The following is a 144,179-nucleotide window of genomic DNA, read 5'->3' on the forward strand; positions in this document are numbered from 1 at the left end:
ACTCATACGGATGCTGTCACTCATATAATCCTCCACCATTCTTTCAATGGTGACAGAATCATATGCAGAGACAGTAGACATGTCAGTAATCGTTGGCAGGAAATTCAGTCTGGACCAGATGTCAGCTTTCGCTCCTGACTGCCATGCATCAACACCAACAGGTGGGCTAGGAAATCTTATCCTTTTCCTTGCAGCCCCAGTGGCAGAAGAAATTGAAGGAGGAGTTTTTAAAGGATCACGTTCCGCTTGAGTTGACAATTTACTCACCAGCAGGTCTTTTGCACCTCTGCAGACTTGTGTTTGCCGGAAAGAAAGCTACAACGTAGGCTTTAAACTTAGGATCAAGCACGGTGGCCAAAATGTAGTGCTCTGATTTCAACAGATTGACCACCCTTGAATCCTGGCAAAGCGAATGAAGGGCTCCATCCACAAGTCCCACATACTTTGCAGAATCACTTCGTCTTAGCTCCTCCTTCAATTTCTTCAGCTGCTTCTGCAAAAGCCTGATGGGGTAAATGACCTGACTCAAGCTGGCAGTGTCTGAACTGACTTCACATATGGCAAGTTCAAAGGGTTGGAGAACCTGGCACAAGATGGAAATCATTCTCAACTGCGCTTGAGTCAGGGGCATTACCCTTCCTTTGCCTATATCATAGGTGGATGTATAGGCTTGAATGGCCTTTTGCTGCTCCTCCATCCGCTGAAGAATATAGAGTGTTGAATTCCACCTCGTTACCACCTTTTGCTTCAGGTGATGGCAAGGCAGGTTCAGGCGTGGTTGATGGCACGCCAGTCTTTGGCACACAGTGGCTGAATGCCGAAAGTGGACCACAATTTTTCGGGCCACCGACAGCATCTCCTGCACGCCCCTGTCATTTTTCTAAAAATTCTGCACCACCAAATTAATTGTATGTGCAAAACATGGGACGTGCTGGAATTTGCCCAGATGTAATGCACGCACAATATTGGTGGCGTTGTCCGATGTCACAAATCCCCAGGAGAGTCTAATTGGGGTAAGCCATGATGTTCCTCAGTTTCCGTAAGAGGTTGTCAGCTGTGTGCCTCTTACGGAAAGCGGTGATACATAGCGTAGCCTGCCTAGGAGTTGGCGTTTGCGAAATGCTGCTACTGATGCCACTGCTGTTGTTGCTGTGGGAGGCCATACATCTACCCAGTGGGCTGTCACAGTCATATAGTCCTTAGTCTGCCCTGTTCCACTTGTCCACATGTCCGTTGGTAAGTGGACAGTGGGTACAACTGCATCTTGTAGGCTACTAAGGACACTTTTTCTGATGTCTCTGTACATTCTAGGTATCGCCTGCCTAGAGAAGTGGAAACTAGAGGGGATTTGATACCAGGGACACAGTACCGGGGACACATTACCTCAAACAATTCTTAATCCCACTGAACTATTGGCTGATACCGGACGCCCGTCTAACACCAACATAACTGTCAAGGCCTCAGTTATCCGCTTTGCAAAAGGATGACTGCTGTCATATTTCATCTTCCTCACAAAAGACTGTTGGACAGTCAATTGCTTACTGGAAATAGTACAAGTGGTCTTTAGACTTCCCCTCTGGGATGACGATTGACTCCCAGCAGCAACAACAGCAGCAGCAGCAACAGCAGGTGTACCACTTATGGATCCTCCGGAGGAATCCCGGTTAGGAGAGGACTCCTCAGTCTTGACAGTGACATGGCCTGCAGGACTACTGACATTCCTGACTGAGAAGGAAGTTGACGTTGAGGGAGTTGGTGGTGTGGCTTGCAGTAGCTTGGGCACAAGAGGAAGAAGGTTTTAGTTGTCAGTGGACTGCTTTCGCTCTTACCCAAAGTTTCACAACTTACACTGACTTATGATGAATGCACCGCAGGTGACGTTTAAGGGAGGATGTTCCTAGGTGGTTAACATCTTTACCCCTACTTATTACAGATTGACAGAGGCAACAGATGGCTTGACACCTGTTTTCCGGATTTGTGGAGAAATAATTCCACACCGAAGAGGTGGCTTTTTTGGTAGTTTGCCCAGGCATCACAGTGGGCTTCTATATCCCACGGACAACAGGTGTCTCCCCTGGTGCCTGACTTAAATAAACCACATCACCATCAGAATCCTTATCGTCAACTTACTCCTCAGTGCCAGTAAAACCCATATCCTCATCCTGGTGTACTTCAATAGTGACAACTTCAATTTCAATATCAGGAACTGGACTGTGCGTGCTCCTTCCAGCACTTGCAGGGGGCATGCAAATGGTGGAAGGAGCCACCTCTACCCATCCATCCAGCCGACAGACTTGGGGGCAAATTTACTAAGATGGGAGTTCTATTAAAGATGGGATGTTGCCCATAGCAACCAATCAGATTCTACTTCTCATTTATCTAGCACCTTCTAGAAGATAATACCTGAAATCTGATTGGTTGCTATGGGCAGCATCCCATCTTAAATAGAACTCCCATCTTTGTAAATTTACCCCTTGGACTCTCCTTGGAGATTTGTGATACCATCTCAGAACGCACAGTTCTTTTCAGTGCTTTTTCCAGCTTAACTCTTTTAATTTTTCTAGCAGCAGGATGAGGGTTTCCATCATCATGTGAAGCTGAACCACTAGTCATGAACATAGGCCAGGGCCTTAGCCGTTCCTTGCTACTAGGTGTTGTAAATGTCAAATTGGCAAGTTTACGTTTCTCCTCAGACAATTTAAATTTCTTTTTTTTAAACTTTTTACTGAACTTTTTGGATTGTACATACCCTCTGCTATCACATTGGGCATCAGCCTTGGCAAATGACGATGGCATTTCATCGTCTATGTCATGGCTAGTGGCAGCAGCTTGAGCACTAGGAGGAAGTGGTTCTTGATCTTTCCCTATTTTATCCTCCAAATTTTTGTTTTCCATTATTTTTCTGGAGTTATATAACACAATATGCGGCACAGGAATGACTGATGGCTGTTGCGCAGGACACTACCACTGGTCTGATGCAGGACAACACAGCAACACTGTAAGGGACTTGTTTTTATTATTATTATATGGCAGCACTTGACATATGGCAGCAGAGTATACCACTGTGACTGCCTGGTCACTGGAATGACTGATGGCTGATGCACAGGACACTACCACTGGACTGATGCAGGACAGCACAGCAACACTCTAAGGGACATTGTTGTTATTATTATTATTATTATTATATGACAGCACTGGATATATGGCAGCAGAGTATACCACTGTGACTGGCTGGTCACTGGAATGACTGATGGCTGATGCACAGGACACTACCACTGGACTGATGCAGGACAACACAGCAACACAGTAAGGGCCTTGTTGTTGTTATTATTATTATTATTATATGGCAGCACTGGACACATGGCAGCAGAGTATACCACTGTGACTGCCTGGTTACTGGAATGACTGATGGCTGATGCACAGGACACTACCACTGGTCTGATGCAGGACAACACAGCAACAGTGTAAGAGACTTGCTGTTATTATTATACTAAAGCAATGGACATATGGCAGCAGAGTATACCCCTGTGACTGCCTGGTCACTGACTGATGGCTGATGCACAGGACACTACCACTGGACTGATGCAGGACAACACAGCAACACTGTGAGGGACTTGTTGTTATTATTATTATTATTATTATTATTATTATACGGCAGCACTGGACATATGGCAGCAAAGTATACTACTGTGACTGCCTGGTCACGCTAATGACTGATGGCTGATGCAGAGGACACTAGCACTGGACTAATGCAGGACAACACAGCAACACTGTAATGGACTTGTTGATATTATTATAATACGGAAGCACTGGACATATGGCAGTAGAGTATACCACTGTGACTGCCTGGTCACAGGAATGACTAATGGCTGATGCACAGGACACTACCACTGGCCTGATGCAGAGCAACACAGCAACACTGTCAGGGACTTGTTGTGTTTGTTATTATTAATATTATTATTATTATATGGCAGCACTGGACATATGGCCGCAGAGTATACCAAAGTGACTGCCTGGTCACTGGAATGACTGATGGCTGATGCACAGGACACTACCACTGGACTGATGCAGCACAATATACCACCACTGAACTGATGGAGCACAACACAGTAGTAATGGACATATGGCAGGAACAGATGACACATTCACTGTGACTGTGACTGCCTGGTCACTGGAATGACTTATAGCTGATGCACAGGACACTACCACTGGACTGATGCAGCACAATACACCACCACTGAACTGATGCAATACAACACAGCAGCAATGACATATGGCAGCAAGAGGACACAACAACTGTGACTGCCTGGTCACGGGAATGACTGATGGCTGATGCACAGGACACTACCACTGGACAGATGCAGCACAATACACCCCCACTGAACTAATGCAGCACAACACAGCAGCAATGGACATATGGCAGCAAGAGGACACAACCACTGTGACTGGATAAATACAGCACAAGACATGGACAATGAGAGAATGGAGACATGTCCGCTCTCTACACTCTTCAATGCCGGAGTGAAAATGGCGGGGACGCGCGGCTCCTTATATGGAAGCCAAACCCTGCGAGAATCCAACAGCGGGATGATGAAATTTTGCCTTGTTTTGGTTTCCGATTCAGGCGGGAAAACCCGAGCCTGGCTCGAATGGTGAAGTCCGGTATGGTTCGGTTCGGTTCTCTGATAACCGAACCTGCTCATCCCTAGTATATACAGTATATATACTATATAAAAGTGAAAATCTGTCCTTCTGTCTTTCTATACAAATCCACAGTTTACAAGCGAAGATCATGAAATTTTACATATGAGTGTATTAAAACACAGCGGAGGCCACTAAAACAATAAGAAATCCCTAGCACCCCTAAGGGGAGACAGCATCACAGAGTATATCAGGAGACAGCATAACTCCATAATTGATGGAGCAATGTACTCAAAAATTGATGCACATATGCCTTACAATTCTTTAAACAAACACTGTGGGGGAAGACACACCTAGCACCCCTAGGGGTGAGGCAGCAGCACTGAGTATTTCAGCAGACAGCATAACTCTGGAATGCCTGCGGCAATTTACAACAAACTTGGTACAGATATGACTTTCACTGTGGAAACAAACACTGTGGGGGTCAGACACCCCTAGCACCCCTAGGGGTGGGGCAGCAGCACAGAGTATGTCAGCAGACAGCATAACTGTTGAAGGCCTGGAGCAATTTGCACCAAAATTGGTACACATCTGACTTACAATCTGGGAACAAACTCAGTTGGGGTTAGACACCCCTAGCACCCCTAGGAGTGGGACAGCAGCACAGAGTATTTCAGGAGACAGCATAACTCCCGAATGCCTGCACCAATTTACAACAAACTTGGTACACATATGACTTACAAGCTGGGAAGAAACACTGTGGGGGTAAGACACCCCTAGCACCCCTAGGAGTGGGACAGCAGCACAGATGTTTATAGCAGACAGCATAACTCTGAAATGCCTGAAGCAATTTACACCAAACTTGCTACACATGTGACTTACAGGTAGCACAAACCCACACACTAGGCCTAATTCTGAGTTGATCACAGCAACATTTTTGTTAGCAGTTGGGCAAAACCATGTGCACTGCAGGCGAGGCAGATATAACATGTGCAGAGAGAGAGAGATTTGGGTGTGGTGAGTTCAATCTGCAATCTAAATTGCAGTGTAAAAATAAAGCAGCCAGTATTTACCCTGCACAGAAACAAAATAACCCACTCAAATCTAATTCTCTCAGCAAATGTTATATCTGCCCCCCCCTGCAGTGCACATGGTTTTTCCCAACTGCTAAAAAATGTCCTGCTGCGATCAACTTGGAATTACCCCCACTGAGAGTTATATAGTGGAAGTAGCACGGTCCCCCAGCAGCACAGAGTATATCATAATGTGCTGCACTATATAAGAAACTGTAAAAAAAAAAGATAATTTCACAGGGGCACTGACATGATGTGGGGAGGGGAATGGAGGCAGCAGGAAGCCACAGACTGAGAGTTGTATAGTGGGAAGAGCACGGTCCCTTGGGGGACCAAAAAGGGGTATGGCCACTACACAAAGTGCCTATATACTAGATCTCCAACGAACATCAATTAACAAACAAGCATCATTCTATTATCATCCTCATCCCATAGCAAAGCATTGGTATTCAGCTATTTACAATGTTATTTATACTGTGTGTTTAATATTTAAATTTATTTTTGTAAACAGACATTCATAAATTACTGGGCAACACCGGGTACTCCAGCTAGTATATATATATATATATATATATATATATATATATATATGACCGAGCAAATAGACACGGGGGCGCTCAGATGTCACAGTGCACTACCAGTAATAAATACAAAATCAAGTGTATACAATATGTGACACTTCCTCTAGAGTGAGAGTGGCTGCAACCTTAAGCAATAAATATGTGCTTGGAAAACACATAAAAAAGATTTTTAGGAAGTGAAGAAAAGGGCGCCTACTAGTGTCTAATAAAATTATATAAAAATATGAAATATAGAGCTGGTGTGATTGAGAACAGGACGCTACTTATCTGGCATAAACAGACTTTTGCTTCAGTCATAGGACCAGTATAGGTACATGAAAAAAGAAGAACAAAATAACATAGCGCGTACTGTTTTTACGCAATTTTCAATCTACAGATCAAATGAACCAATTATGTGTTATAAAAAACTTTCTGGGTAAAGGCAAATCCCACAATTTAAAATCCACAGCCAGGGATTTTTTAAAAGTTTTTCACAATATTTAATAAAACACATAAAACATAAAAGGTAAAAGTAATGCGAGCGTACAAGATAAAATGAATGACAAGCTTATCTGTCCATATCAGGAATGGGATACATCAGATTTTCCATAAACATCCAAGATAGATAGTAAAAATTCAAACGTACTAAAAATAAGTATTAAAACAGCTTATCTGCCCATAAGGGAAGTTCAGGTGCATCAGTCCCAACGCGTTTCATCCTTAATTAGACTTCATCGTGGGTACGGCCTCCTCCATGTCTCCTGATGTACTGGCCTGTCTCCTGGTAGCGCCTCCATGCTCTGGACACTACGCTGACAGACACAGCAAACCTTCTTGCCACAGCTCGCACTGATGTGCAATCCTGGATGAGCTGCACTTCATGAGCCACTTGTGTGGGTTGTAGACTCCGTCTCATGCTACCACTAGAGTGAAAGCAACGCCAGCTTTCAAACGTGACCAAAACATCAGCCAGAAAGCATAGGAGCTGAGAAGTGGTCTGTGGTCACCACCTGCAGAACAACTCCTTTATTGGGGGTGTCTTGCTAATTGCCTATAATTTCCACCTGTTGTCTATTCCATTTGCACAACAGCATGTGAAATTGATTGTCAATCAGTGTTGCTTTCTAAGTGGACAGTTTGATTTCATAGAAGTGTGATTGACTTGGAGTTACATTGTGTTGTTTAAGTGTTCCCTTTTTGGTACTGTAGCTATTTATCAGTGAGCTGCAGCAGGGACAGTGTATGCAAAAACCTACTGACCCTGTGAAGCAGAAACCAGAGAGTATCACTTTTGCACAAGACTTCACTTTTCCTATCCAGTCTGTTCATAATCTGCAACTTCTGTTTCGGCATTTGCATAAGAATCAGCAGTGCCGTAACTAGGCATTTTAGCACTGTGTGCAAGAAACGACATTGGCGCGCCCCCCCCCCATGTAAAATATGGGGGCGTGGCTTCATGGGGAAGGGGCATGGCCACAAAATAATAGCAATTCATACTACGGTGCACAGTAGTCTCCATTATTCAAATTATGCTGCACAGTTGCGCCACTACACCAGGTAGAGCCCCTTTTATACATTACAGCAGACAGTCCCCTTTTTACACATTACATCAGACAGTCTCCTTTTTACACATTACGGCAGACAGCGTCCCCTTTTTACACATTACGTCAGACAGCGTCCCCTTTTTACACATTACGGCAGACAGTGTCCCCTTTTTTACACATTACGGCAGACAGCATCCCCTTTTTTAACATTACAGCAGACAGCGTCCCCTTTTTACACATTACAGCAGACAGCGTCCCCGTTTTTACACATTACGGCAGACGGTGTCCCCCTTTATACACATTGCGGCAGCCAGTCCCCCTTTTTACACATTACGGCAGCCAGTCCCCCTTTTTACACATTGCGGCAGCCAGTCCCCCTTTTTGCACATTACGGCAGCCAGTCCCCCTTTTTACACATTACGGCAGCCAGTCCCCATTTTTACAGATTACAGCAGCCAGTCCCCCTTTTTACACATTGCGGCAGCCAGTCCCGCTTTTTACACATTATGGTAGCCAGTCCCCCTTTTTACACATTGCGGCAGCCAGGCCCCCTTTTTACACATTACGGCAGCCAGTCCCCCTTTTTACACATTACGGCAACCAGGCCCCCTTTTTACACATTATGGCAGACGGTGTCCCCCTGAGAGAGGAGAGAGAGAGAGAGAGAGAGAGAGAGACATACTTACCATCTCCCCGCTGGCAGTCAGGCTCCTCGTGCAGCTCCCTCGGTGCAGGCATCAGAGAAGGAGGAGGAGGGAGGGGGACTGGAGCCGCAGCAGCACTATTTCATTAGTAGTAAGCGCCGCTGCAGCAGTCCCCTCTCCTTCTGTATTGGCTGCCCGGCGCTGCTGTGGATGCTGGGATGGAGGAAACGCATTCCAGCATCCACAGCAGCGACCGGGCAGCCAATACGGAAGGAGAGGGGGCTGCTGCAGCGGCGCTTACTACCAATGAAATAGTGCTGCTGCGACTCCAGTCCCCCTTCCTCCTCCTCCTTCTCCGCTGCCCGGCGCTGTAGCTATCATCCCCAGTGTGGCGGTGGCGCACGGCGCAGACTTCAGAGGCGGCATGTAATGAGTCAATTTGACTCATTACATGCCGCTGGCCGTGCGCCCTCAGGGCAATTGCGCTGTGTGCCAAGCCCACTTGGCACAGACGTAGTTACGGCCCTGAGAAACAGTAAAGCCTAACACTTTATAAACATGCACAACTTTAGATAACTGGATACTAAATTATATTAAAGAGAACTATGGGCCTAATTCAGACCTGATTGGTGCTGTTTGTTTTTGTATGGCAGTGATCAGTTCTGAACTGTGCATGCACCAGCGCCGCAGTGCATTGGCACATGCCAGACAGCTGACGGCTGTCACAGCCCTGCAATCGCCTCTGCCTGACTGAGCGGTAGGGAGCGGGCCGGTGGCATTTGGCTGTTTAGTCTGATGTCACACGCAGCCATTGTGACCCTCACAACGACAAGTAGCTCCTGCCAGTGCACAGGATCTGCGCTGGCAGGGAGCTACTCTTCCAGTACAAAATCATCGCCACTGTGGGATGCTTTTGTACTTGTGTGACGGGGTAGAGCCAGACATGCGGGGTGGACTAGCCCTGTGCTAGGCGTCCCCTCGCATGTTTGTGTGACTGATCGTAGATGTGCTAAATTTAGCACATCTACGATCAGGTCTGAATTAGGCCCTTTGTCACTTTAGATAGGCAATATAAATATTTAGTCATGTAATTTCCTATTTAGAATGCTCCATTTTTCAGTACATTTAACAATTACATTACAAGCTATGTTTAAGGTGACCTGTAGACATATACAGTACATTAATGATTTACTGATATTCTTTACTTCTTCTTGGGGGAACATCATAGCAATGTTTGTCCTTTTTGTTCAGAGTTGAATAAACTCAGATGTAATTCTTCAAATGATGAACTAGAGAAATGCATTTTTATGAAATCTCTTGAATTTAAATTTCTTGGCTATGTAGAATTGAACTAAAAATATCAAGGCTGATGCTCTGTATCATATGTTTTACATGAACACCAAGATCAATCTAAACTATTTCCCATTTTCTCTGATCACATATTTGCTGCATCCAATTTGAACCCATCAAACCAAGATAAAGACTCTATGTTGTTAACCTTCTATCTGTCAGGTACCTTAAACAACACACATCTCAAACTGAGAGGTGCTCAGACTAGAGATGTTCACTGGACCACTTTTGCTGGATTTGTTTTTTGTTTTGGTTCGAATTCATCATCCGTTTTTTGTTTTGACAAAATGCTGTGACTAGTTTTCGTTACTTTTTTTTTTTAATGACAAAAAAGCAAAGCTCACAGAATTGTCAACCTTAACACAAATTTCCAGTCATTCTCAGTAAATTTTGACCACATCATAGCTCATGATATTGTTTTCACCCAGTTTAGGCCAAAGGCTGCAGCGAGCTTGCTGGTTACTAAGTGACAGAGCAGCAGCACAAATTTATAGCTCATAAATGAAACATTGCCACAGAGTAGTGGCAGAACTGAAAAGTAGTGCACAATGGAATTGTCCTTGGGCCCTTCCAACCCACACTTACATTGGATATTAAAAATTACATTATTATTATTATTTATTATTTATTAACAGTTTCTTATATAGTGTAGCAAATTCCGTTGCGCTTTACAATTGGAAATAACAAGGATATAACAAAACTGGGTAATAACAAAACAGTCATAGAGGTAGGAAGGCCCTGCTTGCAAGCTTACAAATTATAGCGAAATAGGCATGGATACACAAGGATAGGTGCTATCTATTGCATAGTTGTCCACCAGATTGCAAAGGTTCTTGGTGGGCTGTATGGGTGGTCTTCAGTATGCCGAATGTCGGGATCCCGGCGCACAGTATACAGGCGCCGGGATCCCGACACCCAGCAAACCGACAGCTATTCTCCCTCGTGGGGGTCCACGACCCCCCTGGAGGGAGAATAAATAGCGTGGCATGTGTAGCCGCCACCGTTCCCGCAAGGGGCTCCTTTGCACTCGCCACACTGTCGGTATGCCGATGGTCGGGCTCCCGGCGCCGGTATGCTGGTCGCCAAAAGCCCGGCCGCCGGCATACCATACTACACCTGGCTGTATGATATGGTTACACAGCAATGATGAATCGGGTCGGGAGGAAGGGAAAGTGAAGAATAAGTAGACCTGTGAGGATATGTGTGGACTGTGCAGAGTTTCTCAAACTAAGCACTTCAGCTCCAGGGACTGCCACTTTTGTGGATTAAGTTTTTAATTTATTTTTGCCTCCACTAAACAATTGAGGTTGTGATTAATGATGAGGGTCTTAATTACATTATAATCTTGTAAAATAAATTTGGTGAGCTCGCTGCAAGTGACATAGCATGGTGGCTGTGCCTCGATGGCTAACATCCCTACCTCTACTAACTTTGATCTCACAAATGGAGAAGCTGCCTTCACAAATGTCAGGATTTAGGTGAAAATAAGTCCATACACAACAGGTGGCTTTTTTGGGCTTCATCACAATGGCTTTCTTTTTATCATTGGCAAGAACTGCAGCCACCGGGTGGCTGACTTACACACACAACATTATCAACATCCTTATGCTCAGTGTCAGATAGTCGTAGTACAAACATATCCTCCTCATCCTGTTCCACTTCCACAAAAACATCCTCAATTTCTATTATGTCCTCAACACATTTTACTTGTACTACTCCATATATGTGCAGATGGTGCAAAAATGGTGGAAGGAGGTGAAATAGGCTCTATGACAACAGTGTGAGAAATATCAGACTCAGATATAGCTAATGTGGACACTCCTGTATTCTCCTTAGGTTGCGTTACAGTTCTCAATCTACTGCCTTAGTGGTTTTAATTTTTTTGTCACCACCTCTAGACTGAAAATATATTGCAATGTCATGAGAGGCAGAAGAAAATGCCTCACTGACAGTTTCAAAACCACAACTCAAATGAAAGGCCTAAGACTTTCCTTTCCACTGCATGTGGTGAATAGCATGTCCCCAGTTTTATATTTTTCTGCAATGCCCTGACTAAAACCCTCTATGCCCTTGAGCATCGGCTTTAGATGAAGGTGATGGACTATTATCATCATCATCATGGCTGGTTGCAGCAGCTACATCATTTTCCGGTTGCAGATCAGACAACGCAGGCATGTCCAGACCATGTGTGGGGCAGGCCATTCTGGCTGCATGATGTCACACACAGCCGCTGCGACCCTAAACATGGTGGGTAACCACCTGCCTACACAGCTAAGCTGTGTAGACAGGGAGCAGCTTGGCAGGTGCAAAAGCATATGGATGGTGTAATGGTTAGCACTACTGCCTCACAGCACTGAGGTCATGGGTTTGATTCCCATCATGGCCCTAACTGTACAGAGTTTGTACATTCTCCCGTAATTGCGTGGGTTTCCTCCGAGTACTCCTCCCACAAGCCAAAAATATACTGGTAGGTTAATTGACTTTCAACAAAAAGTAACCCTAGTATGAATGTGTACATGTGTAGGGAATATAGATTGTGAGCTCCACTGGAGCAGGGACTGATGTGAATGGGCAAATATTCTATGTAAAGCGCTGCGGAATATGTGTGCACTATATAAATAACTGGTAATAATAAATAATAATAATGCTTTCACAAGTCTGCGGAGGGGTAGGCATTGCTGACTGTTCCCTATGTCCCAGATACACCCCTGACTGTTCCCTATGCCCCTGACTGCTCCCTATGACCTAGATACACCTCTGACTGCTCCCTATGTCCCTGACTGCTCCCTATGTCCCAGATATACCCCTGACTGCTCCCTATGTCCCTGATACATCCTTGACTGCTCCCGATGCCCCTGACTGTTCCCTATGCCCCTGCCTGCTCGCTTTGTACCTGATACACCTCTGACTGCTACCTATGTTACTTGGGGAGCCAATGTAGTGGTGTAGGATGGGTCCAAATTACTATTTTTAAATGTGTATATATATATATATATATATATATATATACATATATACACATACATGGGCATTTTAAGAGTAGAGGGGACCTGAGTGCAGCCTCCGTTGCGGGCCCCCTCCTCTCCGGCAGCATGTAGACTCTGGCATAATGCCAGACTATACTGCGCATGTGCAGTTCTCCGGGAACATGGCGCCCATGCATTGTTCACAGGGACATCTCCAGTGCGCATGAGCAAACCACTCGGAAATGGCCACAGTGGCCATTTTCCGGGTGATATATGCCCGCACTGCAGGGCCATCGCCGCCATACTCTGGGGTGGTAAGTATAATATATGGGTGCAGTGTGTGCGGTGTGGGCCCCTGCACTGTGCACACTGCACTCATTATAGAAATGCCTATGTATATACTATATATACACATATATACATATATTTGTATTAGACACTATTTCACTAAAGGTCTTAAACAAAAGTTTGGGGCTCCACTGCTTTTTGTAACATAACTTCATGTGTTGCAACTTTGTATATTCTTGTAATTTTGTCTTGCTTCTGTTTTTTTATGTACGGGTCTCTTTAAACACCATGTTTTTGTATGCACTGTGTCCGTATTTTATGTGTGACTTAGGTATCTAATTGGCTACCATATGCAGGTCTGTTACATCTGTCATGACTATTTGTATGTTATCTCCTGATGAAAGGGGTTTGTCCCCTGAACTCTCTGCTCAGACATTGGGCCTCTATATGCTTTGGAGGAAGGCAATGACGCATATAAGTACCCTGACCCCTTCACTAAATTATTAGGCGGTGGCTGTGGAACTTATAAAAGATACCATGATGCACATTGTCACCTGAGGGGCTTGGTATTTTGGTGGTGGGAGAGAGGGGATGGGGGGGGGGAAGGATGCTGTTGATTTGCCTAGAGTGCTAAGAAACCTTGCACCAGCCCTGGGGGTAGGGCCTGGAATGCAGGTAGGACTTGCTTTGTGCTGGGCGCCCCCCTGCATATCAAATATTTTCATTGTAGATGTGAGTTTTTTCGGACATCTATGATCGGGTCTGAATTAGGACCTAATCATAATGGAAGTGCCAATGACCCAGACAACAACCCATTGCAAAATCATGAATTAGGAAACCTAAAATATAGAATACTTCTCCATAAAGTAGAGTAGAACGCAAGGGAAACTGCTTACAAGGTAAGTCTGGGATCCACTAATAACTGAAAGCTGGTATTACAGGTGATACCACCATATGGAAGTTATATTTAGACTGCACTTGCAACCATAAACAATATTTCCATCTGTATGAGAAATCTTGAAGAATGTACAGTAAATACAGTATATTGTAGATGAAAAAAGATTTTGTAATGTTTTGTAGCAGGTATATACCACAGCCATTACTGTTGCATCTGTGAGAGGCATGTTACTTAACTATTTTTGAATATGCTTTATATGAGCAGTTGTATCAGGTGCGTTGTTAGTGGAAAACAAAGAGATGTTCACAAATTTATCAAAAAAACTTTCTCTGCAAGGTCAAAGTTAGAACCGACATACAGGTGATAAAAAGGAAGTATAAGCATCTTTTTACACTATCCACAAAATAATTGGCTGGATTGGGATTTGGAAATATAATTACTTTCAGAACATAGGGAATATCAGAATGTGGAATATCTGATTAGGAGGAACAGCTTCCAATAGGAAACTACTGCACAGCTAACTGCTCCCCACAGGGAAACAGTGTCACCCACTCCCTGCTATATTTGTCTTGCACTATTATGGAGAGCTTTTGCTTATGGTGGCTGGGAGGAGGGGGTCACAACATTCAGTGCAGGGGTGTGGGAGGAATGGCCATGATTGGAGCCAGAGCTGTCTTGGTATAGTGACACAGTGTTAGCTTTTTACTGGGGAGGGGGCTGCAGCTCCATAGTCCATAGGTAAAATCCATCACACGCATTGCTCACTTTATCTTTCTTTTCCTGTTTACACAGTACAGGCCTGATTCAGAGGGATTATTTACTAAAGTCCTGACTTTGTCTGAATTTTTTTTAAAAATTTCAAAGTGTCAACACTTGAATTTACTACAAATCTCAGCAGTGTTGGGGCTATTCGCAATGGTTTTCACGGCAGAGATCAGATATACGAATGAATAGACCATTGGTCAAACACAGCTGTTTGTTGATACAACACGGTAATTTACTATTCATTCGTATTTGGTTGTTTGTCTGTGAATGCTCAATTGCAGTCTTATTTTTTTGCGTATCGTAAAAAAAAGCAGGGAAAAAAAGAGACTGGCGTATTTACATGTGTGGCAACTTCAACATCAATCACACCTGAATTAGGATGACTATAAAAGGACCCTAGGCCAATTTCAATCAACCTTCACTCAGAAGTGGCTGCTGGACTATGGTGCAGCGGTGTTTTGTGTGCTGTGGGATTCCTGAGACTCAGACATCAGCCTGGTAGAAACCAGGGCCAGGAAACTAAACATGGTCAGCAGGTTGAACAGGTGCTATGGAGGTTGTGCAGGCCTCATGTTTTTAGGGGGCGTTTAAACTTAAACGCATTGGCCAATGACAAGGTCATACAGATGTTCCATCTAAATCGATCAAACATTTTCCATCTGTATGACCTTGTCAAACTGGACCTAGACCCCGAGACAGCACGCTCTCGCCCTGTCTCAGGCCTGAACAAACTCCAGGCTGTGTTGCACTTTATGGCTACTGGTAGCTTTCAGGCTGTGTCTGGCTATGTCATTGGGATCTCACACAGAGATGAGCGCCTGAAATTTTTCGGGTTTTGTGTTTTGGTTTTGGGTTCGGTTCCGCGGCCGTGTTTTGGGTTCGAACGCGTTTTGGCAAAACCTCACCGAATTTTTTTTGTCGGATTAGGGTGTGTTTTGGATTCGGGTGTTTTTTTTCAAAAAACACTAAAAAACAGCTTAAATCATAGAATTTGGGGGTCATTTTGATCCCAAAGTATTATTAACCTCAAAAACCATAATTTACACTCATTTTCAGTCTATTCTGAATACCTCACACCTCACAATATTATTTTTAGTCCTAAAATTTGCACCGAGGTCGCTGTGTGAGTAAGATAAGCGACCCTAGTGGCCGACACAAACACCGGGCCCATCTAGGAGTGGCACTGCAGTGTCACGCAGGATGTCCCTTCCAAAAAACCCTCCCCAAACAGCACATGACGCAAAGAAAAAAAGAGGCGCAATGAGGTAGCTGTGTGAGTAAGATTAGCGACCCTAGTGGCCGACACAAACACCGGGCCCATCTAGGAGTGGCACTGCAGTGTCACGCAGGATGTCCCTTCCAAAAAACCCTCCCCAAACAGCACATGACGCAAAGAAAAAAAGAGGCGCAATGAGGTAGCTGTGTGAGTAAGATTAGCGACCCTAGTGGCCGACACAAACACCGGGCCCATCTAGGAGTGGCACTGCAGTGTCACGCAGGATGTCCCTTCCAAAAAACCCTCCCCAAACAGCACATGACGCAAAGAAAAAAAGAGGCGCAATGAGGTAGCTGTGTGAGTAAGATTAGCGACCCTAGTGGCCGACACAAACACCGGGCCCATCTAGGAGTGGCACTGCAGTGTCACGCAGGATGTCCCTTCCAAAAAACCCTCCCCAAACAGCACATGACGCAAAGAAAAAAAGAGGCGCAATGAGGTAGCTGACTGTGTGAGTAAGATTAGCGACCCTAGTGGCCGACACAAACACCGGGCCCATCTAGGAGTGGCACTGCAGTGTCACGCAGGATGTCCCTTCCAAAAAACCCTCCCCAATCAGCACATGATGCAAAGAAAAAGAAAAGAAAAAAGAGGTGCAAGATGGAATTGTCCTTGGGCCCTCCCACCCACCCTTATGTTGTATAAACAAAACAGGACATGCACACTTTAACCAACCCATCATTTCAGTGACAGGGTCTGCCACACGACTGTGACTGATATGACGGGTTGGTTTGGACCCCCCCAAAAAAAGAAGCAATTAATCTCTCCTTGCACAAACTGGCTCTACAGAGGCAAGATGTCCACCTCATCTTCACCCTCCGATATATCACCGTGTACATCCCCCTCCTCACAGATTATCAATTCGTCCCCACTGGAATCCACCATCTCAGCTCCCTGTGTACTTTGTGGAGGCAATTGCTGCTGGTCAATGTCTCCGCGGAGGAATTGATTATAATTCATTTTAATGAACATCATCTTCTCCACATTTTCTGGATGTAACTTCGTACGCCGATTGCTGACAAGGTGAGCGGCGGCACTAAACACTCTTTCGGAGTACACACTTGTGGGAGGGCAACTTAGGTAGAATAAAGCCAGTTTGTGCAAGGGCCTCCAAATTGCCTCTTTTTCCTGCCAGTATAAGTACGGACTGTGTGACGTGCCTACTTGGATGCGGTCACTCATATAATCCTCCACCATTCTATCAATGTTGAGAGAATCATATGCAGTGACAGTAGACGACATGTCCGTAATCGTTGTCAGGTCCTTCAGTCCGGACCAGATGTCAGCATCAGCAGTCGCTCCAGACTGCCCTGCATCACCGCCAGCGGGTGGGCTCGGAATTCTGAGCCTTTTCCTCGCACCCCCAGTTGCGGGAGAATGTGAAGGAGGAGATGTTGACAGGTCGCGTTCCGCTTGACTTGACAATTTTGTCACCAGCAGGTCTTTCAACCCCAGCAGACCTGTGTCTGCCGGAAAGAGAGATCCAAGGTAGGCTTTAAATCTAGGATCGAGCACGGTGGCCAAAATGTAGTGCTCTGATTTCAACAGATTGACCACCCGTGAATCCTTGTTAAGCGAATTAAGGGCTGCATCCACAAGTCCCACATGCCTAGCGGAATCGCTCCCTTTTAGCTCCTTCTTCAATGCCTCCAGCTTCTTCTGCAAAAGCCTGATGAGGGGAATGACCTGACTCAGGCTGGCAGTGTCTGAACTGACTTCACGTGTGGCAAGTTCAAAGGGCATCAGAACCTTGCACAACGTTGAAATCATTCTCCACTGCACTTGAGACAGGTGCATTCCACCTACTATATTGTGCTCAATTGTATAGGCTTGAATGGCCTTTTGCTGCTCCTCCAACCTCTGAAGCATATAGAGGGTTGAATTCCACCTCGTTACCACTTCTTGCTTCAGATGATGGCAGGGCAGGTTCAGTAGTTTTTGGTGGTGCTCCAGCCTTCTGTACGTGGTGCCTGTACGCCGAAAGTGTCCCGCAATTTTTCTGGCCACCGACAGCATCTCTTGCACGCCCCTGTCGTTTTTTAAAAAATTCTGCACCACCAAATTCAAGGTATGTGCAAAACATGGGACGTGCTGGAATTTGCCCATATTTAATACACACACAATATTGCTGGCGTTGTCCGATGCCACAAATCCACAGGAGAGTCCAATTGGGGTAAGCCATTCCGCGATGATCTTCCTCAGTTGCCGTAAGAGGTTTTCAGCTGTGTGCGTATTCTGGAAAGCGGTGATACAAAGCGTAGCCTGCCTAGGAAAGAGTTGGCGTTTGCGAGATGCTGCTACTGGTGCCGCCGCTGCTGTTCTTGCGGCAGGAGTCCATACATCTACCCAGTGGGCTGTCACAGTCATATAGTCCTGACCCTGCCCTGCTCCACTTGTCCACATGTCCGTGGTTAAGTGGACATTGGGTACAACTGCATTTTTTAGGACACTGGTGAGTCTTTTTCTGACGTCCGTGTACATTCTCGGTATCGCCTGCCTAGAGAAGTGGAACCTAGATGGTATTTGGTAACGGGGGCACACTGCCTCAATAAATTGTCTAGTTCCCTGTGAACTAACGGCGGATACCGGACGCACGTCTAACACCAACATAGTTGTCAAGGACTCAGTTATCCGCTTTGCAGTAGGATGACTGCTGTGATATTTCATCTTCCTCGCAAAGGACTGTTGAACAGTCAATTGCTTACTGGAAGTAGTACAAGTGGGCTTACGACTTCCCCTCTGGGATGACCATCGACTCCCAGCGTCAACAACAGCAGCGCCAGCAGCAGTAGGCGTTACACGCAAGGATGCATCGGAGGAATCCCAGGCAGGAGAGGACTCGTCAGAATTGCCAGTGACATGGCCTGCAGGACTATTGGCATTCCTGGGGAAGGAGGAAATTGACACTGAGGGAGTTGGTGGGGTGGTTTGCGTGAGCTTGGTTACAAGAGGAAGGGATTTACTGGTCAGTGGACTGCTTCCGCTGTCACCCAAAGTTTTTGAACTTGTCACTGACTTATTATGAATGCGCTGCAGGTGACGTATAAGGGAGGATGTTCCGAGGTGGTTAACGTCCTTACCCCTACTTATTACAGCTTGACAAAGGGAACACACGGCTTGACACCTGTTGTCCGCATTTCTGGTGAAATACCTCCACACCGAAGAGCTGATTTTTTTGGTATTTTCACCTGGCATGTCAACGGCCATATTCCTCCCACGGACAACAGGTGTCTCCCCGGGTGCCTGACTTAAACAAACCACCTCACCATCAGAATCCTCCTGGTCAATTTCCTCCCCAGCGCCAGCAACACCCATATCCTCCTCATCCTGGTGTACTTCAACACTGACATCTTCAATCTGACTATCAGGAACTGGACTGCGGGTGCTCCTTCCAGCACTTGCAGGGGGCGTGCAAATGGTGGAAGGCGCATGCTCTTCACGTCCAGTGTTGGGAAGGTCAGGCATCGCAACCGACACAATTGGACTCTCCTTGTGGATTTGGGATTTCAAAGAACGCACAGTTCTTTGCGGTGCTTTTGCCAGCTTGAGTCTTTTCAGTTTTCTAGCGAGAGGCTGAGTGCTTCCATCCTCATGTGAAGCTGAACCACTAGCCATGAACATAGGCCAGGGCCTCAGCCGTTCCTTGCCACTCCGTGTGGTAAATGGCATATTGGCAAGTTTACGCTTCTCCTCTGACAATTTTATTTTAGGTTTTGGAGTCCTTTTTTTTACTGATATTTGGTGTTTTGGTTTTGACATGCTCTGTACTATGCCATTGGGCATCGGCCTTGGCAGACGACGTTGCTGGCATTTCATCGTCTCGGCCATGACTAGTGGCAGCAGCTTCAGCACGAGGTGGAAGTGGATCTTGATCTTTCCCTAATTTTGGAACCTCAACATTTTTGTTCTCCATATTTTAATAGGCACAACTAAAAGGCACCTAAGGTAAACAATGGAGATGGATGGATTGGATACTAGTATACAATTATGGACGGGCTGCCGAGTGCCGACACAGAGGTAGCCACAGCCGTGAACTACCGCACTGTACTGTGTCTGCTGCTAATATATAGACTGGTTGATAAAGAGATAGTATACTCGTAACTAGTATGTATGTATAAAGAAAGAAAAAAAAACCAAGGTTAGGTGGTATATACAATTATGGACGGGCTGCCGAGTGCCGACACAGAGGTAGCCACAGCCGTGAACTACCGCACTGTACTGTGTCTGCTGCTAATATATAGACTGGTTGATAAAGAGATAGTATACTCGTAACTAGTATGTATGTATAAAGAAAGAAAAAAAAACCACGGTTAGGTGGTATATACAATTATGGACGGGCTGCCGAGTGCCGACACAGAGGTAGCCACAGCCGTGAACTACCGCACTGTACTGTGTCTGCTGCTAATATATAGACTGGTTGATAAAGAGATAGTATACTCGTAACTAGTATGTATGTATAAAGAAAGAAAAAAAAACCACGGTTAGGTGGTATATACAATTATGGACGGGCTGCCGAGTGCCGACACAGAGGTAGCCACAGCCGTGAACTACCGCACTGTACTGTGTCTGCTGCTAACATATAGACTGGTTGATAAAGAGATAGTATACTCGTAACTAGTATGTATGTATAAAGAAAGAAAAAAAAACCACGGTTAGGTGGTATATACAATTATGGACGGGCTGCCGAGTGCCGACACAGAGGTAGCCACAGCCGTGAACTACCGCACTGTACTGTGTCTGCTGCTAATATATAGACTGGTTGATAAAGAGATAGTATACTCGTAACTAGTATGTATGTATAAAGAAAGAAAAAAAAACCACGGTTAGGTGGTATATACAATTATGGACGGGCTGCCGAGTGCCGACACAGAGGTAGCCACAGCCGTGAACTACCGCACTGTACTGTGTCTGCTGCTAATATATAGACTGGTTGATAAAGAGATAGTATACTCGTAACTAGTATGTATGTATAAAGAAAGAAAAAAAAACCACGGTTAGGTGGTATATACAATTATGGACGGGCTGCCGAGTGCCGACACAGAGGTAGCCACAGCCGTGAACTACCGCACTGTACTGTGTCTGCTGCTAATATATAGACTGGTTGATAAAGAGATAGTATACTCGTAACTAGTATGTATGTATAAAGAAAGAAAAAAAAACCACGGTTAGGTGGTATATACAATTATGGACGGGCTGCCGAGTGCCGACACAGAGGTAGCCACAGCCGTGAACTACCGCACTGTACTGTGTCTGCTGCTAATATATAGACTGGTTGATAAAGAGATAGTATACTCGTAACTAGTATGTATGTATAAAGAAAGAAAAAAAAACCACGGTTAGGTGGTATATACAATTATGGACGGGCTGCCGAGTGCCGACACAGAGGTAGCCACAGCCGTGAACTACCGCACTGTACTGTGTCTGCTGCTAATATAGACTGGTTGATAAAGAGATAGTATACTCGTAACTAGTATGTATGTATAAAGAAAGAAAAAAAAACCACGGTTAGGTGGTATATACAATTATGGACGGGCTGCCGAGTGCCGACACAGAGGTAGCCACAGCCGTGAACTACCGCACTGTACTGTGTCTGCTGCTAATATAGACTGGTTGATAAAGAGATAGTATACTACTAATATTATATATACTGGTGGTCAGGTCACTGGTCACTAGTCACACTGGCAGTGGCACTCCTGCAGCAAAAGTGTGCACTGTTTTAATATAATATTATGTACTCCTGGCTCCTGCTATAACCTATAACTGGCACTGCAGTAGTGCTCCCCAGTCTCCCCCACAATTATAAGCTGTGTGAGCTGAGCAGTCAGACAGATATATAATATATATAGATGATGCAGCACACTGGCCTGAGCCTGAGCAGTGCACACAGATATGGTATGTGACTGACTGAGTCACTGTGTGTATCGCTTTTTTCAGGCAGAGAACGGATATATTAAATAAACTGCACTGTGTGTCTGGTGGTCACTCACTATATAATATATTATGTACTCCTGGCTCCTGCTATAACCTATAACTGGCACTGCAGTAGTGCTCCCCAGTCTCCCCCACAATTATAAGCTGTGTGAGCTGAGCAGTCAGACAGATAATCAGATATATATAATATTATATATAGATAATAGATGATGCAGCACACTGGCCTGAGCCTGAGCAGTGCACACAGATATGGTATGTGACTGAGTCACTGTGTGCTGTGTATCGCTTTTTTCAGGCAGAGAACGGATTATAAATAAAACTGGTGGTCACTATCAGCAAAACTCTGCACTGTACTGAGTACTCCTAATGCTCCCCAAAATTAGTAAATCAAGTGTCTCTCTAATCTATTCTAAACGGAGAGGACGCCAGCCACGTCCTCTCCCTATCAATCTCAATGCACGTGTGAAAATGGCGGCGACGCGCGGCTCCTTATATAGAATCCGAGTCTCGCGATAGAATCCGAGCCTCGCGAGAATCCGACAGCGTCATGATGACGTTCGGGCGCGCTCGGGTTAACCGAGCAAGGCGGGAAGATCCGAGTCGCTCGGACCCGTGAAAAAAAACATGAAGTTCGTGCGGGTTCGGATTCAGAGAAACCGAACCCGCTCATCTCTAATCTCACAGCCCTCCTTTTTCAGAATCCTAACACAGGTGACGTATACATAACATCCTCATCTGTGCAGTAGTCAGGCAGCTATATATGAGACTGATTAGAATCTGGTAATAATAATTAGATAATCAAAGACTGTTGGCTCATTGAATGCATGCAGGGTCATTGAATGCATGCAACTCACAATGTGTAGCACAGATAACATTTTACTGACAAAAACATTTTCCAAGACTGGTAAATAGCAGTGTGAAAAACAAACCCACTCGTAAACTTAGTTTACAGATAAATAATGATGTTGTTTAAATTAGTAAGGTGCTAACAGGACAATCTATAGTGTCAGACATACACTTACTAACTCATTGAATTTTTATCTCCAAACAGAAACCACTACATCTGGCAGTTGTTTTTTGGGGGCCAGTTGCTTAGATGGTGCTTTGCCTTTACCACTGTTGTGTGCGCATGTTCTGGTGGAGCGCCTTGGTGGTGAGGCCACAGGCGATATAAGTGGAGTTGTCATATCAGAACTGGTGCTTTGTTGCTGTTGCTGCTCGGAACTGTTTCATTGAGGTTAGTGATAGTGGCATTGAGTTCATGTGTTGCTGCAGTATGATTTTCCATGATGCGGGATATAGATTCAGTGAGCATTTGATTTGCTGGTAAAATGTTTAGGTAGCTGTGCTGTTGTCTGTGATGTTCATCCATTAGGCGTTGTAAGTTGCCCATTACATGTGTCATGTCTGCCCGCATTATTTCCATGGTGTTTGCCATTCGCGTGGTTGGTTCATTTTCTCGGCTGATATTGCGGCTTATTCTTTTGAGGTGAATAGGCAGGCTTGAGAAAATTTGTGTCTGTCTACGCAGGCAATCCTGATTAGTGGCCTGCTGTGTAGCCCAATTGTCCCAAAACACTTGATCAGGCCCTTGTGCTACTGATGTTGTTGGGCTGTGTTGTGGTGGTGGCGTGTTTAGCGGGGGTGGTGTACTCACAGGTGCTGGGGGTGTGTTTGCTTCAATTATTGGCTGAAGTTGTAAAATGATTGTCTCATCCATGTCACTGTCTTGCTGGTGTGTTGGAGGGATGCTGTTAGCTTTAGTTGTTTCTGGAAGAACAAAGCATTTTTGGTTAGCTAGCTATATATGTTTGACAAATGTTTAACAAACAAAGGCCACTCTACGCATGTATGTGAATGCATATTGTACATATTCTGAATTGCAACAACATCACTACTGCCTTTAAAGGCTGCACATGCCTCTCTCATTGTTGCTTTGCTGTGTACATCAATGTAAAAGCAACCACATTATTTGTCTGGTATATCCTACATACTCCATAGGAAATGTGTGAGTTGTTTTCAAAAGTGTTGCCTTTTACTGTGAGCGAATAAAACATCTGTATGTTTTTGTATGTTAAAGCTAATGTATGCAAAATAATAAAAACACACAACAATGTTTACAGCCTTATTCTTTGTCAAGCTTATCCATCTGTTTCTGTTGCAGCATCTTCCAGACAATCTGCTACTGTATGGCTGAAGAGGACATACATATCTTTAATGGAGGCGGAAATCTACATTCCACTTTGTGCCCATTTTATGGTTGCTGTTCTTCTGTTCGTATTGTTGGTTGTGCTGTGTGTCCAGTTTATGAATGTAAATTAACAGATAATTTATAGATGACTAATCTCTTCTAAAATTTTAGATTCCTACTCACCATCCAGATGAGGGGAGTGTGGTTGGCGTCTTGGTGGAGTGTCCAAAATTTGGAGTGGTGGTACGGAAGAAACTATGGAAAGTCTGGCAGTGTAGACCACTGTGGTTTGGACAGGACATCCGATCTTGGTTTCTTGCCACATGTGTCTACTTTTTGATGGGTTTAGGAGGCCGTCTTCTGCTGGTCAAGCCTTGTGTTGAGGGAGCCAGTATTAATGTGAAAAATATTGTATGTCCATTCCTTTACAAACATAACATGTACTACAATGTACACTTTACCTGCTGCCGCAGCGTCATCATCATCATCAGATGTTGTTGGACTGACTGTAGGTCGAGCAGTTGTGGTTTTATTAGACACTGTACAACCAAGGGAAAAAATAACCCAAATGATAAAATTATATAATGCACTTGTTAAGCATTTGAAACATTATGATTATATAAATAATACCAACTTTTTATTTTGTGGTCTTGTAATTTTCTATTCATTGGAACATATAAAAAATATCTGATGTTGACCCCACACACACAGCCATTGGCACAACAATATTGGCCAATAGGTATGTGCAGTCAGGAAAGTGCTACGCATGACAAAATGGAGAGACCACAAACATAGCCCTATATTCCAACTACATAAAAGAACACTACAAAGCACACACATATTGATTAGAAAAGCAAATATCAAATAATAAGAAAGTACATTTGTGTCAACCTGTGTGATGTGCCACAACAAACACACAGAGCCGGCGCTTCCATTAGGCAGCTTTAGGCAGCTGCCTAGAGCGCCGGCCACCAGAGGGCGCCCCCACAAGAGTGAAGGATGTTTCTGAAGGAGACAGATCCTTTATATGATCGTGGGGACAGCTGCAGGTCTTACCAGTAACCAGAGACAGTCTCTGCTTTCCACTGCTCTCGGGGTCCTGGGCTAACCACTTGTGCTGTGCTGTTACTGTATACAGCCAGCGCGTCAGCTGCTATCCCCTGCTGTTTCCTTCCTTCTCTTCACTTGCTCCCAGTCAGCCACTGTAGCTCCGCCCCCTAGATGAGACAGACGAGGAGCTCAGCTGCTGGCATGTGCTGTGACAAGCTGCACGCAGAGACTGAAGTGAGAGGCTGTGTCTTGTCTGGTGGTAAGTAGTAGCCTAATGTTCTGTGTTCCTATGTAAACACCCAAAAGTGCAGCATCTATAATTATACACAGTACTTTCATTTCCTGAGCTTAGCTAACACGTGTGCCACTCTCAGCACTCTGCTACTGCTGAAGGCAAAGTGCTCCCTCCCAAACACCAAGTGTGCATAACATGTGGGGCAGGTAGGATCTAGAGAGTAGAAGGAATGGAACACATGGTGGTCCCTGCATCTTTACTACTCCAAACTGCTGAACCTACATACAGTATGTGTCTTCTTCCTGAAGTTTTTAAGATGTACTGATGAAAGGACTCTCAGCCCTCCTAAAGTGTCAGCCTCAGCTATACAATATGCTGTATCATACTGTACATTAATGCTGTATTGTAATGTTTGAAACACTTTTTTAATTATTATTGCTAATTCTCTGAGTGCTGCGTTCTACGAAACACTGTAACATGGTATATTACATCTGCACCTTTTGTGCTGTATTGACTTATCTGTGGAGCTACTGTACCAGGTGAAGTATAATATATAGAATATCCGCTATCTGCACCTACTCCTTCCACATCATTGTGGCGGCATGTCGTGTGTTTCACTAGGTGATAAGAGGAGGACCATTGTGTGTGTCATGTAACCTCTATGTGCAGATGTCACAGATTAGTCAGCGTGCTCCAGTAAAAGTTGGCCTTGCTGGTGGAGAAAAGTATATTGGCTCCAGCAGCAAAATGTTCATGGGCATATATTCATTATTAGGGGATTGAAGGGTCTGTAGAGGGGTCCGATGTCGCATAAGGAGCATGTGGATGAGTGCAATGACATGTGGAGAGCTGTGATGACACATAATAGTATTCATGCTAGGCTGTTTAAAGGGCAAAATGTGCCCTACCCCATTACTGGCATCCTGCTAAAACAGCCTGATTGCTGCCGCCACATGTGCACAGCATCTATTCACATAAAAGGGAGATTTTGGGGACGCCTAGCACCTCCATAGGTGCTGGGCATGCCCCTATTAATGATGCAGTCTGCTGCGGCACGCCCCCATTAGTGGTGTTGTGGGAGCTACACCTCCACAAATAGTGACGCCACCAGCCGCGCCCCGTTTTGGGCATATGCGCACCAAGCACACTGCCCCGGCACCTCTGCGCCCTGCCCGCATTCTAGCTGGAACACTACATAAGAGGCATGTGGATGGCTGTTATAACACATAAGGGGCATGTGGATGGCTGTAATGACATATAAGGGGCATGTGGAGGGCTGTAATGACATATAAGGGGCATGTGGAGGGCTGTAATGACACATAAGGGGCATGTGGAAGGGTCTGATGACACATACTATAAGAGTTGTGTGAAGGGATATGGTGACACCAGCGGCATTTGGAGTGTAATGACACGTGGCATACGGATGGTTCCGATGACATAAATGGCTACAAGTAGAGCAATCTGATTACATAAATAGGGCAGGCAATGGCATCTGATGGCTTTCACCATTATAATCCATTCTGTGAGGCTAATATTTCTCGCTAGATGTTCATCGTCTGCTGATCTGCTCTGTCAGTCCCTCCACTGGTTACCAGTATCTACCGTATTCAGTATAAAATACTTTTACTCACACGCAAGGCCATTAACCAAACTACACCAACGTACATCACTTCTCTTATCTCAAAAAATCTCCCAACCCGACCTCTGCACAAGATCTACGTCTCTCATCCACACTCATTACTTGCTCCCATGCACGATTACAGGACTTTCTTCTGGCTGCACCCACTCTGGGGAATGCCCTACCACGTACAATAAGACTCGTCTAGTCTTCAAACCTTCAAGGGTTCCCTAAAAACTCACCTATTCAGACAAGCCTATTAAATTCCAGAACCACCCACATAACTTTCATAGCTTTCCTATCCAATTATATTCCCACAGTACAGTCCACAGATATCCCCCCACATATTTTCTTTCTTCACTCTCCTTTTGTCCTGACCCTGGTTCATCACTGCTGTGATGTGATATCATGCAGCCCACCAAAAACCTTTGTAATCTGGTGGACAGCTATGCAATAGATAGCACCTAGGTATCCTTGTGTATCAATGCCTATTTCCCTATAGATTGTAAGCTTGTGAGCAGGACCCTCCTACCTCTATGACTGTTTGTTTTTACCCAGTTTTGTCATCTAATTGTGTCCAGCTGTAAAGCGCAACGGAATTTGCTGCGCTATATAAGAAACTGTTAATAAATAAATATAAAGGTGTATGCAAAGGCCTGAAATTTTAGAAAAGAAATGGCTATACTATAACTGTGTTTTTTGTGCAATCGCCCCCTCCAGAAATCTGTAATTGCAATAACGATAACCCTAATTGCAGCTATAATACAGTGTGATTAGTGATGGGTTCAAGGGACCTTTATGCACCTCTACACCTGTGTCTCTCACAGCTGCCATGTAGGTTTCTCTTTGTATGAGATAGATATTTATACTACAAACTTTTTGAACTGTCAGGTGGCTGGAAACTTGCATGCGCATCTTTTCCCAGCTTCAATCTGACTTGGGACAGTGTACTGCTAGGGGCATGAAGTGGATGTGTATGTGTTTACAAGGGGCTGGGTGGAGGATGTTGAGGGAAAGCAGGGGCAGCATTGCAAACTTTTGCCTAGGGTGACTTGAAACCTTGCACCGGCCCTGCAAACACACACTAGCCCAACATCACAACAAAACTAAGGAAAACATTAAACACATTTATTAACCATCCAAAGACATAAGCCACTGATAAAGCAGTGTTGGCGAAGGTGACAAATACAGGTGGCAACCAACTAAAAATATGGTGGCTTATTTTTTAACCAGATTAAATGGTGCTTTAATTAGCTTGCACATATCACTGGTTTATAATTTACTTAGGCCTATTCCAGCCTAAAACATCTGAACCACTGTTTGTGAAACCTTGCACATGGCTAACTGCCTCAAAATACATAGTACAATGCTTTTTGGAAATGTAATGAAGGGCAAGCTTGGTGTTTGCAAAATAAATGCCGGCCAAAATAATAACTTAACAAATACAAATAATACATCTTAAGACACATTTCACATACAGTACTGTTATATGCTACATTGGTTTTTGGATTAGCCATTAACAATGCCAAGGGTTTTGCTGCCGTGTAGTTGAAGATACGAGTAATGCGCTAGGGCCCTCATTCCGAGTTGTTCGCTCGCTAGCTGCTTTTAGCAGCATTGCACACGCTACGCCGCCGCCCTCTGGGAGTGTATCTTAGCATAGCAGAATTGCGAACGAAAGATTAGCAGAATTGCAAATAGAAAATTCTTAGCAGTTTCTGAGTAGCTCGAGACTTACTCCTACATTGCGATCAGTTCAGTCAGTTTCGTTCCTGGTTTCATGTCACAAACACACCCAGTGTTCAGCCAGACACTCCCCCGTTTCTCCAGCCACTCCCGCGTTTTTCCCTGAAATGCCTGCGTTTTTCCGCACACTCCCAGAAAACGGTCAGTTTCCGCCCAGAAACACCCACTTCCTGTCAATCACTCACCGATCAGCAGAACGATGAAAAAACTTTGTTACGCCGTGAATAACATACCTAACTTTTGTGTAAAATAACTAAGCGCATGCGCTATGCGAACCTTGTGCATGCGCAGTAAGCGACTAATCGCAGTATAGCGAAAATCGGCAACGAGCAAACAACTCGGAATGACCCCCTTGGTCACATGACACACATTATCCTAAACCAAATTAAATCCAAATAAAACCAGAGTATGTTATAAAAAAAACATGCTCACCATCCTTCCTGGGCCGATCGGAATCATGGATATGGGTTGCTGACACAACTTCAGGAGGTATTAAGCTCCGCATGGGCTCCTCGTTGTCCAGATATCTGGCAATGAAGGGCTGACCCCCACCGGTCTGATGAGCTGACTTCGCCTCCTTGGCCATTTTGAACTTTACATGGCGCTTTATATTATAGTAACATTTGCGGCACGTGTCCTCCGTGCGCTTGACCACCCCCTCACCATTTACAGCAGCAACAACTTTAGCCCACAACACCATCTTCTTCCGTGATGTCACCTTTGCAGACTCCAGCCCAAATTGGTACCGCTGATATTTCATCAGCTCACGCACCAAAGCCACATTCTCAGCATAACTAAACTTGACATTGTAACCAGTCTTAGTAGTGGTGCATGGCTGTGGAGCTGCTTCACTGTCACTATCACTAGAGGCTGCAGCACCAACCTCACCCACCTCCTCCACCTCATTAACCTACTCCCTCTCACTCACCTCCTCCACCTCAGCCACCTCCTCCACCTTACTCACACCTTCCACCTCACTCACCTCCCCCACTTTACTCACTTCCCCACCTCACCCACCTCTGAGTCAGACATAATTAGGATAAACAACAATTAATGCTGAAAAAAAGGACAAACAACACACTCCTCCACTACCACTACACAACACACAATACACACACATACAAACACTGACAAGAGACTCAAAAAAAAACAAGGACAAAAATTAAGACAAACCAAAAAGAAGCAAGACTACAAGAATGACAAGACTACTTTCAAACACAATACAACACTCAGAACTCGCCAAAAATACTACTCCAAATCACACCTACTCACCAAACTCCTCAGCACAGCCTCTCTCCTCATTACTAACTAAACCCACGAGGTGCGGATGGTTTGGGGCATATTTATATGATTGCACACAGACACTCCTACATCTGAAACAATACCAATCATGAACGAAGGTTAGAATCGAAACTAAAAGTGGAAATACGGCAGTAATTGCAAAAAAAACACTGCCGCGTTTAAAATAGTCACAATCTGGGGAAAAAAACACAAATTCCCGACCGAACAAGTGATTTGCGCCCGCAAAAAAACCCCAAAAACTCGAAAAACATCGCCATCGGAAAATGCAAAACAAACAAACTCGACAGCATAGTGAATTAGCGTAGATGGTTTCAAAAAGTTGCATGAAAATGCGTCCGATAAAATTTGAGTTTAAAATCAACACAAATCGACTCAAACACGAATGTTAGTAAATAAACCCCAGAGAAACAATTTTTATGTTGGATGCAGTGGAGCAACTTTTTTTTTCATATGTATTATCTGCACCCCAAAACAGTTACTGCAAGTAAACCGTTCCTGATCCTGGAGAGCAGAATAAATAAATACATTCAGTCTTCCTTTAGAATCAAATTTAAAAAATAGCATTTTGTGGTCTTTTTATGCAGCCAAAGTATGGAGCAGGGGCGATGGAATGAATACCAAAAGTGTAGGAGCGGAATGGAAGTTATGAACATGGATATAATGGACATAATATTTGTTAGGAAGTCTATGTCTGGAATTAGGATTTTTTTTATTTAACTTATTTATGATGTCACCAAGGGGGTATAAAAACACATCCCTGTAGAATGAGTCATTATGCCTTGACAAAGATACAGGGAAGTATCGAAACGCGTTGGATGATTTTACGATTGATGGGCCACACTGGAACAAACCTGTGTATGGATTTCCAGAGCCTGGTTATGTTTTACCATCATGCCTTCTTTGTCTACTTGTTAAAGGTGGACATTCCTCTACGGTGAGAGTTAAGTATGTTTTCCATATTGTCTGTTATATGTGAATAAAATGGTGTTACACCATATCAGTTTATTCCACTTTTTCATGCTACTTGGAATATGTGAGGTCCGAATTGAAAGGAGATCAGATGACGGAGAGATTTTCCAATAAGGCTTGACCTTCTCCCATCTATGCTCAAATTGTCTACCAATCCAGTAGACAATTCCTTACGGTACAGATCCCACTCATAGCATTTCCAACCATCACAACATTAATAGTATTACACTATTGTTTTTCCTCTGTTTTTCTTTTATGTACTTACCGGGGAAACCGGAGTGTTTCCATTGAGATGCCTATCTCCTATTAGGTAGTGTGTTACCTAAGGTTGATTTGAGCCTGTGGACAGTTCGGTGATATCCATTTTAGATTAATCTTAATAATACTGTAGGAACAAAAACAGGTTTTGCACATTTCTAGTTTTGAACCACACTGCCAGATGTCATCCATATACAGTAATTGTAGAGGGAAGATCTCTCTGTCTACTATCTTCTTTCAGTAATGAAAATGTTAGTCTGCGTATCTCATCCAGAACACAGTTGTCTCAATGTAACTGCCATTATATTAAACCATGCGCTCTTCTGTAAAAATGGTCACTATGTGTGCATGTAGTTGCAAAACTGCATTTGGGATGTATATTATTATTTTTTATTGTATTTTGCTATTGATACAATTATTTTAATAGCAAATCAGTACTGTACTATGTAGATGTACATTATGTAAGTATCTAATATCATACTGTTCTTTGAAGTTTTTGATTTAACAATTCCAACACAGATTCTGTATTACTGAAACAACGAGCTGCTTAACCGGGTGTGGATCATTAGATCGACAGTGTCTAGGTGGACAATGTTTAGGTCGACCACTATAGGTCGACAGTCACTAGGGTCAGAAGGTTGAAAGGGTCAGACGGTCGACATGTTCTAGGTCGACAGGTCAAAAGGTCGACATGAGTTTTTTTAATGTTTTTTTGGTGTCGTTTTCTTCGTAGAGTGACTGGGAACCCCAATTCATGCACCGCATCCCCTCGACTGGCTCACTTCGCTGGCCATGCATCGGGCAAGGTGCCTCGCTCCGCTACCGCTTCGTTTGGCACAGATTACCGTTCTAATCGTAGTCCACGTGGATCATTAAGTATGAAAAAGTAAAAAAAAAAATTGGTTGAAAAACTCATGTCGACCTTTTGACCAGTCAACCTAGAACATGTCGGCATTCTGACCCTGTTGACTTTCTGACCCTGTCGACCTATTGACTGTCAACCTATAGTGGTCGACCTAAACATTGTCGACCTAGACACTGTCGATCTTCAGACCGGTTCCCACCTAACCTATGTCTGCTTTCCGTAGGCAACCTTTCCACTAATGAATAAGCACTTTAAATATTATGTTATATATGCTGATATTAATTCTGTGTCCAGTAAGTATATTTTAAAATTATGTTAACATGTTTAAAGACTATCTGTAAATTAGGATTTTTGTAATATTATAGTTACATTGCTCCAAGAAAAGTGTTCTGTGGGACTAATGGAACTTACCGCAGATCCTATAAGGAAGGATGTGTTAAGTAATAATTTTATCATGTATGTTAATTACCAATATCTACAACTCCTTTCACTGTATCAGTCTCAGGAAAGTTTAAACCTTTTTAAAATATGATTGAATTCACCAAACATTTTACAATGAATTGATATAGCATGAACTACATGAAAAATGAGATATACTGTACCTAGTGTCTTGGAAAATGAAATGAAGGTAATAAAATGATTAAATGAATGGTTGAGTGGCAATATTAAACATCACATCCATTAGTGAAATCACTTATTAAATGAAAATGAGATTTCTTCTTTCATTCTGTAGGTCATTGGAGGTTAACTTTTCCAAAATGCATTAAATGTTATAAATGCACATGAGTGGATGAGGCAACATTTGGAAATATGTTTCCAAACACTAGTAACATTGTGAGTGCCTATTGGATCAACTGAAACAATGATTTCCGTTTTCAAAACTGGTTGCAAAATTACACCATTGCATAGGATGCCTAAAACTTCCACGTTGAGTTAGTTGCCATGATACTTATTTAGACCATATATTTGCAGCCAAACTCTCATGTATACAATCCATTATTTCCAGTGCAGGGGCAGATTGGGCTACTCAGAACATTAGACAGTTCCTGTTTGGATCTCTCACGGAGCTTGCGGTGCCCATGTTGTCAACCAGACCACTCAATGAAAGTACAAAAAAGTCCAAACTATGGACTCAGATTTTTTTAACATTATTGAGTCCTTTGTGTAAAATTGTTTCCTTTGGACTACAAACCTCACAAAAGTTACTTGCCGCCTTGTGCAGACTGACCACTGAAGGATACAGATCTGGCTGAATACAGATACCTGATGAATCAAAGTACATCAGAGAGATATGTTACAGAGTTTAGATTTGGTGTATGAGAACTACCATTTACCATTAAGAGGTCCTGCTGCATGAGTTCCATTCAGTGATCCTCTATTAGGAATCATGGAAAATAAAAAAAAACATCTTTACACAGATATACTTGTTTTAAACATATTTCTGGTATGCATACACTATTGGGTACCTGACTCATCTCCACCCCTTCCTAGATCTCTTCATTGACACACCTGTCAGCACCCTGATGAATCAGCTGCCACCCACTAATAAGCAATTGGGGAACTATGTTTTTACCCCATACAGGGACTGTTGTTTTTAATGACATATCATTTATTTGCCAATGTATTGCTATCTGCCAAATATTATTCTCTCTCAGTTGCCTTCTTATGCCAACGATTTTGAAATGTCTGGTTACAACTTTGTGGCATTATGTTGTATCTAGCTGTCTGTGCTCAGCAGATCAGGTAGTGGAGTGGTGGTGTAGCAGAGATGTTAATAGAGATGTGCACCGGAAATTTTTCGGGTTTTGTGTTTTGGTTTTGGATTCGGTTCCCGGCCGTGTTTTGGATTCGGACGCGTTTTGCCAAAACCTCCCTGAAATTTTTTTGTCGGATTCGGGTGTGTTTTGGATTCGGGTGGTTTTTTTTACAAAAAACCCTCAAAAACAGCTTAAATCATAGAATTTGGGGGTCATTTTGATCCCATAGTATTATTAACCTCAATAACCATAATTTCCACTCATTTTCAGTCTATTCTGAACACCTCACACCTCGCAATATTATTTTTAGTCCTAAAATTTGCACCGAGGTCGCTGGATGGCTAAGCTAAGCGACACAAGTGGCCGACACAAACACCTGGCCCATCTAGGAGTGGCACTGCAGTGTCAGGCAGGATGGCACTTAAAAAAATAGTCCCCAAACAGCACACGATGCAAAGAAAAAAAGAGGCGCACCAAGGTCGCTGTGTGACTAAGCTAAGCGACACAAGTGGCCAACACAAACACCTGGACCATCTAGGAGTGGCACTGCAGTGTCAGACAGGATGGCACTTCAAAAATAGTCCCCAAACAGCACATGATGCAAAGAAAAATGAAAGAAAAAAGAGGTGCAAGATGGAATTGTCCTTGGGCCCTCCCACCCACCCTTATGTTGTATAAACAGGACATGCACACTTTAACGAACCCATCATTTCAGCGACAGGGTCTGCCACACGACTGTGACTGAAATGACTGGTTGGTTTGGGCCCCCACCAAAAAAGAAGCAATCAATCTCTCCTTGCACAAACTGGCTCTACAGAGGCAAGATGTCCACCTCATCATCATCCTCCGATTCCTCACCCCTTTCACTGTGTACATCCCCCTTCTCACAGATTATTAATTCGTCACCACTGGAATCCACCATCTCAGATCCCTGTGTACTTTCTGGAGGCAATTGCTGCTGGTGAATGTCTCCACGGAGGAATTGATTATAATTCATTTTTATGAACATCATCTTCTCCACATTTTCTGGAAGTAACCTCGTACGCCGATTGCTGACAAGGTGAGCGGCTGCACTAAACACTCTTTCGGAGTACACACTGGAGGGAGGGCAACTTAGGTAGAATAAAGCCAGTTTGTGCAAGGGCCTCCAAATTGCCTCTTTTTCCTGCCAGTATACGTACGGACTATCTGACGTGCCTACTTGGATGCGGTCACTCATATAATCCTCCACCATTCTTTCAATGGTGAGAGAATCATATGCAGTGACAGTAGACGACATGTCAGTAATCGTTGGCAGGTCCTTCAGTCCGGACCAGATATCAGCACTCGCTCCAGACTGCTCTGCATCACCGCCAGCGGGTGGGCTCGGAATTCTTAACCTTTTCTTCGCACCCCCAGTTGCAGGAGAATGTGAAGGAGGAGCTGTTGACGGGTCACGTTCCGCTTGACTTGACAATTTTCTCACCAGCAGGTCTTTGAACCTCTGCAGACTTGTGTCTGCTGGAAAGAGAGATACAACGTGGGTTTTAAATCTAGGATCGAGCACAGTGGCCAAAATGTAGTGCTCTGATTTCAACAGATTGACCACCCGTGAATCCTGGTTAAGCGAATTAAGAGCTCCATCCACTAGTCCCACATGCCTAGCGGAATCGCTCTGTTTTAGCTCCTCCTTCAATGTCTCCAGCTTCTTCTGCAAAAGCCTGATGAGGGGAATGACCTGACTCAGGCTGGCAGTGTCTGAACTGACTTCACGTGTGGCAAGTTCAAAGGGTTGCAGAACCTTGCACAACGTTGAAATCATTCTCCACTGCGCTTGAGTCAGGTGCATTCCCCCTCCTTTGCCTATATCGTGGGCAGATGTATAGGCTTGAATGGCCTTTTGCTGCTCCTCCATCCTCTGAAGCATATAGAGGGTTGAATTCCACCTCATTACCACCTCTTGCTTCAGATGATGGCAGGGCATGTTTAGGAGTGTTTGCTGGTGCTCCAGTCTTCGGCACGCGGTGGCTGAATGCCGAAAGTGGCCCGCAATTCTTCGGGCCACCGACAGCATCTCTTGCACGCCCCTGTCGTTTTTTAAATAATTCTGCACAACCAAATTCAATGTATGTGCAAAACATGGGACGTGCTGGAATTTGCCCAGATGTAATGCACGCACAATATTGCTGGCGTTGTCCGATGTCACAAATCCCCAGGAGAGTCCAATTGGGGTAAGCCATTCTGCGATGATGTTCCTCAGTTTCCGTAAGAGGTTGTCAGCTGTGTGCCTCTTATGGAAAGCGGTGATACAAAGCGTAGCCTGCCTAGGAACGAGTTGGCATTTGCAAGATGCTGCTACTGGTGCCGCTGCTGCTGTTCTTGCTGCGGGAGGCAATACATCTACCCAGTGGGCTGTCACAGTCATATAGTCCTGAGTCTGCCCTGCTCCACTTGTCCACATGTCCGTGGTTAAGTGGACATTGGGTACAACTGCATTTTTTAGGACACTTGTGACTCTTTTTCTGACGTCTGTGTACATTTTCGGTATCGCCTGCCTAGAGAAATGGAACCTAGATGGTATTTGGTACCAGGGACACAGTACCTCAATCAAGTCTCTAGTTGCCTGTGAATTAATGGTGGATACCGGACACACGTTTCTCACCACCAAGGCTGACAAGACCTGAGTTATCCGCTTTGCAGCAGGATGACTGCTGTGATATTTAATCTTCCTCGCAAAGGACTGTTGGACAGTCAATTGCTTACTGGAAGTAGTACAAGTGGTCTTCCAACTTCCCCTCTGGGATGACGATCGACTCCCAGCAGCAACAACAGCAGCACCAGCAGCAGTAGGCATTACACTCAAGGATGCATCGGAGGAATCCCAGGCAGGAGAGGACTCGTCAGACTTGCCAGTGACATGGCCTGCAGGACTATTGGCATTCCTGTGTAAGGTGGAAATTGACACTGAGGGAGTTGGTGGTGTGGTTTGCAGGAGCTTGGTTACAAGAGGAAGGGATTTAGTGGTCAGTGGACTGCTTCCGCTGTCATCCAAAGTTTTTGAACTAGTCACTGACTTCTGATGGATGTGGTCCAGGTGACGTATAAGGGAGGATGTTCCTAGGTGGTTAACGTCCTTACCCCTACTTATTACAGCTTGACAAAGGCAACACACGGCTTGACACCTGTTGTCCGCATTTGTGTTGAAATAATTCCACACCGAAGAGGTGATTTTTTTTTGTATTTTGACCAGGCATGTCAATGGCCATATTCGTCCCACAGACAACAGTTGTCTCCCCGGGTGCCTGACTTAAACAAACCACCTCACCATCAGAATCCTCCTTGTCAGTTTCCTCCCCAGCACCAGCAACACCCATATCCTCATCCTGGTGTACTTCAACAGTGACATCTTCAATTTGACTATCAGGAACTGGACTGCGGGTGCTCCTTCCAGCACTTGCAGTGGGCGTGCAAATGGTGGAAGCCGCAAGCTCTTCCCGTCCAGTGTTTTGGCAAGGTCAGGCATCGCAACCGACACAATTGGACTCTCCTTGGGGATTTGTGATTTAGAAGAACGCACAGTTCTTTGCTGTGCTTTTGCCAGCTTAAGTCTTTTCATTTTTCTAGCGAGAGGATGAGTGCTTCCATCCTCATGTGAATCTGAACCACTAGCCATGAACATAGGCCAGGGCCTCAGCCATTCCTTGCCACTCCGTGTCGTAAATGGCATATTGGCAAGTTTATGCTTCTCATCAGACGCTTTCAATTTTGATTTTTGGGTCATTTTACTGAACTTTTGTTTTTTGGATTTTACATGCTCTCTACTATGACATTGGGCATCGGCCTTGGCAGACGACGTTGATGGCATTTCATCGTCTCGGCCATGACTGATGGCAGCAGCTTCAGCTCGTGGTGGAAGTGGATCTTGATCTTTCCCTATTATAACCTCCACATTTTTGTTCTCCATTTTTTAATGTGTGGAATTATATGCCAGTATCAATAGCAATGGCCTACTACTATATATACTGCGCACAACTGAAATGCACCACAGGTATGGATGGATAGTATACTTGACAACACTGAGGTAGGCAGAGCAGTGGCCTTCCGTACCGTACTGCTATATATACTGGTGGTCACTGTCATCAAACTGCAAAACTAAAATGCACCACAGGTATAGAATCTAGATGGATTCTATATTTGATGACACAGAGGTAGGTAGAGCAGTGGCCTTCCGTACCGTACTGCTATATATACTGGTGGTCACTGTCAGCAAACTGCAAAACTAAAATGCACCACAGGTATAGAAACTAGATGGATAGTATACTTGACGACACAGAAGTAGGTAGAGCAGTGGCCTTCCGTACCATACTGCTATATATACTGGTGGTCACTGTCAGCAAACTGCAAAACTAAAATGCACCACAGGTATACAATCTAGATGGATAGTATACTTGACGACACAGAGGTAGGTAGAGCAGTGGCCTTCCGTACCGTACTGCTATATATACTGGTGGTCACTGTCAGCAAACTGCAAAACTAAAATGCACCACAGGTATAGAATCTAGATGGATAGTATACTTGACGACACAGCGGTAGGTAGAGCAGTGGCCTTCCATACCATACTGCTATATATACTGGTGGTCACTGTCAGCAAACTGCAAAACTAAAATGCACCACAGGTATAGAATCTAGATGGATAGTATACTTGATGACACAGAGGTAGGTAGAGCAGTGGCCTTCCGTACCGTACTGCTATATATACTGGTGGTCACTGTCAGCAAACTGCAAAACTAAAATGCACCACAGGTATAGAATCTAGATGGATAGTTTACTCGATGACACAGAGGTAGGTAGAGCAGTGGCCTTCCGTACCGTACTGCTATATATACTGGTGGTCACTGTCAGCAAACTGCAAAACTAAAATGCGCCACAGGTATAGAATCTAGATCAATAGTATACTTGATGACACAGAGGTAGGTAGAGCAGTGGCCTTCCGTACCGTACTGCTATATATACTGGTGGTCACTGTCAGCAAACTGCAAAACTAAAATGCACCACAGGTATAGAATCTAGATGGATAGTATACTTGACGACACAGAGGTAGGTAGAGCAGTGGCCTTCCGTACCGTACTGCTATATATACTGGTGGTCACTGTCAGCAAACTGCAAAACTAAAATGCACCACAGGTATAGAATCTAGATGGATAGTATACTTGACGACACAGAGGTAGGTAGAGCAGTGGCCTTCCGTACCGTACTGCTATATATACTGGTGGTCACTGTCAGCAAACTGCAAAACTAAAATGCACCACAGGTATAGAATCTAGATGTATAGTATACTTGACAACACAGAGGTAGGTAGAGCAGTGGCCTTCCATACCGTACTGCTATATATACTGGTGGTCACTGGTCAGCAAAACTCTGCACTGTACTCCTCCTATATAATATACTGGTGGTCCCCAGTACCCACAATAAAGCAGTGTGAGCACAGATATATGCAGCACACTGAGCACAGATATGGAGCGTTTTTCAGGCAGACAACGTATACTGGTGGTCACTGGTCAGCAAAACTCTGCACTGTACTCCTCCTATATAATATACTGGTGGTTCCCAGTACCCACAATAAAGCAGTGTGAGCACAGATATATGCAGCACACTGAGCACAGATATGGAGCGTTTTTCAGGCAGACAATGTATTGGTCAGCAAAACTCTGCACTGTACTCCTCCTATATAATACTGCTGGTCCCCAGTCCCCACAATAAAGCAGTGTGAGCACAGATATATGCAGCACACTGAGCACAGATATGGAGTGTTTTTCAGGCAGACAACGTATTCTGGTGGTCACTGTCAGCAAAACTCTGCACTGTACTCCTCCTATATAATATACTGGTGGTCCCCAGTCCCCACAATAAAGCAGTGTGAGCACAGATATATGCAGCACACTGAGCACAGATATGGAGTGTTTTTCAGGCAGACAACGTATACTGGTGGTCACTGTCAGCAAAACTCTGCACTGTACTCCTCCTATATAATACAGCTGCTCCCCAGTCCCCACAATTAAGCAATAAGCACAAATATTTGCATCAACATTAATAAACGGAGAGGACGCCAGCCACGTCCTCTCCCTAACATTTCCAATGCACGAGTGAAAATGGCGGCGACGCGCGGCTCCTTATATAGAATCCGAATCTCGCGAGAATCCGACAGCGGGATGATGACGTTCAGGCGCGCTCGGGTTAACCGAGCCATACAGGAGAATCCGAGTATGCCTCGGACCCGTGTAAAATGGGTGAAGTTCGGGGGGGTTCGGTTTCCGAGGAACCGAACCCGCTCATCACTATGATATATGTGTGTATGTGTTGTCATCAATTTAATGCATCCCAATGTGTACATGTGCATAAAGTCCTAAGTGCCCCATCCCAAATTTTGGGTGGTTTGTTAATATAATGTGTGTGTCGCAGTATCACGTCCACCAGCTACACTTAAAAGGTCTACAGTCAATAGGTATACCACTAATAGACTACATGCAATAGGTTGATAGGGTCAAAAGGTCAACAGGTCGGCATGTCAATGGATGACAATTTTTTATTTAATTTTTTCAAGTTCTTCATACTTTACCATCCATGTGGACTATGACTGAGAAAAGTAACAGCAGGAGCAGAGCAAGACACGTTGCTCAAAGCATAGCGAACAAAGCAAGCCATGCGAAAAGACATGGTATACTCATGGGGATTTTTTGTGTCAGAAAAGTGACAAAAAGAACTACCCAAAAATGTGTCGACTTTTTTGTGTCAACCATTTCCATGTTGACCTTATGACCCTGTCAACCTTTTCCACTGTCTACCTAATCCATGTCAACCTTTTGATCCTGTCAACCTTTTGACCCTGTCAACCTAATGCATGTCGACCATAATATAGTGGTTGAAAAAATACAATTTGTCCATTGAGTTCAACCTATTTGTGGTCTCCTACGCTGTATAATTTTTATGACTAATTTGTCAGTTGCTAATGTCGGCCATTGTGTTTATTCCACTTTTTTTATAGCTATACTGCGTCACTACGCATAATAACCCTGTATAGCCTTATCCATTAGGTACTTACAGGTATCTAGCCCATTCTTAAAAGTGTTGACCGAGTCCGCCATTACTACTCTCTCAGGCAGGTAATTCCAAAAACGTATTGTCCTTACTGTGAAGAAACCTTTACGTCTCTGTGTGCAAAATCTCCTCTCCTCTAACCAAAGCAGATGTCCACTCCACGTGTCCTCTGTGTTGATCTTTTAAAAAACAGATCCCCTTGCAATGTCCTTATATATTTGTAAATGTTGATCATGTCCCCTCTAAGTCTCCTCTTTTCCAGTGTAAACATGCCTAGCCTTGCAAGCCTTGCTTCGTATTCCAGTGTCTCCATCCCTTAATTAGTTTGGTTGCCTGCCTCTGAACCTTTTCTAGTTCCAGGATATCCTTTTTGTAGTATGGTGCCCAAAATTGTGCACAGTATTTAAGATGTGGCCTCACTAGGGATTTATATAATGGGAGTATAACACTCTCATCCCTTGCGACAATTCCCCACTTTATACATGCTAATACTTTGTTTGCCTTCTTTGCTGCAATCCTACTTTGGGTACTGCTGCTTAGTTTGCTATCTATGTGAACACCTAAGTCTTTTTCCAGTACAGAATCCCCTAATTTTACCCCATTTATTATGTAGGTGTTATTTTTGTTTATGCTACCAAAGTGCACTACCTTACACTTGTCTGTATTGAAGTTCATTCTCCATTTTGCTGCCATACTTCCAGTTTAACTAAGTCATTCTGAAGAGACTCAGCATCTCACTGTTTATTTATAACCTTACACAATTTGGTATTGTCTGCAAAAAATGACACCATGCTCTCTAGATCAACTGCTAGATTGTTAATGAAAATATTGAACAATAGTGGTGCAAGTACAGACCCTTGTGGCACATCACTTAGCACTTCAGTCCAATAAAAGTTTAATTTACCACAATGTGCTGCTCCCTATTATCTAACCAATTTCTGACCCAAGTGCATATTGTGCTCCCTAGCCCTAGTTCTTGAACTTATAGATAAGTCTCATGTGTGGTACTGTGTCGAAAGCTTTAGCGAAGTCTAAAAATATTACATCCACCCCCTTACCCTGATCAAGGTTCACACTAACCATTTCATAAAAGCCTAGTAAGTTTGTTTGACATGATCTATCCTTCACAAATCCATGTTGGTTCCTATTAATAACCTTATTGGCTTCAATGAACTTCTGTATACTATCCCTTAGAATACCTTCCAGTACTTTCCTCACTATAGATGTAAGACTAACTGGTCTATACTTACCCGGATCAGCTTTGCTTCACCTATTGAAAATTGGCACCACTTCCGCTATACGCCAGTCTTTGGGAACCATGCCTGATGTAAGTGAGTCATTGAAGATCAAAAATAGCAGTCTTGCTATTTCAGAGCTCCATGAGAACCTTTAGGTGAATTCCATTGGGACCAGGTGACATATTAATCTTTATTTTTTTTAATCGCTTATAGATTACCTCCTCACTTAAATAAGCACTTAGCAGTGAGATATTATCTTTGTTGAAATTGTGTGTTAAATCCTGCATCTGGTCCTCTCGTGAATACCGATGAGAAAAACTCATTTAATAAGTTTGCAATGTCATTATCGTTTTTGATTAAGACTCCCAGCTTGTCCTTTAAAGGGCCTATACTCTCCTTCTTTAAACTTTTGCTGTTGATATTTCTTTTTTTTAAATTGGAGTTTGATTTGCTTTCCTTTGCTACTAGCTTTTCAGTTTCCATTTTAGCCGCTCTTATTTCTTTTTTGCCTATTTTGTTACAATACTTATAGTGTTGGAATGACTCCGCATTCCCGTCTGATTTGTATTTTTTTAATGCTCACCTTTTTTGCCCATTAGTTCCTTAATCTTTTTGTTAAGCCACATTGGTTTGGAATTTTTAATCCTTTGTTTGCTTCCCATGGGAATAAATTTGTGAATTTTATTAATGAACAGTGATTTTATTACCGCCTATTTCTCCATAGTATTTTTTCCTTGAAACAAAATTTCCCATTCAATGTCCCTTAAAGCTTCCCTCATCATGTCAAAGTTGGCTTTTCTAAAGTTTAGAGTCCTAGTTGAGCCAATATAGGACTGCTTATGTAAACTGATATTGAATGTGACCATATTGTGGTCACTGTTTCCCATGGGCTCCCCTACTATAATATTTGATATCAATTCCCCGTTGTTAGTTAATACCAGGTCTAAGATTGCATTGTACCTAGTTGGTTCCTCAATTAGTTGAAGTAAGTAGTTATCAATTAGTGTGTTTAAAAACATATTACCCCTAGCAGTATCGCATGTATCATTGGTCCAATTAATCTCTGGATAGTTAAAATCTCCCATCACTATTGCATCTCCTACTCCTGCTGCTTATTCAATTTGCTTCAGAATATAGCCTCATCAGACACATTAATACCAGGTGGCTTGTAGCATAGCCCCAATACTATCTTTTTTGTTACCTTTCCCCGCATGCAATTTCTACCCATAATGTCTCAACAGTATTTACAGTCCCTCATGGATATCTTTCCTTATGTCAGGTTTTAAAAATGGTGTTACCTAAAGACATACCCCTCCACCACGCTTATTTAATCTATCTCTACTGAACTGCGAATAACCCTCTAGATTGACTGTCCAATCATGGGATTCATCCCACAAGTTTCAGTAATGACTATAATATCATACTATTTGCTTACTGCAAGGACTTCTATTTCCCCCTTTTTACTTGCATGGCTTCTAACATTTACATACATACAATTAAGATAAGTATTTCCCCTTGTCCTAGGGACATCATTTTCTATATGCAGTAATGATGACCCATAATTGTTGTTAGTGTTTTGGCAATACCTTTGCTAATACCTTTGTTAGTACATATGTTAATCCCCCTGTCAGCTGCTCTTTCCCTCCCCCTTCTCCACCCCCAATTTGTTCACTACCTCCATCCTCACTATTCTCACTGCATGACCTGTAGTTTCTAGCTAAACTCTCTCCCCAGGCACCAAGTTTAAAAACTCCTTCAACCTTCTAACCATCTAAGTGGCTGGCCTATTGATTGTAGACCTTTTTAGTGTAGATTTAATGACCAACACCTGTATGTGGCATGGGTAATTTAAATATAATGTGTTTGAGTGATTGGATTATATTGTGTGTACTGGTATTATAATATTTGTGTAGTGGTATTAATACTATTTGTGTGGGTTGTGGTATTATTGTAATATTTGGGTGCAATAAATGTAAAGTGGTGAAGGCTATTCTGGTTATTTAGTGGGAATATTAATGTAATGTGTAATTGTGATATTAAATAACAGTGCTGGTTTGAGGAAGAAAGTCAAATTTTAAATCAAGATTAATTGTTGGTGCTAGTAGGGGGAGGAAGGCCTAAAGTTTTCATCTTTATAGGAGAAAGACCATGCCACCACTACCTCCATTTAGGGTTGCTCCCCAAAAATTTCCATATCAAACTGCTGCTGCTTCACTGTCATTTGGATGAAAATGTTTAAACACAGGCATTACATTTTAGACAATAAAAACAATTCTCTGTGTGCAATTCTCAGGCAAATGCAGGATATGCAAGAGGGGGGGGGAAACCGGCTATACACACGCACACACACATATTTACATACACATGGTGCAATACAGGCAGCTCTCAGCGGACTTGGAGGCGGTTGTGGAACTTGGTCCATTATTCATATGTTGCTGTCCAAGACAACGGATGCCCACCCCCAGTCATCAGAATGGGGAACTGTGTTTTGCAGCCATTTCCGGGTTTGCCGAGCGGCACCTGCAATGCACTGCTGTTGGATCAAGGATGGCACAGCAGCAAGTTTTAAAACTGTGAGCTGTGAATGTCTTTCGGACTGCATTTATATATATATATATATATATACATATATATATACATATATATATATATATATTAACAAAAGTGCAGCACTCAGGGCTCAGGATAAGAAATGAAAACAGCAACCACCACGTCAGCAATGTTTAAATCTGTTCAGATTTTCATCAGGCTCCAAACAGTAAGTAAAAACATCTTACCTTTTAAACATCCCCTCACCAAGTGCACACCTGCTGGCGTGGGAGTCCTCATGGTGACTAGAGATGAGCGCCGAAAATTTTTCGGGTTTTGTGTTTTGGTTTTGGGTTCGGTTCCGCGGCCGTGTTTTGGGTTCGACCGCGTTTTGGCAAAACCTCACCGAATTTTTTTTGTCGGATTCGGGTGTGTTTTGGATTCGGGTGTTTTTTTCAAAAAACCCTAAAAAACAGCTTAAATCATAGAATTTGGGGGTCATTTTGATCCCAAAGTATTATTAACCTCAAAAACCATAATTTCCACTCATTTTCAGTCTATTCTGAATACCTCACACCTCACAATATTATTTTTAGTCCTAAAATTTGCACCGAGGTCGCTGTGTGAGTAAGATAAGCGACCCTAGTGGCCGACACAAACACCGGGCCCATCTAGGAGTGGCACTGCAGTGTCACGCAGGATGTCCCTTCCAAAAAACCCTCCCCAAACAGCACATGACGCAAAGAAAAAAAGAGGCGCAATGAGGTAGCTGTGTGAGTAAGATAAGCGACCCTAGTGGCCGACACAAACATTGGGCCCATCTAGGAGTGGCACTGCAGTGTCACGCAGGATGTCCCTTCCAAAAAACCCTCCCCAAACAGCACATGAGGCAAAGAAAAAAAGAGGCGCAATGAGGTAGCTGACTGTGTGAGTAAGATAAGCGACCCTAGTGGCCGACACAAACACCGGGCCCATCTAGGAGTGGCACTGCAGTGTCACGCAGGATGTCCCTTCCAAAAAACCCTCCCCAAACAGCACATGACGCAAAGAAAAAAAGAGGCGCAATGAGGTAGCTGACTGTGTGAGTAAGATAAGCGACCCTAGTGGCCGACACAAACACCGGGCCCATCTAGGAGTGGCACTGCAGTGTCACGCAGGATGGCCCTTCCAAAAAACCCTCCCCAAACAGCACATGACGCAAAGAAAAAGAAAAGAAAAAAGAGGTGCAAGATGGAATTGTCCTTGGGCCCTCCCACCCACCCTTATGTTGTATAAACAAAACAGGACATGCACACTTTAACCAACCCATCATTTCAGTGACAGGGTCTGCCACACGACTGTGACTGATATGACGGGTTGGTTTGGACCCCCCCCAAAAAAGAAGCAATTAATCTCTCCTTGCACAAACTGGCTCTACAGAGGCAAGATGTCCACCTCATCATCATCCTCCGATATATCACCGTGTACATCCCCCTCCTCACAGATTATCAATTCGTCCCCACTGGAATCCACCATCTCAGCTCCCTGTGTACTTTGTGGAGGCAATTGCTGCTGGTCAATGTCTCCGCGGAGGAATTGATTATAATTCATTTTAATGAACATCATCTTCTCCACATTTTCTGGATGTAACCTCGTACGCCGATTGCTGACAAGGTGAGCGGCGGCACTAAACACTCTTTCGGAGTACACACTTGTGGGAGGGCAACTTAGGTAGAATAAAGCCAGTTTGTGCAAGGGCCTCCAAATTGCCTCTTTTTCCTGCCAGTATAAGTACGGACTGTGTGACGTGCCTACTTGGATGCGGTCACTCATATAATCCTCCACCATTCTTTCAATGTTGAGAGAATCATATGCAGTGACAGTAGACGACATGTCCGTAATCGTTGTCAGGTCCTTCAGTCCGGACCAGATGTCAGCATCAGCAGTTGCTCCAGACTGCCCTGCATCACCGCCAGCGGGTGGGCTCGGAATTCTGAGCCTTTTCCTCGCACCGCCAGTTGCGGGAGAATGTGAAGGAGGAGATGTTGACAGGTCGCGTTCCGCTTGACTTGACAATTTTCTCACCAGCAGGTCTTTCAACCCCAGCAGACTTGTGTCTGCCGGAAAGAGAGATCCAAGGTAGGCTTTAAATCTAGGATCGAGCATGGTGGCCAAAATGTAGTGCTCTGATTTCAACAGATTGACCACCCGTGAATCCTTGTTAAGCGAATTAAGGGCTCCATCCACAAGTCCCACATGCCTAGCGGAATCGCTCCGTGTTAGCTCCTCCTTCAATGTCTCCAGCTTCTTCTGCAAAAGCCTGATGAGGGGAATGACCTGACTCAGGCTGGCAGTGTCTGAACTGACTTCACGTGTGGCAAGTTCAAAGGGCATCAGAACCTTGCACAACGTTGAAATCATTCTCCACTGCGCTTGAGACAGGTGCATTCCACCTCCTATATCGTGCTCAATTGTATAGGCTTGAATGGCCTTTTGCTGCTCCTCCAACCTCTGAAGCATATAGAGGGCTGAATTCCACCTCGTTACCACTTCTTGCTTCAGATGATGGCAGGGCAGGTTCAGTAGTTTTTGGTGGTGCTCCAGTCTTCTGTACGTGGTGCCTGTACGCCGAAAGTGTCCCGCAATTCTTCTGGCCACCGACAGCATCTCTTGCACGCCCCTGTCGTTTTTTTAAAAAATTCTGCACCACCAAATTCAAGGTATGTGCAAAACATGGGACGTGCTGGAATTTGCCCATATTTAATGCACACACAATATTGCTGGCGTTGTCCGATGCCACAAATCCACAGGAGAGTCCAATTGGGGTAAGCCATTCCGCGATGATCTTCCTCAGTTGCCGTAAGAGGTTTTCAGCTGTGTGCGTATTCTGGAAACCGGTGATACAAAGCGTAGCCTGCCTAAGAAAGAGTTGGCGTTTGCGAGATGCTGCTACTGGTGCCGCCGCTGCTGTTCTTGCGGCGGGAGTCCATACATCTACCCAGTGGGCTGTCACAGTCATATAGTCCTGACCCTGCCCTGCTCCACTTGTCCACATGTCCGTGGTTAAGTGGACATTGGGTACAACTGCATTTTTTAGGACACTGGTGAGTCTTTTTCTGATGTCCGTGTACATTCTCGGTATCGCCTGCCTAGAGAAGTGGAACCTAAATGGTATTTGGTAACGGGGGCACACTGCCTCAATAAATTGTCTAGTTCCCTGTGAACTAACGGCGGATACCGGACGCACGTCTAACACCAACATAGTTGTCAAGGCCTCAGTTATCCTCTTTGCAGCAGGATGACTGCTGTGATATTTCATCTTCCTCGCAAAGGACTGTTGAACAGTCAATTGCTTACTGGAAGTAGTACAAGTGGGCTTACGACTTCCCCTCTGGGATGACCATCGACTCCCAGCAGCAACAACAGCAGCGCCAGCAGCAGTAGGCGTTACACGCAAGGATGCATCGGAGGAATCCCAGGCAGGAGAGGAATCATCAGAATTGCCAGTGACATGGCCTGCAGGACTATTGGCATTCCTGGGGAAGGAGGAAATTGACACTGAGGGGGTTGGTGGGGTGGTTTGCGTGAGCTTGGTTACAAGAGGAAGGGATTTACTGGTCAGTGGACTGCTTCCGCTGTCGGCCAAAGTTTTTGAACTTGTCACTGACTTATTATGAATGCGCTGCAGGTGACGTATAAGGGAGGATGTTCCGAGGATGTTAACGTCCTTACCCCTACTTATTACAGCTTGACAAAGGGAACACACGGCTTGACAAATGTTGTCCGCATTTCTGGTGAAATACTTCCACACCGAAGAGCTGATTTTTTTGGTATTTTCACCAGGCATGTCAACGGCCATATTCCTCCCACGGACAACAGGTGTCTCCCCGGGTGCCTGACTTAAACAAACCACCTCACCATCAGAATCCTCCTGGTCAATTTCCTCCCCAGCGCCAGAAACACCCATATCCTCCTCATCCTGGTGTACTTCAACACTGACATCTTCAATCTGACTATCAGGAACTGGACTGCGGGTGCTCCTTCCAGCACTTGCAGGGGGCGTGCAAATGGTGGACGGCGCATGCTCTTCACGTCCAGTGTTGGGAAGGTCAGGCATCGCAACCGACACAATTGGACTCTCCTTGTGGATTTGGGATTTCGAAGAACGCACAGTTCTTTGCTGTGCTTTTTCCAGCATGAGTCTTTTCATTTTTCTAGCGAGAGGCTGAGTGCTTCCATCCTCATGTGAAGCTGAACCACTAGCCATGAACATAGGCCAGGGCCTCAGCCGTTCCTTGCCACTCCGTGTGGTAAATGGCATATTGGCAAGTTTACGCTTCTCCTCCGACAATTTTATTTTAGGTTTTGGAGTCCTTTTTTTACTGATATTTGGTGTTTTGGATTTGAATTGCTCTGTACTATGATATTGGGCATCGGCCTTGGCAGACGACGTTGCTGGCATTTCATCGTCTCGGCCATGACTAGTGGCAGCAGCTTCAGCACGAGGTGGAAGTGGATCTTGATATTTCCCTAATTTTGGAACCTCAACATTTTTGTTCTCCATATTTTAATAGGCACAACTAAAAGGCACCTCAGGTAAACAATGGAGATGGATGGATACTAGTATACAATTATGGATGGACTGCCGAGTGCCGACACAGAGGTAGCTACAGCCGTGGACTACCGTACTGTACTGTGTCTGCTGCTAATATAGACTGGTTGATAAAGAGATGTAGTATGTATGTATAAAGAAGAAAGAAAAAAAAACCACGGGTAGGTGGTATACAATTATGGACGGACTGCCGAGTGCCGACACAGAGGTAGCTACAGCCGTGGACTACCGTACTGTACTGTGTCTGCTGCTAATATAGACTGGATGATAATGAGATGTAGTATGTATAAAGAAGAAAAAAAAAACACGGGTAGGTGGTATACAATTATGGATGGACTGCCGAGTGCCGACACAGAGGTAGCTACAGCCGTGGACTACCGTACTGTACTGTGTCTGCTGCTAATATAGACTGGTTGATAATGAGATGTAGTATGTATGTATAAAGAAGAAAGAAAAAAAAACCACGGGTAGGTGGTATACAATTATGGACGGACTGCCGAGTGCCGACACAGAGGTAGCTACAGCCGTGGACTACCGTACTGTACTGTGTCTGCTGCTAATATAGACTGGATGATAATGAGATGTAGTATGTATAAAGAAGAAAGAAAAAAAAACCACGGGTAGGTGGTATACAATTATGGATGGACTGCCGAGTGCCGACACAGAGGTAGCTACAGCCGTGGACTACCGTACTGTACTGTGTCTGCTGCTAATATAGACTGGATGATAATGAGATGTAGTATGTATAAAGAAGAAAAAAAAAACCACGGGTAGGTGGTATACAATTATGGATGGACTGCCGAGTGCCGACACAGAGGTAGCTACAGCCGTGGACTACCGTACTGTACTGTGTCTGCTGCTAATATAGACTGGATGATAATGAGATGTAGTATGTATAAAGAAGAAAGAAAAAAAAACACGGGTAGGTGGTATACAATTATGGACGGACTGCCGAGTGCCGACACAGAGGTAGCTACAGCCGTGGACTACCGTACTGTACTGTGTCTGCTGCTAATATAGACTGGATGATAATGAGATGTAGTATGTATAAAGAAGAAAGAAAAAAAAACCACGGGTAGGTGGTATACAATTATGGATGGACTGCCGAGTGCCGACACAGAGGTAGCTACAGCCGTGGACTACCGTACTGTACTGTGTCTGCTGCTAATATAGACTGGATGATAATGAGATGTAGTATGTATAAAGAAGAAAGAAAAAAAAAACACGGGTAGGTGGTATACAATTATGGATGGACTGCCGAGTGCCGACACAGAGGTAGCTACAGCCGTGGACTACCGTACTGTACTGTGTCTGCTGCTAATATAGACTGGATGATAATGAGATGTAGTATGTATAAAGAAGAAAGAAAAAAAAACCACGGGTAGGTGGTATACAATTATGGATGGACTGCCGAGTGCCGACACAGAGGTAGCTACAGCCGTGGACTACCGTACTGTACTGTGTCTGCTGCTAATATAGACTGGATGATAATGAGATGTAGTATGTATAAAGAAGAAAAAAAAAACACGGGTAGGTGGTATACAATTATGGATGGACTGCCGAGTGCCGACACAGAGGTAGCTACAGCCGTGGACTACCGTACTGTACTGTGTCTGCTGCTAATATAGACTGGATGATAATGAGATGTAGTATGTATAAAGAAGAAAGAAAAAAAAACCACGGGTAGGTGGTATACAATTATGGATGGACTGCCGAGTGCCGACACAGAGGTAGCTACAGCCGTGAACTACCGTACTGTGTCTGCTGCGACTGGATGATAAATAATGATATAAAAAATATATATATATCACTACTGCAGCCGGACAGGTATATATTATATAATGACGGACCTGCTGGACACTGTCTGTCAGCAGAATGAGTTTTTTATAGAATAAAAAAACACCACACAAGTCACACGACGAGTGTTTAACTTTTTCAGGCAATCACAATATAGTATACTATACTGGTGGTCAGTGTGGTCAGGTCACTGGTCAGTCACACTGGCAGTGGCACTCCTGCAGCAAAAGTGTGCACTGTTTAATTTTAATAATATGTACTCCTGGCTCCTGCTATAACCTATAACTGCTCCCCAGTCTCCCCCACAATTAAGCTGTGTGAGCACAGTCAGATATTATACATAGATGATGCAGCACACTGGGCTGAGCACAGATATGGTATGTGACTGAGTCACTGTGTATCGTTTTTTTCAGGCAGAGAACGGATTATATTAAATAAAACTGCACTGGTGGTCACTGGTCAGTGGTCAGTCACTAGTAAACTCTGCACTCTCTAGTACTCCTAAGCTCCAGTAAATCAAGTGTCTCTGTCTCAATCTCACTCACTCTCTTCTAATCTAAATGGATAGGACGCCAGCCACGTCCTCTCCCTATCAATCTCAATGCACGTGTGAAAATGGCGGCGACGCGCGGCTCCTTATATAGAATCCGAGTCTCGCGATAGAATCCGAGCCTCGCGAGAATCCGACAGCGTCATGATGACGTTCGGGCGCGCTCGGGTTAACCGAGCAAGGCGGGAAGATCCGAGTCGCTCGGATCCGTGTAAAAAAAGCTGAAGTTCGGGCGGGTTCGGATTCCAAGGAACCGAACCCGCTCATCTCTAATGGTGACAGCGCAACCCGGTGATGTCATCACGCACCACAGGTATGGATGGATAGTATACTTGACGACACAGGGGTAGGTAGAGCAGTGGTGACAATTCTAAATACTTTTGTCGTATAAACAACCCTTTATGAAGTCTAAGAACACTGTACGCTGTTTGCTTAAGAAGTACCGTAATGGTACGCTAGTTGCGTAACGATCGCTCAGCCGTAGGCGAGACGCTCAAGCGTCACGTTCGCTCACGGCCCAGTGATCACAGGACACGTTATTGGCTATGACAAGAGTAATGATTCGCTATGGCGTAGCATACGCTCGAGACCACGAGGAGGTCACCAGCGGCGCAGACGCTCACAACGCTATACCTTAATGTTTAAACCTTATACCAATGAAATACACAGAATAACTTAATGTGAATACAGGGTGTAAGTGCAACCTTGTGTAACCTGACTAACTACAAAGCTGCTTGAGCGTCACCGACGCTCAAGTGAACACTTAACACTATAGAAAATACACAGATACTGGTTTAGGTTCCAAAGCCTATTAACTGTATTATATCTAATATATTTGTAAAAGGGGATAACAGTACAAATGATACACTACAATATAACAGAGACTTCCTAACCACAGAACTAAACAATAAATACAAAAGGACAATACTACACTGACCTAAATGCAATACAATACAATACTATCTAATACAATACAATACTATCTAATACAATACAATACTAGCCTAGTCTAGGGGAGATATGAGAGAACAGAACAGGGAGAGAGAGAGAGAGAGAGAGAGATGAGAGAAATTGGCTCACAGAAAGACAATGATTACGGAGAGAAACTTACGCACAAAGGGTATGATCGCCTGCGCCTCGATATCCAGCTCCCGGCTATCAGCAGATAACCGTTGATGAGAGAGTGAGAGCTGGATGTGGTCGGCCTGCCTATTTATGCCCCACACACAATGCAATCTCCTGGTCCTACAATCCCATTGTCCATTGGCCGAAGGAATTCGGCCCTGCATCATAACAAAAGGTCATAGGGTGATTCATACAGGTGGGCTGTGACGATTTCCAACAGCTCAGGTGGGTGGGAAACTGGGTTTCCCGCCGCATACCTGAGTATGTGTAAATAATAGAAATGGACATAAACTTCTTATGTCCATAACTATTCGCACGAGCGATTAATACGCTCCAAACCAACACCGGAATATTGCTAATTAAATACTCTTCCGATGGGTACCAAACACGGCTGTATGATTCCTGTCAGACCCTTCGTACAATACAAAGAGGGATTCCTTTAACCAGGGACCTTCTATTTTAACCAAACTTTCAGAATCTATCAAGGGGACCATGATCTACAAACTACATTAATTGTGAACATTTGTAACGAATGAGTCGCACGCTACGACTACATAAACTCTACCGTAAATACGCATACCGCGCCTGCGAGTGCACGCTATCGCGGGTATGCGCCTTCACGGGAGAGCGTACGCATGCGCAGCGCGGACCAGTGTGCGGTGCAAATATGGCAACGTGCATAGAGACATTTTTCTGACTTTGACAGTCCACCCTTTGGCAGTCAATAATAACTGCCACCTTCTAAAATATTTAAGGAGAAAAATGTAAGTCAGGGGTTAATTGATTTCCATGGTTGGGTAGGGGAGAAGAGTGGAGTAGGTGTGAAGAGGGTATGACCTAGTGAGAAAGCAGAAGCATGTGTGTATGAGTCCATGTTTGGAGGGTCATGTATCATCGTGCCGTACGTGTGGTAAATCAAGCTTCGAGGTATTGCGAAGTATACATTTGAATTCCTTCTTATCCTGTGGTACAGGTCTGTGGATGGGCTGTCAAACTCTACCGAGCTCATTTCGGCTGTGGTTGTAACAAAATGGGGATGCACATTTTAGTTGATGATACATGAATGGGGGAGGTATGTGGTTGCTGATATCTGTGCCTGTATTCCCTATCGTCTATGTGTGTCGTTACCTGAGGGTTGTAGAGATGAAGATAAAGAACACTTACGAAAAATGCAATGATATTATATGTCAGGGAAATGTACATCTGTTGTTGAAGTTGTGTTCGGTATCTGTTGAGAGTCGTCTTCTTTGCGCTGTTTTGCTCCTTAGGCATGAGCAACAAGCTTTGTCAGTGCCATCAGATTTACAAAAATGTTGGGCTAGCGTGAGTTTAAAAATACTAGGGAAACTGGGGATCCATGGCAAAGTTCATCAAGTGTCCATATTTAAAGTTGTCAAATCTTCTTCTTTGGTGCTTGTCTGTTGTCTGTATAGCGTCTCGTCAACTTCCTCGTCCAAGGGGGTCTTTGTATCTTGGAGAAAAGCAGAAAAACAGGTGAAAGAAACGGACCGTATAATCGCATTTTCATCACATTCTGGTTTCTATCATTGGGTCATAAATCAAATCCAGGTTAATTACAGTTTCCTCGCTCCTCAAGCTCATCACTCTTGTACTTTGTTTGCACCTCATTAAAGCCTGCCCGCATCTAAATATCAATCCAATCGATATAATGACACCCAAGATACATAGTAGAAACTTTCCAACATCCATTATGACTCCTTGAGCCCAGTCTCCTAAACCGGAGAACCAATTTCGCGGGTTCAACCATGACACCCAACCAGTCAGCTCATTACCTACAGCAGCAAGGGTGAGATTGTGTTTTCGACGAAATTCCCACTTCAATTGGAGAATATCGTCCATCTTTTGGTCTATGACCTCTACCGGGTCCTCGGTGCTATTTGTGATATACGTGCAACACTTTATGCCGTACTGTGTTGCCAATGTAACACAATATCCGCCTGTTACTGCTGTAAGATAATTAAGAACCATCCTATGCTGAACTAGTTCTGTTTTGTAAGCTTGAAGTTCTCTTCCAGTGTATCTAAACGTGTCATCATACATTTCAGTGATATTATCTAACAAATTGGCGAGTGCGGAAATGTATCTATAATTCATCACTCCTCGAGCGGTGCGAGTGAAATCTAACGCTACCAGAACCTGAATCCCGGTGGATTCATGGATAAGATCAGAGGCCGGATGCTCTAACCTTTCTGACAGTTGTCTTTTAACTCGGTGCTCGTAATGAGTGTGAGTATAAGGAGCTTGGGCACCACGGTGTATGTCCTTCATTTTGTCATGTGTAACAGTCATCACTTCAGGCAATACTTTTCCAATATAACACAATCCTTCAGAGTTTGGGGCAAGCCACTTGTACGCCTTTCTCCCGCATATGAAATATGCGTCATCGGGGAGAACATAAGGGACGGAGAAGGACATGACCATGTTACAAACCTTCCAGGTGAAATCTCCTGACCCTAATTCTTCCAACTGCTTAATGCACGTATCAGTTTGTACGATATGTGCACAGTATCCTGGTGATACCTCTCCAACTCTAGTAATCCTATTTCCTAAGGTATATCGATACCGAAAAGATTTTCCTCTACTGGCTATATGGCGTACGAGCTCTGTATCTGTAGGCATTCTATCTGCTCTGTGTGAAAAGGTCATGGTAAGGTTGCTCCACGACACTTCCCAATTTCCCGGTTTTCTGGGATTGGAGATGTTGAAACATAAGAGGGACCTATCCACATGGTATTGGTGGAGCTTCAAACTAGGAGGGCTGGAGATGTTAAACCTCCGATCCACCGGTCTCCCACCACTTAGCTCAAGTACCTCCCCTAACGTTAAAGGAAATGGTACTAGCCCTGATTTGCTGTGACCCTGAGGTACTTGAGAGCATACCCAACAATCTGTTTGGTTTAACACGTTACCCACTAAGGAGTGATAGTCACTCAATGGATGCCGGTCCATATGGATATTAAAACTAGATTGGCATTTCTTTATGCATCCATCTTCAACCAGATTATCACAGAGCCTACAGATACAATTTTCTTCAGCTAACAATCCATCACAATTTCTTCTATCGGATCGTTTTCTGATACTCGCCTTTGCTTGTTGGTTTGGTTGATCTTGGAAAACTACGCCTCCATCATCATAATCGGAACCCATTCCAGAACCTCTCTCGACCTCTATGGTACTCTCGCCGGAACAGACTGCTCTGGTCAACATCATGGTTAACATCAAAATCCGGATCACAGTCTCTTGGGGCAAGTCCATCTTTGAGGAGGAAATAGAGAAGAATGAGAAGGGGGAAAAAGAAATTTTAAGGGAGAGGGGCTGGGAAGTGGAGAAAAACAATAAAAGGGAGAAGGGAGTCGACAACTGCTTTCGGTCTTCAAGGCTCAGGTGCCGCCTCAGTCCTCCTGGAACAGACACTCCAGTGATACAACCTCTACCGTCTGTTCCTTATCACGGGACTTCTCTGGATCGGCAACCTTTTTGCAGTGGGATGAATGGACCCAAGTCTCTCTCTCAGCAACCTTCAATGCTGTGGTGCTAGTCAATAAGACCTGGTATGGTCCTTCCCATCTATCAATAAGACAACCTGAGCGTAGAAAATTTCGTATCATTACATAATCCCCGGGTTCAATGTCATGACAATTACTACCTGGTAAATCAGGAATCACCAACTTCAGATTATCATTTTGACTCCTCAACTGCTTACTCATGTTAATCAAGTACTTTACAGTTACTTCATTGTTACATTTCAAATCATCCTGAGGGTTAATCATGACATGCGGTTGTCGACCAAACAAGATTTCAAAAGGAGACAGATTAAGGGGGGACCTGGGAGTGGTTCTGATGCTATACAAAACAATGGGTAAAGCTTCTGGCCACGTCAATCCTGTCTCTGTCATTACTTTACTCAATTTATTTTTAATAGTGCTGTTCACTCTTTCGACCTTCGCACTCGCCTGTGGACGGTACGGAGTGTGCAGCTTACTATCAATTCCCATCAACTTACACATTCCTTGAAAGACATCACCTGTAAAATGGGTACCCCTATCACTTTCAATGATTCTAGGGATACCATATCTACATACAAATTCCTGCACAATTTTCTTAGCTGTAAACATGGCAGTATTTGTAGCTGCTGGAAATGCTTCGACCCAATTCGAGAAAACATCTATACAGACAAGTACATATTTCAAATTTCGACATGGGGGTAATTGAATGAAGTCAATTTGTATTACCTGGAAAGGGCCGCCGGCAGGTGGGATATGGGATGGTTCTGTAGGTATTGCTTTTCCAATATTCTTTCTCAGACAGGTAAGGCATGACATTGCTCTTTTACCCGCATGAGAGGAGAATCCTGGGGCGCACCAGTATGCTCTTACCAATTTGCACATCCCCTCCTTGCCTAGATGAGTCAGCCCGTGAGCTGCTTCAGCCAGACATGGAAGGTATGCCCTGGGGGCCACCGGTTTACCATGTCCATCCGTCCAGAGCCCTGAGGACTCCTGGCCATATCCCTTTGCCTTCCAGACTGCTCTCTCCTGTGTGGAACACAAATTCTGCATCTCACACAACTTTTGTGTGTTGATGGTATTAAATACCATCAGTTGTGTGGTGTCTGTCTGTATGGGGGTAGCAGCTGCAAGCTTTGCGGCTTCGTCTGCTCGGCTGTTACCAAGGGACACTGGGTCTTGACTATATGTATGTGCTTTACATTTGATAACAGCCACTCTGTCGGGTTCCTGTATCGCTGTTAGAAGCCTTTTTATATGAGCTGCATGCGCTATCGGTGTGCCAGCTGCCGTCATGAAATTTCTGAGCCGCCATAGGGCTCCGAAATCATGGACTACCCCGAAGGCGTATCTAGAATCGGTGTAGATATTGGCAGACTTACCCTTAGCCAATTCACATGCTCTGGTTAGGGCGACCAGTTCAGCAACCTGGGCTGAGTGAGGTGGGCCTAGCGGTTCCGCTTCTATGGTGTCTTGGTCATCTACGACTGCGTATCCAGTACACAAGTCTCCCGAGTCTGACTGTCTGTGACAACTACCGTCCGTGTAGAACGTGAGTTCTGCATCTTCTAGTGGATTGTCACTGATGTCAGGCCTTGCGGTAAAATTTTGGGTCAAATATTCCATACAATCATGTGTATCTTCCTTTGCATTAAATCCTCCTTCCCCATCACTCTCACCTTCCACCCTTTGTGTCTGACCAGGCACACCTGGGAGAAATGTTGCAGGGTTTAATGCACTGCATCTCCTTATGGTGATGTTTACTGGGGCCATTAATGCCAATTCCCATCTCGTAAACCTTGCTGATGAGACGTGTCTGGTTTGGGCAGAATTCAATAAGGCAGATACCGCATGCGGTGTATGGATTGTGAGGTTGTGGCCTAGCACGACATCTTCGCTTTTTGTCACTAGCAATGCTATCGCCGCAACGCTACGCAAGCATGTGGGGAGGGATCGCGCTACCGTATCTAGCTGAGCGCTGTAATATGCAACTGGCCTGCTGGCATCACCGTGTTTTTGTGTTAGTACACCTGCTGCGCACCCAGCACTTTCTGTTCCGTATAGTTCAAAGGGTTTCCCATAGTCTGGCATACCTAGTGCTGGTGCCTGCGTTAGGCATTGCTTGAGTCTCTCAAATGCTGTTTCAGATTCGTCTGTATGCGAAATCCGATCAGGTTTGTTTGAAGAGACCATTTCCTGCAAAGGTAGCGCCAATATGGAAAACCCTGGGATCCAATTACGGCAATACCCACACATTCCTAGAAACGTCCTGATCTGTTGTTGGGTTTGTGGCAGTGTCATGTCTCTAATGGCTTGGATTCTATCAGCGGTCAGGTGTCTCAGTCCTTGTGTTAGACAGTGTCCCAAATATTTTACCTTAGCTTGGCATAATTGCAACTTGTCTTTGGAAACCTTGTGACCTGTGTCTGAAAGATGAAACAGGAGCTGTTTCGTATCCTTCAGGGATGCCTCCAATGAATCAGAACACAGTAGTAGATCATCCACGTACTGTATCAACACTGATCCACTCTCCGGTTGGAAAGACTGTAAACAATCATGCAAAGCTTGAGAAAATATACTTGGACTATCTATGAAACCTTGGGGTAACCGAGTCCACGTGTATTGGACTCCTCTGTATGTGAATGCAAACAAATATTGGCTGTCAGGGTGCAGAGGTACCGAAAAGAATGCGGAGCAGAGGTCAATAACAGTGAAAAATTTGGCAGTGGGAGGAATTTGCATTAGGATGACAGCTGGATTAGGCACTACGGGGAACTGACTCTCAACTATTTTGTTAATCCCCCTTAGATCTTGCACTAGCCTGTAACCCCTCCCCCCACTCTTTTTAACAGGGAAGATGGGACTATTTGCTGTGCTGGACGTTCTTACTAGAATGCCCTGTTGTAGCAAGCGCTCTATTACTGGGAAAACTCCTAACTCCACCTCTGGCTTCAGAGGATACTGTGGGATTTTTGGAGCTATCCTACCATCTTTTACTTGTACAACTACTGGAGCTACGTTTGCCATTAATCCAGTGTCCTGTCCATCTTTTGTCCAAAGTGACTCTGGTATCTGAGATGTCATCTCTTCTACTTGGGATGGATTCCTATTTGTCATAATGGAATGTGACATTAATTTTGATGGGGAGTCTAACATGTCTCGTACTTCCTGAGCGTGATTCTCAGGTATGTCCAAGAATACACCTTCAGGAGTACAATAAATGACGCAACCCATTTTACATAGTAAGTCTCTTCCCAGGAGATTAGTTGGTGCCGATGCAGCCAGCAAAAAGGAATGCTTGGTATGCAAAGGCCCTATTGTAATCTCGGCTGGTTTGCTAACAGGGTAGTGCTGGACTACTCCTGTTACTCCCATGGCTGGAATTGTCCTACCAGTGGTTCTCATGCCCACTGTCGAATTTATCACTGACTTGGCCGCCCCTGTGTCTACAAGAAAGTTTAAAGTTTTACCAGCTACATTGATTGCAATTTCTGGTTCGCTTCCAAGACTAGCAATCAACTTAACTGGGTGCAGATTACAGGTATGGCCACACCCCTATTGGGTATGCTGACCTCCCTGAATCCCGCTGGCAGCAACTACTTGTGAGGGAGTTAGCTGGGAACTACCAGAGGCATGCCAATCTCTGTTCGGGGGATATCTTTTTGTTTCCCCTGTATGTGGCTCAAAACTCCGCCTCTGTGGACCCTGCTCCCAATGTCGTGTGTCGTGTCGTTGTCTAGGGGGTTGAAAAGATCTTTGTACATTCTTTGTTCTACATTCTCGTGCAAAGTGTCCCGGTCTGTTACAAGAAAAACATGTTATTACACTTGCCTTACCCACAGGATTCGGTGGTACATACGCAGGCTGCCTTGTGGTCAGCGCCTGTATACTTACGGACATCAACTTATCACTTTGCGACTCCCTGTGCCTAGTGATATTTCTGTCGTGATCAATAGCAGTCTCTCTCAATGTGGACACTGACAGACCTCGCCAGCATGGTTGCGTGGTCTGTACCCTAGCTTTTAATGTTTCTTTCAAACCATCCATCAGTACAGATACTGCTACTTCTCGATGGTTTGGGTTGGTCTTAATGTCTTCTATACCAGTGTACTTTGCCATTTCTAATAGTGCCCGGTGAAAATATTCTGTTGCCGTTTCGGACTCCTTTTGCTTAATGGAAAATATTTTATTCCATTTAACAACGGCTGGGAAATACTCCTTTAGCTGTAAATTTATCCTTTTTACATTATCCTTGTTGTACACGTCTGTAAGCGGTACATCTTTATCCAATGCACAGTCAGCTAAAAATTGAGTTGCGTCAACATTGGAAGGTAAACAAGCTCTTAGCAGTATCTGCCAATCCTTGTTGTTGGGTTCTACAGTGTTACCTAGATCCCTGATGTATTTTTGGCTAGCAACTAAGTCCTTTCTGGGGTCAGGAAATTCGGACACTATTGTTCTTAATTCCATTCTGGAAAATGGAGTGTACATGGCAATGTTCCTTATGGGAGTGGCTCCAGACACATCTGTTTTTCCATTGGGAACTGCTATTACCCTTACAGGAGCAATTCTAACAGCCTCTTCCTGTGTAGATTCTACAGCTTGTTGTGGTACAATTGTTTCAGTGTAGTGCATGGTGCCGTACTTACCCGTTGACACGACCTCACCTATCCCTCCGCTAGGGGCTTTCACTAATCTCGTGGGTGTCGCTGTGCCTACTGTGGTCTCTGCTATGGTGGCTGCAAGAGAGAGAGCTGAAATTGTTGCTGAATCTTCTTCTTGATCACACTCCTGAGGAAGGTTCAAAACAGGGTACATCTTGCACGGGTTAATACTTGCATGAGTTATTTGGTTAACATCATTAACATTTACAGGGTTACTAAGAGTTTTTGTTTTATAACCCAGTGCGTTTCTCTCCGCAATCAACTTCTCTCCTGCAATGTATGGTGGAGGAGGAGCTGTGGCTATCAGCTTCCTGACTGCCCCAGATCCTGCCGCCAGAGCCAAACCTCTCTGTATCTCACCTTCCTGGTGCCATAACTGTAAATAATCATGATGCTGAATTCGTCTCTTTGCTGATTTTACGAGACATATCCTCCTCCTTAAATTTTGTAACACTTCTGGACTAAAGCTACCTATTCTTGGGAATTTGTCCCTGTCTTGTACAGTCATTCTCTCCCATTCATCACATAAAGATTCGGTGTGACTTCCATATTTTTCACACATTACATATCGTGCCGACCCAACTGGTCGGTTCACAGAATCAACCTGAACCAGGGTTGATCGCCCCCTACCTGAGCAACTGGCCCCCATAGTCTGCAGGTGTTGCTTAGTCCTCCTTGGATCTCTGTATCAAGGTTTTCAGCAAGCCTTTTCAGACAACCAAATTACTCCACAGTAGGCCGGCGGTGGCGGTTTACCGAGTACCCCACTCACTCGCCCACCTCGACCAATACGACCTGATCACACCGACGTGGTGCTGGCGTACTCGATACAGGGCCCCTATGGAACCTTCAGTTTACTGGAACATATGAGGGTTACCCGCAGGACACTTACTCTTTCCAGTAAAGGTGGGGTTGTTAGATAGTTCCTGAGTGACCAGCGAACTTCCCTTCCAAAAATAAAAAATTACACAAATCACGTCAGAATGTACAAATAGCGTTTGTGACCACTTTACTCTAATGGTATTAGGTCAGATTACTAACTACTGCACACAATTACGTGCGGTCCAATCGTTCAGTACACAAGCACTACTTGTTATGTACTGAAAGATCAATGGAATCGATGTTTCCGGCCGCGATTCCTTCAGCAAGAGCTTGTATGGCCTATATGGGTTCTGCACCAACACCCCAGGCGTTGTGCCACTGGACTTTTATAGCGGACCTTTTAGTACCTTGTGACCTCCTGGTCTTGTTACCTTATGACCTCCTGGTCTTGTTACCTTATGACCTCCTGGTCTTGTTACCTTATGGTCCGCTATACTCTAATGCTCAAATATTATTTAACCAGGGATGCCTCCCTAGCCACCGTATATGTCACTTACACGTATGTCCCTTGACGAGTACCCGGCTTTCCTTTTGGTTCCACCTTAAAGTTGTATAAACTTATGTATACAAAACCACACTCACTCAACACATGTACACTTTGTTTCTATATCTATTTCTGCGCAGAAATTGTCTTCAGTCCAACAGTGTTACCAATTAGGAGCAGGATCTGTTAAACTAAATTTCAGATTTTTTCCAAAAATAGATTTGCGTTATTTACCGCGTCGCGTTATCTACCGCTGTGCGTTACTTATCGCCTTTGCGCTAATTATCGCTTTTCGTGACTTGAGCTACGTGGGCGTAACCGGACGCTACGTTGCGTAGTGAACGCTGCGTGCGTCTGCCTTTGGATTGCGTACGCTAGTCTTTGTTAGCGACACGTGTACGCAATGCAAAGATCCACCGTAACACAATATATACTTTTATCAATGTAAATGATCCCTGATCATCTACCGCAATCCACACTGACTGCCTTGTATCTCAGACAAATCGTGTGTTGTTCTATACTTTAACTATTACCTCTACTATGAAATAACAGCAAATCTCTTTTAGCACTTTCTATCAACTATAAAAATTGGCAAACAGGAATAGTGATATACGAAATTGAAAAAGAAATGCAGATAAATGTATGCGTGCGTGTATACGCAAGACAGAAGAGAAATAAAACAGTTTTAAAAGACACAAGCGTTTTGTTCTTACTTCCGGTTCCCGGATTCCTTCAGCACTCTTTATCTAAGCGAAGCAGACGCTTATCCCGTCAGCACTGGGAGACAACCTCCCACCCTTTGCTGGGGGATAATGTCTGCTGATCTACCTAGTGCAGATATGAGAAGGATAGGACGAGTCCCCAATTGACAATTCTAAATACTTTTGTCGTATAAACAACCCTTTATGAAGTCTAAGAACACTGTACGCTGTTTGCTTAAGAAGTACCGTAATGGTACGCTAGTTGCGTAACGATCGCTCAGCCGTAGGCGAGACGCTCAAGCGTCACGTTCGCTCACGGCCCAGTGATCACAGGACACGTTATTGGCTATGACTAGAGTAATGATTCGCTATGGCGTAGCATACGCTCGAGACCACGAGGAGGTCACCAGCGGCGCAGACGCTCACAACGCTATACCTTAATGTTTAAACCTTATACCAATGAAATACACAGAATAACTTAATGTGAATACAGGGTGTAAGTGCAACCTTGTGTAACCTGACTAACTACAAAGCTGCTTGAGCGTCACCGACGCTCAAGTGAACACTTAACACTATAGAAAATACACAGATACTGGTTTAGGTTCCAAAGCCTATTAACTGTATTATATCTAATATATTTGTAAAAGGGGATAACAGTACAAATGATACACTACAATATAACAGAGACTTCCTAACCACAGAACTAAACAATAAATACAAAAGGACAATACTACACTGACCTAAATGCAATACAATACAATACTATCTAATACAATACAATACTATCTAATACAATACAATACTAGCCTAGTCTAGGGGAGATATGAGAGAACAGAACAGGGAGAGAGAGAGAGAGAGAGAGAGATGAGAGAAATTGGCTCACAGAAAGACAATGATTACGGAGAGAAACTTACGCACAAAGGGTATGATCGCCTGCGCCTCGATATCCAGCTCCCGGCTATCAGCAGATAACCGTTGATGAGAGAGTGAGAGCTGGATGTGGTCGGCCTGCCTATTTATGCCCCACACACAATGCAATCTCCTGGTCCTACAATCCCATTGTCCATTGGCCGAAGGAATTCGGCCCTGCATCATAACAAAAGGTCATAGGGTGATTCATACAGGTGGGCTGTGACGATTTCCAACAGCTCAGGTGGGTGGGAAACTGGGTTTCCCGCCGCATACCTGAGTATGTGTAAATAATAGAAATGGACATAAACTTCTTATGTCCATAACTATTCGCACGAGCGATTAATACGCTCCAAACCAACACCGGAATATTGCTAATTAAATACTCTTCCGATGGGTACCAAACACGGCTGTATGATTCCTGTCAGACCCTTCGTACAATACAAAGAGGGATTCCTTTAACCAGGGACCTTCTATTTTAACCAAACTTTCAGAATCTATCAAGGGGACCATGATCTACAAACTACATTAATTGTGAACATTTGTAACGAATGAGTCGCACGCTACGACTACATAAACTCTACCGTAAATACGCATACCGCGCCTGCGAGTGCACGCTATCGCGGGTATGCGCCTTCACGGGAGAGCGTACGCATGCGCAGCGCGGACCAGTGTGCGGTGCAAATATGGCAACGTGCATAGAGACATTTTTCTGACTTTGACAGTGGCCTTCTGTACCGTACTGCTATATAGTATATACTGGTGGTCAGCTAACTGTGCAAAACTGAAATGCACCACAGGTATGGATGGATACTATACTTGACGACACAGGGGTAGGTAGAGCAGTGGCCTTCTGTACCGTACTGCTATATAGTAGAGATGAGGGGGTTCGGTTTCTCTGAATCCGAACCCGCACGAACTTCATGTTTTTTTCACGGGTCCGAGCAGACTCGGATCCTCCCGCCTTGCTCGGTTAACCCGAGCGCGCCCGAACGTCATCATGACGCTGTCGAATTCTCGCGAGACTCGGATTCTATATAAGGAGCCGCGCGTCGCCGCCATTTTCACACGTGCATTGAGATTGATAGGGAGAGGACGTGGCTGGCGTCCTCTCCATTTAGATTAGGGTTGAGAGAGAGAGAGAGAGATTGACCTGAGGCTGTGATACTGTAGAAGAGAGTGCAGAGTTTAGTGACTGACGACCACAGTGACCACCAGGCAGTGCAGTTGTTTGTTTTATTTAATATATCCGTTCTCTGCCTGAAAAAAACGATACACACAGTGACTCAGTCACATACCATATCTGTGTGCACTGCTCAGCCCAGTGTGCTGCATCAATGTATATATATATCTGACTGTGCTCAGCTCACACAGCTTATAATTGTGGGGGAGACTGGGGAGCACTGCAGTGCCAGTTATAGGTTATAGCAGGAGCCAGGAGTACATAATATTATATTAAAATTAAACAGTGCACACTTTTGCTGCAGGAGTGCCACTGCCAGTGTGACTAGTGACCAGTGACCTGACCACCAGTATATATAATATTAGTAGTATACTATCTCTTTATCAAGCAGTCTATATTAGCAGCAGACACAGTACAGTGCGGTAGTTCACGGCTGTGGCTACCTCTGTGTCGGCACTCGGCAGCCCGTCCATAATTGTATATACCACCTAACCGTGGTTTTTTTTTCTTTCTTTATAGTCATACTAGTTACGAGTATACTATCTCTTTATCAACCAGTCTATATTAGCAGCAGACACAGTACAGTGCGGTAGTTCACGGCTGTGGCTACCTCTGTGTCGGCACTCGGCAGCCCGTCCATAATTGTATATACCACCTAACCGTGGTTTTTTTTTCTTTCTTTATACATACATACTAGTTACGAGTATACTATCTCTTTATCAACCAGTCTATATTAGCAGCAGACACAGTACAGTGCGGTAGTTCACGGCTGTGGCTACCTCTGTGTCGGCACTCGGCAGCCCGTCCATAATTGTATATACCACCTAACCGTGGTTTTTTTTTCTTTCTTTATACATACATACTAGTTACGAGTATACTATCTCTTTATCAACCAGTCTATATATTAGCAGCAGACACAGTACAGTGCGGTAGTTCACGGCTGTGGCTACCTCTGTGTCGGCACTCGGCAGCCCGTCCATAATTGTATATACCACCTAACCGTTGTTTTTTTTTCTTCTTTATACATACATACTACTACGACATCTCTTTATCAACCAGTCTATATTAGCAGCAGACACAGTACAGTACGGTAGTTCACGGCTGTGGCTACCTCTGTGTCTGCACTCGGCAGGCAGTCCGTCCATAATTGTATACCACCTAACCGTGGTTTTTTTTTCTTTCTTCTTTATACATACATAGTTACATAGACATCTCTTTATCAACCAGTCTATATTAGCAGCAGACACAGTACAGTACGGTAGTTCACGGCTGTGGCTACCTCTGTGTCTGCACTCGGCAGGCAGTCCATAATTGTATACTAGTATCCATCTCCATTGTTTACCTGAGGTGCCTTTTAGTTGTGCCTATTAAAATATGGAGAACAAAAATGTTGAGGTTCCAAAATTAGGGAAAGATCAAGATCCACTTCCACCTCGTGCTGAAGCTGCTGCCACTAGTCATGGCCGAGACGATGAAATGCCAGCAACGTCGTCTGCCAAGGCCGATGCCCAATGTCATAGTACAGAGCATGTCAAATCCAAAACACCAAATATCAGAAAAAAAAGGACTCCAAAACCTAAAATAAAATTGTCGGAGGAGAAGCGTAAACTTGCCAATATGCCATTTACGACACGGAGTGGCAAGGAACGGCTGAGGCCCTGGCCTATGTTCATGGCTAGTGGTTCAGCTTCACATGAGGATGGAAGCACTCAGCCTCTCGCTAGAAAAATGAAAAGACTCAAGCTGGCAAAAGCAGCACAGCAAAGAACTGTGCATTCTTCGAAATCCCAAATCCACAAGGAGAGTCCAATTGTGTCGGTTGCGATGCCTGACCTTCCCAACACTGGACGTGAAGAGCATGCGCCTTCCACCATTTGCACGCCCCCTGCAAGTGCTGGAAGGAGCACCCGCAGTCCAGTTCCTGATAGTCAGATTGAAGATGTCAGTGTTGAAGTACACCAGGATGAGGAGGATATGGGTGTTGCTGGCGCTGGGGAGGAAATTGACCAGGAGGATTCTGATGGTGAGGTGGTTTGTTTAAGTCAGGCACCCGGGGAGACACCTGTTGTCCGTGGGAGGAATATGGCCGATGACATGCCAGGTGAAAATACCAAAAAAATCAGCTCTTCGGTGTGGAGGTATTTCACCAGAAATGCGGACAACAGGTGTCAAGCCGTGTGTTCCCTTTGTCAAGCTGTAATAAGTAGGGGTAAGGACGTTAACCACCTCGGAACATCCTCCCTTATACGTCTCCTGCAGCGCATTCATAATAAGTCAGTGACAAGTTCAAAAACTTTGGGTGACAGCGGAAGCAGTCCACTGACCAGTAAATCCCTTCCTCTTGTAACCAAGCTCACGCAAACCACCCCACCAACTCCCTCAGTGTCAATTTCCTCCTTCCCCAGGAATGCCAATAGTCCTGCAGGCCATGTCACTGGCAATTCTGACGATTCCTCTCCTGCCTGGGATTCCTCCGATGCATCCTTGCGTGTAACGCCTACTGCTGCTGGCGCTGCTGTTGTTGCTGCTGGGAGTCGATGGTCATCCCAGAGGGGAAGTCGTAAGCCCACTTGTACTACTTCCAGTAAGCAATTGACTGTTCAACAGTCCTTTGCGAGGAAGATGAAATATCACAGCAGTCATCCTGCTGCAAAGCGGATAACTGAGGCCTTGACAACTATGTTGGTGTTAGACGTGCGTCCGGTATCCGCCGTTAGTTCACAGGGAACTAGACAATTTATTGAGGCAGTGTGCCCCCGTTACCAAATACCATCTAGGTTCCACTTCTCTAGGCAGGCGATACCGAGAATGTACACGGACGTCAGAAAAAGACTCACCAGTGTCCTAAAAAATGCAGTTGTACCCAATGTCCACTTAACCACGGACATGTGGACAAGTGGAGCAGGGCAGGGTCAGGACTATATGACTGTGACAGCCCACTGGGTAGATGTATGGACTCCCGCCGCAAGAACAGCAGCGGCGGCACCAGTAGCAGCATCTCGCAAACGCCAACTCTTTCCTAGGCAGGCTACGCTTTGTATCACCGCTTTCCAGAATACGCACACAGCTGAAAACCTCTTACGGCAACTGAGGAAGATCATCGCGGAATGGCTTACCCCAATTGGACTCTCCTGTGGATTTGTGGCATCGGACAACGCCAGCAATATTGTGTGTGCATTAAATATGGGCAAATTCCAGCACGTCCCATGTTTTGCACATACCTTGAATTTGGTGGTGCAGAATTTTTTAAAAAACGACAGGGGCGTGCAAGAGATGCTGTCGGTGGCCAGAAGAATTGCGGGACACTTTCGGCGTACAGGCACCACGTACAGAAGACTGGAGCACCACCAAAAACTACTGAACCTGCCCTGCCATCATCTGAAGCAAGAAGTGGTAACGAGGTGGAATTCAACCCTCTATATGCTTCAGAGGTTGGAGGAGCAGCAAAAGGCCATTCAAGCCTATACAATTGAGCACGATATAGTAGGTGGAATGCACCTGTCTCAGGCGCAGTGGAGAATGATTTCAACGTTGTGCAAGGTTCTGATGCCCTTTGAACTTGCCACACGTGAAGTCAGTTCAGACACTGCCAGCCTGAGTCAGGTCATTCCCCTCATCAGGCTTTTGCAGAAGAAGCTGGAGACATTGAAGGAGGAGCTAACACGGAGCAATTCCGCTAGGCATGTGGGACTTGTGGATGGAGCCCTTAATTCGCTTAACAAGGATTCACGGGTGGTCAATCTGTTGAAATCAAAGCACTACATTTTGGCCACCGTACTCGATCCTAGATTTAAAGCCTACCTTGGATCTCTCTTTCCGGCAGACACAAGTCTGCTGGGGTTGAAAGACCTGCTGGTGACAAAATTGTCAAGTCAAGCGGAACGCGACCTGTCAACATCTCCTCCTTCACATTCTCCCGCAACTGGGGGTGCGAGGAAAAGGCTACGAATTCCGAGCCCACCCGCTGGCGGTGATGCAGGGCAGTCTGGAGCGACTGCTGATGCTGACATCTGGTCCGGACTGAAGGACCTGACAACGATTACGGACATGTCGTCTACTGTCACTGCATATGATTCTCTCAACATTGATAGAATGGTGGAGGATTATATGAGTGACCGCATCCAAGTAGGCACGTCACACAGTCCGTACTTATACTGGCAGGAAAAAGAGGCAATTTGGAGGCCCTTGCACAAACTGGCTTTATTCTACCTAAGTTGCCCTCCCACAAGTGTGTACTCCGAAAGAGTGTTTAGTGCCGCCGCTCACCTTGTCAGCAATCGGCGTACGAGGTTACATCCAGAAAATGTGGAGAAGATGATGTTCATTAAAATGAATTATAATCAATTCCTCCGCGGAGACATTGACTAGCAGCAATTGCCTCCACAAAGTACACAGGGAGCTGAGATGGTGGATTCCAGTGGGGACGAATTTATAATCTGTGAGGAGGGGGATGTACACGGTGATATATCGGAGGGTGATGATGAGGTGGACATCTTGCCTCTGTAGAGCCAGTTTGTGCAAGGAGAGATTAATTGCTTCTTTTTTGGGGGGGGTCCAAACCAACCCGTCATATCAGTCACAGTCGTGTGGCAGACCCTGTCACTGAAATGATGGGTTGGTTAAAGTGTGCATGTCCTGTTTTGTTTATACAACATAAGGGTGGGTGGGAGGGCCCAAGGACAATTCCATCTTGCACCTCTTTTTTCTTTTCTTTTTCTTTGCATCATGTGCTGATTGGGGAGGGTTTTTTGGAAGGGACATCCTGCGTGACACTGCAGTGCCACTCCTAAATGGGCCCGGTGTTTGTGTCGGCCACTAGGGTCGCTAATCTTACTCACACAGTCAGCTACCTCATTGCGCCTCTTTTTTTCTTTGCGTCATGTGCTGTTTGGGGAGGGTTTTTTGGAAGGGACATCCTGCGTGACACTGCAGTGCCACTCCTAGATGGGCCCGGTGTTTGTGTCGGCCACTAGGGTCGCTAATCTTACTCACACAGCTACCTCATTGCGCCTCTTTTTTTCTTTGCGTCATGTGCTGTTTGGGGAGGGTTTTTTGGAAGGGACATCCTGCGTGACACTGCAGTGCCACTCCTAGATGGGCCCGGTGTTTGTGTCGGCCACTAGGGTCGCTAATCTTACTCACACAGCTACCTTATTGCGCCTCTTTTTTTCTTTGCGTCATGTGCTGTTTGGGGAGGGTTTTTTGGAAGGGCCATCCTGCGTGACACTGCAGTGCCACTCCTAGATGGGTCCGGTGTTTGTGTCGGCCACTAGGGTCGCTAATCTTACTCACACAGCTACCTCATTGCGCCTCTTTTTTTCTTTGCGTCATGTGCTGTTTGGGGAGGGTTTTTTGGAATAGACATCCTGCGTGACACTGCAGTGCCACTCCTAGATGGGCCCGGTGTTTGTGTCGGCCACTAGGGTCGCTTATCTTACTCACACAGCGACCTCGGTGCAAATTTTAGGACTAAAAATAATATTGTGAGGTGTGAGGTATTCAGAATAGACTGAAAATGAGTGTAAATTATGGTTTTTGAGGTTAATAATACTTTGGGATCAAAATGACCCCCAAATTCTATGATTTAAGCTGTTTTTTAGTGTTTTTTGAAAAAAACACCCAAATCCAAAACACACCCGAATCCGACAAAAAAAATTCGGTGAGGTTTTGCCAAAACGCATTCGAACCCAAAACACGGCCGCGGAACCGAACCCAAAACCAAAACACAAAACCCGAAAAATTTCAGGCGCTCATCTCTACTATATAGTATATACTGGTGGTCAGCTAACTGTGCAAAACTGAAATGCACCACAGGTATGGATGGATAGTATACTTGACGACACAGAGGTAGGTAGAGCAGTGGCCTTCTGTACCGTACTGCTATATATTCTATACTGGTGGTCAGCAAACTGTGCAAAACTGAAATGCACCACAGGTATGGATGGATAGTATACTTGACGACACAGAGGTAGGTAGAGCAGTGGCCTTCTGTACCGTACTGCTATATAGTATATACTGGTAGTCAGCTAACTGTGCAAAACTTAAATGCACCACAGGTATGGATGGATAGTATACTTGATGACACAGAGGTAGGTAGAGCAGTGGCCTACTGTACCGTACTGCTATATAGTATATACTGGTGGTTAGCAAACTGTGCAAAACTGAAATGTACCACAGGTATGGATGGATAGTATACTTGATGACACAGAGGTAGGTAGAGCAGTGGCCTTCTGTACCGTACTGCTATATAGTATATACTGGTGGTCAGCAAACTGTGCAAAACTGAAATGCACCACAGGTATGGATGGATAGTATACTTGACGACACAGAGGTAGGTAGAGCAGTGGCCTTCTGTACCGTACTGCTATATAGTATATACTGGTGGTCAGCTAACTGTACAAAACTGAAATGCACCTCAGGTGTGGATGGATAGTATACTTGATGACACAGAGGTATGTAGAGCAGTGGCCTACTGTACCGTACTGCTATATAGTATATACTGGTGGTCAGCAAACTGTGCAAAACTGAAATGCACCACAGGTATGGATGGATAGTATACTTGACGACACAGAGGTAGGTAGAGCAGTGGCCTTCTGTTCCGTACTGCTATATAGTATATACTGGTGGCCAGCAAACTGTGCAAAACTGAAATGCACCACAGGTATGGATGGATAGTATACTTGACGACACAGAGGTAGGTAGAGCAGTGGCCTTCTGTACCGTATTGCTATATAGTGTATACTGGTGGTCAGCAAACTGTGCAAAACTGAAATGCACCACAGGTATGGATGGATAGTATACTTGACGACACAGAGGTAGGTAGAGCAGTGGACTACTGTACCGTACTGCTATATATATAGTTATACTGGTGGTCAGCAAAATTCTGCACTGTCCTCCTACTATATACTACAATGCAGCACAGATATGGAGCGTTTTTCAGGCAGAGAACGTATAATACTGGTGGTCACTGGTCAGCAAAACTCTGCTCTGTCCTCCTACTATATAATACTGCTGGTCCCCAGTACCCACAATAAAGCAATTAGCACACTGAGCACAGATATTTGCAGCACACTGAGCAAAGTCAGATATGGAGCGTTTTTCAGGCAGAAAACATAGATATTTGCACTTGCAGCACACTGAGCACAGATATTTGCAGCACACTGAGCACAGATATTTGCAGCACAATTTGCAGCCCACTGAACATAGAAACTGAGAGGACGCCAGCCACGTCCTCTCACGATCATTTCCAATGCATGAGTGAAAAATGGCGGCGATGCGTGGCTCCTTATATAGAATACGAATCTCGCAAGAATCCGACCGCGGGATGATGACGTTCGGGCGCGCTCGGGTTAACCGAGCAAGGCGGGAGGATCTGAGTTGCTCGGACCCGTGAAAAAAAAGGTGAAGTTCGGGCGGGTTCGGATCCCGAGGATCCGAACCCGCTTATCACTAAGCCATACCCTGGCGATTAAACCTTAAATCAATAGATGTTGTCAAACACTTTAAAATAAGGATCCCAGTACTAGTTTATCATTCAATCCTCTTGGTGCCATCACTTCCAAATGGATAATCCATTAAGTATCCTTATTAATTAACAGGGCACTCCTGTCGCCACCTCTCTTGGACGCTGGTACATGATCTATCATGCGGTATCTTAGGCTTGCAAGGCTGCGGAGAGCCTCCAAGAAGTGTTTTGCGACAGGTTGGTCACTCACTCCACTTTTCAGGGCCAACTTAATTGACGAGCGATGCACCGCCATCCGTTCCTTGAATTTTTGCTTGGTTTTTCCAATATAGGATAGCCCGCATGGGCACACTATTTTATAAACAACAAAGTTACTGTTACAAGTTAGATGATCTCTTATAGTGTATTTCTTCCCACTATGTTGGTGACAAAATGTATCCCCAGTCATGAGGTATTTGCAGGTTGTGTACAGCCTCTTAATGTTCTGGAGAAAAGATCTACCGTATCCGGTCGAGGGATAGAGATATTGTTTTTTACCAATATATCCTTCAGATTTTTTGATCTGGTGTAACATGACATCAAATTGGTTTCAGTTAATAAAAGTTCCTTGTCTGTTTTAATTATCTACCATAGATTTTTGAGATCCTATTGATCCTTCCTATCCAATTTCAAGATTTTTTTTTGGTGGAAAAGAGATTGTCACGATTGTATCCATGAATTAAAACTAGAGATGTGCACCGGAAATTTTTCGCGTTTTGGTTTTGGATTCGGTTCCGTGGCTGTGTTTTGGATTTGGATGCGTTTTGGCAAAACCTCCATGAAATTTTTTTGTCAGATTCGGGTATGTTTTGGATTCGGGTGTTTTTTTCAAAAACCCCTCAAAAACAGCTTAAATCATAGATTTGGGGGTAATTTTGATCCTATAGTATTATTAACCTCAATAACCACAATTTCCACTCATTTCCAGTCTATTCTGAACACCTCACACCTCACAATACTATTTTTAGTCCTAAAATTTGCACCGAGGTCACTGGATGACTAAGTAAAGCGACCCAAGAGGGCGGCACAAACACCTGGCCCATCTTGGAGTGGCACTGCAGTGTCAGACAGGAGAAACCGACCACGGGATGATGACGTTCGGGCGCGCTCGGGTTAACCGAGCAAGGCGGGAGGATCTGAGTTGCTCGGACCCGTGAAAAAAAAGGTGAAGTTCGGGCGGGTTCGGATCCCGAGGATACGAACCCGCTTATCACTAAGCCATACCCTGGCGATTAAACCTTAAATCAATAGATGTTGTCAAAACACTTTAAAATAAGGATCCCAGTACTAGTTTATCATTCAATCCTCTTGGTGCCATCACTTCCAAATGGATAATCCTTTAAGTATCCTTATTAATTAACAGGGCACTCCTGTCGCCACCTCTCTTGGACGCTGGTACATGATCTATCATGCGGTATCTTAGGCTTGCAAGGCTGCTGAGAGCCTCCAAGAAGTGTTTTGCGACAGGTTGGTCACTCACTCCACTTTTCAGGGCCAACTTAATTGACGAGCGATGCACCGCCATCCGTTCCTTGAATTTTTGCTTGGTTTTTCCAATATAGGATAGCCCGCATGGGCACACTATTTTATAAACAACAAAGTTACTGTTACAAGTTAGATGATCTCTTATAGTGTATTTCTTCCCACTATGTTGGTGACAAAATGTATCCCCAGTCATGAGGTATTTGCAGGTTGTGTACAGCCTCTTAATGTTCTGGAGAAAAGATCTACCGTATCCGGTCGAGGGATAGAGATATCGTTTTTTACCAATATATCCTTCAGATTTTTTGATCTGGTGTAACATGACATCAAATTGGTTTCAGTTAATAAAAGTTCCTTGTCTGTTTTAATTATCTACCATACATTTTTTGAGATCCTATTGATCCTTCCTATCCAATTTCAAGATTTTTTTTGGGTGGAAAAGAGATTGTCACGATTGTATCCACGAATTAAAACTAGAGATGTGCACCGGAAATTTTTCGCGTTTTGTGTTTTGGTTTTGGATTCGGTTCCGCGGCTGTGTTTTGGATTTGGATGCGTTTTGGCAATACCTCCATGAAATTTTTTTGTCAGATTCGGGTATGTTTTGAATTCGGGTGTTTTTTTCCAAAAACCCCTCAAAAACAGCTTAATTCATAGATTTGGGGATAATTTTGATCCTATAGTATTATTAACCTCAATAACCACAATTTCCACTCATTTCCAGTCTATTCTGAACACCTCACACCTCACAATACTATTTTTAGTCCTAAAATTTGCACTGAGGTCGCTGGATGACTAAGTAAAGCGACCCAAGAGGGCGGCACAAACACCTGGCCCATCTTGGAGTGGCACTGCAGTGTCACACAGAATGGCACTTCAAAAAATTGGCCCCAAACATCACATGATGCAAAGAAAAGAGAAAAAGAGGTGCACTGTGGTCGCTGGACGGCTAAGCTAAGCGACACAAACACCTCAATATCACAGGAATTATTAATTCTAATCAATGGTATTATTGGTTAGTGATGAGCGGGTTCGGCTCCTCGGAAACCGAACCCCCCCAAACTTCACCCATTTTACACAGGTCCGAGGCATACTCAGATTCTCCCGTATGGCTCGGTTAATCCTAGCGCGCCCGAACGTCATCATCCCGCTGCTGGATTCTCGCGAGATTCGGATTCTATATAAGGAGCCGCGCATCGCCGCCATTTTCACTCGTGCATTGGAAATGTTAGGGAGAGGACGTGGCTGGCGTCCTCTCCGTTTGTGCTTATTGCTTAATTGTGGGGACTGGGGAGCAGCTGTATTATATAGGAGGAGTACAGTGCAGAGTTTTGCTGATCAGTGACAACCAGTTTTATCCGTTCTCTGCCTGAAAAACGCTCCATATCTGTGCTCAGTGTGCTGCATATATCTGTGCTCACACTGCTTTATTGTGGGGACTGGGGACCAGCAGTATTATATAGGAGGAGTACATTGCAGAGTTTTGCTGACCAGTGACCACCAGTATACGTTGTCTGCCTGAAAAACGCTCCATATCTGTGCTCAGTGTGCTGCATATATCTGTGCTCACACTGCTTTATTGGGGGTACTGGGGACCACCAGTATATTATATAGGAGGAGTACAGTGCAGAGTTTTGCTGACCAGTGACCACCAGTATACGTTGTCTGCCTGAAAAACGCTCCATATCTGTGCTCAGTGTGCTGCATATATCTGTGCTCACACTGCTTTATTGTGGGTACTGGGGACCACCAGTATATTATATAGGAGGAGTACAGTGCAGAGTTTTGCTGACCAGTGACCACCAGTATATATAGCAGTACGGTACGGAAGGCCACTGCTCTACCTACCTCTGTGTCGTCAAGTATACTATCCATCTAGATTCTATACCTGTGGTGCATTTCAGTTTTGCAGTTTGCTGACAGTGACCACCAGTATATATAGCAGTACGGTACGGAAGGCCACTGCTCTACCTACCTCTGTGTCGTCAAGTATACTATCCATCTAGATGCTATACCTGTGGTGCATTTTAGTTTTGCAGTTTGCTGACAGTGACCACCAGTATATATAGCAGTACGGTACGGAAGGCCACTGCTCTACCTACCTCTGTGTCGTCAAGTATACTATCCATCTAGATTCTATACCTGTGGTGCATTTTAGTTTTGCAGTTTGCTGACAGTGACCACCAGTATATATAGCAGTAAGGTACGGAAGGCCACTGCTCTACCTACCTCTGTGTTGTCAAGTATACTATCCATCTAGATTCTATACCTGTGGTGCATTTTAGTTTTGCAGTTTGCTGACAGTGACCACCAGTATATATAGCAGTACGGTACGGAAGGCCACTGCTCTACCTACCTCTGTGTCGTCAAGTATACTATCCATCTAGATTCTACACCTGAGGTGCATTTTAGTTTTGCAGTTTAAAGACAGTGACCACCAGTATATATAGCAGTACAGTACGGAAGGCCACTGCTCTACCTACCTCTGTGTCATCAAGTATACTATCCATCCATACCTGTGGTGCATTTCAGTTGTGCGCAGTATATATGGTAGTAGGCCATTGCTATTGATACTGGCATATAATTCCAAAAATGGAGAACAAAAATGTGGAGGTTAAAATAGGGAAAGATCAAGATCCACTTCCACCTCGTGCTGAAGCTGCTGCCACTAGTCATGGCCGAGACGATTAAATGCCATCAACGTCGTCTGCCAAGGCCGATGCCCAATGTCATAGTAGAGAGCATGTAAAATCCAAAAGACAAAAGTTCAGTAAAATGACCCAAAAATCAAAATTGAAAGTGTCTGATGAGAAGCGTAAACTTGCCAATATGCCATTTATGACACGGAGTGGCAAGGAACGGCTGAGGCCCTGGCCTATGTTCATGGCTAGTGGTTCAGATTCACATGAGGATGGAAGCACTCAACCTCTCGCTAGAAATATGAAAAGACTTAAGCTGGCAGAAACACAGCAAAGAACTGTGCGTTCTTCTAAATCACAAATCCCCAAGGAGAGTCCAATTGTGTCGGTTGCGATGCCTGACCTTCCCAACACTGGACGGGAAGAGCTTGCACCTTCCACCATTTGCACGCCCCCTGCGAGTGCTGGAAGGAGCACCCGCAGTCCAGTTCCTTATAGTCAAATTGAAGATGTCACTGTTGAAGTACACCAGGATGAGGATATGGGTGTTGCTGGTGCTGGGGAGGAAATTGACAAGAAGGATTCTGATGGTGAGGTGGTTTGTTTAAGTCAGGCACCCGGGGAGACACCTGTTGTCCGTGGGACGAATATGGCCATTGACATGCCTGGTCAAAATACAAAAATATCACCTCTTCGGTGAGGAATTATTTCAACACAAATGCGGACAACAGGTGTCAAGCCGTGTGTTGCCTTTGTCAAGCTGTAATAAGTAGGGGTAAGGACGTTAACCACCTAGGAACATCCTCCCTTATACGTCACCTGGAGCGCATTCATCAGAAGTCAGTGACAAGTTCAAAAACTTTGGATGACAGCGGAAGCAGTCCACTGACCACTAAATCCCTTCCTCTTGTAACCAAGCTCCTGCAAACCACACCACCAACTCCCTCAGTGTCAATTTCCACCTTACACCGGAAAGCCAATAGTCCTGCAGGCCATGTCACTGGCAAGTATGATGAGTCCTCTCCTGCCTGGGATTCCTCCGATGCATCCTTGAGTGTAACGCCTACTGCTGCTGGCGCTGCTGTTGTTGCTGCTGGGAGTCGATCGTCATCCCAGAGGGGAAGTCGGAAGACCACTTGTACTACTTCCAGTAAGCAATTGACTGTCCAACAGTCCTTTGCGAGGAAGATGAAATATCACAGCAGTCATCCTGCTGCAAAGCGGATAACTCAGGTCTTGTCAGCCTGGGTGGTGAGAAACGTGTGTCCGGTATCCACCGTTAATTCACAGGCAACTAGAAACTTGATTGAGGTACTGTGTCCCCGGTACCAAATACCATCTAGGTTCCATTTCTCTAGGCAGGCGATACCGAAAATGTACACAGACCTCAGAAAAAGAGTCATCCAGTGTCCTAAAAAATGCAGTTGTACCCAATGTCCACTTAACCACGGACATGTGGACAAGTGGAGCAGGGCAGACTCAGGACTATATGACTGTGACAGCCCACGGGGAAGATGTAATGCCTCCCGCAGCAAGAACAGCAGCGGCGGCACCAGTAGCAGCATCTCACAAACGCCAACTCGTTCCTAGGCAGGCTACGCTTTGTATAACCGCTTTCCATAAGAGGCACACAGCTGACAACCTCTTACGGAAACTGAGGAACATCATCGCAGAATGGCTTACCCCAATTGGACTCTCCTGGGGATTTGTGACATCGGACAACGCCACCAATATTGTGCGTGCATTACATCTGGGCAAATTCCAGCACATCCCATGTTTTGCACATACATTGAATTTGGTGGTGCAGAATTATTTAAAAAACGAAAGGGGCGTGCAAGAGATGCTGTCGGTGGCCCGAAGAATTGCGGCCACTTTCGGCATTCAGCCACCGCGTGCCGAAGACTGGAGCACCAGCAAACACTTCTGAACCTGCCCTGCCATCATCTGAAGTAAGAGGTGGTAACGAGGTGGAATTCAACCCTCTATATGCTTCAGAGGATGGAGGAGCAGCAAAAGGCCATTCAAGCCTATACATCTGCCCACGATATAGGCAAAGGAGGGGGAATGCACCTGACTCAAGCGCAGTGGAGAATGATTTCAACGTTGTGCAAGGTTCTGCAACCCTTTGAACTTGCCACACGTGAAGTCAGTTCAGACACTGCCAGCCTGAGTCAGGTCATCCCCCTCATCAGGCTTCTGCAGAAGAAGCTGGAGACATTAAAGGAGGAGCTAAAACAGAGCGATTCCGCTAGGCTTGTGGGAATTGTGGATGGAGCCCTTAATTCGCTTAACCAGGATTCACGGGTGGTCAATCTGTTGAAATCAGAGCACTACATTTTGGCCACCGTGCTCGATCCTAGATTTAAAACCCACGTTGTATCTCTCTTTCCAGCAGACACAAGTCTGCAGAGGTTCAAAGACCTGCTGGTGAGAAAATTGTCAAGTCAAGCGGAACGTGACCCGTCAACAGCTCCTCCTTCACATTCTCCCGCAACCAAGAATGGTGGAGGATTATATGAGTGACCGCATCCAAGTGGGCACGTCAGACAGTCCGTACGTATACCGGCAGGAAGAAGAGGCAATTTGGAGGCCCTTGCACAAACTGGCTTTATTCTACCTAAGTTGCCCTCCCTCCAGTGTGTACTCCGAAAGAGTGTTTAGTGCAGCCGCTCACCTTGTCAGCAATCGGCGTACGAGGTTACTTCCAGAAAATGTGGAGAAGATGATGTTCATCAAAATTAATTATAATCAATTCCTCCGTGGAGACATTCACCAGCAGCAATTGCCTCCAGAAAGTACACAGGGATCTGAGATGGTGGATTCCAGTGGGGACGAAATAATAAGCTGTGAGGAGGGGGATGTACACAGTGAAAGTGGTGAGGAATCGGAGGATGATGATGAGGTGGACATCTTGCCTCTGTAGAGCCAGTTTGTGCAAGGAGAGATTGATTGCTTCTTTTTTGGTGGGGGCCCAAACCAACAAGTCATTTCAGTCACAGTCGTGTGGCAGACCCTGTCGCTAAAATGATGGGTTCGTTAAAGTGTGCATGTCCTGTTTATACAACATAAGGGTGGGTGGGAGGGCCCAAGGACAATTCCATCTTGCACCTCTTTTTTCTTTAATTTTTCTTTGCATCATGTGCTGTTTGGGGACTATTTTTTTAAGTGCCATCCTGTCTGACACTGCAGTGCCACTCCTAGATGGGCCAGGTGTTTATGTCGGCCACTTGTGTCGCTTAGCTTAGTCACACAGCGACCTTGGTGCGCCTCTTTTTTTCTTTGCATCATGTGCTGTTTGGGGACTATTTTTTTGAAGTGCCATCCTGCCTGACACTGCAGTGCCACTCCTAGATGGGCCAGGTGTTTGTGTCGGCCACTAGGGTCGCTTAGATTAGTCACACAGCTACCTCATTGCGCCTCTTTTTTTCTTTGCATCATGTGCTGTTTGGGGAGTATTTTTTTGAAGGGCCATCCAGCGTGACACTGCAGTGCCACTCCTAGATGGGCCAGGTGTTTGTGTCGGCCACTAGGGTCGCTTAGCTTAGTCACACAGCTACCTCATTGCGCCTCTTTTTTTCTTTGCGTCATGTGCTGTTTGGGGAGTATTTTTTTGAAGGGCCATCCTGCGTGACACTGCAGTGCCACTCCTAGATGGTCCAGGTGTTTGTGTTGGCCACTTGGGTCGCTTAGCTTAGCCATCCAGCGACCTCGGTGCAAATTTTAGGACTAAAAATAATATTGTGAGGTGTTCAGAATAGACTGAAAATTAGTGTAAATTATGGTTATTGAGGTTAATAATACTATGGGATCAAAATGACCCCCACATTCTATGATTTAAGCTGTTTTTGAGGGTTTTTTGTAAAAAAAAAACACCTGAATCCAAAACACACCCGAATCCGACAAAAAATTTTCAGGGAGGTTTTGGCAAAACGCGTCCGAATCCAAAACACGGCCGCGGAACCGAATCCAAAACCAAAACACAAAACCCGAAAAATTTCCGGTGCACATCTCTATTATTGGTTCAAATCACTGGAAGAAAATGACAAAATCACTGGAATTATTCGTTCTAATCATTGGTATTATTGGTCCAAATCACTGGAAGAAAATGACAAAATTACTGGAATTATTCGTTCTGATCAATGGTATTATTGGTCCAAATCACTGGTAGAAAATGACAAAATCACTGGAATTATTCGTAAACATTTGTAGAAAGTCGCTGATTTCTGATAACAGAAATGCTCAGATATTCCTGCAAATCCACAATCCCTTCCCAGAGGATAAAGAAATTGAGAAACCGTTATTTGAGAACGTTTGTTCTCTTTCCCTTACAAAGGAACAAACCACTTTCCAAGAAGACTGACATTTTTGGGATTATGGAGACATAATGTTTTTGAATATAAATCCTAAAGCAGGTGGTGTATTAGAGAAAAAGAGTGCAAGAGACCAGCCATGCAGTTTCTGAAATATTATGATAAAATGTTACTGTATTTCATAAGCACTCATTCCTAACTCTGCTAAGTACTGTTTGGTATACTGTATCTGGCTTCCATGAGGTAGTTGTCCATTATTTCAGCTTCCATTGACCTTTTTGAAAGCGTTAGAAGTTATCGATTCTTTTTTTTTTTCCCTATTTTTAATTTTCTCCTGCATAGCCCAGTAAAATGTTGCAATGTTAAGTATTGACTTGTGCCTTCTGGGGGTCCACTTCTTCACTTCTTCACTAGACCCAGCCAAATCTCATCCTAACCCTCTGTTCCACGTTCTCTATGTACCCCATCTGTGTCACCCATGTCTGTCTACCCCTCCCCTTTAGATTGTAAGCTCTCACGAGCAGGGCCCTCTTCCCTCATGTGCTTATCCTTTGTCTTACTTTAATAATCTTCAACTGTACCACATCCAGCAGTCTTCTGCCACCTGATACTTATTCCAGTGCCATCTGCTGATGTAACTATGTTTATTTACCCTGTACTTGTCCTATACTGTCATCAACTGTAAGTTGCTGTTTTCCTGTTTGATTATTTATGTACTCTGTAATTGGGCACTGCAGAACCCTTGTGGCGCCATATAAATAAAGGATAATAATAATAATAATAATAATAATAATAATAATAATAATAATAAAGGGTGTACAATCCCCAGGTGTATCTCACACATCACACAGTACAGTATATAGGGTGTATAATCCCCATGTGTATCTCACACATCGCTCAGTACAGATTACAGGCTGTATAATCACCAGGTGTATAACACAAGTCGCACAGTACAGTATACATACTGGTCACAACAATGCAGCAGATATTGAGCACTGATCAGGATACTAGAAGTGACACAGAGCTGCAATGGCCTACTGTACTGTACTATATATGTATACTGCTGGTCACCAAAATGCTGCACTGTCCTACTATATACTGCTCACAATAATGCAGCACAGATATGGAATGGATACTTGCAGTGACACAGAGATCCAAGATACAGAAATGGCCTACTGTACACTGTCCTCCTACTATATACTGTGCACAACTACAATGCAGCACAGATATGGATAGTATACTTGACGACACAGAGGTAGAGCAATGGACTACTGTACCGTACTGCTATATATATATATATATTTATATATATATATATACTGGTGGTCAGCAAAATTCCGCACTGTCCTCCTACTATATACTGCACACAACTACAATGCAGTACAGATATGGATAGTATACTTGATGACACAGAGGTAGAGCAATGGACTACTGTACCGTACTGCTATATATATATATATATATATATATATATATCCATGCAAAGGATCCGGCACTCCAGCCATAGACGGTCATAGATGCTCTGGTGCCTTCTTTAAGGGGTCAGCGCCCCTGCACATGCAGCAATAAACAGGAAGCGGCACTCAGAGACGTAGTAACTCGTGCAAAAATAAAGCAACCAAGCTTTAATGTATCATCACATCATCAACGTTTCGGGGTTGTCCCCCTTCATCAGGATAACAACAAGTGAGCACAAAACAAACTTTATACCTTACCCCCACCAATGGAAAATTTTCAGCATTCCCGCCAGCATCCACGGAGTCCTCTGCCACTCCACCCTGCATTCACGGCTGTTGCCGGAAGAGGAAGTGACGCGGACCGCCGAAAAGGCTGCTGGGTGCGTTCCCATGGAGACGCGGCACTGCTCGCATACAGTGACGCCGCCAGAGTTGTCACGGAAACCCGTGACCTGTGAGATATTTTTTTTTTTCATGTTTTTTTCTGTTTTTATGTGGTTATATGATGGACGATTTGACACTGCTGGTAGATGGGATGCTGCTTGCGCGGCTTGCAGTTATTTGCATTCATATATATTTTAGTTCATATATATTTTAGTTTAAATATCTCACAGATCACGGGTTTCCGTGACAACGCTGGCGGCGTCCCTGTATGCGAGCAGTGCCGCGTCTCCATGGGAACGCACCCAGCAGCCTTTTCGGCGGTCCGCATCACTTCCTCTTCCGGCAACAGCCGTGAATGCAGGGGGGAGTGGCGGAAGACTCCGTGGATGCTGGCGGGAATGCTGAAAATTTTCCATTGGTGGGGGTAAGGTATAAAGTTTGTTTTGCGCTCACTTGTTGTTATCCTGATGAAGGGGGACAACCCCGAAACGTTGATGATGTGATGATACATTAAAGCTTGGTTGCTTTATTTTTGCACGAGTGCCGCTTCCTGTTTATTGATATATATATATATATATATATATATATACTGGTGGTCAGCAAAATTCTGCACTGTCCTCCTACTATATACTGCGCACAACTACAATGCAGCACAGATATGGAGCGCTTTCAGGCAGAGAACGTAGATATTTGTAGCACACTGAGCACAGATATTTGCAGCACACTGAGCACAGATATTTGCAGCACACTGAGCACAGATATTTGCAGCACACTGAACACAGAAACTGAGAGAACGCAGCCACGTCCTCTCGCTATCATCTCCAATGCACGAGTGAAAATGGTGGCGACGCGTGGCTCTTTAAATGCAATACGAATCTCGCGAGAATACGACAGCGGGATGATGACGTTCGGGCGCGTTCATGTTAACTAAGCAAGGTGGGAAGATCCGAGGCTGGCTCGGACCCGTGTAAACCATGTGAAGTTCGGGGGGGTTAGGATGACATTTCCAATGGTCAGCACTCACATAAATCCAATGTTGAAAGCTTGCCATGGTGCTACATCAAAGAAGAAGAATAGAGATAAACCCACGGATAGCACTCACTGGACTTGTAATAACTGCACAGACACAGTCCTTTATCATTGAAAGCTTGCCACGGTGCTACATCAAAGAAGAAGCATAGAGATAAACCCACAGATGGCACTCACTTGACTTGTAATTACTGCACGGACACAGTCCTTTATCAATAATAATTAATGATAAAGGACTGTGTCCGTGCAGCTATAAAATCTTTCACTAAAACTATGTTGTGTTGTATTGATGAAAGTGTTTTGTCATTATTCATCTAACATTTCTGCAGCAGAGCGTCAAGCCTTGTAGGATTTGTCGGCGTATACTGATATCACTGTGCGCCCTGCGGATAAGGGTGGGGGCATAGTGATACAGAATATTGACGACTATAAAGCTGAAATATATCGTCAGTTGGATGACAGTGAAGTTTATGTTAAATTGTCGGGTGATCCCACTAAGGAATATCTAAGTGAGCTACGTTTGTTATTGGAACAGGCAGTTGAACGAGGAGTAATTACTAATAAGACAATGGCAGCACTCCTTGTTACGCTTCCTCATATACCTGTGTTATACATGATTCCTAAGCTGCATAAAGATATGCTTCGCCCTCCTGGGCGTCCCATTATCTCAGCGAGGGACTCGTTGTATTCACAGGTTGCCAAATATATAGATCATTTTTTGCAACCTGTAATTCAAAACCAATCAACATATCTTAGGGATACTACCACATTTTTGAAAAAATTAAATGAAGTTACTGTTTCTGCAGATCAATGCTGGATAGTTACAGCCGACGTTGTTAGCCTATATACCAGCATACCACACGAACGAGGTCTGCAAGCGGTAGAGTCTTTAATCCATGATAATATACATTATGAAGGTCCAGAATACAGTTTTTTCATGTCCCTTTTATGGTTAACACTGCATAGGAATTTTTTCTTACTTAATAATGAGTTCTTTAGACAACAGCAGGGCTGTGCAATGGGTTCCTGCGCAGCTCCGGCATACGCCAATGCATTTATGTTTGGTGTTGAACATGAAATGTTTTTTACAGATCATCTATGTTGCTCTTATATTGCTATGTATACTAGCTACATAGATGACGTATTCATGTTGTGGACAGGTCCCAAAGAAACATTTATTTTGATGATTCAGCAAGCCAATGAGATGGATGACTGTATTAAGTTTACCTTTGACATACAGTTTCACAGTATACATTTTTTAGATGTCAACATCACCAAAAAAAATGGTAAATTTATTACTTCAATCTATAATAAACTAGTGATGTGCACCTGAAATTTTTCGGGTTTTGGTTTTGGGTTCGGTTCCGTGGCCGTGTTATGGGTTCGGACGCGTTTTGGCAAAACCTCACCGAATTTTTTTTGTCGGATTCGGGTGTGTTTTGGATTCGGGTGTTTTTTTCAAAAGACCCTAAAAAACAGCTTAAATCATAGAATTTGGGGGTCATTTTGATCCCATAGTATTATTAACCTCAATAACCATAATTTCCACAAAATTTCAGTCTATTCTGAACACCTCACACCTCACAATATTATTTTTAGTCCTAAAATTTGCACCGAGGTCGCTGGATGGCTAAGCTAAGCGACCCAAGTGGCCGACACAAACACCTGGACCATCTAGGAGTGGCACTGCAGTGTCACGCAGGATGGCCCTTCAAAAAAATACTCCCCAAACAGCACATGACGCAAAGAAAAAAAGAGACGCAATGAGGTAGCTGTGTGACTAAGCTAAGCAACCCTAGTGGCCGACACAAACACCTGGCCCATCTAGGAGTGGCACTGCAGTGTCACGCTGGATGGCCCTTCAAAAAAATACTCCCCAAACAGCACATGACGCAAAGAAAAAAAGAGGCGCAATGAGGAAGCTGTGTGACTAAGCTAAGCGACCCTAGTGGCCGACACAAACACCTGGCCCATCTAGGAGTGGCACTGCAGTGTCACGCAGGATGGCCCTTCAAAAAAATACTCCACAAACAGCACATGACACAAAGAAAAATGAAAGAAAAAAGAGGTGCAAGATGGAATTGTCCTTGGGCCCTCCCACCCACCCTTATGTTGTAAAAACAGGACATGCACACTTTAACGAACCCATCATTTCAGCGACAGGGTCTGCCACACGACTGTGACTGAAATGACTGGTTGGTTTGGGCCCCCACCAAAAAAGAAGCAATCAATCTCTCCTTGCACAAACTGGCTCTACGGAGGCAAGATGTCCACCTCATCATCATCCTCCGATTCCTCACCCATTTCACTGTGTACATCCCCCTCCTCACAGATTATTAATTCGTCCCCACTGGAATCCACCATCTCAGGTCCTCGTGTACTTTCTGGAGGCAATTGCTGCTGGTGAATGTCTCCATGGAGGAATTGATTATAATAAATTTTAATGAACATCATCTTCTCCACATTTTCTGGAAGTAACCTCGTACGCCGATTGCTGACAAGGTGAGCGGCGGCACTAAACACTCTTTTGGAGTACACACTGGAGGGAGGGTAACTTAGGTAGAATAAAGCCAGTTTGTGCAAGGGCCTCCAAATTGCCTCTTTTTCCTGCCAGTATACGTACGGACTGTCTGACGTGCCTACTTGGATGCGGTCACTCATATAATCCTCCACCATTCTTTCAATGGTGAGAGAATCATATGCAGTGACAGTAGACGACTTGTCAGTAATCGTTGGCAGGTCCTTCAGTCCGGACCAGATGTCAGCATCAGCAGTCGCTCCAGACTGCCCTGCATCACCGCCAGCGGGTGGGCTCGGAATTCGTAGCCTTTTCTTCGCACCCCCAGTTGCGGGAGAATGTGAAGGAGGAGATGTTGACAGGTCGCGTTCCGCTTGACTTGACAATTTTGACACCAGCAGGTCTTTGAACCTCTGCAGACTTGTGTCTGCCGTAAAGAGAGATCCAAGGTAGGTTTTAAATCTAGGATCGAGCACGGTGGCCAAAATGTAGTGCTCTGATTTCAACAGATTGACCACACGTGAATCCTGGTTAAGCGAATGAAGGGCTCCATCCACAAGTCCCACATGCCTAGCGGAATCGCTCTGTTTTAGCTCCTCCTTCAATGCCTCCAGCTTCTTCTGCAAAAGCCTGATGAGGGGAATGACCTGACTCAGGCTGGCAGTGTCTGAACTGACTTCACGTGTGGCAAGTTCAAAAGGTTGCAGAACCTTGCACAACGTTGAAATCATTCTCCACTGCGCTTGAGACAGGTGCATTCCACCTCCTTTGCCTATATCATGGCCAGATGTATAGGCTTGAATGGACTTTTGCTGCTCCTCCATCCTCTGAAGCATATAGAGGGTTGAATTCCACCTCGTTACCACCTCTTGCTTCAGATGATGGCAGTACAGGTTCAGGTGTTTTTGGTGGTGCTCCAGTCTTCTGTACGCGGTGCCTGTACGCCGAAAGTGGCCCGCAATTCTTCTGGCCACCGACAGCATCTCTTGCACGCCCCTGTCGTTTTTTTAATAATTCTGCACCACCAAATTCAAGGTATGTGCAAAACATGGGATGTGCTGGAATTTGCCCAGATGTAATGCACTCACAATATTGCTGGCGTTGTCCGATGTCACAAATCCCCAGGAGAGTCCAATTGGGGTAAGCCATTCTGCGATGATCTTCCTCAGTTGCCGTAAGAGGTTTTCAGCTGTGTGCCTATACTGGAAAGCGGTGATACAAAGCGTAGCCTGCCTAGGAACGAGTTGGCGTTTGCGAGATGCTGCTACTGGTGCCGCCGCTGCTGTTCTTGCAGCGGGAGGCAATACATCTACCCAGTGGGCTGTCACAGTCATGTAGTCCTGAGTCTGCCCTGCTCCACTTGTCCACATGTCCGTGGTTAAGTGGACATTGGGTACAACTACATTTTTTAGGACACTGGTGAGTCTTTTTCTGACGTCCGTGTACATTCTCGGTATCGCCTGCCTAGAGAAGTGGAACCTAGATGGTATTTGGTAACGGGGGCACACTACCTTAAGAAATTGTCTATTTCCCTGTGAACTAACGGCGGATACCGGACACACGTCTAACACCAACATAGTTGTCAAGGCCTCAGTTATCGGCTTTGCAACAGGATGACTGCTGTGATATTTCATCTTCCTCGCAAAGGACTGTTGGACAGTCAATTGCTTACTGGAAGTAGTACAAGTGGTCTTCCGACTTCCCCTCTGGGATGACGATCGACTCCCAGCAGCAACAACAGCAGCGCCAGCAGCAGTAGGCGTTACACTCAAGGATGCATCGGAGGAATCCCAGGCAGGAGAGGACTCATCAGACTTGCCAGTGACATGGCCTGCAGGACTATTGGCTTTCCTGGGTAAGGAGGAAATTGACACTGAGGGAGTTGGTGGTGTGGTTTGCGCGAGCTTGGTTACAAGAGGAAGGGATTTAATGGTCAGTGGACTGCTTCCGCTGTCGCCCAAAGTTTTTGAACTTGTCACTGACTTATTATGAATGCGCTGCAGGTGACGTATAAGGGAGGATGTTCCGAGGTGGTTAACGTCCTTACCCCTACTTATTACAGCTTGACAAAGGCAACACACGGCTTGACACCTGTTGTCCGCATTTCTGTTGAAATACTTCCACACTGAAGAGCTGATTTTTTTGGTATTTTCACCAGGCATGTCAATGGCCATATTCCTCCCACGGACAACAGGTGTCTCCCCGGGTGCCTGACTTAAACAAACCACCTCACCATCAGAATCCTCCTTGTCAATTTCCTCCCCAGCGCCAGCAACACCCATATCCTCATCCTGGTGTACTTCAACACTGACATCTTCAATTTCACTATCAGGAACTGGACTGCGGGTGCTCCTTTCAACACTCGCAGGGGGCGTGCAAATGGTGGAAGGCGCAAACTCTTCCCGTCCAGTGTTGGGAAGGTCAGGCATCGCAACCGACACAATTGGACTCTCCTTTGGGATTTCGAAGAACGCACAGTTCTTTGCTGTGCTTTTGCTGCAAGTCTTTTCTTTTTTCTAGCGAGAGGATGAGTGCTTCCATCCTCATGTGAAGCTGAACCACTAGCCATGAACATAGGCCAGGGCCTCAGCCGTTCCTTGCCACTCCGTGTCGTAAATGGCATATTAACAAGTTTACGCTTCTCCTCAGACGCTTTTAATTTTGATTTTTGGGTCATTTTTTTACTGATCTTTTGTGTTTTGGATTTTACATGCTCTCTACTATGACATTGGGCATCGGCCTTGGCAGAAAACGTTGATGGCATTTCATCGTCTCGGCCATGACTAGTGGCAGCAGCTTCAGCACGAGGTGGAAGTGGATCTTGATCTTTCCCTATTTTTTTAACCTCCATATTTTTGTTCTCCATATTTTGCGCACAACTACAAGCCACCACAGGTATACAATGTAGATGGATGGATAGTATAGTATTACTTATACTTATGGACGACGAGTGACGACACAGAGGTAGGTACAGCCGTGGCCTACCGTACTGCTGCTTAGTGCTTATATATAAATATAATATACTGTATAACGGACCTGGTGGACAGTGTCAGCAGCAGACTGCTAAACTAGTATGAAGAAAGAAAAAAAAAAAACACCACAGGTATACAATGTAGATGGATGGATAGTATAGTATTACTTATACTTATGGACGACGAGTGACGACACAGAGGTAGGTACAGCCGTGGCCTACCGTACTGCTGCTTAGTGCTTATATATAAATATAATATACTGTATAACGGACCTGGTGGACAGTGTCAGCAGCAGACTGCTAAACTAGTATGAAGAAAGAAAAAAAAAACACCACAGGTATACAATGTAGATGGATGGATAGTATAGTATTACTTATACTTATGGACGACGAGTGATGACATAGAGGTAGGTACAGCCGTGGCCTGCCGTACTGCTGCTTAGTGCTTATATATAAATATAATATACTGTATAACGGACCTGGTGGACAGTGTCAGCAGACTGCTAAACTAGTATGAAGAAAAAAAAAAAAACCACCACAGGTATACAATGTAGATGGATGGATAGTATAGTATTACTTATACTTATGGACGACGAGTGCACTGACGACACAGAGGTAGGTACATCCGTGGCCTACCGTACTGCTGCTTAGTGCTTATATATAAATATAATATACTGTGTGTATAACGGACCTGGTGGACAGTGTCAGCAGACTGCTAAACTAGTATGAAGAAAGAAAAAAAAACACTACAGGTATACAATGTAGATGGATGGACAGTATAGTATTACTTATACTTATGGACGAGTGACGACACAGAGATAGGTACAGCCGTGGCCTACCGTACTGCTGCTTAGTGCTTATATATAAATATAATATACTGTATAACGGACCTGGTGGACAGTGTCAGCAGCAGACTGCTAAACTAGTATGAAGAAAGAAAAAAAAAACACCACAGGTATACAATGTAGATGGATGGATAGTATTACTTATACTTATGGACGACGAGTGACGAGTCGACACAGAGGTAGGTACAGCCATGGCCTACCGTACTGCTGCTTAGTGCTTAATTATATATATAATATACTGTATAACGGACCTGGTGGACACTGCAGTGTCAGCAGACTGCTAAACAAACTAGCATGAAGAAAGAAAAAAAAAACACCACAGTGTTTTTCAGGCAGACAAACGTATACTGGACTGGTGGTCACTGTCAGCAAAACTGTGCACTGTACTCCTGCTATAACTGCTCCCCAGTCCCCACAATTAGGCAGTGTGAGCAGTGCACTCAGCACAGATATATCATGCAGCAGTGCAGCACACTGAGTGAGCACAGATATGGTGGAGCGTTTTTTTTCAGGCAAAGAACCAATGGATTAAACTCAAAACCCTGCACTGTACTCCCTAACAGCTGCTCCCCGTCCCCAATCCTCCCCACAATTATAACTAACTAAGTTCTAATATAATACAACGGACTCAGAGAGGACGCCAGCCACGTCCTCTGCCTATCAATCTCAATGCATGTGTGAAAATGGCGGCGACGCGCGGCTCCTTATATAGAATCCGAGTCTCGCGAGAATACGACAGCGGGATGATGACGTTCGGGCGCGCTCGGGTTAACCGAGCAAGGCGGGAGGATCCGAGTCGCTCGGACCCGTGTAAAAAAAAGGTGAAGTTCGGGCGGGTCGGATTCCGAGGATCCGAACCCGCTCATCACTATAATAAACCTACTGATGTCAACTGTTTACTTCAGTCTTCCAGTCACCATCCAAGTTCTTTGAAAAATGGGTTACCATTTTCCCAATACCTCTGCATTCACCGCATATGCAGTGATGCAGAGGATAAAAAAATTCAAATGCAAAAATTAACAAATTTTTTTTTACAGAGGGGATATTCAAATAGCTTGTTACAGCAGGCAATGCAACGTGCATTGGCTCAGCCATTGGTGTCTGTACCTAAGGTTAAAAAGAAAGTAGATCAAGCGATGGTCTGTGTTACTAAATTCACTACTTCTATTCATAAAATAGTGGGCACGGCCAAACGAGTCTGGCCAGTGATTCAAGCATACCCTGATCTTTCAAGTTTGGCTACACACAAGCTACTACCATGCTATAAACGTGGTTGTAATATTCGGGATATGGTAGTCCATGCAGACATCTCTCAATTTGCATCTGGTCTTAAGCCTACATTTCTTACAAGAAAACCCGGTAATTACAAATGTACTGGATGTACCACCTGCTTATATCTTGAAACGGGTGACTACATCTTACATCCTCATTACGGAAAACAGATTAAGATTTCTCACGTACTTACTTGTACTAGTAGATTCGTTATCTACTGCATATGGTGTCCATGTGGACTATATTATATTGGCAAGACCACTTGTCAATTTAAAGAGAGAATGTCTCAGCATCGCAGTGCTATAAAACAGATTTTGGAGGGGAAACAAATTGATCAGCCAGTTGCGAAGCATTTTAAGGAGTACCAACATAATTTATCATCTTTACGCTACAAAATGCTTGATCAGGTGCCCCTATCCAAACGCGGTGGCGATAGGGGGAAATTATTGCTTCAGATGGAAGCGCGGTGGATAAACCATTTAAATACGGTGTCCCCGCATGGCCTTAATGAAACTCTTTCCCTCACATGCTTCTTATACTAAGTTTAGAAGATTTTTAGGTATAACAAGATCTTTTTGCACTGAGACATTCGTTACATCAAAATTCTTGTATAAATCAATTTGTGCAGCTTTGTGTACAACTGGTCTTTTATTGTTTAAAGATCTGTAATTTATGTGATACTTTACCCTTGTAATTACATTTGGATGCTATGCAGTGTTAAAACGCTCTTATTGTATTTTTTGTACAGGGATTCGTTGTAACAGCATTGCTTTATACTGTATACGCTGGTTGTCATGGTGATGGTGCACTCTGAAGCCGGAAGTCGTCATCTGCTGGGCAGGCTTGTCAGTGTGGGATGACGTCACCAGAAGTTCGTTCCCGGGGCTCCGTTGAACATGCACGTGTGGTGAGTTATTCATGTATAAATGTATGTTCATGTATTTGTAATAATATGCTTCTGAAGACGGTTGCAATATACCGAAACGTTAAGCGCTAACTGACTGGTCTGGTCTTTTAGCTTTGAAAAGCCCATGAGTGCCGCCGATATCTTTGTGTATAAGTCATGCTGTTTGCTGCGGAGGGCACCCGGTAGGTTGTATCTGTGGATTAGCAGTGAGTGCCGAATGCCTTGTGTACATATATATATTCAGTATATATATATATATATATATATATATATATATAACATTTCCAATGGTCAGCACTCACATAAATCCAATGTTTAAAGCTTGCCACGGTGCTACATCAAAGAAGAAGAATAGAGATAAACCCACGGATAGCACTCACTGGACTTGTAATAACTGCACAGACACAGTCCTTTATCATTGAAAGCTTGCCACGGTGCTACATCAAAGAAGAAGCATAGAGATAAACCCACAGATGGCACTCACTGGACTTGTAATAACTGCACGGACACAGTCCTTTATCAATAATAATTAATGATAAAGGACTGTGTCCGTGCAGTCATTACAAGTCTAGTGGGTGCCATCCATTAGATCTATCTATCTATCTATCTATCTATCTATCTATCTATCTATCTATCTATATATCTATATATATATTATATACTAAACAAGCTATCAATGAGCTAAGGCAGCTGAGCTGATAGATCTCCAATAGTTGCTGCTGGAATCCACAATCACAGAGGCCTCTGTACTTTGATGTACTTGCTGGTAACGGTCTATCTTATGGATTTTCCAGTTTATATTGATGAACATCATATTTTTCTCATTTTGAGGACGTAGCCTCCTATGCTGATGCTGACAAGGTTCCTGGCTGTGCTGAAAACTCTTTCTGAGTACCAACTAGAGGCTGGGCAGTTCAAATAATGCAAGCCAGTTTGTACAAGTGCCTCAAAATTCACTATTTTCCTTCTGGTACTCAAAGGGATCCTGTAACATGCCTATTTGTACACTGCCATGATAATAATTCCATTCTTTGCATGGTAAACATATCAAATGGGGTTACAGTTGAAGCATCACTAATTTTGAGCAATTGTTTAGACCCAACAAGATGTCAAAATGTTCTGTTGACTCCTCTGCATCACCACTGAGTCTGTTGGGAAAGATGAGTTTTTTCCTGGTTTGCAGCAGTTTCTGGAGAAATTGAAGAAGGGGGTGTTGTATCATGTACCACTTAAGCTGTCAACTTGTTCACCGGGAGCTCTTTGCATCTCTTGAGATCTGGGTAAGTTGCAATGAAAGGCACATTGAGCCTAATTCAGAGTTGATGGTAGCCAAAATTTTGCATGGCTACGATCAGTTACTCAGACATGCGGGGGGATGCCCAGCACAGGGCTAGTCCACCCCGCATGTCTGGCTCTTCCTCGATGTACAAGTACAAAAGCATTGCACAGTGGTGATGCTTTTGTACTTGACAAGTATCTCCCTACCAGCGCAGCTCCTGCGTGCTAGCAGGGAGCTACTCATTGTGGTCTGGGTCACACACAGCCATCACACACAGTCACACACAGCTGACGTGACCTGACACAAACGGTCCGGGTACGCCTGCATTGCCCGGACTGCACCCCTAAAATGGTGGCCAAATGCCGCTGGCCCGCCCCCTCTCACACAGCGACCACCTCTGCCTGTCAATCAGGCAGAGGTGATCACAGGGCTGAGATGGCCATCGGCTGTCTGACATTTGCTGGTGCACTGTGGCGCCGGTGCATGCACAGTTCAAACCTAATCGGCTTCTGTGCGAAAACACACAGCCTCGATCAGGTCTGAATTAGGCCCATTGTATGATTTAAACATAGGATCAATCTTGGTTGCCAAAATATAATGATCCGATTCCAAGATTTTGACACCCCTTGGATCCTGGTGAAGCAAACAAAGCAGTTGCTCTACAAGCCTGACATACTTAGCAGAATTGCTTTGTTTCATCTCGTCCTTTATTTCTCAAGCTGATTTTCCAAAAGTCTAATTAGGGGAAACATCTGACTCAAGTTGGCAATTTCTGAACTCACTTCACAGGTAGCTACTTTGAAGGTTTGCACACCTTGCACAAAATGGAAATTATTCTACACTGCACTACAGAAAGGTATATTCTCCTTCCTCTCCCAATGCCATGGCTATTTCTGTAGGTTTGGAAGTCTTTTTGCTGTTCCTTCATCCGCTAAAGTATATAAAAGGTGGATTTCCACCTTGTTATTATCACTTGCTTTAGTTGGTGGCAGGGCGAATGGACCTTTTCTTGGATAAATTGCAATCGCCTGCATGCTGTTGCTAAGTGCCGAAAATGTCACAACATTTTTCAGGACACAGACAACATGTCCTGCACACCCCTATAATTTAAGAAAAAAAAAACTGTACCACCAAGTTGATTGTGTGAGCAAAGCATAGGACATGTTGGAATTTACCCATCTGTAATGGTTTCACAATATTTGCGGTGTTATCAGGCTTGGACTGGCCCACAGGGGTACAGGGGAAACCACCTGTGGGCCCTACTGCCTGGGGGCCCACCTTCTGTTCTAAGGATAAGGTTCCAGACCGTGCACTTGACTTCTACATTAGACATATGTTATCTGATACTGGACTATGATGTATTTTCTACAGTGCATTGCTGTTATGAATCTGTTATTAATGTGGTACATTATCATGCATGCAGCAGCTGAATTTACTGTATATATTTCTGAAGGGGCCCAGACGTTGCACTCTGTAATGGTTAGTCAAATCAATGAGGTGGCACGCCACACCCCCTCTGCAGACTGACCACAACCCTAACACAGGCCCCTACCACTGCATTCCCCCGGTGGGCCCTACATGCCCCAGTCCGACCCTGGGTGTTATCACAAATCACAAATTCTGAGAAGAGTCCAAGCAGGGTGAGCTTTTTTTTATGACATCCCTTAATTTTTCTAAGAGGTTGTCAGTGGTGGGCCTTTTAGTAAATCCAGCAATAAACAGAGTAGTATGGCTCTGAATGAGCTGGCATTATTTGTTACATACTGCTACTGCTGAAAGCGATTCACCCACCCAGTGGACTGTCACAGACATGTAATCTTTAGTTTGCCCACTTCTTCCTGTGTATATATCTGTGGTTAAGTGGACAGTGGATACAATGGCATTTTGTAAACCAATAATTATGTTTCTTTTAACATCCTGGCTACAGGCCAGGTATTGCTTGACTAGTAGAATCAAACTGAGATGGAATTTGGGAGTTGGGACACGGGACCTTAGTTGACTGTCTAAAAGCCACTTAATTAATCACAGATACTGGCCACAGATCTAATGCTTGCATAGCCATTATGGTATCAGTGACATGCAGTGTGACTGGGTGATATCTATCATAGTTGCTTCCCCTTGCAAAGGATTCCTTAACAGTTATTTCTTTTTAAATACTTGTCTTCTTGGTCCCCTTCTGGGTTGAAGATACATTCCCAGCAACAGCAGGCTTAGTGCTGAAGGATTATTCTGGGGAATCCTGGATAGGGGAATTGGATGCAGGATTACCTCTGATCATTAATGAGAATATTGAGTATGAAGGTATTGTTTGCATTGGAGATTGCAGGTGCTTGGACTGAGATGGACTGCTTGTTTTGTTTTTTTAACAGACGTTTCTGATGTTGACAAAAACTTTTCATGAGTGCGCTGTGAATGAATCAACAGGGAGGAGGTTCATAGATGGTATAAATCCTTACCTCTACTTATTGTGGTTTTACAAATGCAAATTTGACAACTGTTGTCAGAATTTGGGTAAACATCCTGTTGAACTTCCACAGTAGCATCCTCAATTTTTATGTAAGCATTTTGACTTGTTCTGCTCATCCCCACATTTGCAGAGGATGCAGAAATGGTGGTACAAGACTTCTCTATGAGTACAGGATCAAAAAGGTCATAGCACTCGTGGACACTCATGGACACTCTCAGACTCTCCCCAAGGATTTGTGACATTTCAGCTTTTGAACAAACAGTTTGTTCTACTGAATTAGTGGTTTTTATTTTTGACAATTCTACACTATGAGTGAAAAGGTCTGACATTGTTTTGAGAGGCAGAAGAAGATGCCTCACATACAGACATACAGTTTCAGAACCACCACTCATAAATAAAGTCCAAGGCTTGAGCCTTTCCTTGCCACTGCATGCTGTGAATGGCATGTTGCCAATTTTATATTTTTTGCAGTAAACTTTTCCTTTAATAGAGTTGTTTTTGTCTTAACCCCTTTAAAATAATGATTTTTTTTTTGTTTCAGAATGCCTGATTTAAACCCTCTTTGCCCTTGGCTTTAGATGATGTTTAATGACTAGCATTGTCATCACGACTGATTGCATCAGCTGCATCAATATTATTTGGATGCTGCTCCTGCTCTTCTCTAAACTGATTGTTATCCATTTTTTAACTGACAGCTTGACACACTGCGTGGAGTCAGACCGCTCTTACGCACATGCACTGGGGTATAGAGTGTACTGGGGTAGGTAGAGTGCACAATACAGTACAAAAAATTATACAGCAATTTTTTAATTATTTTTCTTTTTTACTTGAAGCTTGGCTCACGCTTTGTGTATTCAGACCTATTTTATATGTAGGCAAAGTGAACAAAGCACTGGGGTACAGCATACTGGGGTGTGCTGAACAGTGCAAACACAAAGTATACAATTGTTTTACTTATTTTTACTTTCTGAAATTTTTGCAACTGGTAAACAATACAGAGTCACTGTTTATGTGAATGCAGTGAATGGGCCTGCAGAGTCAGTGCAGCACCACTGTGTAATGGAATTAGACTAAGGGGAATGGACACAGCTTGTGGATAGACACACCACAGCCACTTGTAGATGGACACAGCACAGCCACTTGTAGTAGATGGTCACAGCACAACCACTTTGATAGAAACAGCACAGTCACTTGTGGATGGACACTGCACAGCCACTTGTAGTAGATGGACACAGCATAGTCATGTAGATGGATAACGCACAGCCACTTGTATATATGGTGCTGTGAAAAACTTGTGGCGCCTTATAAATAAAATGTGTAACACTTGTGGTGCCTTTGTAAATAAAATGTAATAATAATAATAGTAGATGAACACAGCAGAGCCACTTAGATGGGCACTGCACAGCCACTTAGATGGATGTCACATAGCTACTTGTAAATGGACACAGCAGAGCAGAGCGCAGGACACAGCAGTATGACTGTAGTGAAATTGCGCCAATTCACTGCCATGGTATCCTTATATACAGTGGTGCAAGTAGAAAAAATGTCTTATAGGTACTGTGTGCACGCCTTCATAATGAGCGCCACAAATGGGTGTGGCCAAATGTCATATGGGGTGTGGCCAATGAAAATGGGGCATGATACACATATGGGGGAGGGGCAGATACACATATGACCCCAATAGTGCCAGATACACGTTGCCCCACAGTGCCAGATATACATTGCCCACAGTGCCAGATATGCATTGCCCCACAGTGCCAGATAAACATTGCCTCACTGTGCCAGATACACAAATGCCCCCAGAGTGCCAGATACATATTGCCCCACAGTGCCAGATACACACTGCCCCACAGTGCCAGATACTGTACACATTGCCCCACAGTGCCAGATACACAAATGCCCCCAGAGTGCCAGATATACATTGCCTCATAGTGCCAGATACACAAATGCCTCCACTGTGTCAGATAATGTATACATTGCCCCCCAGTGCCAAATACAGAAATGTCCCCAGTGCCAGATACACATGTCCCCCCCAGTGGCAGATATGCTTCCAGTGCCAGATATGCCCCCAGTGCCAGAAACAGATATGCCACCAGTGCCAGATAGAGAAATGGACCCAGTGCCAGATACACATATCCCCTCAGTGCCAGATACAGAAATGCCCCCATAGTGCCAGATATGCCCCCAGTGCCAGATACACAAATGCCCCCACTGTGTCAGATATGCATTGCCTGCCAGTGCCAGATACAGAAATGTCCCCAGTGCCAGATACACATGTCCCCCCAGTGGCAGATATGCTTCCAGTGCCAGATATGCCCCCAGTGCCAGATACAGAGATGCCCCCAGTGCCAGATATGCCCCCAGTGCCAGATACAGAAATGTCCCCAGTGCCAGATACACATGTCCCCCCAGTGTCAGATATGCCCCCAGTGCTAGATTCACATGTCTCCGCAGTGCCAGATATGCCCCCAGTGCCATATATGCTCCCAGTGCAGGGTACACATGCCCCTCTTCTCCTGCTGCTCACCACTGCTTCTGTATTGTGTGTGAGGGGAGGAGAACGCAGCCTGCAACTTTCCTGCCCCTCAGTCTCTGGTGGCAGTGCAGGTCTCTACCTTCAATTCAGCTCTGATCTGTGAGCCAATCAAAGCTCGTGGTCCAGCAGCCAATCAGGAGCCTTGGCTGCCGGTCCGCGAGCTCTGATTGGCTCACGGGCTGGTTCTGAATTGAAGACACTGAGTGGCAGGAGAGGCACAGGCTGTGTTCTCCTCCCCTCATGCAGTGGCAGTGAGCAGCAGCAGCTGTAAGAGCGAGCAGCGGCCCGCCGGCGTTCTTAAGGGTACGCCGTACCCACCCGTACCTGCCCACTTTCACCCCTGCTTATATAGAATCTAAACCCGCAACAATCCGATGCCAGTAGAATGACATTTTGCTTTGATTTGGAAACCAAGACTGTCAGGAAAACCTGAACCAGGGCTTGGGTTTACTTGGATGCTGGAAGTTTGATGCATTTGATTTTAAAGGTAATCCGAACCACTCATCTCTAATTTAAACTTCAGCTTTACTCACAACAGGGTCGGGCCATCTACCAGAAATGTAAAGTCATCATGCTGTGATGTCTTCTACTTATTACGGATATTACATCTTGGACAGCAATTTGATTATGGAAATTTCCAGTGCTGATAAACTTTGCTATTGGTCTCATGTGACTTGAATATATCAGAGACTATAGTTAGGTACTGATTATTAACTTACAATATGTGGTTTGTAGCCATTATGCTGATCATCTATATCTGTTGCATGTTAAGGTTGATATAATGATGTACATGTTTGTTTAATAGCCATATTTCTCTTTTGAATTTATCATAAATATGGTTTAAGATGATTCCTATATCATATAATATTAGAGTAGTCTGCAAACCTTCAAACATTCCCTAAAAAAAATCACCTCTTTAAACAAGCTTTTTGGTTTCCAGACCATCCACATAACCTTCATAAGCTTCATCCCCTCTGTACAGTGAACACACATCTTTACATATTTTCTCTTTCTTCACTTTCACATCCTGCTGGCCATTGGCCAATATTGCAGTGTGACCATATTGTACAGCCCATTAAGAACCTTTGCAATCCAGGTGTACTATTATGCAATAGGTAGTAGCTGTACTTGTGTATCAATGCCTAATTCACTTTATACTGTAAGCTTGTGATCAGGGCTTTCCTGCATATATATCTGTTATAAGCAAGTTTTGTTATATTACTATTGTTTAAATTGTGAAGGCCAACAGAATAAGCTGCACTTTAAAATGAGTGTGGCCACTCATCATGTGGCATGGACATGCATCATAAGAGTGTGGTCTCATGGCAAACCCAGTCTCAGCATGTCAGCAGAACAGAGAGCTGGGGGCATAGCAGTTCAACCAGGCCTTCAGCCAGTCAGAGTGGCCAATAAGGTTATTGGCCTTACTGCATTTGCCAGAAGTGCCAGATATCCAGTCGAGCCATACTGGTAGATAATGTGGCTTCTGTCAATATTGGACCCTACAATGTTATTGAGTATGTGAGGTCATTTATACTTTAGGGCAGTATGGATGGTGTAATGGTTAGCATTACTGCCTCACAGCACTGAGGTCATGGGTTCGATTCCTACCATGGCTCTAACTGTGTGGAGTTTGTATATTCTCCCCATACTTGCGTGGGTTTCCTCTGGGTACTCCGGTTTCCTCCCACAATCCAAAAATATATTGGTAGGTTAATTGGCTCCCTACAAAATTAACTCTAGCATGAATGTGTGTGTGTGTGTACATGTGGTAGGGAATATAGATTGTAAGCTCCACTGGGGTAGGGACTGATGTGAATGGCCAAGTATTCTCTGTAAAGCACTGCGGAATATGTGTGCGCTTTATAAATAACTGATAATAATAATCTCCAATTATACAGTGACTGATGTTAATGACCTAGAATACTGTAGCAATTGAGTGCACCCAAGATGACTTCCTTTCCCCGTGGAAAATATGTACAGTAGTTATTTAAGTCTTATTGGGAGACAGGAACTATATATATATATATATATATATATATATATATATATAATTATTATTGTTTGAACTTAATCACATTTATATTTTTGCAGCATTTATTTAGACTTGTGTTATGTGTGGGCTGTGTTTATTTACATTTTCTTTCCACGTTTGTGACAATACTGCTGTCAACTACAGTGTTTTGAAGTTAAATCACTTCTAGAGTTTCTTATAAATGTCATGGTTTTGTCAGTAGTGTAGCTATTACTTTCCATGCTTGCCTTTAGTTGGTGCAATTTGCATGTGATGAAATAGAGAAAAACAAAGACAGTATTTGAATGGCTAAAAATAATTAGTCTGACAACTAAAGTATTAATACTGTACCTCAGAAGAAGACTTCAAGTTCATATTGCAGCACAACCTTGGTTCTTGAAAGAAAAATAAATCTTCATAGGTACAAAGAAAGGGTAATTCCAAGAATTGTATATTTATGTATCCTTTATATCACCAATGATTATGATCCACACATGCAGACTGTTTCTCGTGTGCTGTTCACTGCAATGGCAAGTTCTACAGACCCTCTATTTTTGTATTTTAATATAAAATAATATGGCAACTGTTATGACTTATTATTTTCTCTCTACAGGTTTGTCATCTCTGTACTTCCTCTGCACTTGAATGCAAAGAGTTAAATGCAATTTTAGATACTGTATATACAGATGTGTCCTGACACATTTTTGCTGCTGGAGGCAGTGTATCATACAGTAGCCTCCTGCAGCCAACAGATCCCCCCATTGAATGTATCATAAACCTATGGTTATCAGGGGCATAGCTTTCCACTACCCCCACTTTACCACCTCTTTTAGCTCCCTGTGGCTATTACAGGTAGCTGGTACATGGCTCCACGCTACCTCAGCCATGTCCCAAATTATACTGTATGGGTGGTAGGAGCACACTGTAGCTTCCCACTACCCCTTCTATATTACCTCTGCTGGCTCCCTCTGTCTGTCATGGTTAGCTGGAGCATTACTCTCTTCTATCTTGGCCAGGTCCCAAAACTAAACTGTATGGGTAAAAGGAGCATAGCTTCCATATACCCCTGCTATATTACCTCCGCCTGATTCCTGTGGCTGATACAGGCAGCAGGAGCATCACTCCATGCAGCATCAGCTGGGTCCCCAAGCTAAGGAATACTGTATGGGTAGTGGGCATATGCACTACCGTGTGAATGTACCATGGACCAAGCTGAAGGAGGACGCATCTGTAGAGTATATATAAATGTAAAGGTAAATTTCATTAGTGAACAGGTGATTCTATGTGGGTCTGGAGGGTTCCACCCACACAGAGATGAAAAGGCAGGTTTGAGCACACCAAATTGCTGCAGAGTGGGGTAAGTCTGGATGACTGCTGCAGTCATGAGAGGCTGTTGCCTGTGTATCCTGCCAAAGTGGGGTTGGTAAAACCAATCAGGCGGCATGGGCAGTTAAATAGCCTAGTGGGCTAAGGAAGCCATTGGGACCAGTAGGCCAGTGTCTAAACCTGTAGGAGACAGGGAAGACCACCAAACTCTGTGACTGCGCTTATTTGTTGAGAATCCAAGACAGTGAGTATGGAGTTTGAGTAGGCCAGGAGGCCAGTGTTTAAACCTGTAGGAGAAAGAGTATACCACCAAATACTGAGACTGTATGTGAGTAGCTGTGGCAGCTAAGCCAATCCAAGCCAAACTGATGCATGTCGATTTACCTGCAAGAAACAGGCAAGACTTGGAGACTGTGACAAACTTTGTTTGCAGAGAGCTGCCCAAGTATAGTGAGGGGCAAAGAAGTGAATTTGTACAATGCACAGAGGATAGGCTGTTTGTTGTTTCATGTTTCATTTATATTGCTAGTAATGCATCATTTAATTTAATTACCTTAAAAGCTGTGCTTGGATCCTGATTAAGGACCAACAGATGTTTACTCATACATCTTGCCTCAATACACCACACAGTGGGAGATGCCTGGCATGAGTAAGCTGACTGGCCCTGTGCAACTCCATTAGCATTGGACATATTTTTTTGCCAAAAATGCATCTTATTCATATCACTATGGCACATAAGCAGACTCTGCTGATTAAAATGATATGTGGCATGACTATATTGGAAGTGTGACTGAGGCTGTTACTGCATACGAAATGGCACATTACAGTGTTTTCTAGGAAAACACTGTAATGTAGCATTTAATATGTAGTTATAGTCATGATCACACATATAATATAGGCATGACACATATAATTTTAATCAGCATAAGCTGCTTGTGTGAACATGCATCCTATTTGCAATGTTTTGTGAATTAGATGCATTTTAATGGAAAATCATTAGTCTTAAAGATGCTTGGTGCTACTGAGTCACACCATGGCATGGCATGACTAGAAGGCCTGTTTAATGTGCAGGAAGGCTAGATGTAAGTGGACATATATGTATGTGGAGGTAAAGTCAAGGATCTGGGAATAGCTGATCATATGAAGAATTAAGGTATTTAATTCATCTTGTGTTTCATTCCAGATAAAGAATAAGTCTTCTACAATATATATTCGTATATACTGGTCCTCCCACAAACCTGATTTGCATAGCTTGGTGCAAAGGAACTGCCCATAGCTGTGCCATATTCTTGTTGGATAAAGTCTCCATCATACCAGAAGTAGCTGTGACACAGAGTAAAGTCAATGTTTTCCAAAATGAAATTAATCTGACCATTGGAGATGGCAGTTTGATGGGAGAGATAATGGTGTGTTGCTTCACAGCTTGCTGTATGGTTGATTACAGTGTATAGTTATTTTATATCACTAGTGCAAATGATGTATGTATCTGTCTACTCAGTAGTATCTAAGATCTGCAGTATTATTATTATTATTATTATTATCCTTTATTTATATGGCGCCACAAGGGTTCCGCAGCGCCCAATTACAGAGTACATAAACCAATAATCAGACAGGAAAACAGCAACTTACAGTTGACGACAATATAGGACAAGTACAGGGTAAATAAACATAGCTACATCAGCAGATGACACTGGAATAAGTATCAGGTGGCAGAAGACTGCTGGATTTGGTGCAGCTGAAGATTATTAAAGTAAGAAAAGAGTAAGCACATGAGGGAAGAGGGCCCTGCTCGTGAGAGCTTACATTCTAAAGGGGAGGGGTAGACAGACAGGGGTGAGACAGATGGGGTACATAGAGAGCGTGGAACAGAGGTTTAGGATGAGATTTGGCTGGGTTTGGTGAAGAAGTGGGTCTTGAGAGCCCGTTTGAAGTTTTGTAGAGAGGTGGAGAGTCTGAGGGGGAGAGGTAGGGAATTCCAGAGAAGTGGTGCAGCACGTGAAAAATCTTGGAGGTAGGAGTGGGAGGAAGTAATCCATAGGCAGGAGAGTCGGCGAGCATTAGCAGAGCGAAGAGGACGGGTGGGAGTGTAAAGCGAGATAAGATCAGAGATGTAGATGGGAGAGGAGTGGGTGAGGGCTTTGTAAGCAAGTGTGAGAAGCTTGAAATGGATTCTGAAAGGGAAGGGGAGCCAGTGAAGGTCTAGTAAGAGAGGAGAGGTGGACGTAGTGCGTTTGGTGAGGAAAATGAGCCGGGCAGCAGCATTGAGGATAGATTGGAGTGGAGAGAGGTATTTGTCAGGAATGCCAGTCAGGAGGAGATTACAGTAGTCCAGTCTGGAGATGACCAGTGAGTGGATAAGAGTCTTAGTAGCATCCTGGGTCAGAAAGGGTCTGATCCTGGAAATATTTTTTAGATGAAAACGGCAGGTTTGTGAGAGGTGCTGAATGTGTGGTATGAAGGAGAGGGAGAAGTCAAGGATTACTCCAAGACAGCACACTTGGGGGGTAGAGGAGATAGTAGTGCCATCAATAGATAATGAGATTGTAGGAGGTGAGGTTATGCGGGAGGGAGGGAAGGTGATCAGCTCGGTCTTAGACATGTTAAGTTTAAGAAAGCGCTGGGACATCCAGGAAGAGGTAGCAGAGAGACAGTTGGAGATACGAGTGAGGAGAGCAGGGGAGAGGTCTGGAGAGGAAAGATAGATTTGAGTGTCATCAGCATAGAGATGATATTGGAAACCAAAAGAACTAATGAGCTTACCCAGTGAGGGCGTATAGAGAGAGAAGAGAACAGGACCAAGGACAGAACCTTGGGGTACCCCTACAGTTAGTGGAAGTGAGGGGGAGGTGGAGTCATGAGAAGAGACAGAGAATGAACGGTCAGAAAGGTAGGACGACAACCAAAAGAGGGCAGTGTCACGCAGACCAATGGAGTGAAGGATTTGCAGTAGGAGAGGATGGTCCACAGTGTCAAAAGCAGCAGAGAGATCAAGTAGAATAAGTAGAGAGTAGTGTCCTTTAGATTTAGCAGCATTGAGGTCATTGCATACTTTTGTAAGGGCAGTTTCAGTGGAGTGGAGAGGACGGAAGCCAGACTGGAATGGGTCAAGCAGTGAGTGTGAGGAAAGAAAGGAAGTAAGGCGGTTGTAGACAATACGCTCAAGGAGTTTGGAGGCAAAAGGGAGGAGAGAGATGGGTCGGTAGTTGGAGAGAGTGTTTGGATCAAGGGTAGGTTTTTTAAGAATAGGAGAGATGAGTGCGTGCTTGAAGGCAGAAGGGACAGTGCCTGATGAGAGGGAGAGATTGAGAAGGTGGGAAAGATGGGAACAAGCAGAAGAAGAGAGGCAGCAGAGGAGGCGGGAGGGGATAGGGTCAAGTGGAGAGGTGGTGAGGGGACAGGAATGAATGAGGGCCATGACTTCCTCTCCAGATGCATGGGAAAAAGATGACAGAGTTGGTGCGAGGGATGGGGAGGGTTGGTAAGGGATGGGAAAAGGCTGGTTACTGATGGTCTGGTGTGATGTGATGTCCTGATGTATGGAGTCAATTTTGGATGTGAAGTAAGTGGCAAAGTCAAGAGCAGAGAGTGAGGAAGGGAGACGAGGTGGAGGTGGGCAGAGGAGTGAGTTGAGAGTGGCAAAGAGGCGCCGGGGGTTGGAAGACTGGGAGGAGATTAGGTTCTTGAAGTATGACTGTTTAGCAAGAGAAAGGGCAGCACTGAAGGATGAGAGCATAAGTTTGAAATGGAGGAAGTCTTCCTTAGAGCTAATTTCCTCCAGTGTCGCTCAGCAGTACGTGAGCATTTTTGCAGATATCTGGTGCATTTGGTGTGCCAGGGTTGAGGTGTTAATTTGCGAGGTTGAATAGTGATTGGTGGAGCAACAGAGTCAATGTATCTTTTAAGAAGCTTCATTGTTATCCCACCAGGTCTCGTAAAAAAAAAAAAAATCAATCTATATATTGTGACAGATTAGCTGTGAATGAGCCAATATCTGAAATGATTGATCATCCAGATGGGGTGTTAGCTGCCCATCATGACAGTAACCTTAAAGAAACACAAAGTGCACACAAGGTATGAATTTAAGTAAAAATACAAAATTATAATATATGCATGATATCAGGGTTTGAATCAAATGAAGCAGTTCAATGAGAGGTTTTGAAATAGTCCATGTAGATAGATGGTATTTAATTCTTATATTTTAAGGTAGATAAATTATGCATAAAGTCAACAAAATATCTTGTGACCAGCTGGTCTGTTTCCCCTCAAGCGCCATTCATACAGTACTTCTGTGTAGAGCCAAGTGCTCCTTGAATTTGTGAGTGGTCTTCACTATATACATGAGGCCACAGGGTCATCATACAGTATGAAGTACACAATGAAGCTAATATTACAAGTTATGGTGTATTTAATTTCATCTTTTTACTGGAATGTGGGTGTGAGAACACATCCCCTGATTCTAAAAATATACAAGTTGAACACCAAAACAGCTGAAATTTCCTGCTTTTATTAAGAAAGTGAATGGGCCTAGTCTTGTTAAAATTTGGTATATCCGTATGCACCATTTGATCCCTGATGCTTCCGTCTCATCTGTAACAAGGGAAAAGATTAGTAACCACCAATAATGGTAGTTCAGAGTCAGTATCGACCAAGGGACAGCATTTCTTGGCCACTCTAGTAACCGATTCACTGGTAGTTAAATATAGGTTTATCCATATCATCTTGGTTTTCAATTTACAGTAGTTCCACAAGCTTTTTCCAAAATTATTTTTCTAGGCACTGACAATGCTTAATCTATAGCTTCCAAGATAAATTTATGTAGGTACCCTTTTTGTAAGAATTTGTTAATCATCTTATTCATTTGTTCCAGCTCCTCTTCAGGGTCTGTACAAATCCTGTGTACCCATAGCAGTGGTGTTACTGGGTGTGGTGACACCTGGTGAGCACCCCTGCTCTCCCAGCACTCCAGGGGCACGCTCGCGGCAAAAAGGGGCAGTGGCCTTATATAGAGGGGGTAATCTGAGATATTCTTCACAACAATTTTCCCACCTTTATCAGTAGGGCATATTGTTACAGCAGTAATGTCCTTATGCTGAAGGAGAAACCAGCAAAAGACAGGCTAAACCTGTAACACTATAACACTGGAACCTGCATTGCTGGATCCTATTTTAATGTAAATCAGTTGCAAATTGTAAGTGCAGAAATATAATTTCTATTAGGAGACTGCAAAAAAAAAAGTCTATGCATAACCCCCATCAATAGATTACCAATCCTTTGGGGGAAAGCTCTGGCATACTTGTCTAGCATTGCTGCCATTATAAATTCTAGAGTGCATGCAGGAATAATGCGCCTAGAAAGTGGATCTGCAGATACCTCATATTTTTATCTCTTAACAGGAAACATTAATATTAACATATGTGTAAGTTGCGTGTGCACAGGTACTACCCTTATTCTTAACAATTTTAAATCCTCTTCATATGGGGTTCCCATTCTAAAGGCCCATACACACTAGAAGATATTTACCATAGATATGAGTGATAATGACAGTTGTGAACGATCAAATGGCTTAGACCGTTCTAGTGTGTACACAGCAAACGATGAACGATGTGCACACCTGTGGTCATTGGAAGCAGGTTGACAGTCTTCCATGCATGTAGCTCAATCCCCTCAATCCCAGCAGAGCAGATTGTTCCTCGTTCAGATCAATTGTAAAAATGCTCAGTGTGTACACTCAATCTAATTTGTCAGGGAGTTCAAGGGAAATTGCTCATCTTCAGGGCCCTACTCACTGGCCGACCCGCCGCCGAGCTGCCCGACGGCGGATATGGCCGACGAGCGACCCGGCGGCGGGGAGGCAGTGACGGGGGGAGTGAAGTTTCTTCACTCCTCCCGTCACGCGGCTGCATTGAAGTGCAGGCAAATATGGACGAGATCGTCCATATTGGCCTGCATGCACAGCCGACGGGGGAGCAGCGATGAACGAGCGCGGGGCCGCGCATCGTTCATCGCTGGAGTTTCCACACTGAAAGATATGAACGAGTTCTCGTTCATTTATGAACGAGATCGTTCATATCTTTCAAAAATTCGGCCAGTGTGTAGGGCCCTTTCCACATTGTTCATCTTTCACATCTTTCAAATCTTTTAGTGTGTATAAGCCTAGCAGGCCCTACACACTGGGCGATAATATTCAAAGATATGAACAATCTTGTTCATTAATGAACAAGATACCATTCATATCTTTGAGTGTGGATGCACCAGCGATGAACGATGCGCGGCCCCGCGCTCGTTCATCGCTGGTGCCCCGTCGCCTGGGCATGCATGCCAATATGGATGATCTCGTCCATATTTGCCTGCATTTCTATGGAGCCAGGTGACGGGGGGAGTGAAGAAACTTCAATCCCCCATCACTGCCTCCGTGCCGCCAGGTCTACCATCGGCCATATCCGCGTCGGGCAGCTCGGCGGCAGATCGATCAATGTGTAGGGCCCTTTAAGTGTGAGTGCAAGATTGGGCACATTTTTACTTTGATATAATGAATTTACTTATACTCTAAATGTGGTACTAAGAGTTTTTATAACATCTGCTTTTTTTATTCATTGTATATGTATTCAAATGATTACATCATTTTTAGTTCATTTGAAAAAAGCTATTAGTTAAACTGTTCCTGCTTCCTAACATTGTACAAATATATGTATCTAGCAATCACAAGAATTTGAAAATATCCATTCTTGACTTGCAACAATCTTCAGCAAATGTTCCAGCTTTATCAGATAGGAACTGTACATGCTAATATTCTCCACAGAGAACAGTGTCTGCCTTCAGCTATATTGAAATGCTGTACCATAGCCTCATTGGCAACCAATTTATCATGCTCCAGGAAAAATCAGTAACTATAAATTAATCTTCAACTGGTATAACATTGTGTTATCTATGTATGAAACTTTGTTTTGGAAAATTGATTGTACGCTCAAGCCTTTTTCACCCTAATTATTTAGCCATGCAGTGTCCTGGTTAATATTTATGTCTTTGTAGACACTTGGCTGTGATATGAAAACTGAACTACTAAAGATAATGATAAAATAATAATGAAAAAAAATGCTCTGAAGTGATTTAATTTTAATACATTTGTATTTTTATTCCGAAACAGAATATTAACTTCTACAAGCTCCCAAGTAAATAGCATTATATCATAACTAGCCTGCACTTTTAATAAACATCTCACATCTTCAACTGGGATTATTTTATAGTCCAACATTCCAAAGCAATATGATTTCTTAGAAGATTTAATGGAATGCAGTCATCTTGTTGACAATCACTATGTCGACAGTGACTCATTTGAATGTACAATGCCGGCAGCATTATGCCAACACATTTGAAATGTTACTTAAAGCATCATGTTTAAAATTACAAAGCCCACACAGTTAAAATGGTTTAAGTAAAAAATGAGTTTGTGCTGGAGATGGAGGTAATTATGAACCATAAGGGTGTATGGAGGGTGAGCATTTTAGTTATTATGTTTTTTTATTTTATTTTTAATCTTTCAGATTTGATTCTGCCATAGATAAGGATCCCTAGTGACACATAATTAGTGCCTTGCCAACATGTATAATATAACCTCTATGTTTCTCCTGTACAGGGCTGGTGCAAGGTTTCTTGGCACCATAGGCAACATTTAAGCCTATCCCATTGCCTCAAAATACACACCAATACCCACTTTTCAGTCTCAGGTGAAAGAGTGGGGATGCATCTTAGAAGTTCAACAGCAGCCGACTGCATTAAGTTTACTCAATTTTATTATAAGCAGACTCAGAACTGCCTCCCAGATCCTGGCACCATAGGGAGCTCACTAAAGCTGCCTAATGATAGAGACGGCCCTGCTCCTGTGTATTTATGAAACTGTGGGGCAGATGTATTAACCTGGAGAAGTGATAAAGCAGTGATAAGCGCAAGGTGATAACGCACCAGCCAATCATTATTGATTTGAAAAATGACAGGACAGCTGGTGTGTTATCACCTTGCACTTATCACTGCTTTATCACTTCTTTTTCTCTTCTCCAGGCTTAGTACATCTGCCCCACTGTGCTGTATCCTATACACATTTTCATGGCTTGTATATTTGATTATATTCCCAGTTACCTAATTTTCTTTTGAAGAATATAGACTTTGATGATTTAATTTTGTTTTGTTTAATGTTACATTCATTGCTTCAATTAAAACATAAAAAAAAAATGGTTTAAGAAGAATTACATCTGTGTCGGCATAATGATACCAGCAATGGGCTTTCAATATACTTTCAACATAGTGATTATTGAACAAACATACTGTATGTGTTCTATGGTGATTGTGGGAGCTTATTCATATTCTTGTTTTAAAATAGTTTGTGTAATAGGTTTAGTATATTTTAAAAAACAAATATAAGGGTAAATGAAAGTTGTCATGAAACTTGCTTGTGCATGCACCTGGCAGGATATTACATTTGCCCCATATTCCACTCAGCACAGGGCTTTAATGACCAACAATGCCCTTACTGAAGGGTTTGATGGGAAGCTGAGGAACCTTAGCCCAGGTAAGCCATTAATGACCCATTCTGAGGAGTTTATTACTATTATAGATTAAATGTGTTTTAATTATTATTGACAAATATTTTAATTGAAAATATTTGTTTTATTTTATTACTATACCTGAATTCAGCCTTATACAGTAGGCTAACAAGAGTTTATGCAACAGATTTATCAAAAGAGAAAAGCTCTGTTGTGGGTTCTCACCATTATGTAATGTATACATTCCATTTTGTCATATAATTTTATACAACAGAATTGCATTGTATGCAAACGAATGCATATCTGAAACAAAATAAATATTTAAAGATGTATTATAAGCATTGCTGATTATTTGTATGTAGTAGGAAACTTTATATGTCAAAGGCATTGTAAAAATCATCAAAAGGGTTATTTTATCATGGGAACTGAGACAAGCTCTATGTCCACTTAGCAAATAGAGGGGAGGATTCTGAGTTGCACACTTCTGCAACTGATTTGGTGAATTTTGCCATAGTCATGCAACAGCCTTTCCCCTGGTGTACAAGAGTCTAGGGGGTATATGCAATTGCGGTCGAATTCCCGAAATTGTCGAATTTCGGGTCATTTTCGCCCAAAAAAAAAATTTGCCTATGCAATTCAGTGCTTTCCGACCAAAAAACGGACTTTCAAAATTCGACTTTTTGAAATTCGAATTTTTGCAAATTCGACTTTTCTGCAATGATACAAGTGCTGCAATTCGACCAAAGCATATTCAATTCAAGTTTGGAAATTCGACAGCAGTGCTTTTAGACAGCAAATTCGTCATTTTTAATCCGCCACACTTTGGAGGGTGAAAACAATAAAAAAAAATTTTAACATGTTTTTTTTGGTGTTTTTTTTTTTTAGGAATAGCATATCTATTTATATTAGAAGGGATTAGGTACTTTTTTTTTTTTTTTGGAGGCACAAATATTATTTATATATTTTTTAAAATATTATTTTTTTTTATTTATTTTTTATTGCTGGAACTGTAAAATCCTTTAAAAAAATGGCGTGGGGTCCCCCCTCCAAAGCATAACCAGCCTCAGGCTCTTCGAGCTGGTCCTGGTTCTAAAAATGCGGGGGAAAAATTGACAGGGGATCCCCCGTATTTTTAAAACCAGCACCGGGCTCTGCGCCTGGTGCTGGTGCAAAAAATACGGGGGACAAAACGAGCAGGGGTCCCCCGTATTTTTCACACCAGCATCGGGCTCCACTAGCTGGACAGATAATGCCACAGCCGGGGGTCACTTTTATGCCGTGCCCTGCGGCCGTGGCATTAAATATCCAACTAGTCACCCCTGGCCGGGGTACCCTGGGGGAGTGGGGACCCCTTCAATCAAGGGGTCCCCCCCCCAGCCACCCAAGGGCCAGGGGTGAAGCCCGAGGCTGTCCCCCCCCCATCCAATGGGCTGCGGATGGGGGGGCTGATAGCCTTTTGTGATAATGAAAAGAATATTGTTTTTTCCAGCAGTACTACAAGTCCCAGCAAGCCTCCCCCGCAAGCTGGTACTTGGAGAACCACAAGTACCAGCATGCGGGAGAAAAACGGGCCCGCTGGTACCTGTAGTACTACTGGGGAAAAAATACCCAAATAAAAACAGGACACACACCGTGACAGTAAAACTTTATTTCATACGTCGACACACACATACTTACCTATGTTCACACGCCGACATCGGTCCTCTTCTCCATGTAGAATCCACGGATACCTGAAAATAAAAGATCAATATACTCACCTCAGCCATGGTCCAGAGATACATCCACGTACTTGGCAAAAAAAGAAAACGAACACACGGGCCACCGGACTGAAAGGGGTCCCATGCTGACACATGAGACCCCTTTCCACGAATGAGACCTGTCAGTGACAGCTGTCACACAAAGGTCTCTAAAGCCAATCAGGAAGCGCAACTTCGTTGCGCTCACCTGATTGGCTGTGCGCTGTCTGAACTCAGACAGCGCATCGCACAGCCCCGTCCATTTTATTCAATGGTGGGAACTTAGCGGCTAGCGGTGAGGTCACCCGCCGGTCAGCGGCTGACCGCGGGTAACCCCACCGCTAGCCGCTAAGTTCCCACCATTGAAACTAATGGAGCGGCTTTGCGATGCGCTGTCACAGCACAGACAGCGCACAGCCAATCAGGTGAGCGCCACGGAAGTAGCGCTTCCTGATTGGCTGAAGGGACTTCAGTGACAGGAGTCACGTGATGTCCCGGCATTCGGGAGAAAGGGGTCTGATGTGAAAGCATGGGACCCCTTTTAGTCCGGTATAGAGCGGGTGTTCGGTTTTTTTTTTTAACAAGTACGTGGATTTATATCTGGACGTGGATGTACCTCTGGACGCTGGAAGGTGAGTATAATTTTTTCACAGGTACCCTCGGATCGTCGGAGACCGTGGCAGTCGGCGTGTCAACATAGGTAAGTATGTGTGTGTCGGTAGTGTGTAATAAAGTTTTACTATCAAGGTGTCTGTGTCCTGTTTTTATTTGGGTATTTTTTTTCCAGTAGTACTACAGGTACCAGCGGGCCCGTTTTTCTCCCGCATGCTGGTACTTGTGGTTCTCCAAGTACCAGCTTGCGGGGGAGGCTTGCTGGGACTTGTAGTACTACTGGAAAAACCAATATCTTTTTATTATCACAAAAGGCTATCAGCCCCCCCATCCGCAGCCCATTGGATGGGGGGGACAGCCTCGGGCTTCACCCCTGGCCCTTGGGTGGCTGGGGGGGGACCCCTTGATTGTAGGGGTCCCCACTCCCCCAGGGTACCCCGGCCAGGGGTGACTAGTTGGATATTTAATGCCACGGCCGCAGGGCACGGCATAAAAGTGACCCCCGGCTGTGGCATTATCTGTCCAGCTAGTGGAGCCCGATGCTGGTGTGAAAAATACGGGGGACCCCTGCTCGTTTTGTCCCACGTATTTTTGGCACCAGCACCAGGCGCAGAGCCCGGTGCTGGTTTTAAAAATACGGGGGATCCCCTTTCAATTTTTTCCCCGCATTTTTAGAACCAGGACCAGCTCGAAGAGCCCGAGGCTGGTTATGCTTTGGAGGGGGGACCCCACGCCATTTTTTTTCGGGTTTTTCCCGTTTTTTTCCCGTTTTTTAAAATCGCGGCAAAATCCGCCAAATCGGCCGATTTTCGCCCGCGGGTCTGTCGAATCCGTTTTGCATTGAATATGGTGAATTCCAGCAGCCACCTGCCAGAATTCACCTGTCGAATTGTGTCGAATTTAAAAACGGCGATAATTTGCCGCGATTCGCCGTGAATTGCATATACCCCTAGATGTGCAAGACTGACACCCCACTTTGAGTTTCTTTAGATGCTGAAATCCTGCTCAGTTCATCTTTTGAGTCAACAATCAGCAGGGACAGACTGGAGCCGTGAATCAGCCCTAGGATGCATGACAAGATGGCCATCAAGATGGCCATCAGGGACGGCGACGGGGTGTCAAAGGGGACACCTGTACCAGGCCCCAAGGATCAGAGGCCCCAAGGATATACAACTTAGTGCCTGCCAGGGATGTGAGCCGTCTTGTCCAAATAGGACAGCGAGCTGCAAGCGGTGTGGCCGCAACCTCAGAGTGAAAGGACCTATCACCCACAATAACTGTGAGGCACCAGTGTGTTCCTGCTCTTTTGGGTCCAGCTATGTTTCAGGCAGTTATGGGACATGGCAGCAGCACTGTTGGCTGGGAATCCGGTGCCCTGTATCGGCCTCTTCTGCTGGGATGTGAGGGCTGCATGGTACCTGCGTACGGTGTTCGGATCTGGGTACTGGGGAGTGCAGCGCAGGTGAGTCACTCCCCAGGGTAAGAGTGGCTTGGTGAGGGGATAAAGGGCTTTGGGATGGGATGGGATGGGAGAGCTGGGAATGCAGCATGGAGTCATTAGGAAAAACAGACTGTGGGGTGTGTGGAAGGAAAGAGAAAGGGAGGCACAGACTGGTGTGTGGGAGGGAGTAAGGAGAGACATACATATTTATATATGTGTATAAATAAATCTAGATATATATATATATATATTTATTAACAGTTTCTTATATAGCACAGCAAATTCAGTTGGGCTTTAATATATATAATCTGAGGGGGCCCCAGAGATATCACTGTACCTTGCCCCAAGATTTCTGTTGCCGGCCCTGGTGGCCATGGCTAAAGGGGGCATGCCATGAGTCGGGGGGGACTGGCCTCACGGCATACCCCCCCATATATATATATATATATATATATATATATATATACTGGCCGCAGGTGGGATAGAGGGAGGGCGGGAAACAGGGTGGCCAAGCAGAGAGCCATAAGGGTGCACTGCTAGGCTAAACCTTCTCTCTATCTGGCTGGACTGGTCCATGTGGCCATCGGCTCGTATTTATCAGAAGTGCTAGATGGCCCGTCCAAGCCTGACCAACCGTCACACCATCAAAACTTGCATCAGCTCAATGCTCAATGCTCAATGCTCAATGCTCAATTTCACAGTCTGCTGGTGCCTATTTTTCTACACAAATAGGACATATCAGCAAAGATTCTTGAAATCTCCCTGTAAATGGGGATAAGAATGTTATAGGCTAGCTATAACATTCTATTAATTTATCATTATTAATGCTCTTCTAGACATTTTTATCTGTAAAGAGCGTTCAGAAATGTTAGTTACACATATTGCAATACATGTCTGGCAAATCCTCCATCAAATATAATAATCAATTTAATTGGTGTGTGTCATCAGCAAAAGGTTTAAAAACAATACTCCAAAATAACTAGTATACCCACCCACTTTCACTTTCTAATCAGTAAAATACTGATTGGCTATTATAGCTGGGAAACATGAAAGTAGATTGTAAGGGAAACATGCAGCATATTTTGGCAATTAGTACAAATTAGGTTTATGTATATTAAACTACTGCTATGTTCAAAATGGCAAGAAAAATGCACGGACAAAGCCAAGGGAAACATGCATGAGTAACAGCTCGGAAAATAACACCTTTCTTATGCTTTTGAGTCTGAGAACAGATTTACTGATTTACTGTACTTGCAGTGTAGTGATCACCTTCTCCATAACCATGCTGTTCACTCATATGCTTCTGTCTGTGCAAATTTCCAGCCTGAAGGCAGGATGTTATCTTCATATTCAAGACAAACACATGGCTGCATATGTAAATACTTGTTATCTACAAGTGCTTATGTTGACATGTGAGATGAATGGACTTTTCCAACTTTGTTGCTGTGCACGGAACATTCTGAAATGGAACATGAAACTTCCAAATATAACTGCACTGCAAATTAAAGATGTATAAAAATTAGAGATGTGCTGCGGGCACTTTTCGTGTTTTGTGTCTTGGTTTTGGTTTTGGCTCCATGCTCATGTTTTGGATCTGGATTGGTTTTGCCAAAACCACCCTCTTGTGTTTTGGTTTTGGATCTGGATGATTTTTGAAAAAAAAAACATAAAAACAGCTAAAATCACATAATGTGGGGGTAATTTTGATCCTACGGTATTATTAACCTCAATACATTAATTTCCACTTATTTTCAGTCTATTCTGAATACCTCATACCTCACAATATTGTTTTTAGGCCAAAAGGTTGCACCGAGGTGGTTGGATGACTAAGCTAAGTGACACAAGTGTGTAGCACAAACACCTGGCCCATCTAGGAGTGCCACTGCAGTGGCAGACAGGATGGCAGATTTAAAAAATAGGCCCAAACAGCACATGATGCAAAGAAGAAAAAGAGGTGCAACTAGGTAGCTGGTTGGCTAAGCTAAGTGACACAAGTGTGCGGCACAAACACCTGACCCATCTAGGAGTGGCACTGCAGTGTCAGACAGGATGGCACTTTAAAAAACTAGTCCCCAAACAGCACATTATACAAAGAGAAAAAGAGGTGCAATGAGGTAGCTGTATGACTAAGCTAAGCGACACAAGTGTGCGGCACAAACACCTGGCCTATCTAGGAGTGGCAGTGCAGTTGCAGACAGGAAGGCACTTAAAAAAAACTAGGCCCCAAACAGCACATTATACAAAGAGAAAAAGAGTTGCAATGAGGTAGCTGTATGACTAAACTTAGTGACACAAGTGTGCGGCACAAACAACATGGGATGTGCTGGAATTTGCCCAAATGTAATACATGCAAAATTTTGGTGGCACAGGAGAGCGTACCCCTAAACCACACACACAGCAAAGCCTGTAAAATGAATTTGGATAATAACCCTTTTATTTGGAGCTATTATAAGAATATGCAGCATAGGTGAGCTTACCCCTACACCACACAGGGCAAACCCTGTAAAAATGATTTGGATAATAATATAACTAATGTATATAACCCTTTTATTTGGAGTAAATATTATACAGCACAGGACACCACCACTGGAATTATGGCAGCACAAGACATCACCACTGGACTGATGCAGCACAAGACAGCACCACTGGACTGGATTTATATGCCAGTAACAATGGAATTATACGGCAGTATCACTGGAATTATATGGTAGTATCACTGGAAATATACAGCAGTACCACTGGACTTATACGGCAGTACCACTGGACTGGATTTATACAGCAGTATCACTGGACTTATACACCAGTACCACTGGAATTATACGGTAGTACCACTGGACACATATGGCAGTATAACTCGACTGGATTTATACGCCAGTACCACTGGATTTTTTACGGCAGTACCACTAGACATATACGGCAGTATCACTGGATTTATACAGCAGTACCACTGGACATATATGGCAGTATCACTGGACTGGATTTATACGCCAGTACCACTGGATTTATACGGCATTACCAATGGACATATATGGCAGTATCACTTGACATATACGGCAGTATCACTGGAATTAAACGGTAGTACCACTGGACCTATACAGCAGTATCACTGGACTGGCTTTATAAGACAGTACCATTGGATTTATACGGAAGTACCACTGGACATATACGGCAGTATCTCTGGATTTTTATGGCAGTACCACAGGACATATACGGCAGTATCACTGGACTGGATTTATACGCCAGTTCCACTGGATTTATATGACAGTATCACTGGAATTATACGGCAGTACCACTGGACATATACGGCAGTATCACTGGACATATACGGCAGTATCACTGGACTGGATTTATATGCCAGTACCATTGGAATTATATGGAAGTATCACTGGACATATACGACAGTATCACTAGATTTATACAGCAGTACCGCTGGACATATATGGCAGTATCATTGACATATACGGCAGTATCACTGGCATATACGGCAGTATCACTGGACATATACAGCAGCACAGGGAAGCCACCTTTGGACTAATGCAGGATAACACAGCACCACTGGACTTATACAGCAGCACTGGACATATGGCAGCAGAGGACACCACCAATGTTACTGGACTGATGCAGCACAACACACCACCACTGGACTGATGCAGCACAACACAGCACCACTGGACTGGACTCATACAACAGCACTGGACATATGGCAGCAGAGGACACAACCACTGTGACAAGACACTACCACTGAACTGATGCAGGACACTGAGGACGGAGATACGTCCTCTCTATACACTAGGGGTGGGCAACATGCGGCCCGCGGACCGATCGTGCCTGGCCCGCTGTGCCCCACCAGAGTGCAATGACAAGTGGCCCGACAGGCCGCTTGTCATTGCACTGCTCTCAGACGCGGCGCTGCTGAGGAAATCCCGGTCACGTCACAGGGTCAGCTGACCGGGATTTCCTCTGTTACCATGCACGCGCTGGGCGGCACGGGGGGCGGGCACTGCAGTGAGCAGGAGCGGCGGCTGAGTGAGGAGAAGAAGCGGTGGCCAGCGAGCGGGAGCAGGAGAGGCCACATCAGCAGTGACTCCAGGCGGCAGCAGCGCAGATCATCGGACAGTTGGGATCGTCTGCCACTGTGACAAACAGGTAAACCCCCTGTCCAGCCAGCCCCTGGATCAGCGCTTCATCTGCCATATAGGTTTAGGGGTGGGGAGGCCGCGGAGTTAAAATCTGCAATATGGGTTTAGGGGAGAGGGGAGGGGGGGAGGGGGGAAGGGACTGTCTGCCATAATATGTAAAAAAGTGGGACGCTGTCTGCCGTAATGTGTAAAAAGGGGGACGATGTCTGCCGTAATGTGTAAAAAGGGGGACGATGTCTGCCGTAATGTGTAAAAAGGGGGACGATGTCTGCCGTAATGTGTAAAAAGGGGGACGATGTCTGCCGTAATGTGTAAAAAGGGGGACGATATCTGCCGTAATGTGTAAAAAGCAGGACGATGTCTGCCGTAATGTGTAAAAAGGGGAACGATGTCTGCCGTAATGTGTAAAAACGGGGGCACTGTCTGCTGTAATGTGTAAAAACGGGGGACGATGTCCGCTGTAATGTGTAAAAAGGGGGACGATGTCTGCCGTAATGTGTAAAAAGGGGGACGATGTCTGTCGTAAAATGTAAAAAGGGGGACGTTGTCTGCCGTAATGTGTAAAAACGGGGGCACTGTCTGCCGTAATGTGTAAAAAGGGGGACGATGTCTGCCGTAATGTGTAAAAAGGGGGACGATGTCTGCCGTAATGTGTAAAAAGGGGGACGATGTCTGCCGTAATGTGTAAAAACGGGGGCGCTGTCTGCTGTAATGTGTAAAAAGGGGACGCTGTCTGCTGCAATGTGTAAAAAGGGAACGCTGTCTTCCGTAATGTGTAAAAAGGGGGACGCTATCTGCCGTAATGTGTAAAAAAAAGGGCACGCTGTCTGCCATAATGTGTAAAAAGGGGGACGATGTCTGCCGTAATGTGTAAAAACGGGGGCGCTGTCTGCTGTAATGTGTAAAAAGGGGACGCTGTCTGCTGTAATGTGTAAAAAGGGGACGCTGTCTTCCGTAATGTCTAAAAAGGGGGACGCTATCTGCCGTAATGTGTAAAAAAAAGGGCACGCTGTCTGCCGTAAAGTGTAAAAAGGGGACTCTTTTTGAGTATTTTGTGTGTGGCCCTCGAATATTCACTGGAAGTGTTAAGCGGCCCCCCAGCTGAAATAATTGCCCACCCCTGCTCTACACTCTCCAATGCCGGAGTGTAAATGGTGGCGACACGTGGCTCCTTATATGGAATCCAAACTCCGCGAGAATCCGACAGCAGAATTATGACCTTTTGCCTTGTTCTGGTTTCCAAGTCAGGCGGGAAAACCCGATCCTGACTCGGATCCGGGCTCGGGTAGTGAAGCTTGGGGGGGTTCGGTTCTCAGGGAACCGTACCCACTCATCTCTAATAAAAATACAAATGATAATGGGACCATTGGATATATTGTTATTATCACATCTGTTTACATTGCATTTTCTTATCTTTAAAGTCACTTGTTAACTGCATAATTTTAATGCCAATGATGGCCAGAGGTCCATGTCTACTCGACTTTGGCATCATTATATATGCAAGTCAGATAAACTGTCTTCTTAATTGCTCTTAGCAGGGATGTTTCTAGACAATTTGACTCCCAGTGCTGGCATTAAAAAATGCACCCCCTCCCCATAGACATAAAAAAAAATATTTTGTGTGTGCCAAAGGCAAAGGGGAGTGGCCTCTCATGAAAAGACTCCCTTACACCCCAGTTTTTGAACCTGCAACAACAGACCTGAGCCAACATAGAAAAAAAACATATTAAGCCCCACACAGTAATGCCTCTTTCACCATATTATGTCCCCTCCACCAAATTATGCCATAAACCACAATGCCCATGATACATTATGCCCTACAGTAAAGATTCTAATTTTTTTTAAATTACCTGCTCAATGCTAGGGGTTTTAATGTGCTGGGTGTCATGCTCATTTCCAGGGGTTTCATGCTATAGGATCCATGCTTGTTGCCAAGGGTAATGCTCATTGCCAGGGGTTACATTTTATGGGATACATGCTTGTTGCCAAGGGCAATGCTAGTTGCCAAGGGTAATGCTCATTGCTAGGGGATTCATGCTCTGGGATGCATGCTCGTTGCCACGGGTAATGCTCAGTGCTAGGGGTTTCATGCTCTGGGATTCCTGCTTGTTGCCAAGGGTAATGCTCATTGCTAGGGGTGTATAATTGCTGGTGGATGCCAGAACTGCTATGCTGCTCCCCTTTTCCCTATTACTTTGCTTGGGGGGGTTAAAGTTCATTCCGCAAAACTCTTCCCCCTGAGTAGATTAAAAGGGAAGAGAGTGGATGACAAGCAAGGAGCCACAAAAGTGCCATGGTAGGAGCCTCGTGCAGTCACACGGCTCGCCCGCAGCTAGAAATAGCAATGGATCTTAGATCTGTATACAAAACAACACATGAGCAACAACTGGCATAAAGAATTTGAGGATAAGGAATTTAATAAGTAATCTTACCATGTTTTGAGACCACTTTTGTTATATGGTCTGGAACTCAGCCTGCACGAGTTCATAACTCTACTTTCAAGCTTATCTACCTGAGCAAACAGTGCTTTTAAGCACTATTAAGGGGGGTACTCACGGAGCGATCGCTGCTTAAAATCTAAGCAATCTGACTAGATTGCTTAGATTTTAAGCAGCGATCACTCCATGTGTACCCCTCACAGCGATAGCGATGCACAGCCCCGCGCATCGCTATCGCAGGCTAATCTAGCAGGTCGCTCACTTCACCCGCTGGGTGAAGTGAATGCCCCCGTCTCCCCCCGCACGCTCAGCACACATCGCGCTGTGCTGAGCGGGGGGAGAGATGTGTGCTGAGCGAATCGCTCAGCACACATCTCTCCCCAAATCGGCCCGTGTATACGGGCCTTTACATTTCAGAAATATCTAAAGATTTACTTAATTTTCAAATTCTAAAATTACATCTGGAAGCCCTGACTCCATTCTGAAGGCTCCACTCATGTGACCACATATCATTAAGGAGGTCAAGAGAGTGCTCTGATAAACAAGTCAGATTGCTTAGAAATTAGCTGAACATCGCTCCGTGTGTACCCCCCTTAAGTGATATGTCATTCAATCAGCTGACACACAACACATAATATACTGCATTGCCCATGTGTACATAAGATCTGTCCTCGAATTACGTTATTCATGATGTCATATCTGGCAGGCCCCGCAGCACAGCCAATGCTGATATACACAATTCACATAAGACAGGTGAACATGTCCACATTCTGCATATGGCGACTTGGTCAATTTCAGCATCTTGACAATGATGACATCATAACTGTTGACATTTTTACGTCAACATTACGTGTGTTAACAATCTAAAAAAAAATTATTCTGTAACCTTATTTCCTTTGAATAAACATTTTCAGGAATAGTTTTCAAACAGTATTTATGAAAGATTAAAATTGCTATTTATACTACAGTATATGGGTTTTTTGTTTTGTTTTTTAAAAAAGGTCTGTGCAAATTATTTTCACACTGTTTTGTGTTATTTAGCTGCTCTTTTTGCTGTAATCAAAACAATTTATTATACTTAGGTTAGTGACAGTAACACGCTACACTATCTTATAAATGTATAGTAGCTGAATGTAATATTAAAATAGTGTACAGTAGTTTTGTTCTCACCTGCATGACCAGTAAAAGATAGAAATGAAAGAAAATGTAAAACAAATATGTGGGGGGCATTCTAGCACTGAAATTTGTTATTTACGTAAAAACTTCTTCACAGGTAGAACTGTGCATGCTGGTGCGTTGTCCTGATGGAGGATAAAACAATTTTTCCACAACTCAGGCCTATTCCGATTCTCTCCCACAAAATTTTTAGAACATTTTGTAGTAATTAGAGATGAGCGCCTGAAATTTTTCGGGTTTTGTGTTTTGGTTTTGGGTTCGGTTCCGCGGCCGTGTTTTGGGTTCGAACGCGTTTTGGCAAAACCTCACCGAATTATTTTTGTCGGATTCGGGTGTGTTTTGGATTCGGGTGTTTTTTTCAAAAAACCCTAAAAAACAGCTTAAATCATAGAATTTGGGGGTAATTTTGATCCCAAAGTATTATTAACCTCAAAAAACATAATTTACACTCATTTTCAGCCTATTCTGAACACATCACACCTCACAATATTATTTTTAGTCCTAAAATTTGCACCGAGGTCGCTGTGTGAGTAAGATAAGCGACCCTAGTGGCCGACACAAACACCGGGCCCATCTAGGAGTGGCACTGCAGTGTCACGCAGGATGTCCCTTCCAAAAAACCCTCCCCAAACAGCACATGACGCAAAGAAAAAAAGAGGCGCAATGAGGTAGCTGACTGTGTGAGAAAGATAAGCGACCCTAGTGGCCGACACAAACACCGGGCCCATCTAGGAGTGGCACTGCAGTGTCACGCAGGATGTCCCTTCCAAAAAACCCTCCCCAAACAGCACATGACGCAAAGAAAAAAAGAGGCGCAATGAGGTAGCTGTGTGAGAAAGATAAGCGACCCTAGTGGCCGACACAAACACCGGGCCCATCTAGGAGTGGCACTGCAGTGTCACGCAGGATGTCCCTTCCAAAAAACCCTCCCCAAACAGCACATGACGCAAAGAAAAAAAGAGGCGCAATGAGGTAGCTGTGTGAGTAAGATTAGCGACCCTAGTGGCCGACACAAACACCGGGCCCATCTAGGAGTGGCACTGCAGTGTCACGCAGGATGGCCCTTCCAAAAAACCCTCCCCAAACAGCACATGACGCAAAGAAAAAAAGAGGCGCAATGAGGTAGCTGACTGTGTGAGTAAGATTAGCGACCCTAGTGGCCGACACAAACACCGGGCACATCTAGGAGTGGCACTGCAGTGTCACGCAGGATGTCCCTTCCAAAAAACCCTCCCCAAACAGCACATGACGCAAAGAAAAAAAGAGGCGCAATGAGGTAGCTGTGTGAGTAAGATTAGCGACCCTAGTGGCCGACACAAACACCGGGCCCATCTAGGAGTGGCACTGCAGTGTCACGCAGGATGTCCCTTCCAAAAAACCCTCCCCAATCAGCACATGATGCAAAGAAAAAGAAAAGAAAAAAGAGGTGCAAGATGGAATTATCCTTGGGCCCTCCCACCCACCCTTATGTTGTATAAACAAAACAGGACATGCACACTTTAACCAACCCATCATTTCAGTGACAGGGTCTGCCACACGACTGTGACTGATATGACGGGTTGGTTTGGACCCCCCCCAAAAAAGAAGCAATTAATCTCTCCTTGCACAAACTGGCTCTACAGAGGCAAGATGTCCACCTCATCTTCACCCTCCGATATATCACCGTGTACATCCCCCTCCTCACAGATTATCAATTCGTCCCCACTGGAATCCACCATCTCAGCTCCCTGTGTACTTTGTGGAGGCAATTGCTGCTGGTCAATGTCTCCGCGGAGGAATTGATTATAATTCATTTTAATGAACATCATCTTCTCCACATTTTCTGGATGTAACCTCGTACGCCGATTGCTGACAAGGTGAGCGGCGGCACTAAACACTCTTTCGGAGTACACACTTGTGGGAGGGCAACTTAGGTAGAATAAAGCCAGTTTGTGCAAGGGCCTCCAAATTGCCTCTTTTTCCTGCCAGTATAAGTACGGACTGTGTGACGTGCCTACTTGGATGCGGTCACTCATATAATCCTCCACCATTCTATCAATGTTGAGAGAATCATATGCAGTGACAGTAGACGACATGTCCGTAATCGTTGTCAGGTCCTTCAGTCCGGACCAGATGTCAGCATCAGCAGTCGCTCCAGACTGCCCTGCATCACCGCCAGCGGGTGGGCTCGGAATTCTGAGCCTTTTCCTCGCACCCCCAGTTGCGGGAGAATGTGAAGGAGGAGATGTTGACAGGTCGCGTTCCGCTTGACTTGACAATTTTGTCACCAGCAGGTCTTTCAACCCCAGCAGACCTGTGTCTGCCGGAAAGAGAGATCCAAGGTAGGCTTTAAATCTAGGATCGAGCACGGTGGCCAAAATGTAGTGCTCTGATTTCAACAGATTGACCACCCGTGAATCCTTGTTAAGCGAATTAAGGGCTGCATCCACAAGTCCCACATGCCTAGCGGAATCGCTCCGTGTTAGCTCCTTCTTCAATGCCTCCAGCTTCTTCTGCAAAAGCCTGATGAGGGGAATGACCTGACTCAGGCTGGCAGTGTCTGAACTGACTTCACGTGTGGCAAGTTCAAAGGGCATCAGAACCTTGCACAACGTTGAAATCATTCTCCACTGCACTTGAGACAGGTGCATTCCATCTCCTATATCGTGCTCAATTGTATAGGCTTGAATGGCCTTTTGCTGCTCCTCCAACCTCTGAAGCATATAGAGGGTTGAATTCCACCTCGTTACCACTTCTTGCTTCAGATGATGGCAGGGCAGGTTCAGTAGTTTTTGGTGGTGCTCCAGTCTTCTGTACGTGGTGCCTGTACGCCGAAAGTGTCCCGCAATTTTTCTGGCCACCGACAGCATCTCTTGCACGCCCCTGTCGTTTTTTAAAAAATTCTGCACCACCAAATTCAAGGTATGTGCAAAACATGGGACGTGCTGGAATTTGCCCATATTTAATGCACACACAATATTGCTGGCGTTGTCCGATGCCACAAATCCACAGGAGAGTCCAATTGGGGTAAGCCATTCCGCGATGATCTTCCTCAGTTGCCGTAAGAGGTTTTCAGCTGTGTGCGTATTCTGGAAAGCGGTGATACAAAGCGTAGCCTGCCTAGGAAAGAGTTGGCGTTTGCGAGATGCTGCTACTGGTGCCGCCGCTGCTGTTCTTGCGGCGGGAGTCCATACATCTACCCAGTGGGCTGTCACAGTCATATAGTCCTGACCCTGCCCTGCTCCACTTGTCCACATGTCCGTGGTTAAGTGGACATTGGGTACAACTGCATTTTTTAGGACACTGGTGAGTCTTTTTCTGACGTCCGTGTACATTCTCGGTATCGCCTGCCTAGAGAAGTGGAACCTAGATGGTATTTGGTAACGGGGGCACACTGCCTCAATAAATTGTCTAGTTCCCTGTGAACTAACGGCGGATACCGGACGCACGTCTAACACCAACATAGTTGTCAAGGACTCAGTTATCCGCTTTGCAGTAGGATGACTGCTGTGATATTTCATCTTCCTCGCAAAGGACTGTTGAACAGTCAATTGCTTACTGGAAGTAGTACAAGTGGGCTTACGACTTCCCCTCTGGGATGACCATCGACTCCCAGCGGCAACAACAGCAGCGCCAGCAGCAGTAGGCGTTACACGCAAGGATGCATCGGAGGAATCCCAGGCAGGAAAGGACTCGTCAGACTTGCCAGTGACATGGCCTGCAGGACTATTGGCATTCCTGGGGAAGGAGGAAATTGACACTGAGGGAGTTGGTGGGGTGGTTTGCGTGAGCTTGGTTACAAGAGGAAGGGATTTACTGGTCAGTGGACTGCTTCCGCTGTCACCCAAAGTTTTTGAACTTGTCACTGACTTATTATGAATGCGCTGCAGGTGACGTATAAGGGAGGATGTTCCGAGGTGGTTAACGTCCTTACCCCTACTTATTACAGCTTGACAAAGGGAACACACGGCTTGACACCTGTTGTCCGCATTTCTGGTGAAATACCTCCACACCGAAGAGCTGATTTTTTTGGTATTTTCACCTGGCATGTCAACGGCCATATTCCTCCCACGGACAACAGGTGTCTCCCCGGGTGCCTGACTTAAACAAACCACCTCACCATCAGAATCCTCCTGGTCAATTTCCTCCCCAGCGCCAGCAACACCCATATCCTCCTCATCCTGGTGTACTTCAACACTGACATCTTCAATCTGACTATCAGGAACTGGACTGCGGGTGCTCCTTCCAGCACTTGCAGGGGGCATGCAAATAGTGGAAGGCGCATGCTCTTCACGTCCAGTGTTGGGAAGGTCAGGCATCGCAAACGACACAATTGGACTCTCCTTGTGGATTTGGGATTTCAAAGAACGCACAGTTCTTTGCGGTGCTTTTGCCAGCTTGAGTCTTTTCAGTTTTCTAGCGAGAGGCTGAGTGCTTCCATCCTCATGTGAAGCTGAACCACTAGCCATGAACATAGGCCAGGGCCTCAGCCGTTCCTTGCCACTCCGTGTGGTAAATGGCATATTGGCAAGTTTACGCTTCTCCTCCGACAATTTTATTTTAGGTTTTGGAGTCCTTTTTATTCTGATATTTGGTGTTTTGGATTTGACATGCTCTGTACTATGACATTGGGCATCGGCCTTGGCAGACGACGTTGCTGGCATTTCATCGTCTCGGCCATGACTAGTGGCAGCAGCTTCAGCACGAGGTGGAAGTGGATCTTGATCTTTCCCTAATTTTGGAACCTCAACTTTTTTGTTCTCCATATTTTATAGGCAGAACTAAAAGGCACCTCAGGTAAACAATGGAGATGGATGGATTGGATAGTTTACTAGTATACAATTATGGACGGACTGCCACGGTTAGGTGGTATAAAAAAACCACGGTTAGGTGGTATATATTATAATAATAATACAATTATGGATGGACGGACTGCCTGCCGACTGCCGACACAGAGGTAGCCACAGCCGTGAACTACCGCACTGTACACTGGTTGATAAAGAGATAGTAGTATACTCGTAACAACTAGTATGACACTATGACGACGGTATAAAGAATGAAAAAAAAACCACGGTTAGGTGGTATATATTATAATAATAATACAATTATGGATGGACGGACTGCCTGCCGACTGCCGACACAGAGGTAGCCACAGCCGTGAACTACCGCACTGTACACTGGTTGATAAAGAGATAGTAGTATACTCGTAACAACTAGTATGACACTATGACGACGGTATAAAGAATGGAAAAAAAACCACGGTTAGGTGGTATATATTATAATAATAATACAATTATAGATGGACGGACTGCCTGCCGACTGCCGACACAGAGGTAGCCACAGCCGTGAACTACCGCACTGTACACTGGTTGATAAAGAGATAGTAGTATACTCGTAACAACTAGTATGACACTATGACGACGGTATAAAGAATGAAAAAAAAACCACGGTTAGGTGGTATATATTATAATAATAATACAATTATGGATGGACGGACTGCCTGCCGACTGCCGACACAGAGGTAGCCACAGCCGTGAACTACCGCACTGTACACTGGTTGATAAAGAGATAGTAGTATACTCGTAACAACTAGTATGACACTATGACGACGGTATAAAGAATGAAAAAAAAACCACGGTTAGGTGGTATATATTATAATAATAATACAATTATGGATGGACGGGCTGCCTGCCGACTGCCGACACAGAGGTAGCCACAGCCGTGAACTACCGCACTGTACACTGGTTGATAAAGAGATAGTAGTATACTCGTAACAACTAGTATGACACTATGACGACGGTATAAAGAATGAAAAAAAAACCACGGTTAGGTGGTATATATTATAATAATAATACAATTATGGATGGACGGACTGCCTGCCGACTGCCGACACAGAGGTAGCCACAGCCGTGAACTACCGCACTGTACACTGGTTGATAAAGAGATAGTAGTATACTCGTAACAACTAGTATGACACTATGACGACGGTATAAAGAATGAAAAAAAAACCACGGTTAGGTGGTATATATTATAATAATAATACAATTATGGATGGACGGACTGCCTGCCGACTGCCGACACAGAGGTAGCCACAGCCGTGAACTACCGCACTGTACACTGGTTGATAAAGAGATAGTAGTATACTCGTAACAACTAGTATGACACTATGACGACGGTATAAAGAATGAAAAAAAAACCACGGTTAGGTGGTATATATTATAATAATAATACAATTATGGATGGACGGACTGCCTGCCGACTGCCGACACAGAGGTAGCCACAGCCGTGAACTACCGCACTGTACACTGGTTGATAAAGAGATAGTAGTATACTCGTAACAACTAGTATGACACTATGACGGTATAAAGAATGAAAAAAAAACCACGGTTAGGTGGTATATATTATAATAATAATACAATTATGGATGGACGGACTGCCTGCCGACTGCCGACACAGAGGTAGCCACAGCCGTGAACTACCGCACTGTACACTGGTTGATAAAGAGATAGTAGTATACTCGTAACAACTAGTATGACACTATGACGACGGTATAAAGATTAAAGAATGGAAAAAAAACCACGGTTAGGTGGTATATATTATAATAATAATACAATTATGGATGGACGGACTGCCTGCCGACTGCCGACACAGAGGTAGCCACAGCCGTGAACTACCGCACTGTACACTGGTTGATAAAGAGATAGTAGTATACTCGTAACAACTAGTATGACACTATGACGGTATAAAGAAAGAAAAAAAAATACCACGGTTAGGTGGTATATATTGTAATACAATTATGGATGGACGGACTGCCTGCCGAGTTCCGACTGCCGACACAGAGGTAGCCACAGCCGTGAACTACCGCACTGTACTGTGTCTGCTGCTAATATAGACTGGTTGATAAAGAGATAGTATACAATACATACAACAATATACTACTATACTGGTGGTCAGGCACTGGTCACCACTAGTCACACTGGCAGTGGCACTCCTGCAGCAAAAGTGTGCACTGTTTAATTTTAAATTAATATAATATTATGTACTCCTGGGGGCTCCTGCTATAACAACCTGCAGTGCTCCCCAGTCTCCCCCACAATTATTATAAGCTTTGCCTTTTATACATTGATGTGCAGCACACTGGGCTGAGCTGAGTGCACACAGACTGAGTCACACTGTGTGACTGGCTGCTGCTGTGTATCGTTTTTTTTCAGGCAGAGAACGGATATAGCAGAGAACGGATATATATTAAAATAAATAAAAGTTAACTAACAACAACTGCACTGGTCACTGTGGTAAACTCTGTCTGACTCTGCACAATCTCTCTCTCTCTTCTAATCTAATTTCTAATGGAGAGGACGCCAGCCACGTCCTCTCCCTATCAATCTCAATGCACGTGTGAAAATGGCGGCGACGCGCGGCTCCTTATATAGAATCCGAGTCTCGCGAGAATCCGACAGCGTCATGATGACGTTCGGGCGCGCTCGGGTTAACCGAGCAAGGCGGGAGGATCCGAGTCTGCTCGGACCCGTGAAAAAAACATGAAGTTCGTGCGGGTTCGGATTCAGAGAAACCGAACCCGCTCATCTCTAGTAGTAATGTCGATTCATTGTTGCCTTCTTGTACACAGTTTGCAAAAATAACACCCTTGACAACAAAGAAAACAATTAACATGGCTTTTAATTTGGATTTGCTTCGACTTCATTTCTGCATTCTTGGTAAAGATGCTGTCCAGTGCATGGACTGACGTTTTGTCTCAGGATCATACTGGAATATCTATGTTTCATCACAGTTAGTAACATGGTCTATAAATTGCGAATCTGCTTGAATTTGTTCCACAATGTATGTACAAATTTGCTTTCGATTTTCTTTCTGCTCGGCAGTGAGAAGCCCTGGAACCATCTTAGCACAAAAGTTTGTCATGTTAAATCTTGAAGTACAACTTACCTAGCAGTTTCTTTGTCAATGTTTACCATTTCAGCTGTCAGTTGGATGCTGAGTCAACAGTCAAGTCAAACAATTTTCTAAATATTTTCCACATTTTGTTTATTTTTGATGTGCAAGGCCTTCCGGGACGTTCATCTTCAAAATAATCAAGACCGTCACTAAATCTTTTTGTGCCACTTAATTACATGTGCACGTGACATACAATCTTCCCTGTAGCTTCGATTAGCATATGTAGATATTTGATGGGTGTTTCATTCAATTTAAATAAAAATTTAAAGTTAACATGTTGCTCCACTTTTGAACTAAGCACAGGAAAAACTCAACTTCTTAGAATGCTGTGTGACAGCAAACTATCAGTGAGAAGGGTGAAACCATTTTGGGGTAGTCCAAGGTCAATGTTCCCCCACTCCTTTTCAAGTACAATCCATTATTTACTAAACACACCTTATAGACAAGGGGGTATATGGAGACTGCTCAGAGAACCAGGTTATATCAGCATTGCTTTGAAAAATAAAGTTTAATTTTCACAATTGTAATACAAATGTTTCCTGATTTTGTACATTACTAATATATTATTTAGTGTTGCTGCCACATGCTGTAAACTTTAAAATATTATCAGTGCAGATGGCTCTTAAAAATTCTCTTGGGAGTTTTGGAGCAGATTGCAGAAGAATCCTTGATGTTAACCCATTCAGTAATAAAAACCATGTAGTGTAACTGCAATATTTACTTAATTTCATAGTCTAATTTAGACAAGCATTAAAACATATTTTTTTTTCTTTTTTATATGGCATTAGGAAAGTCTGAGTAATAAGAAAACTGGCAGAAATCCCAATTTATCAAAATCCGATAATAAAAACACAAAACTACTATTCTAAATGTCAGCAATTAAAATTAATTAAAAGTCATTAACTAACACCCTGTTCATTTCTCCCTATTGATGTTTTTAAATTTTCGCAGCACAGATTTAATCATGACTGCAGATCTGTTATTCTGCTCTAGCAATTCATTTATTTAAGCTAAATGTACTCACTTTAAAGATTTTTAAATTTAGGCATATCATAACACATTGCTAGAAGATATATATATATATATATATATATATATATATATACCATATCCAGACTTTTATCAAATAAAGCTCCATGATGCACATAAAATATTTATGTATTCTTCACCATAATATTACAAATTGGCAAAAATACCCTACAGTATACTGTACCACAGATATGTCCTCATACATCTTACCTCAATACGCTACACTGCAGGAAATGCCTGGTGTGAGTGTGCTGACAGGTCCTGTGCAACTCCGTTAGCTTTGATCATCTTTTTTTCTTTCTTATTCGCAACATTATGTGAACCAGACTCAATCACCTTCACCAAATGAGGCAGAGATAGATAATATGCCTCCAGCCTGGAGTAATGGGGCATGCTGTCCCCAACCTTTCAACCAAGACAGAGGCAGAAATATGGGGGCACAGAGCAATTGGTCATAAAGAGATCAGGGGCACTATGGGAGGGGGTGGTTGGATATTAGTTCCCCTATTCCCCCTTGCCTGTCAAAATTAGCACAGTAACCTATTGTATACCCCAGCAGCTGTGGTAGACACAGGGAGACTGCTGCTGCACTGATCCTGCTGCCAAACTGACCCTGGAGGAGGGGCACTATTACTGCCTTCCCAGTCACCCACTATATTTTTTGTCACCCACTATATTTCGTCACCCACTATCTCACACTCACCCCTGCCTATTCCCATCACCCTCTGCCTCTCCTCTATCCATCCAATGTTAAAGGAGAGGGGTTACACTGCACTGACAATTTTTACCTCCAGCCTCAGAAACTGCATCACCCTGCGTAACTCCCAAATCACTACTGTCACACACTGTACTATTTTGAATACTGCAACTATCACTTGAGTGTAGAAATGCACCCCCTACCATGCTGCTGATTTATTTGCCTTGACTAGTCCCCCATGACTATATCCAGCACAGGAAATGGATGGTATTTTGAAATGGCCACCACACTGCCCTTGCAAGGATCCTAAGACCACTGAGGAAGCTTTCAGGATTCCACATATTAGAGTCAGGTAAAACAGACATTCAATCAAGTATCAAGAGACCTAAAAACACACAATATTCATTAGCTAAACCCCACAATACTTATTAGCTAAACCCAGCCAAAAAACCCTTAGACCCACCACTAAAACATTGCAGTATAGAAGGTTAACTCCAAAACTGACCATACACCGGATACACTCCTAAATGTGTTAGTCCTTGCTAGACCATAGTAGGCTGACTCAAAGATTAACTTCAGGCATGCATATAAAATGCATTCTTTCCCCAAAATACATAGACTAGCATGACTACTTATATGACAAAATTCTGAGTCCATGCAATTACCTTGCTTTAAACATGCTATCACAAAGGTAGCCTCATTACAGCACTAAAAAAGTATGTACTTTTATGCAGACTACTATATGCTGTAAGGCTTCATTTATGTGGATTAATCTTTCAAACATTACCTCCTCTACTACATTTAAGAACTTCTATTCTTCACCAAGGTACTGTATAATGTCATTTTATACCATATGTCCCAGATGGATATAAATGAACTAATCCAAGCATGTATGAAAGAAGAGCCTAATTTCACAAAATATCTGGCAGTATAAAAAGAATAAGATGCTTTGTAATAACTGTAATCTATTCAGCAATGCATACATTGTGGAAGTTGCACATTTGAAGTCACAAAGAACTAGTGGATTAACAGTTACTGGGTCCTCTGAGTTTCCAAGCACCTACAGTAGTTTATATATCCATCCATCAGGGTTTTGTCTCAACAATATATATACTGTATTCTGTGCATTGGCCATTTCATTAACTAAATCCCCATCATTTATTTATTGATTTGGTGAGGATAAGTGAGCTTGCTATGGTGAGTGCAGAATTTTCTGTTTGTATTTACTTAAGTATGTGGTCATGGGCTGCATGCACCCCACCATATGAATGGTAAGTGCAGTCATGTTTCCCCGCATCTGGAGTGGCGAGTGCTGTGGTTTTATATCTGTTTGTATATACAGGTTGAGTATCCCATATCCAAATATTCCGAAATACGGAATATTCCGAAATACGGACTTTTTTGAGTGAGAGTGAGATAGTGAAACCTTTGTTTTTTGATGGCTCAATGTACACAAACTTTGTTTAATACACAAATTTATTAATAATATTGTATTAAATGACCTTCAGGCTGTGTATATAAGGTGTATATGAAACATAAATGAAATGTGTTAATGTAGACACACTTTGTTTAATGCACAAAGTTATAAAAAATATTGGCTAAAATTACCTTCAGGTTGTGTGTTTAGGGTGTATATGTAACATAAATGCATTCTGTGCTTAGATTTAGGTCCCATCATCATAAGATCTCATTATGGCATGCAATTATTCCAAAATACGGAATATACCGATATCCAAAATACCTCCGGTCCCAAGCATTTCGGATAAGGGATACTCAACCTTCATATATATATATATATATATATATATGGTGAGTAGAAGGCGGCACTCAGGAGGCTTTCACAAACGTAGAAAATGTGCTTTAATGTGTGTCAACGTTTTGGGAGTCGCACTCCCTTCCTCAGGACACCCCCTGACGAAGTCCCGTGACGAAACGCGTTGGGCGTGACCAGCAGGACTTGTGACGTGGATCCTAAATGAGTGGCATGTGAGGTCCGTTTGTTGACCGTGCGGCTGGATGTCCAGAGCGGCTGTTGGTATCCCTAGAGCAACGTTGTACATCGGTGTATGCCATCCGTAGGCTACACGAGCTGTCTACACTGCGCTGGTTACCTTTTACTTTCAATGTATGTGAGTGAATACTTTGCCAGTAAAGCACTTTTGATGATTACACTCACCATTGCGCCCTGCATTGTTCTCTTTTTCACATGTGCTGAGGAGTACAGGTTCACTCCTGAAGGAGGACTGCAGCAATAATACATTTGGACGGATATATATTAGAGACTATATTGTTTTAATGCGCGACTTTATTTTTTTCATTTTTTTCATATATATATATATATATATATATATATATATATATGTTGAGTAGAAGGCGGCACTCAGGAGGCTTTCACAAACGTAGAAAACGTGCTTTAATGTGCGTCAACGTTTCGGGAGTCGCACTCCCTTCTTCAGGACACAGCAAAACAAGTGACAAATAGTGTAAAAACGTTACTTAAATACCTTACCATCCCCTGGCTCGTCCACCTCCGTCACGGCCAGCGGCATCCCGGTTCACGGAGCCCGCACTTCTGGATTCGGCTCTGCCCGCCCCTTCCGAGTGACGTCATTCCGTTGCCGGGCGACGCGGCCGTGGGAAGGGGCCCACACGAGCAAGAAACACGCGTTGTCATGGGGATATATCACTATAGAAACGAGACATAACAACATAAACATAAACAAAAGTGCCAATACAACCACGAACGTGGATATTCATATAATAAATCATCAGATTCTTAAAACCCATGGTGCCTAAGACACACACTGCTTTCGCAATGTGTGAAATGAATGAAAATACACATCATTAATAAATATACAGATGGTGAAAAACGAAATGTTAAAAACATCAAAACACATGCTGCTGTCATTAGTGTAATCAACTCGCTATTAAGCTAACATATGGAAAAGCAAACCTCAGGCCACCGGTCCTATACCCTTAATGTACGGCCTAAATAGGGGAGAATCTCTCACGGATACACAGGCCACTGTAAATAGACCCCAAAGGGTACTGTCTGGCAAAGAGATATACTGTAACTTCTCCTACAAAAGATGTTTCAATGCAGTATTTTGATGTACTGCAAATGACTCGTTACATATTAAAGCTCAGGGAGTACGAGTACTCCCCTTCATCCAGTTTAACACAAATATGCCTCCTGTCTCATAGAAAGCAGCTCAAGCTTAAATATTCATTCAGACCGCGAGGATGGATCGTATCCAACTTATGGATCCATCTTGCCTCCAATTGCAGCAGTTTTTTAGCTCGATTGCCCCCTCGTAATGAATCAGGGACCTGGTCCACTATTTTATAGCGAACAGAGGCAAGACTGTGGCGCATCTGTGCAAAATGGCGCGCCACAGGTTGTTCACTGCTCCCTGATGCCAATGCTGCCCTGATCGCAGACCTGTGTTGGGCCATCCGTTCTTTACCCACGTAATACAGGCTGCAGGGGCAAATTAATACATAAATTACAAACATGGAACTACATGTTAATGGTTTTTGGATTTTCATCTTTTTCCCAGTATGCGGGTGTGAGATGGAATCCGCCGTCAACATGTAGCTGCACGTAGTGCAGCCCAAGCACTTAAAGCAGCCTGCCTTGCACGTCAAAAAATGTGTCATGGGCCGTATCTTTGTAAATCCTATGATATCATTCTTAACCACAAGGTCTTTAATGTTTGAACTGCGAGTATAACAGGGCATTATTCTGCTATTCTTTAAACTTTGTAAATTGGGAACTGAAGTGATCATGGGCCACAGTTGCTTGACTTTTTTGTTGGTCCTTCTGCTGGTAGTGTTAAATTGGTTTACCCAGGCGATTTTAGGGGCAGAGGGCACAGGTTCTTTAACCTGTAGTAGTTTCTGTCTACTCTGGGATTTGGCCCTTGCACATGCTCTCTTCAAAAGGCCTGGCGGATAGCCCCTTTGTAGGAATCTGTTGGTCATGGTTTCTAGCTGGGCCTCCAATTCCTCAGGGGTGCTGGTGATTCTGCACACCCTGAGGAACTGGGAGTATGGTAGGCCCTGTATTAAAGCTGGAGGGTGAAAGCTGTCGTATCTGAGGAGTGTATTACGATCCGTGGGCTTGGAGTACAATGTAGTCTGCAACTCACCTCCTCGCACTAGGAGCTTGGTGTCCAAAAAACATATTTCAGACCTGTGGGTAGATAAAGTGAACTATATATATACACTGCTCAAAAAAATAAAGGGAACACTAAAATAACACATCCTAGATCTGAATGAATGAAATATTCTTACTAAATACTTTGTTCTTTACATAGTTGAATGTGCTGACAACAAAATCACACAAAAATTATCAATGGAAATCAAATTTATTAACCCATGGATGTCTGGATTTGCAGTCACACTCAAAATTAAAGTGGAAAAACACACTACAGGCTGATCCAACTTTAATGTAATGTCCTTAAAACAAGTAAAAATGAGGCTCAGTAGTGTGTGTGGCCTCCACGTGCCTGTATGACCTCCCTACAACGCCTGGGCATGCTCCTGATGAGGTGGCGGATGGTCTCCTGAGGGATCTCCTCCCAGACCTGGACTAAAGCATCTGCCAACTCCTGGACAGTCTGTGGTGCAACGTGGCATTGGTGGATGGAGCGAGACATGATGTCCCAATTGGATTCTGGTCTGGTGAACGGGCGGGCCAGTCCATAGCATCAATGCCTTCATCTTGCAGGAACTGCTGACACACTCCAGCCACATGAGGTCTAGCATTGTCTTGCATTAGGAGGAACCCAGGGCCAACCGCACCAGCATATGGTCTCACAAGGGGTCTGAGGATCTCATCTCGGTACCTAACGGCAGTCATGCTACCTCTGGCGAGCACATGGAGGGCTATGCGGCCCCCCCAAAAAATGCCACCCCACACCATTACTGACCCACTGCCAAACCGGTCATGCTGGAGGATGTGGCAGGCAGCAGAACGTTCTCCTTGGCTTCTCCAGACTCTGTCACATCTGTCACATGTGCTCAGTGAGAACCTGCTTTCATCTGTGAAGAGCACAGGGTGCCAGTATCGAATTTGCCAATCTTGGTGTTCTCTGGCAAATGCCAAACGTCCTGCACGGTGTTGGGCTGTAAGCACAACCCCCACCTGTGGACGTCAGGCCCTCATACCACCCTCATGGAGTCTGTTTCTGATCATTTGAGTAGACACATGCACATTTGTGGCTTGCTGGAGGTAATTTTGCCGGGCTCTGACAGTGCTCCTCCTGTTCCTCCTTGCACAAAGGCGGAGGTAGCGGCCCTGCTGCTGGGTTGTTGCCCTCCTACGGCCTCCTCCACATCTCCTGATGTACTGGCCTGTCTCCTGCTAGCGCCTCCATGCTCTGGACACTACGCTGACAGACACAGCAAACCTTTTTGCCACAGCTCGCATTGATGTGAAATCTTGGATGAGCTGCACTACCTGAGCCACTTGTGTGGGTTGTAGATGCCATCTCATGCTACCACTAGAGTTAAAGCACTGCCAGCTTTCAAAAGTGACCAAAACATCAGCCAGAAAGCATAGGAGCTGAGAAGTGGTCTGTGGTCATCACCTGCAGAACAACTCCTTTATTAGGGGTGTCTTGCTAATTGCCTATAATTTCCACCTGTTGTCTATTCCATTTGCACAACAGCATGTGAAATTGAATGTCAATCAGTGTTGCTTCCTAAGTGGAAAGTTTGATCTCACAGAAGTGTGATTGACTTGGAGTTACATTGTGTTGTTTAAGTGTTCCCTTTATTTTTGAGCAGTGTGTATATATATATATATATATATATATATATATATAAACTTTATTTCTACAGCAATCCTATTTTTGTCTAGAAATTTTTCTTTACAGTTGGTAGGTTTCTTGTCTGTATAAAATAGGATCCATTGAAATTTTATGAAATAAATGGTATGTTCTTCAGCAAGTCAAACTTATATTAGTAAGCACTCAGATTGAGACCTTTTTAGATGATAAATGTAACTATACAGTACTTTTGCACATACTGGTTTCTGTCCTAGTAAACAGATACATGTTTTACATGTGCAACAAAAGATAGCAGGGTGTGTTTCTTTATACAGTAGCACATCAATGGCTTCTGATTCAATGTTCAGGGAAATGAAAGCATCTGCATTTTAGTAGTTGATTGTGTCTGCTACCAGTTCAATATGTACAGAAGGAAGGAAGTCTAACCTTCTGGTCTGGCTGAGTTTTAAAAGCTACAAAAGGAGTTACTTTTGATCAAAAAACAGTGCTGTTGATCATTTTGTCTGTAATTCACTTTCATGATAACCTTTCTTTTTGAACTTGTAAATCAAAGTCTCTAACTGAATCAGAGATTCAGATCTTGGTCAAAATTATTTCACAGAATCTGTGCATAAATTAGGTGTTTTTGTCAGCTATATCAGCATGCAGCTGGTCCTGTAAAAAGTATACTGTAGGTAGAAACAAGCACTGCAATTTTTCCATTATACTTTAAGTTGTTTCGGTATAATTAAACAACCAAACTCTTCATGCCATATTTGACTTTTATGTAATGAGATGAGGGCACATTATAAAACTGCATTTAAGAGACATTCGAAGTGCATTAAAGATGTGAATGTATGTACTCATCAAAATTAAGAAGACTTGACATGGGGTTGTAAGCTTAATGTTCAGATGAAAATATAAACTAATATAGTACCTGACATTTATTATATTCTAAAAATTACTTTATATCAAGTTTCAGAAGATTAAAATTTTAAAATATATGAGATCTAAATGTGAACATGTGTGTGTATATACTGTGTGTATATGTATATATATATATATATATATATATATATATATAGCCAGACAAGTTAGGATCACTCACCAGTATTCAAAGTAATTCACTTTTATTTAAAGTAACATTTCAGTGCAGGGTAAAGCGACAGCCATTTCAGTTCTCACCGGGACCTTTGTGAAGCTAACCATGCAATGGAGAAGACAAACATATATACCCCATGTTCCAACCCACCAGACCAATCAATCAATTAATCAATCCAATTAACCCTTGCTAAAAACAAATGATCACCAAGCACATACAAAAATAAACTGATCATTCATCCACACCAACCTGATCGCACCCGTATCCAAGGTATACGCAGTGAATCTATGTAAATCAATATAGTTATAAAAACTACACTGCACCGGGTCCCGATAGACATGTGTGCTTCACCAAAGCCACACTTCCGGTAATCTCCATACGTCACCAGACGTCCGCGGACCAGAGGGGAAACACATGCACGTTGGTTTGTTCCACACAGCTCACAGTGCAAACAACTGTGAGGTCATGTAAGCGCAGCCACAGCCAGTCAGAAGTGAACTACACAGCACTGCGTTCCACTATGGTAGTATGATGTTAAAATACAAAAACCGAGATGCAGCTTATGATCAAAATAGAAAAATAAATATTAAAGCATGTCATATAATTGTATTAGTAGCACTGGCTTAATGTCAATAAAAGAAACAAGGATATAGTGGGCTATCAGGTTGGGTGCCTGAGAACCAGGACATAAGATACACAAAGACATTAATGAAGACTGGAACAGTCTCTAAATAACAATAAGCACATCATTCCAGGAAGCATAAACGCAACTCAATAGGCAGAGACAGACCTAAAATATGAAAAAAATAAAAGTAAAAATAAAAAAATTAGAAAAATTCTGATAGCAGAAATAGCCATACACATACCGAGTATATGGCTTTGATCAAAACTAGAAGGCATCACACCGATATCCAAAGCAGCAATCTAGTCCAAAATATACTGTACTGTATGTCATCATTTAAACCAAGTGGCCAAATAGTATCCAATCTGTAGATCCATGCTGCTTCACATTTTAGCAGCATTTTCCCATGGTCACCTCCTCTTCATGGTGCTTCAATTCTGTCAATAATCAAACTCTTGAGTGCTTAAATAGAGTGTTTGGCCTACAAAAAATGTCAGGCTAAGGGTTTGTCCGAGCCACCCTGTGCCAGGGCTTGTTTAATCGAGGTCCGATGGTTCACCATTCTTTCTCTAAAAGGTCGAATGGTCTTGCCAACATAAACAAACGAACACAGGCAGGTAAGGGCATAGACAACAAAATCAGATTGGCACCCCACTCTGTGTCATATCGGGATCTTCTTACCCGTGTGTGGGTGATGGAAAAATTGGCCTGTCGACATGTTCCGGCATGTGCTGCAATTGGGGCATCTACAGCAACCAAGTTTACCCGGTCTTAGCCAGGTGTTAGACCCGCTTGTAAGCAATCTGTTAGGTTGCATTAATAGATCTTTCAGATATTTACCACGTTTGAAGCTAATAAGAGGCTTTTTAGGTAACTTTTTTTTTTAATACTGGATGGCCCCTAACAATAGGCCAGAATTTGTTAACTGCTCGTCTTACGAATGGACCCGCCATGTTGAAAGTGGTGTTTATCACAAACGGGCTTTCATTGATCCTAGTTTTTCTCGTATTGCCACCCAAGAAAATATTTCTTGGGTGGCAATACGAGTCAATAATGCTTTTATCATATCCTCTACTGCGGAATCTGTCTTTCAAGTCCTCTATTTGTGTCAATGCCATTTTCTCATCAGAGTTGTTATGAAGAACACTTAAGAATTGAGAAATCAGTAAACTCTGTTTTAAAAATTTAGGATGATGGCTATCAAATGATAAAAGGGTATTTTGATCTGTCTCCTTCCTAGAGAGTTTGTAGCCATATCCAGGTTCAGAGGCAAAAATGGTCACATCCAAGAAGTTAATAGCGTGCTGATCATAATTCAAAGTAAATCTTACCAGTGAATCAAGTCTATTTAAGGTCTCCACCATATTCAGTAATGCTGTCTCTGAACCCAGCCATATCAGGAATATGTCTTCTATGAACCAACGAAACAGAACGATACTATCTCCAAACCGCGGGAATATATTGGTGGTCTCATCATCCATAAAGAAATTATTATTCGCTGGTGCCAAATTGCTACCCATTGCAGTTCCAGTGGTTTGGAGATAGTATCGGTCACCAGAGGTAAAATTAATTACAGGTCAGAACCATCTCCACAATGAGAGAAGAAATTCTATTGGTGGATTGCCTGTATGTGTTCTCCATAAAGCCCCAGTCAGTGTCAAGGCCATCTAGGTGTGGAATAATTGTGTACAAAGACACAACATCTAGCGTCACTAATATGACTAATATGTGTTCTCCATAAAGCCCCAGTCATTGTCAAGGCCATCTAGGTGTGGAATAATTGTGAACAAAGACACAACATCTAGTGTCACTAATATACTGTCTGGTACATAAATGGTATTCTGGATCAGTGCCAGAAAATAATTGGTTTCTTGTAAATAACTCATAGTTCCCGTAACACTGGTCTGTTAAAAAGTATCAACATACTTGGCAATCGGGGAAAAAATGAACCCCGAGCTGAAATTATTGGACACCCAGGGGGCTGATCAAGTGTCTTATAAATCTTCAGTAGAAGATATAATAACGGACAAATGGCAAACTCAGTATATAAGTAATTAGCAGTCTCCAAATCAATCCAGCCTATGTGTAATGCCAAGTCAAGAGTTGAAGCCAAATGGTTTTTGAAGGCACCAACCGGATCACCAGTCAACAATTTATAGGACTTACAATCACTTAATTGACTAAATGCCTTATTATTGTAGTCAACAGTATTGAGTAGCACAACAGCTCCACCCTAGTCGGCCATCCTAATTGTAATGGCAGCATTATCTCTCAGGTCCCTCAAGACTTTCCTTTCTTGCGGGCTAAGATTGTGTCCTACACTCTTTTGTTTCCTGATACTCTCATGCACATCATTACCCAACATCCTAGTAAAGGTTTTAATGCCAGGATTATAAGACGGTGGATCATAAGTACTTTTCTTTTTTAGCACTTTATTAAAGTTGTCAGTGTGAGGGGTATTATCAAATTTTTCAGCCAACCTGAGTTTACGACCCACCCTATATCTATCCACTGACCAGATGAATTCATCAAAATTGGCATTTGGGAGAAAGGACAACCCTCATGAAAGTATGGATTTTTCAGGCATGGTAAACTGGTAAGAGGAGAGATTAATTACTGTGTATTCTGATTTTTGGGTGTTTTTTTATTTTCCTTTGAACTAGCCCCGCCACGGGTGGGTCTGTCTCTGTTTAAAGGAGTTTCACTCACTTTAGATCTATTGTTTGCCCGCTGTATAGGGGGTTTATGTGCAATTTGGGTATTGGAGGAATACCTATCTGAAGATGACATGCTAAACATTATGTTCCCTATAGCGACCAAATCTCTGTCTAAAACCTGAGCTGTTATCGTTACCAGAACCGATACACACGATGATCCTTTTAGTCACCTTCAACTTTCACCAGTTTATTCCATTTAAATGTCACCAATTCCGTGGACTGATTTGACTAGGCATTCTTTCGAAGTCTGGATATTTTATTCATTGACCAACATTTGGTACTGTTTTTTCTATAAATTTTTTCTATATAATAAGTTTTTACTTTTTTTTTTTACTTTTTTCTTTGTTCTTTTTTTAGTTTGTGTATGCAGTCCATGTTTAGAGGCAACTAAGGTGTGCTTGTTGGGTTTATGGAGAGTCTAGTTTCTGCTGAATTGATGTTTAGTGCAGAGCATGAACAGTTAGCACTAACTGATGAGGATGCTGAAAGGGTTCTTTCTGAATGTTGTGATTTTGAACAGTTACCCAAAGAAAGTCCCATTGATGTTTACCATAAACTATTAGCTTTGGAGAAGAGGGAAGTGGACCTCCTGCTACATGGCCAATTCCTGTCCAATTATTATCAGAAGAAACATATTCCCTGTGGTTTCTGTATTAAGAATATACCCACAATTGGTAGAGGAAACCCCGCCTTTTGCAGAAGGTGGTGCACCGTGCTCAATAATTGTTCACTTGATCTCCTCCTGCTTGTGATAGAGAAAGTGGGGGTGGAACTGAAGAGGAAATGGTCAGAAATCTCGGCCATTTGACCATCTGCAGATGATACCCTACAGGTTGATTCCTCCCAGCAATGGCTGGGTAAGATCAAAGCACAGATTGATAAACACAGGAGGGAATTGGTGACATTTAAATGGAATAAACTGGTGAAAGTTGAAGGTGAATATAAGGATCATCGCGTGTATCTCTGGTTAACTGGTAATGTTAACAGCTCAGGTTTTAGACAGAGATTTAGTCGCTATAGGGAACATAATGTTCAGCTAGATACAGGTTGAGTATCCCATATCCAAATATCCGAAATACGGAATATTCCGAAATACGGACTTTTTTGAGTGAGAGTGAGATAGTGAAACCTTTGTTTTTTGATGGCTCAATGTACACAAACTTTGTTTAATACACAAAGTTATTAAAAATATTGTATTAAATGACCTTCAGGCTGTGTGTATAAGGTGTATATGAAACATAAATGAATTGCGTGAATGTACACACACTTTGTTTAATGCACAAAGTTATAAAAAATATTGTCTAAAATTACTTTCAGGCTGTGTGTATAAGGTGTATATGTAACATAAATGTATTCTGTGCTTAGACTTAGGTCCCATCACCATGATATCTCATTATGGTATGCAATTATTCCAAAATACGGAAAAATCCCATATCCAAAATACCTCTGGTCCCAAGCATTTTGGATAAGGGATACTCAACCTGTAGCATGTCATCTTCAGATAGAGATTCTTCTGATACCCAAATTGCACATAAACCCCCTATACAGCGGACTAACAATAGATCTAAAGTGAGTGAAACTCCTTTAAACGGAGACAGCCCCACCGGCTTCGGGCAAATTCAAAGGAAAAGAAAAGAACATCCAAAAATCAGAATACACAGTAATTAATCTCTTTTCTTACCAGTTTACCATGCCTGACAAATTCTTACTTTCATGAGGGTTGTCCTTTCTCCCCACTGCCAATTTTGATGAATTCAGCTGGTCAGTGGATAGATATAGGTTGGGTTGTAAACTCAGGTTGGCTGAAAAAATTGATAATACCCCTCACACTGACAACTTTAATAAAGTGCTAAAAAAGAAAAGCACTTATGACCCACCGTTTTATAATCCTAGCATTAAAACCTTTACTAGAATGTTGGGTAATGATGTGCATGAGAGTATCAGGAAACAGAAGAGTGTAAGACACAATCTTAGCCTGTAAGAAAGGAAAGCCTTGAGGGACCTGAGAGATAATGCTGCTATTATAATTAGGATGGCCGACAAGAGTGGAGCTGTTGTGCTACTCAATACTGTTGACTACAATAATGAGGCATTTAGACAATTAAG

This window comes from Pseudophryne corroboree, chromosome 5 (assembly GCF_028390025.1).
Source record: "Pseudophryne corroboree isolate aPseCor3 chromosome 5, aPseCor3.hap2, whole genome shotgun sequence".
NCBI lineage: Eukaryota > Metazoa > Chordata > Amphibia > Anura > Myobatrachidae > Pseudophryne > Pseudophryne corroboree.